Source organism: Dunckerocampus dactyliophorus, chromosome 16 (assembly GCF_027744805.1).
Source record: "Dunckerocampus dactyliophorus isolate RoL2022-P2 chromosome 16, RoL_Ddac_1.1, whole genome shotgun sequence".
NCBI lineage: Eukaryota > Metazoa > Chordata > Actinopteri > Syngnathiformes > Syngnathidae > Dunckerocampus > Dunckerocampus dactyliophorus.
Genome location: NC_072834.1, coordinates 7,480,734 through 7,620,680, shown reverse-complemented (window position 1 = coordinate 7,620,680; position 139,947 = coordinate 7,480,734). Strand labels below are relative to the sequence as shown.

The following is a 139,947-nucleotide window of genomic DNA, read 5'->3' as shown; positions in this document are numbered from 1 at the left end:
AAATAGTCAGTGATATCATCATGGCTGATATGTGAAGTTATGTACAAGCCAAAGCATTACGAGCATTGGGAGTATCACACTGCCTGGCAACATTTTCTACTGTCACTCCCATATCTTAATTCATTTGGCTCAAAACAAAACATCAGTTCCTTGGCTAATTCCTGACAATAAATGTTTAACACCTCACATCACAATCAAAATTAATTGCACCTTAGATTTGGACACCAATGATATACAGTGGTACCTCGGTTATCGTCAATTCCTTCCAAACAGTTGGACATAAGAAGGAAATTTACGAACACGGAGACAAATTTTCCCTGTAAATCCGTTCCAGACACCTAAACATTTTTAACCAATTTGAAACGAATGATCGTTTTACAAACAGTGTAAAATAATTAGAAATGACAAATGGGTGGAGCTACAGTACGTACGTGTCCTGATTGAATTCAATAGTGTTCACCTTCTTTATCAAGTGCTGGCACTCGCAACTTTCTTTGGCCCCATGGAGGGTTATTTAACAGACACACTCAATAAAATGCATGGAAAGTGTGTCAGCAATGCATAGGCTGTTTTGTTTAGGCACTTAATTTTGTGGATCGATACAGTACAGGGCAAACAGACTAGTCTTTTACGTGCAATATTGTACAAAAATTTGGGCGAAAATTTGACTATATTTGATTTTGGACGCCATGCAAGGCTGACTGTATGGTTCGGTTTTCAGATTTAATTATTGTGGTTTGGATTTTGAATGCTCCAGTTTTTGCATGATTCGGTTATCGCAGAAAAATTTTGCCCCGGGTTTGGTACATCTTTGTATTGTATTGTACAGTATTGCGCGTAACAAACTAGTCCCTGTACTGTGTCATTCTGCGAAATCGAGTGCCCAAACATAACACCCTACCTGTTGCTGACTCACTGACCTTGCATTTTTCATTGAGTACGACTCCTAAAATAACCCGCCATGGGGCAAAAGAAAGTTGCGAGTGGCAGCAATTTGATAAAGTAGGTGAGAAACAATATTGAAGTAAGAAAGAACTTACTGCATAGCACTAAGATGGTATCTGCGGTATCTCGGAAGTGTACGGGAAGTCCACAACAATAAGTTCCATCCTGGCACAAAAATAAGAAATCAGGGAAGCTAGGGGTCAAGGTGTTAAATCAGGGATCAGAAACGATGTGAGAAGTAAGTAAGAAGTAAGAAGTTGTTATTGGTGTGGATCCCGACCCTCGCTTGTCCCACCTCCTCCCTCTCCGCTCCTCACCGTCTTTGCCAACAAGAGTTTTCTATAAAGGTAAAAATGATATCAATGATAAAATGTTTATTTATCCATTTCATTCATCATTTCTATTATTTTGTATTGTTTTATGCATGTGTAATTATTCTGTATAAAATGTATTTTTGTTAATGTTTTGGGGTTTTTGTAATGGATTATTTCTTATGGGAAAAACTGCCTCGGTTTTCATACAATTTGCTTTTTGTCGTACCTTTTGGAATGAAAACCGAGCTACCACAGTAGTTTATCACAGCTCCTCCCAATTCAAATGCTTGGCTTCAAGGCTTTGGGTCGAAGGACAACATTCCAATTGGCTCATCTTCATCGTAACACCACTGGAATATATCGCACTAAATCATGTTGTTGTTCAGCCTGCTCGTGACCCAAAAACACTGAGCAACGTCTCCTAAGCGAGCACTAGCCTTGGGCCTACAACACCTCCAAGAGCTGACACAACACAATTCAGTCAGTCTTCTTTAAAGTGGACCAAAAAGTGAAGCAACACAAAACAGGACTGTGATTTACTTTGGGGTAGTGATTTTAGAGATTTGACTCAAATGCAAAATGGACACGTTTATATCAGCTTTACTAAGCCATAGCTACTGTTTCTGACGCCTCTCACGTTCCCTTTCTGTGTTATGTGTTGCTAGTTGCTAGAAAAAACAAAAGTAGACGTGACTGCCAAATATTACTCTTTTGTAATTAGCCAAACAATACTGTTGTTCTTCATTGCTGCCATTTTATTTCAGTAGTCATGTTTTATGATAAATGTCATCCAAACCAAGCGGATTCAATATTAATAAACAGAATGTTTTCATAGTTAGATCATAGAAAACCTATTTATGACTTTCTAAATGCGTTTTTTTTTGCATTATTAGAGCCCTGCAAAGATTAAATAACATCCCTACAGTCACCTTTATACTCCTATTATATTTTGTTTACACCACATTGCTAATGCACAGGCTATGGGATCACTGCAGGGACATAAGAGACGGCTGCTGCTCATAGCATATACACTGTATAGCAAGCTACCAAGCTAACTAGTTAGCCTCCAATTGATTTGTTCTAAACTTAAGAAAATGTTTCAAACAAAGTGGGGAAGAAGGACAAAGTAAGAAGCCAAAAACGTACCACTTTCACGCGGAATGGGAGACCTTATTTTCACTCTATCATGTCGGACATGCCATGGCTGACTCCATGCAGTGTGAAGGTAATATCATCATCTAGTGTCTCATCAGTGTAACATTACTGATGCCTAGTGGCCAGAATACTACATATAATCTGCCTTTTCATATTTTTTTGGACTATTGGGCTATAGCCAACCACAAAAACAATGACCATTTTTTAATTATTCTTTGAAAAACAGTGATAGAGAGATTCAGTGATAGCGATTTATCACATAGATCTGCTCATTCTACTTGCATAAGTGACACTTGCGACCACGTACCCAAATATGCATACACACTCAGTTCATTACACATAGAGTATTGCGTATGAATATTAATAACATTTAAATTGTCCTGGCGGCCTTAAATTGAATTAACAGCACCAACTGCTGCTGCGGCATGCAAATTACATGCCATTTTTCAGAAAGTTTCACGTCATTCTTGTGTAAATCAGAGTGCATTTGCGTGTGGAACTGCAAGGTGGAAGATTTTTGGTAGCTGTAGAATTGTTTTTTGTACTTGAAGATTATTTTTTTGTATACATGAAGGATATGTTTTTGGAATTGAAGAAATATGTTCCTTTGTGTGTGTAAAACATGCTGTATTTGTTTCTGAAGCAGGATGTATTTTGTTTATTTGCAAAACAAAATGCGCTATTTGTTTAAACCACACTGTTTGTTTGAGAATCGTTGGCTGTGAGTCAAACATGTTTTGTGTTTGTGATGATTTGGCATGATTTTAACTGCATACCTAACCACCACGAAGAGCCACAAAAGCAGTGCGTCCACAAAGTGCGACCCAGGGGCTATCCGTAGCTCATTTGTCATTGGCGCGAGGCACACTGCGCTAAAAAGCAGCAAAAAATTGTAAAAAATAGAGCAAAAGGCACAATGAGAAAAAGCTGAAATGTCGACAACAGCAACCAATAATGACACAAAGTTTTGTCTTTAAATCTGTATCACTTTTTAAAAACCTTTCTACAAAATAAAAGACATTAAAACTATTTGTGGTTGACATTCCTGTTAAAAATGCACTGCCAATAAAATGAGTATTGGCAAAAACGGCCATTTTTATGCTGAGGCAATGGGGGCAGCTGTAAATGTAACTAATGAAGTAACTTGTAATCCAACCTTGTTAGTTTTAAAATAAAGTAATCAGTTAAGTAAATAAGTTACTTTTTAATGGGGTAATCAGTAATCAGATGACTTTTTGAAGGTAACTGTGGCAACACTGCCAAAGACCAGAAGCTATGCGGAGAATAGGTAGGTAGCTAGCTGCCGCCAAGCTGCAGCAGCTTGACAGCCAAGGCAAAGGGAATAAAGATGCCAGAAAGGTTGAACGGCAATGATTTTGATAGGTGATCGATCAGACACGCTGGCATCAATTGGCTTAGCCTGTGACAAACTGTTGTCAATGGAATCTATCGGCATTTTACAAACCAGTTTGGATTCCCACGGCAACAACACAGTTTGTGTTTGGCAATAATGAAGTGTATTCTTGTGGTTTCATGAGGGGGATTGCGGTTGTCACGCTACTTCACTGTAATGATCTATCAGCAAATTGAACACCTCATTATTGATCAGTGTGTAGGATTTTTGCTTTTTCTGCTACACAAAAATACGTCCAAAAGTCATTGTGTGTCTGTGGCCACAAACACCACGTGCCAATCAATTCTACGCCGTCATTAATGCCCACTTCCGTTGCGGTGCGTGCCGCAGGCGCAAGCGTACCTTTAAAGTCCGTGTCGAGACACATCTCTGTTTGTTTACACACAAATTTTAGAGCAAACAAATGCTGTTTGCGGAGGGGAAGCAGCAGTGTGAAAGAGTCAGTGATGCCCAGTCTATTAACTTGTTGACATTTTGGGGTCGGCCTGACTCTGGGCTAATGCGGAGTGTGACCAAGCAGAACCATCTTCATTATCCCGGCGCAATGTTTCATTGCTCGGGGCTTGTGCGCTGATGGCCAGCCACCCACCTCGCCTCTCATCTTCTATTGCACCATGTCTCTATCTTCTGTGAATGCATGGTTGCCAAGCGTACCATCAAGCATCCCCGCCACCCCCCTCGCTCCAAAACACTCCCGCCGACTTCTAGCTTATTTGGCCCTCCCCCCATCCATCATTTGCTTCCAGTTCCATCCTTTTTCTGTTGTGTCAGTGCTTTACTGCATCATCTTTCTTTGCTGTACTCGTGCCCATATTTCTTCTTCTCATTTTGGGCTGCCTTGAGATGTTTGCCATCTGTCTGCACGATCGCTGGCTCTACTGTTCTTCTTTTGTTTTAACATCACAAATCATAGCGCTTCTTTCTCTCTCTTCGTCTGTCTTCTGTTGGTCATTTTCTTCACCGGTGTGGCACACTGAGGCTTTCAGGTTTTACGGTTCAGGTAACAGAACCCCGGCCCGTAGCCGGGTATCTCACTCACTTTTGATCGACTGTCACTCCTAAATGATCTTCCGAGTCCAAAGAGGTAGTCATACGCTATTGTTATGTCTTGATCCTATTGTAAATCACACCACATCTACACCAGCTTTGGCAATTAAAGTTCAAGGAGTAAACAGCCTCACCATCATTATGCATTAGAGCACTCGCAAGCAATACGAAGCGGAGCTGTCGAGATTAATCTCCCACTGTCTCTCCGCTCCTTTCCCCACACTGTCATCTTGTCACTTGCCCTGTCAGGAACCCTTAAATCACACAAGCAAGGGTGCATGAAATAAAAAACAAATTACCTTTTCTTCACTAAGATTAATTGACACTGATGTGAAAAGGAAGAAAATAGACCAAATAAACCAGGAGGAAGTGATGTGAATTCACAATATGACCTTTATTACCCTCCTCACTTTCTGATCGCCGCACTCGCTAACGCAGCATAAATGCAGCGTCATGACCTTGGAATTAGCTCTGCTTCTCTTCTTTTAACTTATACAGTATGGAACTTTGAACGCAGAATGTCCCTAAAGACTAAAGACTTTAGCTTAGTGGGCATCTAAAGGATTATCTTGGGTGTGTTTTGCTTTTTCTGTCTTTTTTTGTCCCGCAGCCACACACAGACGGAAGGGTACCACCGATGGCAAAGTGGAAAAGTGTGATGATAACCACAGAACCAGAAATGGAAGTTTGTGTGACATCTCTGTGCTGGCTGCTCAGTACAATATGATTCCATCAACAACAATAATTTGCTGTTTTGGTTGTTTTTTGTAACTCTTATATTGCAGTTAAAAATGAAGTTGACCTTGAACAATTGCCCCCTTTTCACTCCACCTAAGACGTCTGTCCTCAACAGGTGGCTCAAGATTGTCATTGTCAAATCTGATTCGTTAGATTTCGTCCATAGTCGACTAGTCGTTGAATCCTTTTTTTTTTCTTAGCGCACAGCTAATGACGATCCCTACAAATAAACATATCTCGTTTGCAACTTTTTCCACCTCATAAAAAAGGCTAAAACCGTCAAATAAACAAATAAACATGGACATAAACATAAACGGCCTTGCCCGTTTTAAATGATACGCCATGTTGGTTGGTTGTCGTGTGATATGTGAGAAGCGGCTGACGCAGGTTGCACTTTACTTTCTGGAGTCACCTGTTACCTTTTCAAAATACTTCCACACTTTGGGTGATTTTTTTTTAGTAGCCACTATGAGCCAACAAGTCCGTCGATGTTGACGGTCGTCTTAGTGCTCACCTCAGCTCCTTTGAATTGTGCCACTGAAGCGTCTGATTTTATCCATGCGTTGTAAGTATACCTGTCTTTTGGTCTTTTGTTAAACTCACACGTCACTTTCACTTCTTTGAACACAAATTGGGCCGTTTTTGTATCAAAATAGAGTATTTTTCACCAAAAGAAAGACATTCTATGTAAAAATGTATGCTTAGCAGCAGCAGCCATGGGCAGGACGCTGCAATCTTGATCACATGATATTTTCATTAGGTTTGTCACATGATTACAATTTTTAATCAGTTTAATCACGGTGCTCAAATTAATTAATCGTGATTAATCACCATTTCCAACTATATTTGAAATATACCCATTTGAACTGTATTTTATTGAAAGCAAAGATAAATAACCGGACAGGATTAGATATACTTACAGTACTTACAACTCACAACTATGAAAATCTATTTACCTAGTCTCTTTAATAGTGGCAGAACATTTGAATCACACTCTAACTGTCCATCCATCCATCCATCCATTTTCTATGCCGCTTCTCCTCTTTAGGGCCACGGACTAAGGACCAACAATTACCAGTTGGTCTGACCAGGTTTTGAACCCCAGTCCTCGTGCACCATGAACCTGTGGTGCTTTGAGCAGAGCCATCCAACTGGCCACTCTAACTGTGTTATGAGCAATACAGGGTTGTGATCGAAGACACAACATCATTGAAGTTGAATTCACATGCATTTTCTGGGATTCCCGAGATTACTTAAAAGCAGCAAATTGTACTTCTGCTTTAAGAGTTACAGAGTGAATGATGCGAATGTGTTTCTGCTTATTTAGACCACGCATGCACGCATAATAAAGACGTTGTTGTGATGTTCATAGTGTCCGTGAATGCATCTCGCGGTCATCTAGTGGCAATGAGGAAGTGTCGATAAGGGAAGGGACTAGAGATGTGTTTATGACTTGGAGACGTATACAGGTATGTGGTGTTGGAATTGCACCGCTGTTGATGTGTTCAGGTCAGAATAAATTTATAAAAAGAGCGTCTCTTCACTCTGTGTGTCTCTGTGGGGATGCTACACTGTGCTTCCATCTGTCGTCATAACAGAGGCTTGGCTTGCTATGATGCATATGCGTCAATTACGCAAAAAAATGTTATGTAATTAATGAAAGAAATTATTTACCACCGTTAAAGCAATATTTTTTGACAGCCCTAATTTTCATACGTTTTGACGGAGATTGAATCGAACGTCAGTTATTCTAAGACACCCCTAGTAATTTATATTTATATTTATATTTATATTTATATTTATATTTATATTTATATTTATATTTATATTTATATTTATATTTATATTTATATTTATTATACAAGTGGGTTTGCAAAATGTACTATACATCTATAATAAATGTAACTATGTAAATTTTCAACTTTATTTTGTTTTTGTAAATAAATGTAACAGATTTAGCAGATTTAAGGTCCCTCATGGTCAGATCTTTGTTATGAGTTCCATTTTTTCCCTGACGATAAAGGGGTCAGGGCCCTGAGGTTGTGAAGTAACCTACATCAGGAATGAGGCTTTCTGAGTCTTCTTTCAGCTTCACAAAAACATCTTACTTTACCTCAACTTTCCAATGGCTGCATTTGTGTTTGACTCCACTCTATTTTACTGTCGCGCTCATTCATTCCTTTTATTATATCTTTTGCGTTTTATTTGTTGATTTTATGATTTTTAGCCCATGTTACACTGACTACAACAGGTTTAACACCTCTATTAAAATCACATACTGTCACATTTTTTGCTCCATATCTTTCCAGAGAGCTTTACTGGTGACTTGCGGCTGCTGAAGTGTAAAAACGAGCGTCTAAAAACAGCTGCGTTGGATGTGTCAACAAATCCTCAGACTGGCCCACTGAGAGTAAAGCAAGACAAAGTTCAGCTGCATAACAAAAGCAAGCAAGCGCCAAGATGTGGTGTGACCTCCACTGCAATATTTATTTAGTGTTATGTTCCATTTTATACATGCAACCCCATGAATTACTGATGCTTTTCTTGTCAGCGTAATGACAATCTCTCTTAAAAGTGCAAGAAAATGCCTATTGTTTTGCTTGTGTGCAACAAACCTGCACGTCTTCTCTCTCCTCAGACTCAGTCCTTCATAAATAATTCTGCAACTCCAGCAGCGTTAATGTCAGTAAGTTAAAAGGTGAAGCGTATGAAAAATATCAATGTGCTGGGTAGTACTGGGAAAATGTCACTATAAAAGAAAGTCTACCAAAAAAATAAATGCAAACAAATGGTGAACTCATAGTAGCAATAAATAGATGAGGGATCATGTTTACACGACTCTGCAATGATTACAACCAGTGATGTAGAATACAAACGTACAGAGGTTGATGTTGAGATAGCGGTATCACTCTCTAAGAATGTAAAACACAAAATGAATTGCAAACACAGCCAATGAATAAGCTGCAAAGTGTTTTGACAGAGATTGCATGCTATTTCCCAGAGAGCTCAGAGTGTCATTTTGCAACCTTCAATCAAAAATGATTACAACATCTTCATAAATTCTGCTTTGTGAGAAATAGACTAAAAACAACACTCCTTGCAGACTGTCTGCTACTTTCTAATAATTCTGTGTCAGGTTTTTTTCTGTTGAGGTCTTTGTAAATGAGGATAATGTAACCAGCGGTGTTTTTATAATCACTTTACAATGAGGCAGGCTACATACCAGAAATATTACCAGGCTTTTTTTTTTTTTTAAATCTAATTTGTCTAATTTGTCAACTGAAATGTTCTAAAAATTGTTTCTGATTCATGAGGAAACTTCACAACAAAAATAAGATTTGAACTACCTAATAGACATTGCAACATCGATCAACGTCATTGGTCATTAGACACTTTTTTTCCCCTGGCTACCTAACACCTTTACAAGACCACTTGTTGCCAGGCAAGCATAATGCCTCAAGCATAATGCCCCATAAAATTACTACATAAAAAATAGCACTTAAGTGTAACGAGTGGCATCCTGTGTGGTTGCTCAAAAGTACATTCGGAAACCTCACTCCCTGACACCTTAAGAGTCACACTGGACGTTGTGTTGACAGCTCAAGCTTTTAGCTTGATGCTCCAGACAGGCTCCAGACTAACTTTTTTTACTAGAAGCACAATGGCCCCTAACTTAAAATGTGGCTGGTGATATAAAGTCAGTAGGAAAACTTTGCTTGTTGTACTGAACGCGGTGCTTTTGAGAAAACTACAGTCAACAAGGCTGACGGATTATTTCCCTGTTTGCCATCACTAGATGTTTGCATGAATAACCAACTTCACACAGATCATTCAAAAATCATTAACTTGTGTCCAAACCTTTGACCAGTACTGTAGAAAGAGACTGTAGGCAGATTTTGCCCTAAATCACGCTAGAAAAGATCGACTCGCTGTTAAAATAAAGGTCATCCAAAATTTGTAAACACTGCTAAATTAAAAAAACAAACAAACATTTTTTCCACCAAATGCATACGTTTCATAGATGTGAGTCAATTAATTTTCAAGGTAATACATTTGAAAGACAGCCCCTATGCTCTGTAGCTCCTTGAGCTGTGACATCGTACCAGTAAGACATCCTGCAAAATGCCTGTCGCCATATTGTTTTCTGCGCAATCGTCTGTAAACATCCAAAAAGTTGTTTTTTTAATCTTTGAAGAAAATGGTGTCACTTTGTTTCGCGGGAGGGTGCAGTAATGGTGGTGTTTGCCTTTTTAATTGGCCGAAAGACAAAGAAGTTGTGAAGAGCTGGACAAAAAAAAGGGCCATCGAAGTGGTCATTGTTATGCTCGGCGCATTTCAACGATGATCGCCTTAAGTAAGTTTGCAGTGTTGCCAGAGAGCTGGAATACAAGGCAAGACTGAAGCCTTCAGCTGTGCCTAGCATAAAATATCTCTCTATGACTTCTACTGTACGTGCGATGAGGAAAATGGGCCACTTCACCAGTCTCAGCTTGAGAGACCGAGTCCGACAGCCTGCCCAGCAGAACCTTTGACATTCACGCCTAAACTTAAACAAAGTCGAGGCACTGTAGAAAAGTGAAACAGATCTAGAGTAAGTAAAGCGGTGTCATTTTGTGTTTCGAATTGTAAAATGTAGGCTAAATTAAATAAGGAGTTGTTGTTGTAATTAGCAGTTGCATCGTCTGTAACTGTTTACATTTTTGACCAACTAGTCACTGAAGAAAGTATACCTCTAACTCACATAAAAAGCACTCTTTTTAAAATGCTCATTGTTATACTTCATGTATGTTGCTTTTCGTATCAGGAGAACATTCCAGATCTATGCTAGTGGCATTTAGTAGGAACTACAGCTGGTAAAATGTTACAGTTACAAACGCTAATAAACCGACCTGTTGGGCCTATGACACGATCACTGACAATATTATAGATTGGGAACAAACACAAATGATATTATAACCTTATCTCCATACTGTGTGAGACTGAGCTTGAACAGACACAACTGTTGTCACATGTTATGTCAACGTGATCCGACATTTTTAGATTGAATCGCTCCTCGTACGACGTCACAGCTTTACACCAAGTTGACGAAACCCGCCAACTTTGAAGTTAAATTGCTCAAGTTCCCCGCGGTGTAGTACAACATTTTGGAACCTGATTACGTACATGTGGTATGTGGTCAGTATCCTACTTGGGATAACCTTTAACGTGCGTTTCACATGGGAGATACAGAAAGATATGCGTTCAATTGATACACAGTTATGAATTAGTTTACAAATAATGTAAGATACACAAAAAGTCCACCTCCAAGCTAGACCGTGACTACCTTTGGACCCAGAGGTGTACAGTACATACAGTACATGACACGTTCTCCAAACCGGCAAAGGTCTTTACGAGGATTTTCTATTCTACGTATATTTTGAAATTTTATTGGATAATGGTTGGTCTTTTCTTTATTGATTATGTAATTCTGGACATTGGGAGAAAAAGATACACAAAAAACTGACAGGAATACCCTGGTTTTATTGAGTGGGCTTTGGTATTAACTGTTATTTCATTTTAAAATGATTTGCAGTGGAAGTCATTATTGATGTGCTGGTCGCAATATACACACATCATTTCTGCTACACAGACAATATTGACAAAATAAATAAAGCAAATCCAATAACAATTATTACTTTTCATGTGTACAATACAGTGTGTGGAAATAATAACTACAAAAGCACACTTCACTCACTAACTGTACCACAAAAATGTCATGTAGGCTAATCCACAATTATAGAGAATACTCCAACAGTCTACTAACAATGTTTTAAGAAACAGTACAAGTACATGGTGTTTGCAAAGTATAAAGAAGAAGAGTACTGAACCACAATGTCTGAGATCATTACCCTGAATCTTATTGCTCAAGATGATATATTCTGTACTCATTTATTGTAAGTCAGCTGTAACTGCTTAACAACTTATTTACTTGGATGTATTTACCGGTAGTCATCCCATATGCTTTATTATATTACAGTAATAGTTGCCAAACAACAGTTAACTCTACTGTAAACATCTTCATCCTTTTATTGTTCTTTCATCATTACAAAAAGTGGTAAATGGGACATGTTAAAAACAGGAAGTGAATAAACGTATTAATGATTGATGGGATTGAATAAGATCGTCTTCCTACTCCTTTTCGGACACGTTGAATTTTTACACTGTAAATATGTGATGCGTACTAATTAGGGATGTCCGATATTGCCTTTTTCCCGATATGGCGATATTGTCCAACCCTCAATTTCCGATTCCGATATCAACCGATGCCGATACCGATATGTGTAACATCACATATCTCCTGTCTGGACTTATTACCTTGCTATGTATTATTATTCTTATGTATTATTAGTATTTATTATGTATATTGCTATCTATCTATCTATCTATCTATCTATCTATCTATCTATCTATCTATCTATCTATCTATCTATCTATCTATCTATCTATCTATCTATCTATCTATCTATCTACCTATCTATCTATGTCGTGGAATTAACACGGCCTTTTAAGCAGCTCTGTTTGTTTATTCAAGCACATTTTTACGTGCCATGAGAGTGGCGTCCGCCATCGGTGTGATTCCCTGTCTACTCATTGATATCAAGGTGGCCGCACTGGGGCTAAGATGAAAGTCAGGTGGCGAGCAAGCCTTTGGTACCTTCTAATAGCATGTGAAACGTGAATTCACTGCCGAGCAAGATCAACGAGCTGGAAAGAACATGAAGACCTTCAGGGACTGCACTTTATTTGTGCTTCACGGAATGGCTACCAGCTAGCGTCCCAGAGGCTAACTTGAGGAGCTAGCCAACTTCAATACAGTCAGAGCGGCCAGGAACACATAAAATATCCATCTATACAGCATTTTTTAAATATTGGTAGTCATTATCGGGGAAAAAAATACCGATGTCTACCGATATCACATTTTTATGCAATATCGGGCCGATATGTTTGGTGGGCCGATATTATCGGACATCCCCAGCACTGATGTATGAATGTATGAAATAAATCAAGCCATTACCATTACCACCATGCTCGCCGCCATCATGTGCATTAATTAGCTTGGGGTGCACCACGGACGCCTTCTGTTTTGTTTTTAACACACATCAGCCAGAAAGCAAATACTTAGGGGGCCAAATTACTCCTTGTGAATACAACTTTTATTAAGCTCCTTATGTATTGATGTCTCAGAATCATGAGGTGTCCAATCATCACGATTGTTATCATTGACATGTTGAACATTGTAAAGTTATCTTTTTACATGTTTTTTATGATGTGCCAGTGATGTCAGTGCGCCTCAACTTTGAATTTTGACTCCCTTGTCAGTTTTCTAGTCAGCAGGTTCGGAGAACGTACCTTCCCTTGCTTCCCTTTGGCTTCCGTGTCCTAGCACAGCTCCATCTGTGGTTGAAAGCCCCTGAGTACATAGACCACGAGTGTCAAACACTGTCCCATATACTGAAGAACCGATGAAGTCAAAACATATTTTGTTGTTCCTGTGGGCAGCGTGTTTTACTTTGCATTGACCTTAAAATGCACTGAGTCTAGTCAGAGAGTGGATGGTGCTTTGTAAGCTTAAATATTTTTAATCCACTTGGGTTCAGGTTTGCGTCTGGTCTCTGCGCTACATTTCTCTCTGCACGGACCGGCAGCTAATCAAAGTGTGCCTTTCGGCTTAGCCGTCATGCACACAAATTCCCAACGGCACATCCTTATTAGCCTCCAGTTTCAAGTTTGCTGACGGGACCTCCAGCCAAGTGCTATTCTTGACTCTTCTTTGCTTCTGTCTGCTCTTCTGGGCACCTCTCATCATTTCAGCATCACTGCACTTGAGGTGTAATGCTCACATCGAAGTCACACACAACAGTAGGAGGAATTAGTATCCATGGTGGCCATGTTTTATCTAATCTGTAGATGGAAATACTTACCAACCTACCTTTTTTTTTTGTTTTCATTATTTGACACTGATGCAAAAAGACACAATGAGCGATCTGGTTTGCAAAATCGCCTCAACTAAACTCACACATTCTCCTCGTTGTATTTACTAACATGGCATACATGCTGCGCCTTCACCTTGGAATTACCATCACTTTGTTGTTGTCTTTTTCGTTGGTAATTGTGGAAGAAATGAGCCTTGATAAAGCACGTGTAAGGAAGCATTAGCATGCTACGAATTAACAACGCAAAACATGTTCCCAACATGTTGTAGACGCCAACCTTGAGTAGATCAGGCCCTCAGCGTGCTGTTTTGTAGCTGCAAATCCTCTTCAGCCTAACTAAAATGAGTATTTATTCTCAGCAAAAATCAAACTTAATTAGCCATTTTTGAGTTATGTACCTGACATAAGGCCCTATTTTGTGATTTTAACGCATTGATTTTTTTCTGCAAATGAGAAAGCGCCACATTAATATTACATCGTCAGTAAATGCCCCCTGCTTGTCCCCAGAAACTCCAACAACGTTGGAGTGGTTTTACCGCCATTAATGTTTATAGATTTTTTTCCCCCACCTTGGGCTTCAGTGAACTGATGTTGCTGTCACTAGATCAACTCCAAGAAGGTACACACTTTCTTAAATGCAAAACATTGCAAACTTTTCTGCATGACGTTACCGCCGCCAGCCCTGACAGGTGACTCAAGTGATGTTCAAAGCCTAAAAACCACATTACAACTTAAAAAGCCACAGGAAAAAGCAACTTTTTGTCCCTAACTTTATTGCGTGTTAAGCAAAGACGCAACACACGGAATTGCATAGACCTTTGATTTTAATGGCAAATTTTGAATGGCTGTGGGCTTTGGCCAGGGCCTAATACCTCCTGTATATGCCTGAATTGTATCTTTGATCATTAAGATTCATGGATAATTCACTGAAAAATTTGGATAAATTAAATGATGAATGCTGGTAAAATAAGAATTCCAATAGTCACACAAAACAGAAAGCAAATGAATACAAAAAAAAAAGTAGGGCAAAACAACGCAAATTTAGATCAGCATCACATGATATGCTTTCATGCTGTACGCACAAACTTCCTGCATGTGTCAGAATGTTGTAATTAAAATGTTGTGATGTTTTATTTAACTTAACACATTTCCGGGAACCTGACTGCTGCTAAACGTATCCTTGTAGCTTGCTAGCATGTTATATCAGAATCAGAAGTGGCCTTTTTCAACTTTGTTCATGAATTACGTCGCCATGGTCACACAGTATGTTACCAAATAGGACTCCAATTGGGCCAATGATATAACACGTATGGAGGTTTTTACACGATATGGCCTGAAGGGTGGGTTCCTAATCAAAGGGGCCGTTTTTTAAACTTTTTTAGTCAGTTACATCGAATGTTAATACCTATTAATAGCACACTTCACCCCCCCCATTCAGACCTATCCTGTGATATAACGTGTGGGGGTTCTTTGATTGGTTTGTCCCACATTAGCTGCGGCAGAATAACATATTAATAAATAAGATTGAAGAATAATAGGTTGAGGTGCTGCGCTTTGCTCGGAGGCCCATAACAAATATACTACCAGTACTGCTGCCAGTAATAATAATAATACTAAAACTGCATGGACTCCGCCTGAAAATCAATCATGTAGTTTTTGTGTGTCATTGTAACAAACAAATAACCGGTGATGAAAACACAACTGTGCTTGGCGAAAGTGAAGATAACATTGTGTGTGAAATTTACCTTGTAAATGAAAATGTGTGATGTGAGATGTGACTCTGACAGCATTGAGACCGTATTTACTTTTCCAGCCTCCCTGCGGATCTGTCAGTGTATTCTCTGTGTGCCTGTGTTTTGTTTACACCAAGCAAATGTAAAAGCCCTGTGTGGGTCTTCCTCCATCATGCAGCCGCCTGCACACGTATTTGCATCACAGCTTACTGTGTCCCTCTGCTCTTGTGTGGCTGTGACAGATGGATTATTCAATAGTGTAATGAATGAGGTGCCAGAAACATTCAGCTCGGCTTTTGGGCACAATGATTTCTCTCTGTCTTCCTTTGCGTAGAGCCATACATTGCTTATATTGATTATGATGAGGCTTTCTCCTCTCCAGTTATTACAATATTGATCTCACACCGATACAGAGGAGCCCGGTGTATATACAGTAGAAAGGTTGGGTGACTTTTGGATGCTGGTAAACAAAAGCCACCGGAGTTGGATGCCAGTCTGGCTTGGCACTGCTTATGGAAGTTTTCTCTTCTCCACACAGGTGGTTTGATTTTGCTCTATTTGCTCTATTTTCTAATGCACTATATTCAACACGTTCTTATAGAAACAGACTTTCTTAGGTTACACTCAGCAATTGTAGTCCGTGTATATACTCACCAGCCACAGCAACAGATATACCTGCACAATTTAATGAGATCCAATCCATGAGCGTTATCAGCATGTGCTGGGTAACGTAATGTATTTTGATAGCGAAATGTGTATACAATGCATCGGGCGCCTCAAAGCTTTGCGCCCCAAAAATATCCATGAACAGTCGAATTAATCCACGTGTGTGCGAGCATCTGAAGAATTAAACTCCACAACCGTTTCTTCTTTGGCTTTTTTGTTTTGTTTTTTTGGTACCAGGAGTGTACCAGCGATGGTGAAGAGGAAAAGTGTGATGATAACCATAGAACCTTAGAATTGCAGATAATTGAATATCAATTACACGCACGTATACATTTTATCAAGCAGGTAACCATGTAAATGTAAATAAACGTACGATACTGCACACAACACAGCCGCACGTATACTGGTAAAACACAACTAGCTGACCGTATCGCTCTTCATTCTATCCTTGATTATTTCTTTGTCTTATCATCAGTGATACTTGTGTGGTTAACGAATCTCCTGCTTTTGTTTCAGTTGTAGATTTTCGTTTGACTTTAGTACCATTCCACATTTTTCAGTCTGATTCTGAGTTGTGCCACCTCCAAACTGAGTTCCACTGTATAAATGTTTAATAGTCTTGCAGCAGTACAGAGCTGTACGAGAGCACACTATTGGCGTACTCAATATTAGAAAGCACAAGTGCACCTCCACAAGCACAAAAATAAACCCATTGTTAAACAAATGCCTCCGTTTTTTTATACAGCTCTTGCATTGGATCGAGGTGTGTCTAATAAAGTGTCCAGTGAGTGTATTGAGCACATCTGTAGCTGCTATGAGGCAGAGAGCATAAAGTCAGGACAAGACAAAAAGAGAAGAGCAACCTGACACCGTGCTCGTTGCGACAGTGGTTGGCAGCACGCAGCAGAATAACAGAATAAAACCGCAGAATTCACATGCACACGTATCAGCCTCTGATGGTGTAATGGTACAGCTGCTGCCTTGGGTTCAAACCCAGCCCGGGACAGTTTAGTTTAAAAAAAAATATATATACTTTGTTATTTTGTACTAAAAATTATTTATTGAACAATTTGTTTACATGTATTTGTATTCCACTAATCCCTTGTTCATCACGGTTAATTGGTTGCAGATCTGACTATGATAAGTGAGTCGGTGTTTTTATTATTTATTTGATATGGGGTTTTATTAGGGATTGTTGTGCCTGTTGTGAGATCATTTAAACCTGCAATAAAAGCCTGTTGTTCCGGCGATCAATCTGGTATGTCCCATCGAACATTGCATTAGCATTACTGACACCTAGTTATTAGTGTAGCATGCTACATACTGTATCATTCGCAGTGTCTTTGAATGCGTCTTCTTACTGAATTTAGTCAATTCAGTCCTGAAAAGCTTAATTTGGGCAAAAAATATGTCAAATTTGCTTAAATATGATGCATATTTTTGAGTAATAATAGGACATATTCAACCATGAAACAGCATGATCTATTGACTAATATATTTTTGAAAAACCATGATGGAAGCCGTGAAATTCTGCCCTCCAAAATGCATCTAACAAAATTCAGGTTCAAGTCAACTGGTAGAAAAAGAGATTTTTATGGGTCAGTTAGGCCCTAAAGATTTGCCGATTTGTGATTTTTTGTTTTATAGGGCCCTCACGGTTTCTTGATACAGTCATTTTAGGCCGTGTACCTGCATCTAATCGAAACCAGCTTTTTTTTTTATTTACCAAGGCGGCCATCAGCGTGTCTCTCCTTGAATGTGAACACTGCACTGTGCAGTCCAAAGGTGCGGTGAGGGATTCTTCTGTGTGGTTCTGTTTGCTCATCCTCGGAACTCAGCAAAGCAGAAAGTCAGTCCAAACTCCTTCTGCCTCCCCCGGTGGACGACCTCAATTACAGAGGCGGAGATTATGGGTCAGCATTAACACCACTCTTAATCTGTATACACTGCACTCCAGGCCGACTCTATCTGCTCTCACCCACCTGCCTCGGTGTCAAGATCCGATGCCTGTTTGGTTTCATAAACACAAGATAGCTGGACTAGTTTTTCTTCCTTTCTGCTTCCTGTCATATCACCCCAGCACACTCCTCCACGTTCTTTACTCCACCTCCGCTCTCAAGGACTGTCACTCCCAACAAAACGTCATTAATATGTGGATGCTGTGTGTTTGTTTATTCACTTTATTAATCATATGTCACGTTGATGTTTTACAATGTGCCCTACAGCAGTTGTTTGCAGCTGAATCTATGTCACATTAATACAAAACAACAGTCAGACTTTATTTCGCTGCAAAATTACTTATTTAGTTACTTGTCTAAAGATTCACAAAATCTATTTTATGCCACGCTCATGTAGTACCGTAACTAAACACAGCTCAGTGCAGCACCATACCACTGCAAACTAACACATTTGTAATTAACTACAAAAAAGAGCATTGAAAAGGCCGTGCCTTTTGATATAATTTTAATATCTTCTTTTAAATTTCAATAGAGTGTGCAGGTGTCACTAATGTTTTGGCTGGTGAGCTTCTAGACTGACATTGCATGAAAATTACGACTACGTTATTATTATATGTCTGTGTAGGCTCTCAGTCGTACAGGAGTTGTCCATCGAGGAAAAGGCTTCTTGAGACGTCATCTGTACTTCTGTGAAGAAGGTGTCGACTGAGTCGTTCATACCCAATTCAGGGAGCGACACTTCCCTTTTATCGGAGGTGTTAATAACAGGATAGGATTATACCACTCCTCCGCCCAGGCTTAGTGTAACGAACCAATAGGAGGAGGGTGTTGGCACACCAATTCCGCCCACTCTTACTGTATTTAAGGCCTAAGCTACCAGCACTTATTAGTTCGCTGACGAAGCTCTTCGGATGAGGAGCGAAACGTCCGACACCTTCTTCACAGAAGTACAGATGACGTCTCAAGAAGCCTTTTCCTCGACGTTATTATTATATCATGCTTTTAAAAGCCAGTGGTTTATCGAGAGTTGCAAAGATCATTTGCTGTTAATAAAGTGGAGATTACTGTTAGCAAGATCTAGGTATACGCTACCGGTCAAAAGTTTTGGAACACTCCAATTTCTCTGGGAGAAAAACGTACATTTTTAAGTGTTAAGTGTTAAGATGGTCCTATTTGGTCTTTTTCTTGCCATGGCTTTCTCCAGTACAGTGCTGTTCAACTGATGCTCACGAGGGTGTTTTTTTATGTTAATACCGGTTGCCCAAACAAGAAAAAGAAGACAATAATTGGCTGTTAAACGACTGTTAAATGACCATTCTTCACACATGTCATTTTCAGTTCTTTATTAGCACAAATTGGGCTGATTTTGTATCAAAATAGGATATTTAGAACAAAAACAAAGACATTCTCTGGAAAAATGTATGCTCAGCAGCAGCCATAGCCACACCCCATGTAGTCAGAATGGTACAATCTTGAAGATATGACATTTTTAGATGATTCGACTGCGAGATCATCGAATCAGACTCCTTCCTCTCCACATCTAAATCCCAAATAGATGACTATTCTAAGACACCCCTATAAAGTACATTTCTAAAACAGTTCAATGGAGAAATATTAATATTTATTTTATGTTATCATTTTTTGTTTTTTGGATTTTTCATGATGGCAGGTGAGGCTAAAATACGACAGTTAGTTATTCAAAGCAAAATTCCAGCAAATGTATTTATCAAAGACCAGATCATATGGAAACAAGGGGGTTGGAAAACCGAGGTTCGACTGTATGCTTTCTGGACGAGTGAGAACGGCTCAACTTTATGAGCGGCACAGCGTTTTACTGTTAAACTGCAGTGTGTTTGTGTATTCCTGTAAGTGTCGTTTGTGTATTTAGAGGGATGGTGCAAATAGAGGAATATAAAACGAGGAAGGAAGATGAAGAAAACGAGAAAGTGATCTTTTAAAGAAAGAAGGATTTCCAGCTTTAAAGCCCGTGGCTGCATCTTAACCTTTGAGATATCCCATCTCGCCCTTCTCCTTGCTTTCCTCTCGCTCTCTCCCTCCCATTCTTTCACCGCTTCATCCCGCCGTATTTCTTCACATTCCCGCAGATTTGGTCGTGTACTCTCCATCCTATCTGTGGCGGCAGAGGGGAGCAGAGATGAATCCATTAAGTGGAATAATTTACCCGCAAAGCAAAAGTCTCCAAAAGCGCCTCTGCTATTGTGAGCGTTTCAATAGAGAGGGAGGCTTTGTGTAAACCTCACCCTGCAAGGACTGTTTACTTCCAAACGTCTGGACGCTTGCCCTGTTGGAACCAAAGGCAGCACAAAATCAGCCGAAGGATGAAGTCAGGCGAACTATTAATAAAGAAACCCCCCAAAAAATGCATGTGTAAGATTGTTTGTGCATAATAGTTTGCTTTTGTAGGTGCATGCGTAGCAAATGGCAGCCATGTTGATCTAACAGCAATAGAAGTGGTGGCATTATCATTTTCACACTCTGACATGATCATATTTATACTTGCGTGTGTGTTACATATACTGTATATCAGCATGCAGGACCTCAGCGTGGGGACTGTCCTTCCTTTCGGCTCCACAAACCAAGTCCCCGTAATGTAAATCAGCAAACTCTCGGGTATGAAGGCTTTTCCGAAGGTGAAGTAAAGGGCGGGGGTAAAGGTCAGGCTGGAAGAGGCGATGACATAGGGTCTCCACCAAGCTAATGTGACTCTAGAGGACGTGTGTGCGGTGTATGTGTGTGTGAAATCTTGATGTGCAAATAGAAGCACCTTAAAACTCAAGCTGGATTATAAAAAACCTCATCCAGGGAACGCGCTCAGCCTCAGCTCAGCTCAGCTGTCATACACTTGACAGGCATGAGAATACCTACAAGCACTAAAAGTGTGCATTCGATTCTTTTTCCACACGCAGGACAGCTGGATGTGGAAAAAAAGGCAGAATGGACCCACGCATGCTTTTTTCTTCATTTCCATTAAGACAGACAGCTAATGATGCTTCATTTATACGTGTCAGAGTCAAGAACGGCAGGAGGACTGCAAGTAAAGCAGCATTTACAGCTATTTTTACACTTTTTGCAGCATTTTTTAAAATTCATTTCTTTTAACCATTGATCTGGTTCAGGGTCACGTTCAGTCACACTTAAATGTTTAAGATCATCAAACAAATTGGATTTTTTTTCTCCCTTAATAAAACAAAGTTTCATTTAAAAACTGCATTTTGTGTTCAGTTGTGTTGTCACTGACTAATATGTAAATCTGTTTGATGATCTGAAACTTCGAAGTGTGGCAAGCATGCAAAAAAAATAAAGAAATCAGGAAGGGGGCCAACGCTTTTTCACACCACTGTATGTATCTTCTTTTCGATTTACACGACACCTCCCAATGAACAGCGAGGGCGCCATGAGCACGTTTGCTGACTTTGACAAAAAACAACCAAAAAAAAATATTGGCGTACAATCACTGAGTGCACCTTTAATTACCGCTATGTTTTACGTTCCCAGCCCTCATGTGTGTCTACAGAGCTGTTCATCGTGCGATGTGACGGTTTAACAATGCGACGCTCTCACCCATCACCGCTTTATGCTTACGCTGACAGGCTGCCTCTGTCCACTGCCAAGACTTATTCATTGGCTGTGTTTTATCATTAAGGCCTCGCTTGTTCTCAAGACATACATCAAACACTTCATCATCACTTCCTCCTTCTCTTTCCTCACTTTGTCTGTCCATCCTCCTTTTCTACTTTATGGCCAAACCATTTAATAAGCACATGATGACACACTGGAAAGGGAATTTGGAAAGAAAAAACTTTCCAACCAAATTAAATAGTTATTTTTGTTGCAGCAGAAATCTACCACTTCAGTCACAATAGACAAGGGGTGTCCAAGGTGCGGCCCGTGACTGTTTTTTTTGTTTGTTTTTTTTTACTGGCCCTCAGCACATTGTAAAAATCTAATTAAACAAGAAAATTTAAAAAAAACAGCAAAAATGAAAAAGAAAATGAAAATTTCCAAGAAAGAAGATGAAATATTTGGAGAGTAAAGTCATAATAGTAAGAGAAAAAATAGCATAACATTTAAATATTATAGGAAAACAAGTCATATGAGAATCAAACAGAACAAAGAATAAAGTTGCAATTTTTCTCAGGAGATCCGGGTTTCCAAGCCCGTTGAGACTCATAATTTATCCAACCTGCCCTGAGTCTTTCCCAAAGCTTCACGCCGGTTGGATGTGCCCTGAACGCCTCCCCAAGGAGCCGTCTGGGAGGCATGCTGACCGGATGCCACCTCATTTGGCTCCCCTCAATGTACTGTAGAGGAGCAGCGGCTTTACTTCGAGATTCTCCCAGATGACGAGCTTCTCACCCTGTCTCTAAGGGACAAGCGGGCAGACTCTGTTCTGTGCTTCTCTGTGATTGGACAGTCGCGACTGAGGAATGTGGCTCCGCCAAAAGTGAATTAAAATATGGAGTTCTGCACTTTATTTGCTATTTGTGCCAAATGTGTGTATATAAATGGTGTTATGCAACAATGAACACATGAAAAAGCCCTAAAAAGTGATGTCAACATGTATATTGCGAAGTGTAAATGGACACCTGCCTCCCTTAATGACAGCTGGAGGGCATGAGCCTTTAGTAGGTTTAGTCAGCCCGTACAGTATGTCTGGACAGATGTGCAATCATAATACTTGTTTGTGTGCTTGTTTGGCACAAATAATTTGATACCTTCAACTTTCTCATGTGTTTCTGTATCGTTAACTGTAACTTTGTGTCTTCCTTTTAACATCATTTGCACTTAGATGTGTCAAAATAGCTCAGGTATGTTCCACTGGGTGGACTTCTTTACTGCATGATCTCTGCAAGAACTTTTTTTTCCGTCAGGGGGAATAAACTTATTCCAAAACTAATTGAAAAGTTCAAAGTTTGACAGTTAGGCATGTACACATACACTATGTAATTTTCACTGAATTGAAACGCTTGGCTGCCTTCTTGCAGAGAGCTGAAGGAGAAGATGAAGGTGATTTTGGCCACTGGAATAAATGGAGGTATAAATAATTGGTTCGGGGGGTTTGCAACGATAAAATATGAACTGTTGGAGACTCTAAATTGTCCATAGGTATGAATGTGAGTGTGTGTGGTTGTTTGTCTCTATGTGCCCTGCCATTGGCTGGCGACCAGTCCAGGGTGTACCCCGCCTGTCGCCCGAAGTCAGCTGGGATAGGCTCCAGCATGCCCCCGCGACCCTAATGAGGAGAAGCGGTATAGAAAATGGATGGATGGAGAACGTTATCATGCAAGTGTAAAAATAAGTCAAGCGCAGTTAAAATATAAAAACTGTAAAATGATGACACGAGTGGGGAGAGATCAGATGTCTCGCATCACGCATTCCACTTTTAACGTTTCAACAAAGCTACTGCATACCTTGACTCTTATGACGGTAAGAGAAGAGAGGGATGAGAATACACTTTCCGACGTTCTTAACTGGCATACAAGTGTAAAAATAAATGAACCATGGTTAAAATGAAACTCAAAAATGAGAAAGTGGGTTCTCAGTCTTGATGATGAGACGCAGGCATGATGTTAACCCATGTGTCGTCAACCTATCTTAACTAGTGACTGGGTTTAGTTCCTCTAAAGAAGACGTTTAAGACAAGCTAGAAAGGCCCTTATTACAAAAATGTACAACAGCCCAAAGATTGTCTCAATGAGAAGAGTGGCCACTAACAAGTCGTTTTGCTACCCTCCAGGTGAACAAACTATTCATTCATTGCGTGCACGATTATTAGGCAATTTGCATTATTGATTGTAAGTTTTATTATTTAACAATAACAGTGCTCTTGGTCAATCCAAAATGTTAATAAACCTCAAGCTTGAATATTTAAAGGGATAGTTTGGATTTTTTGTCATGAAATTGTATGACATCCCCATCAGCAGTGGACTATATCAACGGCGACTTACGCCCACATTTGTTCCAGCACGTCCAGTTCTGGTCGCATTTGTGTGACGAGGAACGTAGTTCTGCTTAGTCGCTGGGTCATTTAAGTAAAGAGTTTGGCTTCTCTAAACAATACGCGTTCGAAAGAGTAATTAAGAGTAAGTAACAGTTTATGATGCAAATGTATTACGATTTTGAACGCATATTGCCGAATTCTTTACTTAAATGACCCAGCAACTAAGCAGAACTACGTTCCTCGTCACGGAAATCCAACCAGAACTGAACTCGTAGGACCAAATGGGGGCGTTGTAAGTCACCGTTGAAATAGTCGTCCACTGCTGATGGGGATGTCATCCAACTTCATGTCAAAAAATCCGAGCTATCCCTTTAAGGAAGTGTAAGTGAGGTTTTGGCTTTTGTTGAGGATATCTCTGTGTGCACAATTATTAGGGAAGTCAAAGAAAAAGAAAAATATTTCTACTTTCCATAAAACCTTTGAAAAATGTGTCTTCAGATATTTCTTGGCCAAGTCATAGTCTTTCAACTTGTGTGTCTTGTTCAGTGGTGGTCGGGTGTCAGCCTTTCTTACCTTGGCCATGTCTCTGAGCGTGGAACAACATGTACCGTACTTCTGGACAGTCCAGGTAGGTTACAGCTTCACGTTTGATTTTTCTCAAATATTTGGCAGTTCATTTGCATGTTTTTCTCTCGACATGTTTCTTGCAGCCCTTTTGTGCACTTGCAACAAAACATTTAATGGTTCTGTGGTCATGTCCCTCCGGGTTGGGAATGAGGTCCTGCCCCAGGTGCAGGAGTTCAAGTATCTCAGGGTCTTGTTCACGAGTGAGGGGAGGTTGAAGCGTGGGGTAGATAGGCGGATCGGCGCAGCATCTGCAGTAATGCGGTCGCTGTACCGGACCGTCGTGGTGAAGAGAGAGCTGAGCCGGAAGGCAAAGCTCTCAATTTACCGTTCGATCTATGTTCCCACCCTCACCTATGGTCATGAGCTTTGGGTCATGACCGAAAGAACGAGATCGCGGATACAAGCGTCCAAAATGAGTTTTCTTCGTAGGGTAGCGGGACTCACCCTAAGAGATAGGGTGAGGAGCTCGGTCATCTGGGAGGAGCTCAGAGTAGAGCCGCTGCTCCTTCACATCGAGAGGAGCCAGCTGAGGTGGCTCGGGCATCTAGTCCGGATGCCTCCCGAGCGCCTCCCTGGTGAGGTGTTTTGGGCATGCCCAGCCGGGAGAAGGCCCCGGGGAAGACCTAGGACACGCTGGAGGGATTATGTCTCACAGCTGGCCCAGGAACGCCTTGGTGTCCTCCCGGTGGAGCTGGAGGAGGTGGCTGGGGACCGGGAAGTCTGGGCTTCCCTACTAAGATGCTGCCCCCGCCACCCGGACCCGGATAAGCGGAGGAAAATGGAATGGAATGGTCATATCCTAATATCTTGGCAATTTTGGCAATTTCAAGAGTGCTGTGTCGCACATTCCATGAGATTTGGTCACCTCTGGTCACCTCTGACCTTTAGAGGCACATTTCGGTCGCACAAATTCCGAATTGTCCAAGCTGAGGTGCATTCCACACTCCATTCTATGTGCAATCTAAATGAAGTGGAAGGTGCATTCAAACTGAAGGCCAGATTGGAATTCCTTGTCGGCCAAGTCTTGCTTTATGGCTTGTAAATCACTTCCTGGGATGGATCTTTAATAAATGAAAGTGTTCACACCATCATCATGTACTATCTTGTGTTCCAACTAACAAAACTGCAATCTGCTTTGTCATCTCTCAGCTCTTCTTCCGAAAAGAAAAAACAAAAATCAGAATTTCTCATATAAAAAGAGTCGAGTTTGTTCTCAGTGTAAATCTACTCCACCGCTTGCCCAATGACCCGTGTCATTGCAGCTTCAGCCTATATGGTCAATAAAATCAGATTGCCCTCAGCTTATAAATGTACGATTGTCAAACTGTCCAATTTATGGCATTATCATATAATACTTTCACGGTGAGATGAGCACAAATGTTCACATAAATCTGTGTCCCCAAAACAAAATCTGCATTTTACCAAATGTGCAGACGTTGGCAGCAGTGTAATTCAGCCTGGCAGGCCTCACGCACACACAAACACACACAGACACAAAATCCTTCAATACAGCATCAGTCTTGTGTGAGCGGCACCTAGGTAGCACTGCAGGGCATTGTTTATATGCACAATGACTGCAGTGGGGGCTGCAAGTGTCCGTATGGGGGAAATTGTGCAAATTGCCACTTTGTCAGATGCAGTCTGGCAGGCCCTTTATGACAGCTTTGCAAAAACCAGGCAAATCGGAGCAAATTGGAAGCGGCAACGTTGGGTATTATCGGTAATGTTATTCATTGTGACGATTAAAGGAGGTGGGAGGAGGATGGATAAATGTCAGGACAGGTGGAAGAAGAGCTCCGTGACATTTGAACAGTGTAAACAAGCAAACACAACCCTATCGACTCACTGTGGCAGGATATTCACTTTTACAGTCATCATCATTTCTTCTGACTGACCTCGCTGCCTAATTGTCAAAAACCATCATGTGACTATCAGAAAAGAGAAGCCCTTCATCTGCGTGTGTATGTGTGTGTAGGCCGTCAACAAAGACGAACGTGTGTTGCTTCTTCCATCGCTTCAAGACAACAAAGCACAACTGGTGATTTGTCAGTGCCAAACGACAAATAATATTAACCTCAGCTCATCAGCTTGAAAATACAATCCTCTTCTGGGCCCAGATTGATAACTGAGACATTTTGAACCTATCATATAGCGCTGAGGCCTCGCAGGCGTTATTCAAAGTGATGCGTGTGCACTGCGTATAGTCAAGCCGCCTTGGGAGCTGCACGCACGTAACGAAAAGACAGGATGACGCGAGCGCACTTCATTGCATCAACTAACAAAATGGAGCACTTTTGACAGCTTGAAGTGTAAGGTGACGCTCACACAGATTTCAACGTATGTCTAACATTCAAATACTCACCCATTGGGGTGAATTAAAAAAAAAAAACGACAAAGAAAACATTTGGAGTATTCTTTAAAATAGTTTGAAAATATCTACTGCGTTTCTTTATTTGACTTAACTACAGAGAGTCCCACACCTCCCCAGTAGTCACACTTTGAAAACTGCGGGTCTAAAAACTATAGACTGGGAGGAAAACAGAAGCACCGTTTTACAAAAATGCAGTGCACTGGGACTACTTTAAAGATGCTAGTATGACGTCACACTATTTGCAAAGCTCATGCAGCTATCTGCGATGCGCAGACAGTTTATCCCCGCATATTCGTGATTCAGCATTTGCGACTCCTCAAATTAGGAGATTTTTTGAATGGACAGACACGTTACTTTTTTGTCATTCGCTGGTTGCCACCCCTGCGAATCGTGGGGATCTGTTGTGTACTGAAACACTATTCTATTCAGGGTGCAGTTGACTGAACAGTGTCCCAATCAGAGGTTGGAGGCTGACGATGATTACACGAGGGATCCCACTTCTGACACCAAATGGTTGTAAACCTAATATGGTGAGCGTGAGAAACAACTGACAAGTCTTCATTGTTGCAACAGTACACTGGAGCACCAAAAGGCATAAAAGGAAACACCTTTTACTTACATTTGTCCTTCGCCATATTGCGGTTCGAGTTTTGCGGCTTCACTCTATCACGGTTTTTCAAAATTATATGCATTAATAAATCATGCAATTTTGTGGTTGACAACGCCCCGTTGTTAGTTTAAAAAAAATGCATATTTAAGCAAATGTTACATATTTTTTGCCTAAATTAAACATTTTAAAGCATAAAATGGATAAATGACCTAAAATCCAAATATAAAACACATTCAAAGACTTGAAAATATGTACACTGGCCAGTAGGTGTAATGTCACCGTAATGTTTGGTGAGACACACCAGAACCAGACTTGATCGCCAGACCAACAGGCTTTTATTGCAGGTTTGAATGATCTCACACGCACAATAACACCTAATAAAAACACGGGCTACTGTTGCAGTCTTTACCCACGCAAAGCTGAAACTCAACTCTGAACGCCCAGTGTCGCTTTCTGTCCTCTCCTGACTCAGCTCCGTGAGGGGAACACATTTATGGTAAGACACACTTGCACCAGTCTTATTTATGTCTTAAGTGGCATATTTTCTCTTATTATGTCTACTATATTGGGTAATATGAGTGTAAAGGTGACTATGGGGGTGTTATTTCATGTCAAACCGTATTAGAAGGTCTTAAACAGGTTTGCTGTGCTCTAACTACAAAAATATTCTATTTAGAAATAAGGAATCCTACTTTGCGGAAGTTCACTTATCACTTAACCAATTAAGCATACATTACTGTACTAAGTAACTACTGTTATCTTTTCCTGAGAGGGAGAAAAGCAGGTGTAAATATGGCAGGAGACATTTATTCCTTCACATACTGCAATGTAGGCTCTTTGAGAATATGTGATATTTCTTCGTGCCATGCACAAGCCCAAGCACATAAACTGCCATGTAACCACTTTTTAAAGCCGACATCTGCTTATTTTCCTGTGTAGAATAAGTGAGGCGAGAAGTTGTCCCCTCCCTCGGGAGCAGCGGGTGCAAGGTAACCCGCCTGATGACAGCAATAATGACTCATGAGGACGTCTTGATGGGCCAATGATGAGTAACTTTGTTTACCTTCACAGCACTGTAACCCTTGTGCGTGTTTTACAACGCGTGTCATTTAGGACTAATGATAAACCCACAGACGCACAAAAAGCTGTCCGAAACACAAAATCAAAGTCAAAAACAAGATGGGGAATAGTTAACTACGTGAAGAAAAGTGGACGGTAGAGTCGATGACGTCTTTTCAGGTACGTCAGGCTAACAACATGAACAATGTTCCTGTCAAGTGTCCCGGTGCGCCATGACAGTGTGACAATGAAGTGTGCAATGTGCACAGCAGCTAAATGAGAATTGTAGCATTGTTCATTTGACTGCTTACACCCTGCTTTGTGGGACATGTCACCAGTGAAAAGGAACTACTTGTTCGATGCAGAGCACAGTCAATTCAATGAGAACGCGACAGCTGGAGTTGGTAATAGGCTCAGACAATTTCAGAAGCAGACAACATATTTGAAAACAGTCTGTTATGCACCTCAATTATGTACAATTTGCACTGTTATTCCCAATGGTGAATGAATGGCATGTGCTGATACTAAAAGTAAATGAGACAAGGCTGGCATTGCTCACAGACACAGATGCCCTTTTTGTTCACTTTTAAGTAGCAGTCAGGAGTCATTGTTTTTTGTTTTGTTTGTCTCCCTGTGGGCTCCCTCACTAATTGCCAAGTGCCATTCTATATTACTTCATTACGTATTGCTCATAAGCCACTGAGGTAAGTGGAAATGGAAAACCAGCAGTCAAATGGTACGACGTAAACGGGGGGGAACCAAGACATGTATGCTAAGAAGTTATATATAGTTCAAGAAAAAACTGCATCTCCGCTTTGTTATTTCGGTGAAAAAGCGTGATATTTGTACGAACTTCGGTCTTTGCGCTTTTATCCCCATTTTTGAAGTTGTTTTTTTTTTCATTTTCCAATATTTCAGCTTTCTTGTTAATTAATCTTCATGAATTTTCTTTTTAGCATATTAGGACTTTATTCCCATAATATTTTAACTTTATTCCCATAATAACTTTTTCCCCAACCTAATTTTCCAAAAAGTACACCTTTATTTTGTTTTGTTTGTTTCTCATAATATTATGACTTAAAAAAACACACATTTTCTTTAATATTTCAACTCTATGCTACTAAAATGACATTATTTTTCCTCATAATATTCCGAATTTATTATTTATTTAGACTTTTATCTCTTAACATTTTTTTGTTTGTTTTTTGTTTTTGACATTTCTGCTGTGCTTTTTTAAAATTTTCCCATTTTCCTATTTCAATTTTCTTTTTGTACATTTTCTTTTTGTAATATTATGACTTTATTCCCATAATAGAACTTTTTCCGCAACTTAATTTTCCAAAAATTAAAACTTTTTGTTAGTTGTTTTGTTCATTTTTCATAATAAATCTAAAAAATAAAAAATATTTATATTTAATATTTCAACTTTATGATAATAAAATTATGTTTTTTTTTTCTCCTCATAATATTGCAACGTCAGTCTCGTAAAATTCCGACCTTTTCTTGTTAAGTGACACCTTTTTTTTTGGTAATATTTTGACGTTACTCTCTTAAAATTACTGCGGATTTTTACATTTTTGCTGTTTTTTTTAGTGTTCTTGATCAATTATGTTTTTAGAATGTGCTACGGATCAACAAAAAAACAGGCACTGGCCATCTAGACAATTCAGGTATCAACTTATTGCCACCCCTATGTCAGTAATGGTCTCACCTTGGCCACCCCAGTGAAAAATGTCTGTCTCCGCCACTGATTATTGGTATCAACATTTGAGCTTTTACTAGTTACATTATGCCCTTGTGCTCTGTTTTTCTGCTTTTGCTGGGTTTTTATTTATTTTATTTCTGCAATGAGTCCCGATGCGTGTTTTGCCAGGAAGGCGAGTGTCAAAGCTCTGCCTTCTTGGCGATGTTGGTCAGGTGTCGGGTTGCGTTTGTGGAGCTTTTTTGTTTTTCCAGCTTTCAGACGTGTATTGCACGCCGTTACGGTGGTGGGGCTCACTCCCACGCGCCTGCTCGGCAGATTCTTCACCTTTGTTGATGGCTTGTATTTAATTACGGAATAAATGCATGATTTGAATAATGCACGCCCTTACTTGCTAAATATAGCATCCATGGCGCTAAACTGTCAACACGGATCTCTTGCCGTTGCCCTCCCTCATGAGGTGAGTTATGAAACGGAACTGACGATTGAAAGCCGATGCTTAGCCAAATGCAACGAGCGTCCATAGAGCCGCTCGGCGATTCAGGGTGCGGAGAAGTCTGAACATCCACGTGGGTTGATCTGACAAATCTTTAAGTAGTGTTGATCAAATGTAGAATTACTACAGCTTCCATTATTACAGTGAATTAGATGAGAAAAAAATGCCTAATTCCGTAGATAAATAAATAATTACAAAATTTGACAAAAGAGCTGCGAATTTGAAATGTTGATTGGCCAATCAACTGTCCACAATAACACAAGCGCTGATGCTCGCACTAACATAAAAAAAAGTACATTAGAAGACTTCTACTACAATACATCTTTAGATGCAACCATAATTTTCCTCTGACATCATGTCTTCACTGGCTCATACCGAAAACAATTTTGCATTCAATTTAGGCTTAAGCATACCAGGTAACATTCCGCTCATCTTTGAGAGCTTTAAGTGCGCTTAAATTCAGAATGTTTTGTGGATTTTTTTAATGCTGTTAAACTGACTTGTAGCTACTCGCTTGCAACAAGTACATCAGCATGTGCTATCGTTAAAATGGAAAAAAAAACATCCACCACACACATTAGTAATTCCTTTTCAGTCCAATTGTTTGCTATTGGACATGAAAACTGCCAATGTGGCTTTTTATTTGTCTTTTAACAAAGTGGCACACGATTTTGCTATGTCACAAAAATTACACATTTTTCCCTTGTTTTTAACACATTATGGTCACGTTATTTGTTGTGAATGATATGGTTTCTTTCTTTAAACACGTGAAACACATTCTGTACATCATTCCTCAGGAGGCTCTTCGAGATACAATTTCAAAAGAATACGTGGGTGATCTTCTTAAAACTCAACACATCAAAAATGCAAGCTATACTGAATGTTTTTTTTTTTTTTACATAGTTTACAAATATAAACACACATTTTGAAATGTGAAGATACATAAAAAGGCATTAAGGCCAGTGCACACAGGATGGCAAATTAGCAGCATTAATGCTACAACACTGAAATGGCAAGTGCTTGTTTTATTCTTACGGTTTATATATTTCACTTTTACATATTTTTAGCTCCCTTTAGCCTAATAATTGCAACCAAGCAATGGTCTAAATGCAAAATGGCCCCGCCAATGTCACCCTTGAAAGCCAATGGAAAGAAGTCTGCCTCTTCGAGTGGTTACGTACGGTACTACCATATTTACAGTAAATGATCATGTATAGCGGTGCTCCTGTGACATTTGCAACTAGCAACTCCTTTTTTGTACCTGTATTTTACGATACATCTTTGGAAAAGGTCCGACCTATTTAAGTGCTCTGTGAAATCACTCCAATAGAACTACAAGTATAATAATCATGTATGGCTCCGCCGTTTTATGTTTTTTCCCACGCTGCAAACTCATCAGCAAGTTTGTTTTGCTCAAAATAATCAGAACAAAGAAATGATACGCCCGTCTTTACCTACAAGCCTGCGACAGTGTCATTTGCCAAGAAAATGAGCCATAGGAGAAAAATCATTAACATCAGCAAAAGTTATTCCAGGCAGAGAGAATGGCTCAATGTGCTGCTCAACGAGCGGAGCAGCCTTTCCAGCCTCCAGTGTCCGCACCTATCTCCATATCTTCATCTGGCAACATCTGCACTACATGGGGATTTTAGCGCCACTAAAACACATTTCCTAAGGATACAAAAAAGAAAAAAAAATTGAGAATCTATGACGGCAGTAAATTGGCTATTTCCTCCCCCGAGCCATCCTCCACACTCTTCCCTGCGTGTTGACTTATTCGAATTGTGCTGTAATTGCTTTAAGTCGCTTTTCTTCCCTCCTTATTTCTAGCACAGAGGTTGATCTCATTGCCGTTGCCCTCCCTCATTATTCATCCCGCTCGGAATAATACTAAGTGACTGGAGGTGCTCACTGCGAGAGGAGCCAAAGGTTGTAAAGACGTAATATCTCTTGTGCATTAAAGCCGCCGCGTGGTACCGACTCTGATCTCGATTTCATTTTCCAACGCTCGCAGGGAGCACTTAATGTGTTGTCTTCAGCACGGTAAAAAATAGGGTGACAGCGGGAGGCTGCTTCTGACCCTTAATCTACTCTAATGTACCCCACAGGGCTAATTATTAGACACCGGTGGAACTGTTTGTATCTTTTCCAGGGCTGGAGAAAATACAAGTATGTTCCCAAGCTATTAACAGTGAAGCGTCAAGGGAACAAAAGCAGCCGAGTGACAAACCAAACAACCACTCGAAACAGTTGCAGTAATCAGGGCCGTCCCTCCCTAAACGCAGAACGGGCGCTGTGCGTAGGGCCCCACAATCCATGGGCGGGGTGCGGGTGAGGGGCACATTTTGCGCAAGGGGCGCATTGTCTGCAAATGTGCAAAACGTGCGTGTCGCTGCCGTGAGGCGTGCGTGGCGCACCAAGCCAGCCCGAGGCGGGAGAGAAGAAAAAGAGACGAATAATCCCAGTTAGGGCAAGTTCAAGGGACCCTGAAAATTTAAAATGAGAAAATGCTGAAAAACTACGTCTGTGTTTTTACTTAGCTTTGGCAGTTAAAGTCCAATGTCCACATTGACCAACAAGTAAACACCCACAGTCACTCTCCTCTTGTTTTGCCATTTGGTCATACAGTCATTTTGAATTGGGGGGTGGGGGTGCAAGTGAAAGTCTGCTCGGAGCCTAATGTGGCCAGGGACGGCACTGGCAGTAATGCAGTGTTGTATTATGAAGGGATTGTTTGCATAAACGTCCTGAAGCATGGGTGAGAGCAGCACAGTATGAATGCAGGCCAGCAAGGGGAGGGGTGACTGCGCTGAAGCACGGTACGATAGAAGTGCCCCAGTGACGATAAACCGTGTTGAAATGTTACCAAACATGTGACCTGTACAGTGTTTAAAGGTTTTGTGATCTGTTTGACACCTACATCTCCATTTTTATTCGTCATTATGGGAAAATTCATTCGAAAAATGAGGTCTTACACCTGCCTGGAACAATTTGATTTGAATTTCTGGGGGTGAATCCAAGGTGTACCTCTTCCAGGACTAAAAAAGTTAAAGGTAAAAGCACACAAAAGCAAAACCTACCCCAAAACTAGCAATATCGGCGTAAAAATGAGATATATGGCATCATATTGGTATCGTTTTTTCTGCTGATAATGATATCGTTGTGCGAGTGAGACCTCATCAAACTCCGTATGTCCGCGCTGTGAAATTATTTCCAAGTCCCGCCTTTGGATGGCAAATGTACAATTTGCATTGCGGGTAATGCGGCGCTGCCCAAGTAGGAGCGCTGACTCCTGATGAGAAACAGGCACTGCTGCACGCGCTTTGCAGCGACAGCTAAGCAGCTGCACATCGCACCAAACGAGAAAGAGAAAACCAAAATCAGCGCACAAAACTAAGGAAATCCAAAACTAAAGTCCAACCTATCATGGAAGATGACATAAAGCGCCGGTTATGTGAGGGGGAAGCAAGATGTCTTCCTTCAATATTTGTAATCTAATATCACACCTCAGGAAGGATCTCTGCAGAGTTGTGGCACTTTTTCTACAATATTGCTACAATGGAGCGTTGGATTGTTCACCCACTAATGGGTAATAACTGATGATGTGTTGTTGCTATAGTGATCCTGCTACCAATGCAGTATTGTGTATTGGTATAGCGTTGTCTTATTGTAACAGTGTTTATTTGTGAAATGCATATCGGTAATGAAGTGCTGGACTATATCGGATATCAGTAAGAAAGCCAATATTGAGCATCCCTACCAAAAACTAAAACCATTCCCACTAAGAAAGCACTGGACTTACAGAGCAATGATGATGTCTTTCATTGGACAGAGTGAGACATCGCTATCCTGCGTTCTTGAAACGATGTTGAGTAGATTGAGGAGTTGTGATTTAAGAGTTCCTATCTGTGATTAACTCATTGGGTGAAGTACCTTTGTGGAGCACAGGGTGACGGAAGGAGAGGGAAAGCCAAAGGGGCAAGTGAGTAACGAATGAGTCATGAAAAAGAAATCAGAAGGCGTACTGTGGCTTGGTTGCACTGGACCGAAGCTTTTTTTTTTTTTTTTTGAGGGAGATCACGTACAGTGAGTGTGGCCTTTGGCAATGTGCTTCTTGTTAAAAAGAGAGGATGTACTTTAGAGTGTGAAGCAAGCTCTGGATGGACTGCTTGCCCCAACAGCACTTCTCAGTTCAGTCATGCACTCCTCTATCTGCTCTAAGACACTAATACTGCTGCACGAATGGTATCTTTTAACTCTTAAGGAGTCTTCTCAACAAAAGCCTTTGCATTTCTTCCTGGCAGGGTTGCCATGGATTTGAATGTGGAAATGAGAGAACGTGAGCAGAAGGTGGAGGGTTTTTTTTAGTAGCTCCAACAGTCCAAGTCCAGGATGAGTGTAGACAGCAGCAATAGTGGGAACAATGGCGCCGCTCTGCTGGCGGCTCCTCGCTGCCTCTCTGTGGCCCTTGACTCAATGTTGGAGTCTTTCTCTAAATACGGTGGGATGATGTTGAATTCTTCGCTCTTAACCTCCTCCTGCGCCACTTCCTCGCTGGTCTCTATCTGTTCACGGGGAAAACAAAGTTCGGATTACAAGAGGAGTCTCATGTCAGGATGCCCCGCCTCCTCCAGTCAGCCCAGTTGTAGCTCATTTGCATGTTTGCTTAAGTTTACATGTTGTCATACTCACCGCTACACAAATAACAAACGACTAAATCATATATATACTGTATATATCTGGCCATTATTTTTATTTAAAAAAACAACAAATGTGGCATTTCTTACTTTTTCAGATAAAACTCAAAAAGAATTACATTTGGAGGTACAGCTTTTTATTTTAAAGGAAAACCAAAAATGAACAATAAATAATAAATGTATTAGATATAAAATATATACATACATATACTGTACTTAATAAACCTATTAAACTAAATAAAATTGGAACATTCAGCCTTTGTTTTTGTCAAGTAAATTCACATAAACTCATCGTCTATTTTGTTCAAGGTGGAAAACCAACCAAAAAATACATTTCTGAAATAAATACAACTTTGGCGATACCTGCTTGTTAGCTCTACAAGCACAAATATATATGAATAAAATAAATTCACTCAAACTCACTAAATACGGAGATGTCAGCTATTTCTTTCAGGTTGAAAACCAACAAAAATAACATTTTTGAGTTTTTCCGATATAATACATTTACATAAATTCACTAAATATGGAAGTATTGGATATTTTGCTCAAGTTGTTAACAAAGAAAAATAACATTTCTTAGCTATTCAGACGAAATACATGCACGTAAGTAGTGTACAGATACTGCAGCTGCTTTTTGATTGGACAGTGACGGTATGTATACCCAATTCAAGAATTATAAATTAGGTTGCGTCCCACTGACACTGACCTTTGACACTTTCACCACTAAAATAATATCCTTCCATTACTCTAAATGAACATCCTATTCAAGGAAATCCCTAGGGTAAAACAAATCTAAATGCAAAAGGAAAGGCTGTGACGTCACAATGACCTTGACTGGAAAACAAAAAACAAAAACCATCTCCTGCGTGAGTCGAAATGAACATTTGTATGAGATGTGAAGAAATTGGCCCATGGCAATACCGAGATACTGCAATCACAAGGATGGGATGGATGAGTGAACAACCCGAAAACACAATTCTTCTGTCCCTGGGTGTCAATTGGTGGTGCTGAGGCGTAGCAACAACTTGATACCTGACTTCCGTTGTTGATAGGTTAGCTACATTGTTTTTGGCCGATCAGTGAAGCTGTCACTAAAAAGCTTCCATGCACTCGTCACTGTTGCATAGAAATTCTGATGTTTTTATTTTCAATCAATCAATCAATCTACCTTTTAGGTACTACAGTTGGGTATGGTTTACATACAGTGGTGTGAAAAAGTCTTTGCCCCCTTCCTGATTTCTTATTTTTTGCATGTTTGTCACACTTAAATGTTTCAGATCATCAAACTAATTTAAACATTAGTCAGTGACAACACAACTGAACACAAAATGCAGTTTTTAAATTAAACTTTTGATTATTAAGGGAGGAAAAAATCCAAACCGACATGGCCCTGCGTGAAAAAGTGATTGTCCCCTAAACCTGGTTGGGCCACGCATCCCAGACGCTAACTTGAGGAGCTACCCGGCTTCAGTACAGCCAGGAACACAAGAACCTGTGAAAAGGGCTTGCACTGTATGTGAGCAAACTTGTGAACATTAAAATATCCATCTATACAGCATTTTTGAAATATCGGTTGTCGTTATCGGGAAAAAACTCGATACAAATGGAAAATGTCTACCGATATCACATTTTTATGCAATATTGGGCCAATATTATTGGTGGGCCTATATTATGGGACAACCGCAGCCACGGCGTATTGGGGTACCGTATACGCTGATCCAGAGCATCCCAAACATGCTCAATGGGTGACTTGTCGGGTGAGTATGCTGGCCATGCAAGAAGTGGGATGTTTTCAGCTTCCAGACATTGCGTACAGATCCTTGTAACACGGGGCTGTGCATTATCATGTTGCAACATGAGGTGATGGCACAACAATGGGCGTCAGGATCTCGTCACTGTATTGCTGTGCATTCAAAATGCCATCAGTAAAATGCACCTGTGTTGCGGATGGCGTGGCCTGTGGTGCCGGCTGAGTTATGGACAACCATCACAGGTGCATTTTATGGATGTTTTTTGTGTTTAAATACAGGTTTGTATTGAACCATAAAAACATTACTTAATGTCAATGCTTCATTTTAGTTCCACCTTCTTTATAAATACAAAAAAGTTTGGATTCTTACGCAATTCATGACCACAAACCTGTGACCTGATCGTCAGGTATGATATCAGCACTAGATTGTAATCCAGCACAGTCCAACACAATAACGTTCTTGAAACTAAAAGTATACATGCTTGCTTCACTTTTGCTTTTTCGCTGTCAGGGGTCACCGCAGCGAGTCAATGGCATAAAGAGTGTAATTAGATCTTTCCGGAAAAGGAATGGTGTTTTGCTGTCTCCCTTCATCAGTGCCACTGGCCAATCAGACTCCACTCACAAGGTTCTATTTGCAGCTGGAGGGAATGGAACTTGCAGTGTACATTGTAAACACATTTGCTGCTCTGTGATGTGAACAGGAAGCAGCTGTCACCATCGACAGTCGCTCGCCCAGCTGTCGACCTATGCCGTGACGCTTTCTTGAAAAAGTAAATTTGAGGATGTGCACTTTTCTCCGCTAATCTTTAAGGTAATTGAGTGAACTGATGCATGCGGGTCTGCATATGGATAGCTCATCTGTCTGTCACTGCACTGCACTTGGCAGAAGAAACTACCTTCAGTAATGCTGGAGATAGTCACATAATGAGGCCACACTTCTTAACTAGGGATGCTCCGAGGGATGCTCCAGGGTTTTATGCTGCCGATTCCGGTACCGATACCAATCGCATGGCTTAATTGCACATATTTCAATGTATTTATGATGTGATATGATCTCTAGTAAATAGAAATCTGTCCTGCTTAACTTAAAAGAGAATAAATTCAGTGTCCAGGTTGCAAGGGTGTCGAACTTTCATCACTATTAAAGCTGTCAACTATTTGTGTTTTATTCATGACTGGCAACACTTAAACTGTACACTACTTTATTTGCCAAGCGGATCTCCACTCAAACAGTGCGGCCACCGTCTTTATGCTATTTTGTGGTCATTTGTCATTATATAAAGGTATAAAGTCTGAATTGAACAGTTATGATAAAAAGCTACACGTTGAAGCAAATATTCTTTGACCTTTTGTGAGCTTCAGCTTCAAAATCAGCTGGTGAGAATGAGCTGGTGTTTGTGTTCATTAAACAACAACACACAAATCGTGTTTTGAGGACAAGATGTAATTAGTATAATGACAACAACAGAGCAAAATTGTCCAGTGACACTTGAAAAAGCACGCACCCCATGAATGTAATATCCACTCCCCCGTGGGACAAAAATGAGCTCTGAACTAACCGCATTGCTTGTTTGTTTTACAAACAAAAAGTCTCTGTGGTAAAAAGACACATTTAGCAGTCAAGAAGACAAGAAGCTAGGCGGGTAACTCGAGCTAGCTAGCTAGTGAGCTGCCGCCAGTGACAGCTAGGAAAAACGTGTAAAGAAAGATTCAAGAAAAGTCGAACACCAATAGGTTTGACAAGGGAGTGATCACACACGCTGGCATCGATTGGCGTAGCCTGTGGCAAGCTGTCAAACTGAATCCATTGATGTTTCACAGACTAGTGTTGAGTCTCACGGCAATACGGAAGCAAATGCGTCCCTTGTTGGCTCAATACGGGTGTTGGCAACCCTCCGTGACACAGCAGACATGCACATTCATGCCATGTTTGCGTTGTCATGACATGAACAGTCATGTCGCCGCCGCACAGCGATCGGTTTCTCGGGATCGGCTTTGAAAGGCATCTATCGGCATATGCCGATCACGTTTTTTACGGAAAACGCACGATACTAATCGGTGGGGGACCGATAGCTATCCTGAACATGTGAAACTTGCTTAAATGTAACCCACCATGTCAAATAATAATAAAGGAGCTCAAAGGGCTCATCATTAAATAAACTGTTTGTATGAATGCTGAATGCGGCCCACCAGTGGCAGGATTTTGCAGCAGTGGGGTGTTGTGGGAGGATTAACAGAAGAGAAAAAGAATATAGAGCGGAGGGGTGTGCATACATGAATATTAAAAGCCAGGGCTGAAACACCTTCAGCTAATCCGCGGCCACAAAGCGTGGGAGGAGATTGAGGAGGAGCACCTAATCTGAGGTTACAGGGGAGGATGCTGGGCCCAAATCACTGCTGCCATTTTAGTCACTTCCATTGAACTTGTAGTGCATTTAACGGGCTTACTTACCCTGGTGAATTCCGGGAGAGTGTTGACGCCATGGCCCATCTCCTGGTGGACTCTCGGCGACGGCTCGGGAGCTGGAACGGCAGTGCTCTCAGCAGGGGGTGGCACGGAGATTCCCATGGAGCTGATGGCAGCACCTGAGGCAGAGGCAGCAGGGGGCATCTTTACACGGTTCATTATTCATTATCACCAAATTATTCTGACTCCTGTCCTCTGGCCTATATTTGAATGTGTGTGACAGCTGCAGTAAGAAGGTTAGAAAAGTAGGATTTTACTCATGTGCTGAACTTTTTCTTCCTTTTTTTATTTTTATGGACTATTTTCATTGCACTAATGATAACTTAAGTCAAGAATGTGTCAACCCACACATTAGGAGCCACCAGTGCTTCTCTGACATAAAGACACTGGAAGGATCCATTAAAAGACAACCGTGCACACTGTCACAAATAGAGCAGACATACTGCAGCCCAACGCACTTCAAAGTGCAATTTTTATAAACGTACCCAACAGCACTTACAATATTTCAAAAGGGCCCTCACAGCTCTGCAACCATTTTATTATGGTATGTCACTTCAAGGGACTATACTATAGAAATAAAACTTATATTTTAGAGTAGTCAGTGTTTCCCTTGTGGTACAGTATACATGTCAACATTTGCAATTGGAAATATGGGAAATTTCCCGGGAAAATAAGGGAACTGACCCTGCTCTTCTGTAAATAGGGATAATATGCCTCCCGTCTGTCAAGATATTTACCGTAAATTCCGGTGTATAAGCTGCACCGGTGTATAAGTTGCACCCAGTAAATTTAAAGGAAAAAACATATTTTGTACACATATAAGCTGCACCGGTGTATAAGCCGCACGTGTCCATGTCATAAAATGGCATATTGTGGCACGCATGAGTCAGTGAGAACCAGGCAGCTCGTTATAGGAGCCAATAATGAGCCACTGTATGAAAAAACTCACAAAGTGCTTGTCAACCTATTGGAAATTGCAGGAGGTCATTACTCAATACAACAGTACTCACAGTCTCATCTAACAAACAACACCAAACTTTGAAATGAAAAGAAAAACAACATTTTGAAGTTTTCCCATAATGCATTTAATTTGAGCAAAGCATTTCAGTGGAGGACTAGAAGCATAGAAAATGGGAGGATGGCGCTGCAATGCTGCCTCTTTCCACCAGAGGGAGCCAGATGATCCCAGAGCCCAGAGGGAGGCCGACGTCATTGCAGCGCCCCAATGAATGTATCGCTCAGATGTGATGGATTATAGGAAAGATGACAGATGTTCTTAGTAAGATGACACCGTGAGTCAGACTGAAAAAGAAAGAGCTAGCGTTTCCTCACTGACTTGCCAGCGGCAAAGTATTTAACAATTAGTAGTAGTAGGAGATGTCACGAGATTAGAATTTAACCGTAAATTAGCTGCACCGCTGTTTAAGCCGCAGGGTTCAAAGTTTAAGAAAAAGGTAGCGACTTATACACCGGCACAGTGCTTTGCAACCAACCGTGTTTTAAAGGCATACTTTTATTTTGAAAGCCTGCCTTTTGTCTGCAGCAGGATGTGTGTTACTTCAATGTTTACTGAGTATTTGAGACCCGGAAGCTGTGCACCTGCAGCAGAGCCGGAAAGGATTTTTTTTTCCATGGAAGTTAAAAAATACACAAGCAAGACGACGCCGGGAAAGAGGGGCAAAATATGAGAGTTTTCCCGGGGAAAACGGGAGGGTATGGAAGGTATGGAAAACAGTACATTTACCACCGAAAATGACTCAACACACATCCAGAGTTGCGTAAATACTGTAGCTGGTAACACAAGTGCTTACCAAGGTAAGTATGTCTTGCCGACAGTCAAACATGGTGATGTTAATGCTGCATGAGTGCTATCTGTGGTTCTTTGAGGGAAACATGAATTCCAACATGTACTGCGACATTCTGAAGCAGAGCATGATCCATTCCCTTGGGAAATTGATTTAAATCTATACTGCTATCCAAGCTGTACACTGACCTCGCTAAGGTATAGCCACATTTTATTTCTCTACTGTAGTACTGATCCTTGAGAAGAATAATAAACGCATGATCATGCTCCTCCAAGGTGTTATACTTTCTCTGTAAATAGCACTAAATTCAATCTATTGCAAAAAAAAAAAAGAATAAAAATGCAAGCTGAATAAAAATATGTTTTACTTTAAGCCATTGTTCGACCGGTCTGAAGATGCACTGTTGTGTCTGCCAAATGACACTCACGCAGACAAATGTTGTTTTTGAACATGTGCAGGATGCGCTGACAGCCCTGCCATTCATTGCCGCTGCCATCACACGTGCACCACTGGGACACCTCTGTGCTGCTGTTGCTCACATAGTTGGGAGTCATGATGGTGCCTGCAAAGACAGCAAACATTATTTTTAATGTTGGAAAAAAAGGGTATGATGTTTCCCCCCCAGCTAAGACAGGAATTCTGTGGAGGAGAATAAGCAGACAAGTGACAATATTCACAATGGATGTAGCACTCCTGCCCTTGACAGGGTCAAAAGTGCTTTGAAAGATGCAGTGAAGGAAAAAGAGAGGACTAACACAAAGTGAGACATTTGGATGAGCTGCTGCTAGAACTGCAAATGTTATGTTGAATGTTTTAGTTGTAAGGCATGCTGACAGGATTAACATGGCAACAACAACAAGTTTTAGAATGTTAGAAAAGATGATTTTTCACCATTGCGTCATTATATAAGAACACCTACCAAGCCATCAATGAGAGCTTTAATATGATTTATTAATTGCATTGTTACTTTCAACCTGATTTTTGACCTTAAATTTTGAGCAAGGGTGCTCCCCTCATAGGTTAAAGGGATAGTTCGGATTTTTTGACATAAAGTTGGACGACATCCTCATCAGCAGTGGACGAGTTCAACAGTGACTTACCCCCCACCCCCAATTTGGTCCACTTCTGGTCGGATTTCCGTGACAAGGAACAAAGTTCCACTTAGTTGCTGGCTCATTTAAGTAAGGAGTTTGGCTTCTCAAAACAATATGTGTTTCAAAAGAGTAATACATTTGCATCATAAAAATGCCTCCTCAAAAAATTCAGCGTTACATTTGGCTCCCAGCGTCTCCTTGCGTTCTGTCGCCTCTCCATTTGAGTGTATGTGATGAAGACGCTCGCATCTTCTTCTGCTGTGGAACACACATAAACAAGATGGCTGCGGTGCTTCGTCGCAAGTAACCAACGAGTTTGTTTGCCCTCTACTGTATCGTTCTGTGAAATCGAGTGTCCAAACAAAGCACCCTATGCGTTGCTGACTCACTGTTTTATTAGGTGTGATTGTTAAATAACCTGCCATGGGGCCAAAGAATGTTGCCAGTGCCAGTAATTTGATAGAGAAGTTGAGAAATACTTTTGAATTCAATCTCGCCAGGATGTATGGGAAGTCTGCATCAGCAATAAGTTGCATTTGTTCATCATTTATAATTATTTTTGCATTGTTTTCTGCACGCAAACTACAATTATTCTCTGTACTTTTTATTCATATTTTTCTGTGTCTGCAACAGATTGGATTTTAATTGAATTTAATTGGATTTACCTTATTTCCAACAGGAAAAATCGCCTTGTTTCACATGTTTTCATCTGATCTTTTGGAATGAAAACCATGGTACCACTGTAAGTGGATGTGTCATGTTAAAAAAAAGATTGTTGACCATGGCACAATTAACCTTGATCTTACACCTGAAGGTGAATGTCAATCACCAGTGCAGACTAATTGGCCAAGCAGCTATGAACTGGCATTGTCAGTGTCCCAGTATTGGAGAAAATCAGACAAAAAATTCGGAAAAGGTTTCAGCATGTTTGACCGTGCTATAACCTTAATCTCTGACCTTGATACATGGTCATGTTACACACAATGGGAGCTACCAGAGAACCTATATCATGAATATGGAATGTTGGTCCTGTGACAGATTGAAAACCAGTTGCTGCAGACAGCAATTGCCATTTGTGAAACCATAAAGAGTCAGGTTGTGGATGAAAGCAATGATGATAAAAGCCAAATATCACTGCAAAACACCTGCTGGTGATTTCTAATAATCCTTGGTGCAGCTTTCCAATTTGGTCCCAGAACTATTCCCTCTCCCCTTTCATTGACTCACCTATGAGTCCAGCGTAGGCCTTGAGGCACATGGCTCTGCTCTCGCGCATGCAGCCAGAAGCAGACAGAGGAGCTGGCTGACAGTTGTGCTGGAAGTCGGCAAAGCGGGATCTGAAGCACACACATGAAACCACAACAGTGAAGACTTCTTTTCATGACTCCACCAATGCTGAATTTTGAATGTGTATTGATCTGCTTTAGGTTGACCAAATAAAAATGGAATGAAATAGAAATGCATGATTGTCGACAACCACAAAGGATCCCACTGGACTTCTTCTGGGTTTTCTCGTGCATTTCAATAGCCTGGTGGGTGAAAGCAGAGATCGAGTGTGTGTTTTGTGTGTTGTTACGAGCTCAAATAACTACCTTTATTGCATTACTTCCACTAACAAACACACCACTATGCATTTTGTAGGAGACAGGTCTACAGGTTGGTGGGAAGCAGGTGTAGAGAGCTGCTGGTCACATGGGCATAGGTGTGTGTCTGTGCGTGCGTGTGTACACAGAAGTGATAAAAACCGTCCACTTAGCGCTGTCAGTGAGGTGAAGAGAGGCATGGCTGGGCAGAAGTACTGTTGTTGATCATTATATTTTGCTATATCATGCTTTTTCACGTCATATTACGCAATATTATGCCTAACATGCTTATCTATAGCATCCGTTTGCTATCCTGGTTTCATTTGGAACCTCGGTTTTCGTAAGCCTCAGTTCTCGACAAAAATTATTGCTAAAAATATGCCTTGGTTTACGTACAGTCTCGGTTATCATACGGTGCGACTAACAATCTAGTGCGAGTACCCAAACAAAGCAGGGACGTGTGACTCCCTACACAAAGCAAAGTACGACGGTAGCATCTGATACAACAGGACAGTAATCTAAAGGTAATTTTTTGCCTTTAACACAGGCTGCAGTGACAGGAAGTGAGCCGGGCCAGTGTGTGCAAAGATGACGGTACCTGCTGCTGGAGTTTACAATAAAGTTCCAGCGAGCAGCTGTCCAGTCTTTAAAGTTATGTTTGTAATGAACTAAAGTGAAACAGCGTCTGTGTTCACCAACAAAAGTCTTCAGTAAAGGTAAAAGGAAAGTTACATGTTCATTTATTCATTTCATTCATCATTTCTATGTATTTCACATTGTTTTCTGCACGTAAAACTATAATTTTTTTGTTCATATTGGACACATGGGTGTCTGGAACAGATTAATTGGATTTGCATTATTTCTTAGGGGAAAAATTACTTCAGTTTTCGTACATTTCGGTTTTCATCAGAGTTTTGGAACTGCCATATTATTCACCATAGCTCACTTCAACTCTGTGGCAAAATGTGTGAACTTCCTCACCGACACAGCTCGTCTCTGGAGCAGTAGTTCTGCAGGCTGAGGCAGTTGGGCTTGCCCACTCGGTCCTCCCCCTTGGCATTCTCCTCGTAGGAACAAGATGGGACGATGGTTTTCCTGCGGCGTTCTCCACATAGGGTGTCGGAGCAGGGACAGAATAACAACGCAAAGCTGTACTCCTCGGGGACGCGCTCCAGGAAGCGCCGCAGGGCTCTGTGGCATTTCTGACGGTTGCAGCCGTTGTCGGAGGCGGCCGCTCGCTTGGTGCACGCCACCACGTACTCAGAGCGCAGGGAGCCGCATTTTTCATAAAGGCCGCAGTCCTGGGCAGCCTTCAGACACTGATTGTGTCCATCCACAGACACTGAGGAAGCTTTTGGGAAGCGAGCAGTTTAGTGCTCATCAAGAAACAATAACACTTAATAATTCCTTATATGGCATTACTCATTGGTATACCTGCCATGATGGAGGCCATGTGTGACATCTCAATATTTCGCACCAGATTCAACTCCAGTTCTTCATATGGAGATACTTCATACTCATCATATGCTGAAAACAGAAGTGAAGCATCTTGTTTTCATGAAATACACTCACTGGACACTCGATTAGGTACATTCTAATGAGATTCAACACAGTGGTGCATCGTAACATTATCCATCTAACTTCATAGGGTTTCATTCCAGACATGTAGGTGGCGGTATTGCGCTGTGTAGCCCTGTTCCACCTGCCACACATCATTATTTTTCACCGCAGCTCCATCTGCTGGATTACTGCCCTACTTAGCTCCAATGTGAGCAAACTGTAATGCAAAAATTCCTCAATCGGCAACTTTATCCAGATCTGCATCAAAAATCTAAAATCCTTTTTCTTAGCCCATGTACCGCACCTCTTTGAGGGTCAACTTTCTTGACAAATAGGTTTCATCATAGTTTTCGTCATCAACGAAAAACAAGACGATAACTAATCAAGGCAAATGCACGTTGACAAAAACCGTAACTGTAACTGACAGGCTCGTCAACAAATAAAAACGAGGCGAAAAAGTTGACAGAAATCAGTCACGTCTAATCCTGTTTTGTAGATGTTAGGGACAAGTTACGACTATACCTAATCCCAGCTATTTCAGATGTGTGTGGGAATAGGGGTGGTGGGTGAGTTACAGAGGAGATCTAACAACAGTCTTTGTGAGGTCGGGCTGTTGGAGTTGCCCCAGCACAAACGACACCGTATCCTGCAACATTGTAACAAAGTAGGCATATGGACACACTTCACGTTTGACGCTATGGAGAACAAGACACCGTGTAAACCATATGGAGCGATTATCACCGCTAAAAAACACAAATAACTTCAAGTGGCATCTGCAGGCGAGTCATCCTGACAAGTGAAGTGAAGAGAAATGGCAATTTGCACAATGATCTGATATTATTTTGATGTTATGTTTACTGATGTTTTTATAGCTGAGAAAGAGCAGAGTTGCATTATTACACCATACAGTCTTTGCACTGTATCTTATTATTTATGTGCCGTATTTTCTGACTATAGGTCACACTTTTTTCATAGTTTGGCTGGTCCTGCGACTTAAAGTCAGGGCAACTCATATGCAGTGGTGTGAAAAAGTGTTTGCCCCCTTCCTGATTTCTTTTTTTTTTGTTTGTTTGTCACACTTAAGTACTAGGAACGAAACCCTCACTTGAGCTGAAAAGCGGTTATGAATTTTTTGTGTGTAATTCTCCTCAGAAATCTAACAAAACAAAACATGACCACAAGCTTTTCATGCTTCAAAATGGGCTATGATTTTAGTGTAATTCTGCAAACAAACAAAAGAAAAGATAAATAAATGAGCGCAATCAAAACATGGCATTACACTATTTGCCATGTGGCCATTCTTTAATCCAGCTCATACGGCATGCATGCTTAGATGATCAGGCATTATACTGAGATGTTTCTCATATTTCATCCCTCTTTTGTAGCTACACAAGCCCACCAAAATATTAGAAACTATGGAAAATCCAAAACTTTGTGGAGTACTGTAATGGGCCCTGAAAGAAGGGATTGCATTTTGGTGCCGATCCAGATAAAGTTGTAGATCCAGAAATTTCTTTCTTTGTGCAAGATATGTTTTTTCACATTTACCTAATTTTAAACAAACGGTGAATGCATGTTAATGCCAAAATTGAAGGTAGGAGGTAGATATGAAGGTGTACATTTTGGGGCTAATCCAAACTAGGGGTCTGCCATTCTAGTCCTGTTCGTAAAGGCAGGAGTTCTCATACAGCTTGTGCGTTGGATTTCATTACATTATGCAGGTGTGTGCAGGTAAAAAATAAACACACACACACACAGATGGCAGCACTTAAAACCCACCTCCAAACCTCACCGTCCAGTAGACCCTGAGGCAGTGTTCCTCCCTACGTGAGCCACGCTGACATTTGCACACTTGAAGGGGGCGATGGTGCTGCAAGGAGTTCTGAGCCTCCAGGCACTCTGTGCGGGCGTCCGGGCCGAGGGGCGAAACCGCCTCCTCTGCCGCACAGTACTCCAGCAGGCGGTACGGGACCATGCAGGACTGCTCCTGGATACAGCCCTGCTCTGCCACCAGGCAGTCTAAGGAGGCCGACACCGGCATGCTACCTAAAGGAGACACAATGACACTTTATGTTTGCGTAAAAGGTGCTTATATGCAGGGGTTAATTGTCCCACTGTGATGTGTTCGGCTAAATAGGTTGTAATTAAGACAACACATCAAATCACATTGCGCTCTGAGGACACCCCGAAGAACTACTCATTATAATAACCGCAAGGAAGATTAAATTGAAAGCACAGAAGTGTTCTTCATTCACTATATGACCATAAAACACCACAGTGGGGGGCTTGATTGGATTGATTGACATTCGGGGGCCATCCAAGCTTCTGGAACAAATCCAAATAAGCAGTCAGCTAATATTGTGCCAGTGTATAAACCCAAAAGCTTTATGCTTATGACACAACAATGCAAAGTGAGCACATTTTTATCAGGTGTGAAACACACATCTCGCACTGCACAATATCCTCCAATTGAAACCTTTATTCCCTCGGTTCTCAAGTTATAAAGCCCTCCTTGTTTCACTCTACCATGGGTGGATCTTCGGTACACAATTTGTGCTGGCAGTTGCCGAATGGTATGAGATTCAGATGGTATTCTGTATCAAAAAGGATGTTGTCACACAGCCTACTCTTAGATCTGTTTGCACAATATTGATCAAGGCTGTAGCATCTGTGAAAAAATGAAATTGACTGCCAGCATTCAAAAATAGCCGATGCAAACTACAGAATAAACAATACATTCCCGGGAATTGTATGAGTGCGACATTGCATTGCCATACAGTACACTTATTCTATGTCTTTCTAAGCTTTTACAAAGATCATAATGTTCAGATTGTATATACACTTCAACCTTTGTTAGGGTCACTAATTTGTTAACACAAAACATTTTTATAGTTTTACTATTGTAGTTTTACATGCATAAAACAATTTGAAATGCATATAAATGAATAATGAAAGGGACAAATGAACATTTAAGGTTATTTTTACCTTCATTGAAGATGTGATTCTTGATGCGACTGAAAGCAGGAGGGTGGTGGTGGTTGATTTCACTGCCACGTCATGAAGGTAAAAGTAACCTTAAATAGTGATTTAGCCCCTTCATTTGTCATTTATTTGCATTTAAAATTGTTTTATGCATGTAAAACTATAATTGTAAAAGTATAAAAACATGTTTTGTGTTAAGATTTTGGAGAGTCAACTGCTTCCGGTTCCAGTTGCCAATTTGTTTGGCTAGTAGGGCTGGGTGATATGGACCTAAACTCATATCGCGATATATTTAGGTTGAATATCAATATACGATATGTATCCCGATATATTTAGGTTGAATATCGATATACGATATACAGTCAAACTTGTCTATAGTGGCCACGAGAGGGAGTCTGCAAAAGTGGCCGCTATAGACAGGTGGCCTCTATAGACAGGTTGGCGTCCAGTTTCAATGTTGACCAGTAGAGGAAAAAAAAAATTAAAGGGCTGGGTGGGGAATTAATAATAATGTTGACCAGTAGAGGGCACTGTGGGACTGCGGATAAAAGTTGTACAGCACTACTAGGCTTGTTATTATCATGGTTCATGGTTTTAATTCATCCTGAACATGCATATGAGTCAAACAGTAGCACATCACATAGTACAATTCACAATTTTGCATGTCCAAAAAGGAGTAGGAAGAAGCAAAGCTTATTTAATCCTACCCCCCATCAGTTTCACATCAGTTGCAATACATTTATTCACCTCTTGTTCTTCCAAGTGTACTTTGTAGGTCTACATGACAATGTAGTGCAATCATAGCCAAGGTTTTTACTTACTAAAAGGAAGCTAGAGGCTTAATAATAACTGATAGAATATATCCACGACCCAAAGAACAAAGCTGTGCTAGTAATGTCTTACGCTTGTTTATTATATTTTACTTTTTATACGGCAGAGTGTCATTACAGCTTTAGTTCATCAGGAAGTGACGGGAAGTGACGGTGGGCGTCCCGAGCAGGAGAGCTAGGCTCAGTGCTAGCTGTGAGTTTCGAGAGAGTTGGGAAGTGTGTTTATGTTGGCGTGGATGTAAAGTTTTATGTGGAACAACTGACAGTTTGTGTGGATCTTGTGAATGATTGTGACTGAGCTAGGACTCAGTAATTAAAGTCTACACACGACGCCTTCTTTGATTGAAAAACTAAACTTTTTCGTGCATGAAGATTCTACTTGAGTTGGTAATTTGGCTGCTATATGCAGTCAGATACTGACCAAGGGAGACAAAATGGGTGGCCGCTGGCCGCATTAGACAGGTGACTGCTATACACAGGGTCTATAACATGTAAATTTGCTGCGGGGGGATTTTCGGTGGCCGCTATAGGCAGGTGGCTCTCTATAAAGGTGGCCGCTAAGACAGGTTTGACTGTATATCCCGATATATTTAGGCTGAATATCGATATACGATATATATCCCGATATTTTTTCCACAAAGTGAGTTTAGACAAAGTCAAAGCCAAATACTGTAAGTATGCAAAGTTGTTTAATTAAAACAAAAAAATTTACAGAAAAATAGCTGCTAAAATAAAAGTCCATTCTCTTTTTGAAATCTTTTTTATAACAAACCTTTAGCTATGCTGAAATCTGCAGCTACTACCAAAAGCACAAAAGAACAAAATATGAAAAAAAAGTGCTCCATTTAAGAGGAACTTTTTAAATGTCAGCAGCAACTCAAGAATACTTACTTTTTAGGTAAACATTGTCAAAAGACATAAGCATGCCCATATTCCTTAAAAGATCTCGTGCCAGGAACATCAACCTATCAACTGCATCAGGCTTAGCAACTGTCTGTCTGATTTCTTTGTACATTTGTGGGAGAGCTTCTCGTGCTAAATAATTGCGACGGTGAAGATCGCTGGACATCGCGAGTCCATTGTTTTCAGCAGGTTTTTAAATTCGCTTTTATCCAGCGTTCCAACAGGGACCGTATCTTCAGCAATGTGATAGGACACCGCTTTAGTAATAACCTTTCATGAGGAACGCAACAGGAAAAAGAAGTAAGCAATGAGCTTTGTGTTGTGGCAGGAGCTTTGTGAAGTTGTTTCAAACCACTGCTTCACACACTTGCATAGAGTTTGTGCCAAGTTTTAAGGTGGTGAAAACGATTGTCGTGCTTTTGCACTTGAAAGTCATTTTTTCAAAGTACCTCCAAATTACTGAGCCTCTGCTTTTTCTTTTCTGACCCGTTCCTCCACCGCAGACATTGTCGCTCCCTTCATGTTTATTGACGACTGAGTGGGGCTTCTGCTCCGCATCCTTCTCTCACCTCTTTCATGCACCGAGGGGGGCGGGACAGGAGCTCACACACAGTGCAGAGTGATGAGTGAGACCTCCGCGTCAAGAGTTACAGCACGAATCCAGTCTATATCAATATGAACGATATGCTAGTCTTGTTTGCTTAAAAGAAATATTGATATATTAATAATATCAATATATCGCCCAGCCCTATTAGCTAGCTAATAAGATGCTAACAAGGAAGGACGTTTTGTGATAAAAAATAAATAAATAAAATACACTAAGAGCACAGTTGGACTCACGCAGTGTATTAACAACACGAGAAGACGCGCACCATATTGTAAGCTAACAGGAGAATGAACGGAGACCAAGGCAAAATTGTGGTGTAAATTTTGGAGTGCAATCAAAAGTTTGACTTCAATAAGTTTGAAAAGCGGATTCCAAACAACAAAGGTACAAAATACAGTTTTATGTGTGTTCAAATAACTCCTGATGCATCAATTCATCTAGTTTTCCCGCTGGTGTTTTACAGTATTATGTTGCCATTGAGGCCACTAGATTAAACATTACTTTTCATTGCATTCTCATTTCCAATTCCACTGTGCAATACACATACATTTGCCACTTTAACTTGGACCACCAAACCTTTCAAAAACGTTGGCCCTCTCAGATATACCGTACCAGTCAAAAGCTTGGAGACATTTTATCATTCAATAATACAAGAAAGTGTGTCCAAAGGTTTGATTGGTACTGTACACTAACATTAGGAATGTCTATACAATTCGATGTCCATCCATCCATCCATCCATCCTTTTTCTATGCCGCTTACAGTACCCTCATGCTTAACCTCACTATCCTGGAACCTATCCCAGACTTCCTGTACATCCTGGTAAGATAGCATTCAGCAGTGTTTCTCGCCTTCTTTATTAAATTGCTGGCACGCGCAACTTTCTTTGGCTCCATGGTGAGTTATTAACCAGACACACTCCATAAAAAATGCACAGACAGTGAGTCAGCAACAGGCAGGGTGCTTTGTTTGGGGACTCGATTTTGAGGAAAGATACAGTACAGGGAAATACGGCGTACGGAAACCGAGGTTTGACTGCATTGTATGAATACCCTTTATAATTATCTTTGCAAATGCAGATTTAGGAAACAGCTCTTGACCTCATGGGATTGTGCAGGTATAGTTAAAGATAAATGAGCAAGCATAAGTGAAACCATGTTTAAACTACGTGTAAAGAAATGTCTATCGGCGACATCGGTGTCTGTGCTCGTCCTCAAATGCACGTATGCTCACATGCATTAACATATAGATTACACACAAATACACAGGATCGGTCACACGCTTTGATTGAGCTGCTGCCGACCAGCGGTGCAAAGCGCAGCTGCCATCCCATTCTGCTTGGTGCACGTTTGGTAATCCCTGACGCCACATGAGGTCCACGTCTCGCTCACGCATGAAATATATCATAAATAGAGGCTAGGCTTTATTGCCGCTGCAGGAAACCTGCCATGGCTCCTGCAGTGACGCCACGGGCCGAGGTGGGAAAACGATCATAGTCTCATAAAGACAATGCTTATCTTATCCAAACAGTAGGAGTCTTAGATTATTTCAAAACTCGCACAAAGCAGCTTTGTTAAATCTATGAAAACACCAAGAGTGTCTGACTGTTCACTTGCACTCATTGTTTAACTCAACTCTTGAGGCAACAGTGCAGTGTGTGCTTGAAGACGAACTGGAGATGAATTACTGTGATATGTGCGCTATAATACACTCTATTGATTTCTCACTGGTGTGATTAATACGATGTGCGCAGGAAAAGATGATGAAGGTTAACAGCGTTCATGGGAGGACCACGCGCCAACGTTCAGAGGGAAGTGATTGGCTGTGGCCAATTTATCTCCTAGCCATTCAAAGGCGTGGGATGGATGGCCGACCATCCACGCCGCTGGCCAGTAATTGGAGATGAGAGGAGAGCGTGGAGGAGTGGGAAGTCTGGTGGGAGAGATGGGAGGGAGTGTGACAGAAAGATATTCCTGTTGCATAGAAGCATTTGAGGAGGCAATGGAAGGACGAGGCGAGCTGAGGTGGCAGAACTGAGAGCGTCTGGACACAACATTAGGTACATGTGCACAATCGCATCCAGTGCTGCCTCAAAGGTGTGTGGTGGTTGCCGTTTGCAGGGATCATTAGTGATGTGCAGATCAATACTGAAATATCAATACATCCGATACCGGCTCTTCATGCTCTAAAATCCATTCTGAAATCGAAATATTGATACTTTTGATAATATGTCATTTGAGGTAATGTTTGTCTAAAAGGTTTGTCTGTTGAAATGATGACCGATTGTAAACGGAGCCATGTGTGAATTATGAATAAAATTTTATAATAGTTCTTAATAATTAATCACTTATTTTAATGTTTTTTTTTTAATGAAATTAAATATATTTTTTCTTTTTTATTGTTTAAAATACAATTTTCACATATTTTATGCGATTTTGTCATATTACATTGGCCATACTGTAAATCACCCCTCTACCTCAATATACTTCAGGGTTTTAAATAAACAAACAAGTTTAATTAATTATTAAATTATTGATTTAAATTAATAATGTATTTAACCCACACATTTAGTATCCACACTGAAATAAATATCTATTCCATTTGTAATAATGCTTTTATAATGTCAGTCAATAACAGTTATTCATATTAGTGAAGAATATTTCAAATGAAGTATGCATGTAACAGTGAAGTACATTTATGTCATAGAAAGTCCATTTTGATTAAAGCTCTAAATCCCATTCTTGGGAAAAGTCTTAAAAAAGGTTGTATATCAACAGCTTACTGACATTCTCCTGTCTAACAATGTGATACTTTTCAATCAATTTAGGCACAACCACAGCACTGCGACAAGCTCCGATCAAGGTGACAAATGGTATCAGTCTGAACACAGATGCAGGCAAAGTCTCACTTTTAGTTCTGCTGGACCTGAGTGCTGCCTTTGACACAGTTGACCATGCGATCTTATTACAGAGGTTAGAAATGTGGGTGCGAGTCTCCGGTACTGCTCTAAACTGGTTCAAGTCCTATCTGGAGGACAGGAAGTACTTTGTTGGAATCGGTAACTGTGTCTCAAGACTATGACTATGATCTGTGGGGTTCCCCGGGGGTCTATCCTGGGACCTCCATTGTTCAATCTGTACAAGCTTCCTTTAGGCCAGCTAATACGCAGCTGCGTTGTGTCCTACCACAACTATGCAGACGACACTCAAGATCTACGTGTCACTGACGGCAGGTGAACATGGTCCTGCAGATGTATTGCATCAAACAGATCAGTGTGTGGTCACGAAACAACTTTCTCCAGCTAAACTCAGACAAAACTGAAATCATTGTCTGTAATCGTCAGATTCGAAATCTAGGGCTAATAATGTACTCAGATCTGAACTTTAACAGCCACATTAAATCAATAACAGCAGATTTTTACCACCTAAAAAAACATTGCCACAAGCAAGAAAATGGTGTTTAAAACAGATTTAAAGGGACTAATCCATGCCTTTGTCTCCAGCAGCCTAGACTAGTGTAACAGCCTTCTCATCGGGTTCTCTAAACGAGCTGTAAAACAGCTGCAGTACATCCAGAATGCTGCTGCTCGAGTCCTGACTAGAACCAGGAAATATGAACATAATAGTCCAGTACTCAGGTCTCTGCACTGGCTTCCTGTCGCTCAGAGAGTAGACGTTAAAACAGCTCTGCTTGTGTACAAGTCTTTTCATGGTCTTGCACCAAAATACATCTCTGACATGTTAGAGCCACATCAACTATCTCGGGCTCTGAGAAGCTCAAGGAGTGGTCTCTTGCGGGTGCCCACAATCAGGACTAAACACGGTGAGGCTGTATTTCAGTTTTATGCTGCCAAAATCTGCAACAGTCTTCCAGAAGATGTGTGACATTCCTCAACTTCGGCAATGTTTAAATCCAGGCTGAAAACGCTGCTATTCAACTGTGACAACTGAAAGTATTTTATCTGCACTCTGCACTCTTTATCTTTACTGTCTGTAAAGCACTCTGAATTACCTTGTGTATGAATTGTGCTCTATAAATAAACTTGCCTTGCCTCTTGTAGTGATTGCAATCAGATTTGGATATTTGTACCCCGTACTGCAGCTCTAGTAGTTGGGGGAGGATCCACAATATCACATCACATAAAGGAGGTAGGTAATAACACATAGTCTTTGAAGGCTGGATGTAAAATGTCCAGCGGTTAATTACTTCACGGACTTACAAATGAAAGCAATATATTAAGCACCCCCATTACTGCATGGCTAATGGATTGTTCATGTACGGACACTAATTGACCTGTCCGATGAAGAGGCTATACTGGAAAGCAGCAAGGAGGCATCAGCACAACAATGTGTGTTGACCACTTCCCTGCCAAAATGTTCTATTTTGGATGCGATTCAAGACAGTAAATTAAAAAGACACATTCCAAAAAAAGATTGGGCTTGAGCAGATGGCCAATGACAGGGAGGTCTAGTAGATAAAGTCCAAGTTCTTTCCAATCAGCAAATGACTGACCCTCATGTCATGCCAACAATTAAAATGCATTTATTCCCCACGGTATTAGGGATTTAAAAACATGGCACCATCACTTTTAGTGAGTGTGCAAAGGCTTTGCACTATGTGTTAAGAAGAGCAAATGAATTAATGAATGAATTAATTGTGTATTCTGGCTCTTGTGCTGCACTCGCCCCTGGACAGAGTTGTTTCCTTAAGAAGGACACAGTTGGTTAATCAGCCATAATTAAAGCTTGTGTTAGTCCTTGCTGATGCAGCCCTTTCTACTGAGTTTCTCCACCAATCAGCTCATTGTCCTCCAACATCTTTTAACATTAAACATATGCTTAGCCAGGAAGATTGCTGCGATTGCCATGGGCAACCTCAGTCAAGCTGAATATTTTTCTTTCCTTTTTTTGTAAAGAAACTTTACAAGTCGTTTTTTTTTTTTAATCATAGCTTTTCTATTTTGTCATCATAAGAGTCTTATGATGCAGTTCTACACCAGTGTAAACTACAAACATAATGACGGAAGTTTTGAGACTGAAAAAGGAAGTAGGCAGTAGACAAGTTGCTTTTACTGCACAACATCTTTGGCTATAAACCAGGGTGCTTGAAAGTCTGACTTTGTTTGCTTTCTCCGGATGTTTTCAGCCATCAGCCTTGACAGAACAAAGGGCCCCGGTGCGGGCCCAGTGTACGGCGCGGGATGTAATGAGCTTCTTAATGTTGTGGATTGCCTGACTGCCCTCGAACATAACACCTGAGAGAAGGACATTGTGGCCAAATTGATTTTGGAGACAATTAGGTCAAAGCCATAGATACTGAAATTGACCCATCTGCCAGGGACGAGCAATCTCATCTGGGGAGACCCAATCATGTGCTCACCATCCGTCAGCAACTGTGTCCACTTTTGTCTTTCAGCCACTGACCCCATACAGTCAGCTACCATCGTTGGCCCCCAACCAGTGTGACACCATGGGCCATAAATCCTGACAGCTCCCTTGCTTCGCCTCCTCATTATGTTTATTTGAATGAGGGTCCTAATGCCTCCACTCTCCTCAAAGTGTAAGTACTTTACTAAATATCACACATAAATATAACCTTTGGCATTGCTTTGCAACACCCTGGACTGGTCATCAGTCAATTATACATAGGGCACATATAGACAAACAACCATTCACACTCACATTCACACCTATGGACAATGTAGAGTCCCCAATTAAACTCACATGCATTTTTGGGACTGTGGGAGGAAATTGGAGCACCTGGAGTAAACCCACACTAGCACAGTGTGAAAGTTCAGTATTTTATATGCATTTATATGTCGTCACTGAGTTTTTATGTTTTCCAAAAACAAAAAACGCCACTGTTTCCAAATGATTCCGTTTTTGACTGAAGTTTTCCTCTCCCGTACCTTCAACCTCGCCACTTATCAACGTCTCTTTGCCAACAAGTCTTAAATAAAGGTAAAAGTGATGATAAATGTTGATTTATTCATTTCATTTGTCATTTTTATGTATTTCGCATTGCTTTCTGCATGTAAAACTCTAACTATTCTATATAAAATGTGTTTTGTGCATTTTTGGGTGTCTGGAACAAATTAATTGCCTTTCAGCCTATTTTCCTAGGGAAAAAAATAATGTCTTATATTCGTGTCAATACGGTTTTAATTTTACATAATCAATACTACTCACAAAAAGTTGGGGATACTGGAATTTGGTTGAAATGTCAGGATGAAGCTAAAATGCACTATAACATTTACAGATGTTTAATTTGACCTTCTCTAAACAGCAGAGTGCACATGTCCAACTGTTCAATATTTCAGTACTATTTACATAACTTGTTCTCTAACAAGCAGCTGAACAGCAAAAAGAATAACAGATATGATCCATGAATCAACCAATAAATGTCCTGCATAACAATTGATTGATCAACAGTACCTCAGAGGGACATGGCCATTGAGCTTAGGCCCTGTCCACACGAATATGGATATTTTGAAACCGCATATTTTTCTATGCGTTTTGGTTCATCCACAGGCATAAGGAGGTTTTTGTCCTTAAAAATTGAGCTTTTGGAAAACTCCGGCCAGGGTGAAGACTTTTCAAAACTCTGGCTTCAGCGCACTCGTGTGGATGGCGAAAACGAAGCTTTTGCTTGTTGCTGACAGATGACGTAACAATTATGTGCCGTTATTCCCGCATCAGATAAGTATAATTTCATGTGTGCAATGGCTAATAAAACACTGCTGCTTTCAAGCATGCTGAAATGACTTTTTTGTGTGTATGAGAGTAAGCATAAGCCTACTTTCGCTTTGCATTGGCGCCATTGTGGGCTTCCGAGGATGCTATACCGCTGCTGTTTTGCTCGCAATTTGAGACACGACACGATTGGACCTGTAGCTGGTGGGACCGCTTGTCGTTATTTTGGAAGAATGGCGTGGGAATATTAGCATGGCAAAAACCTTGTGATTGCGTTTGACTGAGCTGCTTCGCCCGCTCATTGAAAGCTTCCCTGTTGTACATGCCTGCCTTGTTCTGCATAATTATTGTCGTGGAAGCAATTAAACAAGGACAATTTGCCAGACACACAATTATTTCAGCAATGATAGCGTCACAGGTGATGGAGTTCTTTTTTGATCGATAAAATGAACTACAGTACAAAGCACTGTAGTGACAACCAACGTCTGCTACATTTGAATAAAGAACATGTTTCATAAATGTTCAGTTTTATATTCAATACATTTTGCTGACAAATGTGAAATAACTTACCGACTACTTTGCTAGCAGGCCACATGTAGCTTCTACTGTACCTCGCCATGTTTGTTATAATACGTCTACAGAAATGACGTCATCAGCACCTCTGGTTAAAATTGTCTAAAGAGACCATGGCTGCAGCGCCCCCTTACTTTGTCATGTGCAGACAGCCTTCGTATGCGTATTTGTGAGGATAGGAATAGTTTTAAAACGTCACCATGTGGATAGAGATTTTTTGGACACTGGAGAGGGGTAGAAGTGCGTTATAGAAAATATCCGTATTCATGTGAACATGGCCATTGAGTGTCACAGAGTGTCATCAGGCGGTTGCAACAAAGATCCAAAGAGACTGTAAGAGTCACAGAAAGGCATATAGTATGCCTTTCTGTAAAAATTTTAAAAATATACACCATTTGTGAATTTTGCTATTCATCACCTTATTAGAAAACAGCAGGTTGTGCAAGAAGTAGTGAAACATTGAACAGTTGGACATGTAAATTCTAAAGTTTAGAGAAGGTCAAATTGAGCCCACTGTAAGGGTTATAGTGCAAACGTTACGTTCTCTTGAAGAAATGTTTTTGAGTAGTGTGTTACCAGATAATGCAGAATGTCCCAATGCTAAATAATAGCTTGCAGTCCACATCTGTAAAATGATGGCGCTCTTCCTTCATATGATTGCTTTCCATCAACAATAATGGAAGCAATGAAAGAACACATGCAGTATGTTAGGAAGACTCTGCAAACGTCCTTCAAAACTTTTTTATGGTCCTTATCGCTGGTGGAGAAATTATATGCTATTTACTCCTCAATTTGTGCAAGCAAAGAAAATTGTATTTCTGAGTGAGTGGGTCTTGAAAAGGTACAGCACAGTTGCACTCGCTCTAATCAGTTTTCATGCACAGAGCCCACCGAGACAGCTCTAGCCCAGACACCATGAGCAGAGTCGTGCAGCCTCGCACGCGGCAGCAGACAACGCTCAGAATCAACAATTGCCCTCGCGCAACCGTTACATGGAGCAGTGTGTTGTTTTGATGAACTGTGCCCATGCACTGCATTGCCACATCATTCCTCGTCTGCCCTTAGGAGCCTGCATCACATGTCGCATTTAACAGTTGGGGTCTTCTCCTGCAGCTCTGTTAATACTTCAGGCTCCTCCACAGTGCACTGCCAAAATGTGATGTGCCATATGGTTCTTGGCAGAGAGAGATATCCTGCTTGGCAAACTGAATTGATGTGTGAAACTTGCAATCAAAATGCAAAGCACTTTGGAACATTTGTATCGAATACAGTAGAACCTCTACAGTCGAGTGTCGGACTTAAATAATCTGTTCCTGAGTCAAACTCTCACCGTCATAAAACCTTTGTTAACTGTAATAAGATTAAATAAGATTTTTAATGGTAATATGAGTGTAAAACAAAGTTAACCACTGTGACGCATCTCGCATCCTGACACATCTTTTTAACATTCTCAACAGAAGCACAGTGTAAAAAGAAGCTAACCACTGTTAAAGGGATAGTTTGGATGTTTTGACATGAAGTTGTATGACATCCCCATCAGCAGTGTAGTGCATCAACAGTGACGTACCCCCCACTTCGTCCCGTGAGCTGAGTTTTGGTCGGATTTCAGTGACGAGGAATGTAGTTCCGGTTATTTGTTGGGGCCACTTAAGTAAAGAGTTTGTTTTCTCAAAACAATATGCGTTTAAAAGAGTAATACGTCTGCATCACAAAAATGCCTCCTCGAAAAAAATCAAACCTCACAATCACTCGGCGTTACTTTCTCTCCCGTCGTATCACTGCGCGCCCACTGTTGTGTATGTGACGCGAGACTCTCGCGTCGTGAGGTCTGATTTTTTTCAAGGAGGCATTTTTGTGATGCAAGTGTATTGCTCTTTAGAACTCATATTATTTCGAGGAGCCAAGTGGCCCCACCAACTAACTGGAACTACGTTCCTCATCACCGAAATCCGGCCAGAACTCGGCTCAGGGGAGGACGTGGGGGTAAGTCTCCCTTGATGTACTACACTGGTGATGGGGATGTCATACAATTTCATGTCAAAAAATCCAAACTATCCCTTTAATAGTAAAAAAAAAACAAAAACAGTCTATATCAGTGCTTCTCAAATAGTGGGGCTTAGGGGCAGGTGGAAGCAGACAGATAACGGGTTCTCAACAAAGACTTCAGTTGATTTCCATTTCAGTGAAAAAAGAAAATTATTGAGAACCACTGGTCTATATTAACTTTGATAACAAGTGAAGATGGGCGGTGAGGTTGTAGTCTGCTCACGTTGCGTAGTTAACTTCCTGTATCTACTCTTCTTCTTGTTTTTACAAAAAGCCAAAGAAAAAGCAAATCCTTAATCCTTTGTTGCTATCTGAACTGTTTGTGCAAAATGCTAATGTCTTGCATGTAAGTCTTCTGGAATAATACATATTTTGAAACGCCACAAGCAATTGCAAGACACACAGCAAGAATTTATCCTTTCATGTTAGCTGAGCGGATGCTGATGCATCGCGTGATGCCATACAGCCTCGGTCCCCAAAGTGGTCATACGTGAATGAAAATTAAAAACAGCGTGACTACATTGGTGTCTGAAAGGCTTACGCCGAGAGTCAAGCAGTGCACTTGAATGCCTCATCATGGGAACAGTACAATGCAGATGAAAGGAGACACAGTACGAAGTTGTTCATTGTTCTATGTGTGGTTCATTAACAAATAAGCAAGTTTGATGAATATGTTGTGCATTAAGAGTGTTGAATGTTGAAGATTTCATTTACATTGTGTGCTAAACAGGGCCGCACGGCGGCGTGGTGGTTAGCATGTTGGCCACACAGTCACGAGATGTGGATAATCTGGGTTTGTATCTAAGTTTGGACATTTGGACAGGAGTTTGCATGTTGTCCTCGTGCGGGTGTTGGTTTTCTCTGGGTACTCCGGTTTCCTCCCACATTCCAAAAATATTTGTTATGTTAATTGGACACTTTAAATTTCCATAGGTATGAGTGTGAATGTTTTTTTTGTCTAAATGTGCCCTGTGATTGCCTTACCAGTCCAGGGTGTACCCTTCCTCTCACTCAAAGTCAGCTGGGGTAGGCTCCAGCATCCCCCCGTGACACTTTAGAGGACAAGCAGCATATGTGTGAAATAAGAGCGGGTCTTCTTAGGTGGTGCTGTGACTAATTAGTGCATTTTCTGAGCTATGAGCCTGTCATTTCTCCCTTGACTGGATGCACTGACTAGCGTATGTGCAGTTGAAAAATAAGCCACGGGATTTTTTTTGAGCAGCGATTAAGGCATGAAAAACTATACAGACCATGCCTTCATCAAACAACATTGCTTCTCGCCACACTAAAGACGTGGCGGAAGACATTTTAAAAAGCTACCACTGTGCCTACGAGCCAGTGAATTTTACGCACTACAGCTTTATGAGTTAACAAATATAGCCGGCCTGGCACCCGCCCTGGTGGATGTGCATACTTTCATGAAGAGGGAATTAAGGAGGACATGGTCTTCTGTTTCCTTAAGCAAAATCAATTATATATGAAATGATTAAATATATCAAACAGGTGAGAAAGAATTCAGAGTAGGATATTTTATTGTGTGCTTACAGACGCTGGTTTATATGTTTTAAGTGTGCAGGAGTAGAGAGTACGTGGCTTCAGGTCAAATGTCTGAAGGGGTACGAGAGTGTGAAAAGTTTGGGAACAGCCTACAGGATTTGAGGTCGACTGTGGAGGTTCCACCATAAGCTATCAACAAACTTGTCTTGTATAGAATTTTGCACTTTTGCTTTCTTGACTCAAGCATTTCAATTCCAAAACTGTCTTTACAACCTCAGTTGAAATCATAAGGCTCCCCTTTACTTTCCCTCATCTTTGGGATGCCCAGTGGGCGTGTTGCCAGTTCAATCTCCGTGTGCAGTCGGCCAAAACACAACTGAGTAGCGGCCACGCCCTTTAGAAAGACAAGAAGAGTAAAGCGAGGACGATGGGCGGCCTTGTTGAAAAGGTAAGGAAGCCGAGTGACAATGAAATACTAAAAATACCCTGAATAAAAACTCCCTGAGTACATTATCTGACCAGCTAAACGCTGTATAACTTTACATGAGCTCTATTTCATAACTGTGGTGTTATGACTCAATCAACGTCCACTAAAATAGTAACACTTCATCTTGAATCTCAGGTCATGTGAACAATCCACATGGGCTATTCAGCACGTGGTCAAAGTCAGGTTCAATGTCATCTGATCAATTTCCTATTGATGAGCCTGGTAAAGCATAAGCACAGTTTCTGTATAACAAATAATAATGCATGCAAACAATAAAACTGTAGTAAAAGTGGTGTTTGGTACAAGTCAGACCAGTGCAGTTTTGATTATATAAAATGTGGTCTATTGTGTTTTCCTTGCAGCATTGAATACGGTCCTGGTGCTATTGTGAAATTCTAATGGCGTTCCCATAGGGGAGAAAGCAAACGCTGCCTCTGCTGTGTACGGACAGGTGCAGTCCTCCTCCTCCTCCTTCGATCCTCAATAGACACTTTAATGACGACTTTGGCGAGCTGGAGCCCGCAGCTCTGTAACTCGACAGGCGTTGACAGACATTTTGGAAAGGCTTCCTCCAAAGCGCCACGCTGCCATTGTTAAGGTGACAGAGGAGTACACGGCCAAATGTATTCAAATCTAAAAATAACATTGCATGAAATGTGATTTCACCGCTCCATCTCTGCTACAGTTTTCTCTAATATCTATGGAGGAAATTCGGAAATCAGATGATTTCTTTTGAAATTAGGCATGACAATGACAATTTGCATTTTCATCATCATTAAATAGCAGCCGTTAATGCCATCATTTAGGGGGATATAAAGTAATTAAAGACGCTCGATATTGGCTTTTTACTGATATGTGATTACCAGCACTTCATTATTGATACCGATATCAACCGATACCAATATTGGCAGCTCTTCCCTCAAGCTAATGTCAGGTCGCACTTTGTGTTACAAATAAACAAATTATAAAAATCACGACCAGTAGTCAACTAAAATAACATGTTCTCCTACTATCAACAACTAGGACAGTTTACATTGAATACATTTAAAAATAAGAATCCAATTAAATAATGCTGGTAAAGATACAATTTGGAAAGCTGCACATCGCTATGAGGCACAAACACACCGTACAAGAACAAAGTAAAGTGCAATGTATGAAACTCTGGGCTAATACAATCAGTGAAATGATAAACTGGGCTCATTCAGCATGTCACGTATGAATGAAACATATTAGAAGTACTGAAGGAAGACACCTTACTCACCCCTCACATAACCAGCGATTGCAATGCACATGTCATCGTATAAATTGCATATTCACAATCCAAACTTGGAAATCATTCCAGGCAATGGACATACTGAGCTAGCAAGCTTGTTGCTGTGTGGCGCACGACGCCACCACTCGCTCGCCGATACCAGCAGAAAAACCAATAGCTACAGTATATGAACCATCATCCCTAAAAGTAATGTGCTATGATTAGTAGAAAACGGACTTATTTTACTATTTCTAAAATCGAAATGCAGTAACCCTAACGGGATTGAAATTGTCTGCCGTGTTTTTAGAGCGTCTGTCGCCTCATGTGCAAAGAGCTCATTCGGCCGTAGTGGCGCTCCTATTAATGGAAAATTGTCCATTTCGAACACAATACACACGCAATATGTTCACTCCTCCATTCTCATGCCAACACATTGACACCAACAGCTTCAATGCCTTGTGGGTGTCACACACAGGATGAGGATGCAAGAAAAGCAAGACACACACTATTATGCACTCTACTATAATGAGTCACTTTCCACAACATTATCCACATTATCACGTACAACAACAACAAAACGTTGCATCTGAAAATCTATATGTATCATTATGAGATCTACAGGCAGACTTTAAAGATGTGATAAGATGTGGATGCACACCCTCCAGACAACACACAGACACACACAAACTCATCAAATTAATGAGTCTGCTCCGCCTTGAGCAATGAAGAATACTCATAAAGCAAAATAACACCAGCTTTTGTATTAATATTGCGGCTCAACAAGCATTTATGCTCCACTAGAGTATTGCTTTTCTGCCACGACTATTTCATCGACTTTATGATTTCAAGTCATTATTCAGCCATGCTGGCAGACGAATCAACCAAATTCATTTTATATCCACGTGGAAAAGAAAGATGTTGCATTTTTTAAATCTATTTTCTCACACAGTATTTGTCCAATTTAATCAAGCCAAGTGCCCCCAAATTATGATGCATCATAAAGCGGTGTCATATTTTACCACCATTAAGTGGTGAATCCTGCAATTTCTGACATCATATTTAATCCTTTGTACAATCACCTTCTAATGCACGTTACTGATTTACACGTGTGCTAATGGCAAGAAAAGCCTCCTCTTAAAGGGGAACACCAGATAAGTGAGATGTCTCCATGATGTGGGATGGTCCAATCAATATGTACTGGATGACCCCCCTCCCCCCCCCCCCCCCCCCCCCCGCGTTTGGAACGTGTCCAAAGAAAGAAGAGTGGACCTATGATGTCATCCACATGTAGACTACGCTGCCTCCATAATGAATTGGAAATGGAGTTAATGGGATCATTTTGACAGCTTAAAGGTTTTTACTCCAACCTGTGCTAATATGAAGCTGCATAAATAAGGTTGAACACAGATAAATAGCTACAACGACTGAAAGATGGCTGGATAGATTTGATTAAAAAGGCTTCATTTTTCTTCCTCAAACATCAAACTGTGTCAACCTTTGGCTCATTTTTACTCCTTCGCCTTTTTGAATGCATTTAAGCAAATGTGCGAGGTGCATTTCCAAGAATGGAGATAGCAGCAGCCCCTCCAAATAAATCACTTGTTTCTCTCGTCATACAATTGCACTTGTATTTGCATTTTTGAGATTTTACAGTATTTCCCAATTGTATGCTTGCCACATCCAAAGTAGACATTATCATTTGACATAATATGCCATCATTTCTATATTCAGTACCATTCCACTAACAAAAACATACAGTGGGTCTGAGATAGTCACATGGATAGACAGAGAGACAGATATTTACAACATTAATAATCCTAAACTTTTTGACAGAATTCAAACAAGATATTAATGTCTTCTTTTCTGGGAGAACCTTATTTGTTTTTGTCTTTTTTTTCACAAAAACATTTTGCGCATTTTCTATTAACTGTTATTTTTGCATATAATACGTGGTATGATTCAAGTAGAAAATATAGAAAATACACTCTACACACTATATATCAGTCAAAATTGATGATTTTTTTTCATGGTCTAAAGTTGAGACAACACCTAATAGAGTATGTAACAGACCTGAGGTACACACACCTTATTGCAAATGTAAGCAGCATACAAAGCCATAGCCATGTCAAAATGTGCTCACCATAGGAGAGGACGTTGAGCAGGAGTCCAATGATCATCATCCTGTGCGCGGACAGCGGACACTTTTGAGTAAAGGGGGGACTATCAAACTCGCACCCAGGCTGGCTGCAGCTTACTGAAGAGTCTGCTGCTGCCACATGCAAGCCTCCTGCGTGAGGAAGATGACGATGATGATGCGCCCACACGCACTCGGCCCGATCGGACGGCCAGGTGGAGATGCACAAAAGTTGGCCAACAACACCGACCCAACCAACCAAATCCTGCCGTGCGCGCTAGTGGAAGCGGCACACAAGTTCTCGCGATCTTTGCCGCTCCATGTTTTAAGTTCCCTCTTTTAGATTGATTTCAAACGTCCAAAAGTGGTCTCTCTGATCCAGTAACTATGGCTCCACAGTTGTCCCCTGTAGAGAAGTGGGACCGTAGGACGCTGGCGTCCCCTGATATTATAGGCATCACGTGATTGGCCTCTGAAAAAGAGGGAATAATCCCAGGAGCTGTTGCAAATGTTTCCTGCAGGGGAACAGCTGTGTGCGTGGACACATCAACATGATGGACAGCAGTGGCTGCAAGATCACACAGACGGGGAAAAAAGCTGTAACACATATTTACCTAACCTACTTTTACTTATTTTGGATTTAGTTGCACCATCATTACAACTAGAAATGCATGCTTGTAAACAACAACCATGTACCTCACCTGACATCACCGAGGTTTTTCCGTTACATTGTTGTACACGACAGCACATTTCATTTTTTAGTAAATGTTTTCAAGTTCTTGCATTTATTTGGTTTGGTGTGGGATTACCTCCACATTCATGACAAGCAGAAATGCAAGGTTGTAGACAACCATCATGTACTCCCTCCTGATCTGCTTGATGTCATCATGCATTCCAATACACAAGCGCATGGAAGCCAAAGTTCCTTTGATATCGTCTCCAGTTTCTTCATCATCCCAATACACGATGGATGAAAGTGGCCAATCCGTGCAGTCCAGCCCCGCACATGCCGGGCTGGAACTGGCGACCACACATCCCCACCAAATGAGAGTTAAGTCGTAGGAAAACTGCACCTTTTTTGGAATTTAGACATTCAAAAACCTCCAACAACGTTTCGTATCCATGCTGCAACCATGCGGTAACAGGCACATTCATGCTAACATGTAATACTAACAGTATTTTGGTCATTTTAAGCATTACCAGAACTTCTTTCCTCGGTGCATTGATTTCATAAGAGCGCATAGTAACTAACGCAACTTCCATCAACAACAACTGCATTTCTCCCACTAACCAGAGCAGACTTTGAGAGAGCTGATGACGACAACTACTTTCGGAAAAATGAGGATCCAGAAAACTTTTTGAGCCTTACCGTATGGAGGATAAGCTACAGATTTTAGAAGCTGAGCGGATAAGAAACGTCGGAGCAAGGCGCTGTGTCACTACGCGGAAAGAAATAGCTCCTCGGTGTTACCTCCTAGAATCACTATGGCGGTATAACTTGGTTAACATGCAGGTCACGACATGTTAATGGAGCATTGTTGGCAGATTTTGAATGGTTTTAGAGGGCTTTATGGGTGGAATTGTTAGTGGAAAAACTGCCAGCACGAGGGAGCTATTATCTACTATTATCTCACGTAAGATTTGTGGCTGATTTTTTTAAAAATGCATTTTCTTTTTAAGTTGAGCAGCGCTAGCCAGTGAGCCACAAGCCCTGGGCTGTCAACTGATTGTCCAGCGCAGCTCCTAAGGCATCAGGGAGTGAGGTTTACACAATGCACGACTGCTAGGTTGCACGTGACATCACGTCTGGTTGCTGTCGTCACAGACACAAGCAGATGGGGGTCAAACAAGTGTATCTGTAACTAGACGTCAAGTGAAGTCAGAGCAAAAATGCAAAAACATGCACTGTGGAAATTGTTCAAATAGGGATTTTGGAAAATGTTATTACACCAAAAAGTGAAAAAAGTTCAAAAAATGAAAATAAAGGTGGCTGCTAAACCTGTTTGTCTCGAGTGGAGGCGAGTATGAACATGTTTGAGTTTGCAGTGAGCAACAACAACCAAAATTTATACTAATAACAAAGTTGAAATATTGTTGGAACTGGAAAATGCTCATGAAAATGGGAAATGCGGAAAACTACAGATTGATCATTTCTTCATACAGCTTTCCTCCAAATGCCCGTATAAGTGCCCAATTATTCAATAAACACCACAAATATACCATCAATATTACAAAGCCTGCTCTGTTGCATGAAAATAAAATGGAAAAGTAACATATAAAAGAAGGGGAAAAAGTCTGCACCAGCCATATTTGAACACGTGACCCAGAGTAATAAAGTTACACCCACACCCACGCTAGATGTCATTAAAACTAGCGTCCTCTAACGGCAGTCTTCTGGCAGAGTGATACAATCTAGTAGCACATACAATATGCCAACTGCAGGCTACTGAGAAGCAACTTAACAGTTTGCAACAAATTAATGTTCATCCGCTACACCCCCATGGAATAAACAGCGCAGCGAAACGATGAAGGACACATACAAGAATGTTTTCATGCAGACTGACTTGGTATAAGAACAAAAGTAGACAGGTTAGAAGCGCTATTTTCATCTGCTACATCCATTATATCAGATTCTAAAGATGAGCTTTCACCACTGTTTCGTTGCCGTGTTTTTAACTTTCATGTCTTTATACAACACACCATGCACAATTGGCGAACATAATTTCAACGGCATGCATTGTTATTTGCTTTAATCTGCCAAACATTATACAAATATACTAAATGTGTATGTGGCCATATTGAGTGTTTGCCACCCAAGTGTCATAACATGAAGTGAGCGAACTCCCTCTAGGTCACATGGTTGCAATCATAGCAATTGCACAGCCACACTAGCTGTTACAAAAGCATACAAGAGTATAGTAGTGCTACCTAGTGGTGGAGATTGTGAATTACAGTTTCATTAACCCTTTAACAAATATGCTATAAATGTGTAAACATTTTAATTTTGGCCTATGCTGCAATTTCAAGTACTGATATAAACACACAAAGGGTAAACCCGCTCCATTTGAAACTGAAATGTGTACTGCATGCAACAAATTCTGCTAGAAATACTGGGTCGTCACGTTTTCTGCATTTTACATGTCTGGCGATCTTCATGGGTAAATGCTAAATGAAATATGTTCCTTTTCTTGCTTCATTGTGAGACCCTGCAAACGTGGTCCTTTCATATCAGCTTGCAACCGGATTGGGACTGTGAAATCGTCACTTGTTCCACTGCTGCAGCCGGCCTGTGGGATGGTGGGCTTTTTTGTCAACAGGGAATGGCACGCAAAAAGAATTGCACTGCGCTGTAATATTATTGCCTTATTTTTCATGTTGCTCACCTCGGAAGACAATGATTGTGCAGACAGTTGGAAGTGGATCAGATGAGATAGTTTATCATAGGTTGAGCACAGCCAAAACATGTCTATGGCTCATCAGAAAAAGCACTTTAACATGTGCCATGATGCTTATTTGCATAAAGCTTCGATTTAAAATGATAAACTACCAAATTACTTGTTGTCTCTGTGATTAAAGGAATGCTAAGGCATTAGACAATCCATTTCCATATCCTGCTGAACTGGATGCACCAGTGGCAGTAGTAACTTTCAGTTACCAGTGATGGTCATTTACATATTAACCCACCCAAACATAATACACAATAAAATATTACTTGGGACAAGTTATGTCATCATTATGACACAAAATCACAGCAATTGTCTGCATTGAAGTAGCCCATGAAAGTTTATAGCGTCATGTAATTTGGAAGCTCGTTGGTGTCCAGTCTGAATCTATGTCATCACAGCACTGCTCCCATGTGGCCAATATTGTGCATTACATCAGGGTGATGCAGGCTGCAGCTCAGCCGTAACTGTTTTGACTTTACACGCACAATGCAACCAAAATGTAATGAGCCAGCTCGGTCAAATATGTAGGTCAATATGATCAATAAAGTCTAGGAGGTAAATATATTTTAATTTCTTGTACTTACCTACATGCTTTCTGGAAAGATGTGCTCTTCAGTCGATCTTGGCGAAACCTGCACTGCAAAAAAATTGCAAGGACAATTGTTATTTTTTTAAGTGTTCAAAATATATATATATTTTCCAAACACATGAATAACAATACACCTTTTAACATATTGCTGTGTACCAACTATAAGTCAGGTGAACAGATAGATAGATAAATAGATAGATAGATAGATAGATAGATAGATAGATGATAGATAGATAGATAGATAGATAGATAGATAGATAGATAGATAGATAGATAGATAGATAGATAGATAGATAGATAGATAGATAGATAGATAGATTAGTTAGTTCATACGTATTGCAAGACAATATGACAAAATGACTATGATTTTTGCAACATTAGTATTATTTGTTTGCTTACAAAACACACACAAAGTGGCTTCCAAAGGCTGCTGGACCCTGAATGTGTTCCTTCATGGATGCAGACATGACACCTTGAAGGTGACACGGCTGACATTCAGTAAACCATTACTACTCTGTGTCAACACATCCACAAGGGCACGTGCAGCACAGCCTGATTATTGTTAGCCTAAACGTTTGGAGACGGGCACAAATTTGACTTTGTAAGGGGTGGTTATCAAAATTACTTTCTTTATCGTTTTTTTTTAAATCAGGCATTACAAAAGGTGCCCTCAGTGGCCACTTGGGAACAACCTAATGAAGTCCAAAACAAGACCTGTTGCTGCCTAGAACTACAACAACACTCAGTTATACAACCACAATATTAGACATACATTGCTGTTGTTAAATTTTGTTGTTAACAATTAAAATTGAGCGTTATTACCTTGGCAGAATTCTTGTTGTTTTTTTTGTATTTAAAAAAAAATCTTATTTTTAATTCTCCTATTAGCTCTCTTTTTCTTGTATTAGAAATCTAGTGTACCAAATGTGTCACGCGAGTGTAGTTAATATGTAATAGAGGACGATACAGTATAGTCAACTGCATTGCAAGTTTGAGTTTAACTAACAAACTACCGTGTCGAATAAAAGTACTCCACATACTTAATCATTACGTTTTACAGTCGAAGTTGGAGCACCTACTCGCTGTCGTCATCGCTTCCCGGTCATCTTACGTAATCACTAGTGTATGTGACGTCAACGCATTTCTCGCCTTGTATCGCGAGTTTTCGCCTAAATAAATCCGCAACGCGGCTTACCAATCGGCCATTTCGTCGGTGCAGGCCATCAGCCGTAAAGGGCAACGGGGAAAACCAAATTATACTGATTATCTGAAAGGCACATCAAGAAGATCGCACCATGAGTGAGCAAGCTATCTCCTTCGCCAAGGACTTCTTGGCGGGTGGCATCTCCGCCGCTATTTCCAAAACAGCCGTCGCACCCATCGAGAGAGTGAAGCTTCTGCTTCAGGTAAAAAAAAAGGCTTCCGACCTAGTTATTTAGCTTGCTAGCGAGTGTCGTTTTGCTAAATGCGGTAGAGCACAGTTCTGTGCAATGTAAGTCTGCCAATCCAGACTTTGTATCAAGTAAAGCACACTATAGCTTGTGTTGTGCGATTTAAGCCTACGGATGGTGAGAGTGTTGGTCCAAGGATGTAAGGTCATCACGGGATTGTGAATGACCTACACCACCCGGCTGCTAATGCTAAAGTTAGCTCCCCCCACGTTAACCTTAGCCGGCGTAGCTAACAAAGGACAAACCTCGTAGTGACATTACAACATCCTGTACAAATATTTCTAAAAACAAATAAGTTTTTCAAAAGGCCTTATATTCGATTCGTACGTGTGCTTGCATGACATGTCTTCACAACAATGGGTTTTAATTCAACCTTAACCATCCTGTATGCTAATGTGCAAGGAGTCTTGGGAAATGGCTGTGCTTGCTTGCTTTCTCACAACCGGGTCGACAAGTTCTACATCAGTTTTGTCTATTCTATTTTTCCTGCCAAGATGGAAAGCCATTCTCCCTCATGCATTGTTTTAGTCGAGTACAGGCCTTTTGATTGCGTATCAATGAACGGATTATGTTCAAATCATGTTGTAGATTGCTGTTAAACTGTTAGCAGTGAGTGAGTGAGTGAGTTGTAGATTTATTGGCGTACCAAGGTCATAACAAGGAGACCTTGTGATGTCACATGCTCATCACTTAATTGGCTTTCCAGTTGCTTAGCTAACATTTTCTTTCTTGCGTTTTCCTCCTCATTCCAGGTGCAACATGCCAGCAAGCAGATCACGGCAGATAAGCAGTATAAGGGAATTGTGGACTGCGTTGTCCGTATCCCCAAGGAGCAGGGCTTCCTTTCCTTCTGGAGAGGTAACCTTGCCAATGTCATCAGGTATTTCCCCACCCAGGCCCTCAACTTTGCCTTCAAGGACAAGTACAAGAAGGTCTTTCTTGACGGTGTCGACAAGCGCACCCAGTTCTGGAGGTACTTCGCCGGTAACTTGGCGTCGGGTGGCGCTGCCGGTGCCACCTCCCTATGCTTCGTGTATCCCCTCGACTTCGCCCGTACTCGTCTGGCGGCTGACGTAGGAAAGGCCGGAGCAGAGAGAGAGTTCAACGGTCTCGGAGACTGCCTTGTGAAGATCTTCAGGTCAGACGGTCTGCGTGGGTTGTACCAGGGCTTCAACGTGTCTGTGCAGGGCATCATCATCTACAGGGCTGCTTACTTTGGCATCTATGACACAGCTAAAGGTAGTCTCGTGTCTTTTTATGCCTTTATTAACAACAATTCAAGGCTTACTCATTTGTCTGTCATTTTCTGCACAGGTATGCTCCCTGACCCTAAGAACACTCACATTTTGGTGAGCTGGATGATTGCCCAATCTGTGACCGCTGTTGCCGGCCTCACCTCCTATCCCTTCGACACTGTCCGTAGGCGTATGATGATGCAGTCTGGCCGCAAAGGAGGTGCGTTCAATTTGCATTCAAAACGTTAAAGATCAGTGTATGGACACTGACTCGATGCCTCCTTCTCTTCCTCCTCACTAGCTGACATCATGTACAGCGGGACCATCGACTGCTGGCGCAAGATCGCCCGCGACGAGGGCGGCAAGGCTTTCTTCAAGGGCGCGTGGTCCAATGTGCTCCGTGGCATGGGAGGCGCCTTCGTGCTGGTGTTGTACGACGAGCTGAAGAAAGTCATCTAAATTGTCACCTTGTCTCATCACTGTCCAATTCGGCTAAATGTAATAACTTTCCATTTCTTATGGACTCTGCGTTCTGCCTTATTTATGGGAACAAAACTATATTGTCTCTCCACCTAGCTGTGGGCGATGGCTGTACGTTGTGCATCTTGATTTTAAAACGTTCCACACCCCACCCCCACCAATGTCATTCCTTCAACAAGTATAATACCTCCTGTCATTCACTAGGTTTGTATGGTCCCGACTTGAATAAATCTATTCTGGGGAACAAGCTAAAAAGCTACGGATGTCCACTGTCTTTCTCCACTGTCATAGCATGAAATGAGCACACTGGATCATGAAAAAGTGGATTACACCCAACTGCTATATTTACTCACGCTTATCTCCTCCTGAGCCTCCCTAGTTAGTGGTCACTGCTAGCCTTGTAGACTAGAACCTTGTGACTGTTTCCTCCAGTCTGAAAATGGGTGATCAAAACGGTTGGACTGGATTTTATGTTTATCTTGGTTGCAACTTTAGGTACAGATCCAGCAGTGCAGTTTTGGTTACGGAATAGCAACACCAGTAAAGACACCTTATTTGACATTTTGATGGTTTATTGGAACATTAAAAGTCTATGTTTCTCATACATTACTGTTTATTTCTTTGGGACGGCTCCAGAACTATAAAATATTTCCTGACTGATACATGCTCATCGAACTTTAGCAAAGGGTAGCTGTGATAATATCCTTGTAAGTACATATTGAAACATGAAATTAAACTGTTATAAATCTTGCATTTTTGTTTATTCCAATGCAGACACGATCATTAATACCTATGCACTAGCGGTCAAAAGTTTGAGAACACCCAAATTTCTCCGTGTGTGTTAAGGTTGTCTGCTTCTCTTCTGTTAATTGCCCTTGAGCCATTTTTGTTGTAACACATTACTTTCTGCAGCACAATACTGATGCTCACGAGGGTGAAGTACAACAGTGTATTTGAAACTGCTTTTATGCAGACAGGTACTAAGTACTCCCAGAAAAGTTGGATTACCTGTAAGAATTAGTAGCACCAACTGTCAAGGCTTGTTCAACCTCCCATTTCTGCAGAACACCCTTACATTTTCAACCCATTTTGTGGTGCCTAAAAAGGACCTTTTGTATCATTCTGAAATATACCTACATTACTTTTGAGTTATGGGTGACCTTACCTTTTTTTTTTAACTGAAAATTCACTATTTACCTTTGTGCCATTTCAAGATTTTCATTGGACTTGAATTGCAATAAATAACTGGAAAAAGTCTCAAACTTTTGAGTGTTGGTGTATGTATGAAAATCAGTTGGAAAAATAAATCAAACCTGGAACATTCGTGAAACATTTAAGAGGCGACAACAAGGAAGTTTCAAAGTTCATGCTTCATTTAGTTTAATCTGCCTGCAATACTGAGATTTGACAGTAGGGGGGCTTCAGAAACTAGCAAAAAAAGCTTCCTGCGCTTCCGTACTTCCCTGCTACTTACTTTAAAACGTGGGTGGCCACGCATGGCTATAAAATACATACATGTCGCACAAATGTATTACTACATATTTATGATTGTAATTATGAGTTAATTAAAAGTATACGATCACAAAGGAGTTCCACAATTCAAATTTAGAATAGTTTAATCTGCCTGTAATTCTGAAATGTGCCGCTATGAGCCTCTCGAGACTACGAAAGAGCTTTTTGCTCTTTCCGTACTGCTTCCGTATCACGTGGCCCGCATCTAAAATGAGTTCATGTACGGATATAAAATTGACAGTATGTGGTGCAAATTTGTCAGTATACATTTATGAATTACAATTAAGGGATAATTAAACGTATAGAACCGCACGGTGGCCTAGTGGTTAGCAGTAGGGCACTAAATTCGACATCCACTTTCGTAGTACGCCGTGAGCGGCTTTGGCCGCCATGATGGTGAGCAGAATCCACAAACATTGCATTGTAAACATGTCCTCGGCACACTGCTCAGCGATTAATTGTTCTGATAAGATTTTCATTGCATAGTATAACTGCTGTTTTACCATGCACATGACAATAAAACTCCCTTGAATCTTGAATCTTAATAGACGGTCCAAAAGACCAGATGTCATTTTTCAAGTTCTTTAAAAACAATGACATGTATGTGTCATAGAAAAGTAGTGGATTTATAAGATTGGTGTTTGTAAATAAACAGGACAGTGTCCAAGGCTCAGTGTTGTTCCACACAATATAGCTGAGATTTTAATTGAGTTCAGTAAATAACATTCATTCTTTTCATCAAAGTTTACGCAAAGTGTATAACTTTATTTTATACTCAGAGTTAGTAAATACGTTGTACAGTTGCGGGCACAGCCCCGCCCACCTCTCTTGCTCACCAACATGGCGGACTTTCTGCTCCATGGCGTACCACACCATGTTGCATTCATATGCGGGTGAGCCAATAGATTTACGCCTCTGTGTGGAGTTTACATGTTCTCCCCGTGCGTTCGTGGGTTTTCTCAGGGTACTCCGGCTTCCTCCCACATTCCAAAAACATGCATGTTAGGTTAATTGGAGACTCTAAATTGTCCATAGGTATGAATGTGAGTGTGAATGGTTGTTTGTCTGTATGTGCCCTGCAATTGGCTGGCGATCAGTCCAGGCCAGGCTCCAGCATACCCCTGCCACCCTAATGAGGATTTAGCGGTATAGAAAATAAATGAATGAATGAATAAACGTATAGAAGATGGAGGTCGAGTGTTATTTTTTATTAACAGTACACTCAAGAACAAAAATAAACAAATAATAGGACACTAGGGGGCGACAGAGGCTAAAAAAACGCTCATGGTGCTCCCGTACTTGCTTCCTTGTAAGTCACGTGACACGCGTCTTACAAAAGCGAGTACTGTATTTGTTTGATTTCCCTTGTCGAGAAAACAAAACACATTGATAATGTGTAGTGCAAGTTTATCGCTACACATTTATGAATCACAAATTTTAAACGTATAAAAGATATATTTTGGGGTGTTTTAATCACACCCCTGAGCCACAGAATCAAAATAAGCCATCTGGAATGGCTGCCAACAAGAGGCTAATAAAAAAAAAAAAGCAGCTTTGCTTTGTGTCGCGAGTTTAAGAATTAGCCACAAACACAGGTACAATGTTATTTTTCCTGCTTGGTTGCCATAGCATTAACTACGGTGACTCAACATTGTTGAGTAGGGATTAAAGGCCTCAATACATCACACAACAAAATACATTTCTTTTTAATTCCTGGAAACGTGTCGTCAACTTTACTTTGTTCCTCTTTCCAATAACACAAGAGTTAATTAGACAACGTGTGAGGCTAAGTATATGAGGCTATGTTTATATATGAGTGTATGATAAACTATTGGCAGTCTGGCAAGGTTGTTTTTCTTCTTTTGCCAAATGCATTCTGGGATACCACCCAACTGCATGAGGCACATTATTTATGGACATCCCATTGTCTATATTGTAATGATTCGCAGACACGCAGCTATGAAAGACTTCATTTCTGGGAAAATTACAAATTCAAACGCTCCAAATTTGGAAAGCAACACAAAGTTAGGAGTAGCTAGCAAGCCATCCGTTGGCAGTAGAGTGTTTTAGCTTCTAAGAATATAGCCTATGCAGTTAATAAAAGTATTACATTGGCAACAGTGCATTTAATTTACATTTTAGGGTTAGAGTTTAGGAATAGTCGTCCCTGCCACATCGCAGTTTGAATTTCTTAGCCCGCAATAATCCGCAAAGTAGCCAACTTTATTATTTTTTTTACAGTGATTATATATGTTTTAAATCTGCAAAACCCCTCACCACACACTTTATACACTTTTCTCAGACAGGAATGAACATTTTATCACATTTCTCTCTTGTTTAAACGCTCTCGAAGAAGTTCACACCTCCGTTTGCATTTTAATGAACAACCCACAGGTAGGACACAAGAAATGATTCAGTCGCTCACGCGCGTTTTTCTCCTGCGACCGCGCCTTTTGTCCTGGCACCGTTCCGCGGCACTGTAGCGTTTTTGTATCCTTGTGAAAACATACCGCTGCAGTCCTCATCCTTCAGACCGAAGATTCATTTACAAACTAGCAAGCAAGCAAGATAGCGACACAGGGGGCGCGCAGGAGATTGATCGACAATGGTCTACAGCCAATCAGGACGCAGGAAACAATGGGCGGTGCAGACAGACGAGCGAGGGAATAGAGACACTCAACTTCACACAGTGCAATTCTTCTTAAAGGGCCAGGCTCGGCCTGTAACAGCGTTCATACAATGGAATAAAAAAGCACTAAAAAAATCATCAAAACAGCGAAAGGTGAACCGCGATAGAGTGAGGGAAGACTGTATTGGGTAATACGAGTGTAAAGGTGAATATATGGGTGTTATTTCACGTTTAGGGGGCTCTAATAGTGGTAAAACCCGTATCTAGAAGGTCACGAAAAGGTTTTCTATGCCACAACTGCATAAATATTCCATTTATAAAGAAATAATCCTACTTTGTGGAAATTCACTTATCACACTGTGGTCTGGAACCAATTAACCGCGATAAACGAAGGATGACTGCGCCAAACAAATCCAAATTTGACTTTTGCAGTTCATTCATGAGAAACTTTGCAAATGAAAGGGCACCAAGACACGGTATGAAGTACAGGAAAGTACTAGTTTTTATTCCTTCATAATCAAACTTCACAAACAGCTTGAACTTGTACAATACCTCAGAGAGTGAAAATTACAAAAAAAAGTGCTGGTAACATTTACAAAAATCATCCTTACTTAGCAACAATCAGTTTATTCTTCCACACTTTTTTTAGTCTTTTGTATTAAGGCTTAATACTTCTGTATAAAGTATATGCAAGATAAGTCTTCACAGTTTTTCGAAAAAAGTCACAATATTGTGTAACATAATGAAGCTTTTACGGCTATTTTTCTTTATAACAAATACACACCACTGGTAAATATATGTGAAATACAGGGCTTATTGTAAAATGGCAAGTTATGATACTGTTTGCTGAGATAAATTGATTCCACACACTTGTTATAGGAAAGTTTGCGATAAAACCCAAGCAGGATGGAGGAGGAGGAGGAGGAGGAGAAAGAAAAATAATAAGCGTCAACACTTGGGGGAGATCGCCTCCAAACTTTGGCACATCCCACGAATGAACAAGTCAGAGAAATAGGAGATTCCAAATGAAAAGAAGCACGAAACTGGCATAAAGTGAAAACATGCTGTGTAGTAAGGTGCTAAATTAGAGATATTACATTGCCAGCCTTTTAAAAAGAACAAAAACCAAAAATTGTAGTTTTCGCCACATGGACTGACATGAATAAGGTGCATTTAAGACTCACGTCACATGTTTTTTTTTTTCCTAAGATGTCAACAAAATATGTAATAAATACAAGCAAAATAAAATTCAATTGACTGATCGTCTTGAGGCGACCTCATGCATTCCCGTGGATTGAGAAAACGAACGTGTAACTCTCTTAATGTGGCATGTGAAAGTAAAAGCTGTATTGTTGTAGTTATGGTGGTGGGTTGGTTTTTTGTTTTTTTTTTTTAAATCACACTTTTTTTTTTTTACATTTTATTTTATTTTATTGTATTTTTTTACAATTGAAACAAACCGGATGAATAAAGGAGATGGAACTGAAAGCCGAGATATATTCACAAGATCCTCAAGAAGCTGCACTGGTTTTGTTTTACAGGTCGACAGATGAGCGAATCCACCCTCATGCACACCGTACGCTTTAAAGTGACGCAACAAGCTCGCTTTAAATAGTCTACATCACGAAAAACAAAGCAATTTGGTTTTTAGTGCAAACACAATTGGCTGGCTTCAGCTTCTCAATAATAACAAGGAGATTACAAGAAGGCACGTACTTATGCTTCCTCGAACACGCAACATATTTAGACAAACCGCAACACCACAAAAAGCGGTGGGGGGAAAAGCTACTACGCCCAACGATGACGGGGTTTTTTTGTACGCTTAAAAAAAACCCAAAACTACTTGTGTCAATGTGGGACCAAAATAAAATGTTTTGGTGGATTCAGCCAATGATGTTTCAAATCACAAAAAGGTGCTATGTCATTTTTGGAATATTCTAGATACAAATAATACGCCATTTTTCATGGGTTTACGCTGATGAAGACTCCCTTCTTCCCTCATTACGTCCCGTCTCGTTCATCTGCTTTGATTTGTCCAAAAACAGAAACATTCCCAGGAGGGAACAACAGCTTTTTATGCCCCTCAAAAGTGAACAACATCAATCTGCACCATGGACGCCATCAAAACAAGCCACACTTGCTATGGTTTCAAAAAGGTGTTAAGTGGATTATATTGCTTTTTTTTTTTTTTTTTTTTTTTAGAAGAAGAAGACCAAAATGAGTCTATAGTGCAAACGTCTTTTCTGGTTTGAGAAAGTGGAACAGTGAGACCACGAGTTGTAATCGGTGTTACCATAGCAAGAAGGTGTCTGTTACACGGAATACTGCATATCCCTTTTTCGTGTCTTCGAAACGCTAGCTGTCTCCAGTAGGGATGGGCAGTCCACCATGGACACAATTCACCATTCATTTGGACTTTTTTCATGCTCTTTAGACAGTAAGCTAGCCGAGGCTGAATCAACAAGCAGCGCACTCCTTTTTTCCGATTTTTAAACAAAATCCTTAAAGAGATTAGATTCTTTAAGTACTATTTTCATGGGATAAGAGCCTTCTGATTGTTCTTCTTTACATTGGTGTTCTTTAGACCGCAAACGGATCTCGGATCCCGAGGCCAGTTGAGAGACGTAGTCTCTCCAATATGTCCCGGGGCTTCCCCGAGGCCTCCTGTCGGTCGGATGTGCCCTGAACACATTCAGGAGACATCCTGACCAGATGCCCGAGCCACCTCATCTGGCTCCTCTCAATGCGGAGGAGCAGCGGTTCTACTCGGAGTTTCCCCCGGATGACAGTGCTTCTCACCTTATCTCTGAGGGAGAGCCCAGCCACCCTACGGAGAAACTCATTTAGGCCGCTTGTACGCACAATTTTGTCCTTTCGGTCACTACCCAAAGCTCACGACCACAGGTGAGGGTAGGAACGTAAATTGAGAGCTTTGCCTTTCGGCTCAGCTCCCTCTCAGACACAACGGACCGATGCGGAGGCCGCATCACTGCAGACGCCGCACCAATCCGCCTGGAGATCTCGCGTCCCATCCTTCCCTCACTCGTGAACAAGACCCCGAGGTACTTAAAGTCCTCCACTTGGGGCAGGATCTCATCCCCGACCCGGAGTAGTGCACTCCATTTTTTACATTTTTATCCACAGTTTAATCCACAATGTTCTTCTTTCTTAGACGGCAAACTAATTGAGCCAAGAACCAACGGAGCCTCTGCTTGTCGGAGCCAAGTAGTGAAGTCCGTTTAAAACATTTTTAACAACAAAATTCTTCAATAAATTTTTTTGTTTGAACTATTTTTTGCTATTTTAATGCGCTCTGAATGTTCTTCTGTTTCACGCTGTTCTTCTTCAGATGGCAAACGAGTTGATCCAGACTCAACAGCGCCTCTGCTGGTTGTGGCCAAGTAGTGCACTCGATTCAGTCATTTTTAATATTACTTAATTCCCAATTGATTATTTTAGTCCCGCACAACATTTTGCTCTAATTGCCTAAAGACATGAAGTAATGCTCCCTGAATGTTCTCAACTCCTGCTTCCGTGCCAGTTACAGCACATTAGCCCATAGCGTGAACGTAGCTCATGGAGATTGCCTCCACAGCGCCCCTGCTGGTTGTAGCTAAGTGGTACACTATTTTTCCTATAAAGGAACAAAATTCTTAAAGGAAAAAAAAACACACTTTTTTGGGAATTTTGCCCATCATCCACGATCCTTATGTGAAACATCAACACACGTCTTTCTCTTTTCTGTGCGTTGTAAAGATAGAAAAACAGCTAAAAAGAATCAGCTCATTACTGCACGTAATAGGACACTGCCTACAAAGACCGCTATTAAAATACGTCCGAAAGCCTCCAGCAAGGTTTTTATGGTTTGATATCCATGCTGTGACCATGTAGTACCAGGTACATTCACGTCAACATGTAACACTCACAGTATTTTGCCGTATTTTGGTCCTTTTAAGCATTACTGGAACTTCCTTCCCGGGCGCATTGATTTCACATGGCAACGTTGAAACCAACGCTACACCTAGCGTTAACTTGGCAGTGGTGGCAGCTCCAATATGTACTGTTACCTTTCGGGAGGCGAGTGTGTGGTGAAGCTAGTCGCTAGCCGGTGTGGTGTGGCAGGGTGTCAATACGGCAGTAACGTAGTTCCATCGGCAGAGCAATGTTAATAATAATAATAAGAAGAAGAAGAAGACGAATGTCGCTGTAGTTTGGTTAGTATGCACGTCCCACTGTATGGAAATGGAGTGTTGGTGGTGCTTTTTGGAGGCTTTATAGGCGGAATAAGTGTTTCCCATCACGCATTTCCCATTCTTAGGTGCGCCTTTTTAGCTGTTTTTTTATCTTTAAAGCGCACAGAAAAGAGAAAGACGTGTGTTGATGTCTCACATAAGGATCGTGGATGATGGGCAAAATTCCCAAAAGAGTGCAGTTTTTTTTTCCTTTAAGAATTTTGTTCCTTTATAGGAAAAATAGTGTACCACTTAGCTACAACCAGCAGGGGCGCTCACATCAGGATTGTGGATGATGGGCAAAATTGTCCGCCAAAAAGTGCAGTTTTCCTTGAATGATGAGTGAACACATCCACATACGGTATAATGCCCATCCCTAGTCACGAGTCTACCATTTTGCAATGCAAGGTAAAAACCCCTCACCCCGAATAAAACCGCAATAATAAAAGGAAATGTCTTGACGTCTTTCTTTAACAACTGACCCCCCCCGTCCCCAATCATGTTGGGTGCGGCCTGTGCAGTTACGTCTGTCAAATACATCGCTCAACTTGGAAATGTTGGAAAACTCACTCCAGTCCAGTGTTTGACAAATCATATTATATATATAAAAAAATCAAAATAAAAAAACGCCCTTGCACATACTTTCAAAAACAATGTTTTCCCCTATTTCAACAACAGCAGTCAAACACGCTTGTTTCATAACAACTATATATATAAAAAAAAAGAGAATAACATACAAAACGTGGAGGATAAATGATGGAAAAAACTTGAAAAGACATTCCTGCAGCATTTATCTCAGGGTTGCTTAGTTTGATGTTCGACTACCTTTTACTACAACAGCTCCACGTCTGCCAAGTTTTGCTTTTTAAAAGGTGGGGATGGGGGGGGGGGCAATAACAATAATAATAATAACAATAAGATAGCAAGCTAATTCAGGCAGAAACAAATATACACATTTAAAAGCAACATCTCAGTCCAAGTCAAGTACATGTTCACCAAAGCGCATCCACAGACAAGATATGGCAGCAAAAAAAAAAAGATGAGAAGGTGCACGTCTTAAAATGTCCAATTGGAGCAATTTATCTTTTCAACTTTGCACCAATTACAGCAATTCAACTTCCTTTCTTGGATGAAATAAAATATACCAAAGTATTGCTAAGAATTTGCTAACACATTTGAAGATGTTTTGTTATAAAAAAATAGACAAGTCTTAAAATGATTACAATTTTGGACCGCATTGGTTTGAATTGTCTTTCTTTTTTTCTGCCGCAGCGATCGTAACGATCACTTCCTATGATTAGTCTCTACTTTTTTTTTTTTTTTTTTGGCTTCTTAGACCTACAAGTATGTGCAAACTTAACATCTTGGTCCATCTCAAGTATAAATGGCTAAAAAGTATTTCAAAAGTCGCTCTTTCGTTAGTTTTGTTATTTTAGGGATAGCCTTAAAATGTATAGATCCATAAGTAAGCAAAATAAATAACACACAAAAATGCAATATCACGCGAATGTAAATGTGACGGGATCTCCGATGTTGGGATAGTGCACATGTCCAATAACGAGGAACAACGCATGTTTCCATGGTGTGTGTGTGTGTTTACACTTTGAAATTATTGTCGCATTTCGTATTAAAAAACCTAATTTGGTCGACAAATGAGCACAAGCACAAAACAAACACAAGCAAACATTATAAGCTCCCTGCCACTAAAAGCAAACACAAGAAAATAAATGTTATTTTCTCCATAATACCTTCTTTGGTTTGTATGAACAAACATTGTCTGTTAAGCTTGACCAAACAGTGCAGACATCTTTTTGTTTGTTGTTGTTGTTGTTGTTGTTGTGGCCAAACATCAATAAGCATAATAGTGCTGCAGTTTTTGTTGTTGTTGGGGGTTTTTTTAAACTTGTGGCCAAAAAAATATATATATATTTATTTGAATTTGCTGCAAAATCAGTAAAATCATGAAATGTGTTTTTTTTAAATGATTGTTGCTGCAGTCGGAACGTTCTGGACTGAACCAAAACACTACCCTGCAGGGGAGCTGAGCCAAAACGGTCGTACTGTGGAGTTCAATTCAAGTCTTAAATGGGACTGCATGCTTTTTTTTTTGTTGTTTTTTTTTTTTTTTTACAAAAAAGGGTTGTGTTATAATGGGAGACAAATATGACTGACATTTAAATGTGAGTGGATGTCGCATGCGTGTGTGATTGACAGGTGGTGGATGACAGGGACGAGCTATATCACGTTGCCTATTTCACTGATGCTTATTTTGAACGTCTATGACACCAAGCTTTCCAAAAAAAGTATCTGTTATAATCATAGCTGTTTTCTCCTAGTAGTAACAAAACTATGTAGCATGGAGGACTTAAAGAATCAAACTGAAGGCAATCACTTTATTTGGTATGACCTGCTGTATGTGAATGGACATTTCCAATATGAATCTACTTTCAATTAGTCTTGCTTTTCAAAATAATTCACTAATAGGGAGTATCAGGGCCACACTGAAATGAGAAAAATATATACTAATACGTGGATATTTTTACTAGAATACAGTGGCGTTTTATTTCCAGGCGAAGTCACAATCCTACCAGATTAACTCGTTCTTTTACCAGCAAAATAAACAACCCTCATGACATCATGTCAGTCGCTAGCGTTAGCAGCAGCTGCTGGTCTCAGACTGTTTATTTAAAAGTCTTTTTGTGGAATGAAAATCAGGACTTTTTTTTCCCGTGAAATTGTTTTTTTCTCGCGTAAAATCTTTTTCTCCAAACGTAGCATTGCTTTCCAAAGTTGGGAAAATTCCAGCGTTTAATAAGGGTTTTTACTTTTTTTTTTTTTTTTTTTTTTACAGAAACCAAAAAATTTGATTAGTAGTTACAAAAAAATTTTCCCCAAAAAAAAGTACTTCTTACTCATAACATTATAACTTTATTATACTATGAATAACAGTAGAAAGTGAGATTACTAATTTTTTTCAAGATTACAACTTGAAAAACATATTAAAAACAAATGACTATTCTTTTAAGAATACATTTTTAAAAAAATAAAAGACTATTATCGTAAGATAAGACATTTTTCTGATAACATTATGACTTTATTCCGTAATATTGCACCTTTTTTCCCCTGCGTGAAATTACGATTCTATTCCCAGACAATTAATAGTGTCATCAGAACACACTGTCTTTCAAAAATGCAATTATTCTCTGAAAGAGTCTGCCTTTTTTTCTCAAAAATGTTTTTTGATCACGCTTACGACTTTTTTCCGATTGAAACAGAATGACGTTATTCTGTAATATTACCGCTACATCCTTTTTTACGATGGAAATTACGACTGCAAGACCTTTATTCTCCCAAGAACAAATTTTTCTTGAAATGAAGACTATTCTCGTAAGATTCTGATTTTTTTTTTGAAAAAAACATACTATTCTCGTAGGTTTTACCAAGATTTTTCTAAAAGAAAAAAAACCCAATACAACTGTTTGCACTGATGATTATAACATTACATCTTTATGCCCGAACACTTCCGACTTTATACTCGTTTGATTACAATTTTAAGCAGAATATTCCGCACTATCGTAATACTCATATTCTCATAAAATTATTGTTTTCTTCAAACTACCGTATTCTCATAAGAGTCCGACTTTTTTCTTTGAAAAAATTCACTATTCTCGTAAGTTTACAAAATGTTTCTAAAAAAAACGGAAAAAAAACGCAATGACTGTTTTCGCTAATGATTACGACAACTTGTCTATTCTCGAACACTTGCGACTTTATACTCGTCACATCACCATTTTTCTCAGAATATTCTGCACTGCCGTTAAGACTTTTATTTTTCATAAAAATAACTTTTTCTTCCAATTTTTGTAACATTCTGACTTCTTTTTTGGAAAAAATGTACTATTCTCGTAAGAAAGATAAACTACTAAAAAAAAAGATAAACTACTTTTATTCCATAACATTCCACTTTTTTCTGGAATAATTATGGCTTTATTCTCATTAGATAAACGTTTTTTGCAGAATAGTCCACATTTTGTCTGGCACTTTAATGTTGTACAAATATTTATTTTCTTTTCAGAGTGTCTTTGATACTCCTTTCTCCTAAATAACAATAGTGGGGTTTGTTTGAAGTCTTTCCCCTTAAACTTGGCAGTTGACCAGGCTGGAGGAGGTTGGGCAATTAAAAGTGTGGTAATTAGTCCACGAGGGACAAAAATAATGAGTGGGTCCAAAACCTTTAATCTCACATCTCACAGCCGTCCTCTCGGTCCTAAAACTTCACGTCTGCCACGTTTACTTTGTGTGCATTTGTTTCCTGACACAAAGCACCTTCAAGACCTTTGTGCAATAATCCTGTGTGTGTGTGTGTGTGTGTGTGTGTGTGTGTGTGTGTGTGTGTGTGTGTTTGCATTAATCTGTATCCAAAACATTCAATTTGTAATCTGATTACAAGCCTGTGCCTCCAAAGTAGAGGGGGTTATAAAAATCTCTGCGCTAGTTTCTTTTTGCACGACGGTAGTTAAGCAACAACGCTGTCCGATAAGATAAAGCATTAATCATCACTTAGGCTTGCAAGCGAAGGGCACACGGTGGACTTTGACACCGACGCCTAAAGGGGCCTGAAAATCTGCTTCGGGTGCCGCGTTAACAGGTATAAACAACATGGAGTTTGTTGATATTTACCAACGACTCTTTACATTCATGCAGCTCCCTCTGCTGGTCGCAAGTCATCACTGCCCTCGCTCGCGCGGCACAGAAAGCAACGTGCAAAAAGAAAAGCGCCACTAAACATTTGGAAGTGATTGTGCATATTTGATATCTTTGAATCCTCCGTACATGTTAAACAACATAAAACCTGTCTTTACTGTATATGAATAGAACATTTCAGGTATTTTAAAGGGTTCGGATGCACTCACAACCACCTGGTTTTACTAGTATAAATAGTATATTTGTAATTAAATAGACCATTGTGTATATATCGTATCTGTGCAATGTAGGAGAGAAAAACTATGAAAATTCTGTATAGTTGCTGAACGTACTGATAGGCACTTGATAGGCATATTCCCTATATCCCACAAGGTAAAAGGTATTATACTGTGTGGAGATGGTGATTCTTTTATATACATTTATATTATATATATTCGTAAGAAGGTATCTGTTTCACACTGGTGTGGGCTGTAGAAGATAACGCAAATAAGAAAAGCCGTTATGTATCATCTGAGTGGTTCTATTCTTAACTATTCTTGTGACTTAATTCAAGCTTGAAGAGAAAAAAAAAACCCAAATGGACTGATGGAGACAAACCAGGAAGACAGACACTACGATGAAGCTGTCCTCAAGGCAAAGCATATACTGTACTGTTCTGTATGCATACATATAATACACCGTGAAGAATTATACTCAATACCTTGACTACCCTCCACCCAGCTAAGTGAAGCTATATGCATGTATTAACCATGTCGCTATACTGGGAAAAAACTAAAGCAGGAGTAAGGATGGAGTCGAGAGTGAATGAGTGGAGAGTACTGCAAAAAGGACAAGAACGTACTGTAGACCCTGCGTCTCTACGCTAAGATAAACAAAACATGTCATATTATTGGAGAACACAATACAAAACAGCTGCAGGCTCAAGGCTAGTATCTACCATTCAATAGGGTTTGTTCTGGAAAAATATGCCAACACTTTGCCAAAATAAAGACAGAAAATCTCTTGGAACTACAACTAGAAGAAATGAGGAAAGAACCTTCTTTTCAGACAAGGGCTGCAACTCTTTTAAAAACGTTTTTTTTTTTTTTTTTTTTAAAAACCTTTTTTTGTTGTTGTTGCAACACCGAGAAAAGATTGTGAAGCACCACCATGAGTATTTGAAGCAGAATAAGGAATATACTGTATAACTATGGACAGTGAAAGTGAAGCACACTGGTGAGAAGAAGAGGAAGAAGCAGGCTCCTTCCCTTCCTTATCATACAAGTCATCTGATGACGGGATGAGTTATTAGCCCTCATCCGCAGACATTGGCTACTTCTCATTCCAGAAAACCACGACAACAACAAAAAAAAAACAAATCTTAATAGTGTCATTCTGAAATGAAATATTGTCCAAAGCCAACAACAAGCTACTTAACCTACTATTTAGACCATTGATACCACAAAGCTGGTTGTACTCATCTAGCTACAGTCTATAGTGCATTGGATATATGTGTTTACACAAAATATGCAAAAAAAGCAGGTGCCATGAAGGAATGCTAAATCACTGAATACGTACATTACACAGAAAACGCGTCTGCCTCTGCGTGGAAAGATGATGTTAGTTTGGCAGTGTTGGTGCTAGACTGACGAAACACCGTAAGCTGTGTGCCAAAAACTGTGGCAATACTGTTGGAAAAGGAGAACTCGGCAGTTTGCTTACATAGACTATTTAGTGCATTGTCTGTTAAGGCAAGAGATGACCCTCCACGTGCTGTGTCGAGACAAATAGAGCACTAGCATGCAGCACATTTGCCATCCTGGCAGCGACAGCTACAAAACAGGGACCACACCGGGGTTTTTTTTTTTGTTTGTTTTTAGGCTTATAAGCTCACTATCAAGAAGACGGGCCAATGGGAAATAAACGTGTGTTTTGTGTTCTGACGAGGAGAAGCCAGCATGGGATCTCCAAGCTTGCATTTGGACGAAATGTAGCCATTTTTTTGAAGGTGTCGTATGAGCCCAAAAAAGCTGCTCCTCGTGTTGTACCTGTGCTGCATATTGCAAAGGAAGCCCTACAAGGTCAAGATAGTTCGCTTATCAACAGTTTGATTCGGCTAAAAGAGCACACGGACACACACGACGACACCCACTAAAGGAAGGAAAGGACACGACGGTGCACAAACCCACAGACACATACTATCAAAGAAGCTGCATTCCATCACCTTCCCACAACCACCCAAAAGTTCTACTAGGACACGTACATCAGCTATGTTACACACACACATACACACCATAAATGTATTATTATTAATAGCGTGATAATAGCTAATAGGTATTATCACTTCCACCAAGTCAGACAGAAGTTGCTGTTATTATTACTGTTGCTCTTTGACTGTTTGGCTTGTAGGAAAATTTTGTCTCAAAGAAATGCAATTGAATTATTCAGGAAGTGATTCAAAAAAAACATTAACTTAAGGATAAAAGTTAAAAAAAACAAAAAAAAAACAGATGAGCACACGTCATGTTACAAATTTAAATAAACGCTTGCATCAAAACGGCACAAGTACTGTACAAACAGTATATGTGTTGATATACTGTAACCGCAAGCAATAACAAAAGCCAAGAACCGCTGAATGACTCCAGAATTGAAAGAAAGCTATGCTAATACACGTGAACTCGACAACCAAATGTTAGATTTTTCTTTTAAAAAATCCTCTTTTCTAAAACTATATCTCTGTTAACAGTAGTGCACTTATTGGTTTAAGCAGTGCAACATATATGCAAGAAAATAATGCAGTCCACTTATCAAGATTTTTTAAAAAACTGTTTTTTTTCCGCCTTTGAAATTGAATAAAAGAAAAAAACAAATCATAGTTCATTTAAGAAAAATGATGAAATATTAAGCACAGGCATTTTAAGAAAATGTGCAAAGTAGCACTTTTTTATGTGTTATTTCTCTGCAGCACTGTGAGCAGTTTTTTAGCAACACGACGACCAAAGGAGCAAACTCCTTCAGGTTGCAGTTGCACACAGTGTGTATATATACTGTATACTGTATGTGTGTGTCCTATTTCTGGTGAAAACATTAAAATCCAAATATCAGCTTCGAGTGATGTGATGATGCATGGACGACATCTTGCACACACAAGCTTCCAAATCTAATCTGTACATGTGTGTTCTTCGAAAAAAAAACAAAAAAAACAACAGGAATGTATACTATCATGTAAGAAAGTCCACCCACAAGTTGTGGTACATGTATGTGTGTGTGTGTGTATATATATATATATATATATATATATATATATATATATACACACACACACACACATACACTGTGTGTGTATATATATATATATTTATATATATATATATATAATATGAATAAGTGGGAGAGCTACTGGTTCTGCTCTGATGTTTCCTTTAAAAATGTTGCAGGCTGTCACACACACACACACACACACCCAGAGAGCGATTCATTTAGCTCCCAACACTAAAACAGCTTTGCAAAAGTCATGAACAGGTTCTAGTCCACAATCATGATGGCAATTATTTCCAAAACAAATTGGCATTCAAAGTGAATTTGTCCCTCTCTTTAACACTGTTCTAATCAACAGCCAGCCCAAATACATGATTGGAGCAGAAAATGAGAACCCATGTAGACTAATCAATAACAACAATAGTTTAAGAGACAAATCTTGTTTTGTTTTTTTTTGTGTGTTTTTTTTTAAAATCTACATCCATAACAGTCAGATGTAAGTGGAGGAGCAGCAAACATGAAGGAGAGAGTTTAGTTGCGCATTACAAGCTGCTCTGACTGTGAATGGAAACTGGCTGGAGAAAAGAAATATCAAAAAAAGAAACACAGATTTGTCGTTTTGTGATAGGAGCAGCCTTAACAGTCTTTTAGGAGATTAGTGGCAGTGTTTGCAAATGAGTTCAGATTTTTTTTTTTTTTTGCTTGTCTCGCCAACAATAGCCTAATTTAGTAAACCGAAGCATCCAAAATGCATGGACAATTACAAAAACATTCCAAATCATTGCCTTCCCATCTTTGACAAGAAGTGAAACTTGTACCTCACCAACAGCTGCATTATAATCCCTTAATAACATAGGAATAAATAAAACCCAGTGTCAAATTTACTAGTCTCCTTTGTTTTTTTAAATGGTCTTTAGAAGGCAATCATGTGACTGTCAGTATTTTAGAGGGAATATGTAGCCCCACACCAGATGATTGTTTTTTTTTGTTGTTATTGTTGTTGTAAATTATACCACAGTAAGTTTGGACATCTATCGTTTCCAAACTGGTCAGTATGGGTTCACAACTGCCATTTTAAATGGCGTCTCTCACTAGCGCACACACGCACACACACACATGCACGCACACACTGGGACACATGCAGATCCACACACAATGCACATGTGTATGCGCTCAGACAGATCTACACTAACGGTGTGTTTGTGTGTATGTGTTTCTTTCGTAGGCCTTTCGGTAGTGTTCAACACATAAATCAGTATTTTAGGAAATCATACATTTAGAGGCCTGTAGTTAGGATCCATCCAGTAGATCAATATCAAACTACTAAGCCTTAAGGCCACCATCTTTTTGTTTATTTAGAATAACAAAAAAGAAAATCTTTTTTTTTTTGGGAAACTTAATGTGCCAGTGTCTATACTCATTACTTTTCATACCTCAAAATAAGAAAAGGAAAATCTAGTGCCATTTTGTTTGTCATTCTTTTGGAGAAGTTTATCTAGTTGTACTTATCCGTCAGAGACATGCATTCGCATGTGGTCGTTGAAGTGCTCCATTTGCTCGAACTTGACGGGGCAGACAGAACACATGTAGGTGGTCCCTTCTTGGCAGCTCGCCTCTGCGGCCACGCCCACTCCCGTTCCAACCATGGCCCCTTCTCCCGCACCTCCGCTCACGGACATGGCGACGGCCACCACCCCGGCGCCGGGCTCGGGGACGGTCATGGGGATGGTGATGGGAATGGAGACTGGGCCGGGCGGGCCGGCGGCGCCAGCCAGCCCCGTGAGGGTGCTGCCTGTGCTGTGCAGGGCCATGTGGCGCTCCAGCAGGGTTTTGTGGGAGAACTTCTTCTTGCAGATGCAGCACTCGTAGGACTTCTCTCCACGGTGCAGCCGCATGTGGACGTTGAGAGAGCTCTTCTGGGTGAAGCGCTTGTTGCAGATGCTGCACTGGTACGCCCGCACCCCTGTGTGGGTCACCATGTGTTTGATTAAGTAATCCTTCAGGGAGAACGAGCGCCAGCAGATGCTGCACTGGTGAGGCTTCTCTCCTGTGTGGGCATGCAAGACAAACATAATTGGGGGAGAAAAGAGAAACAAGATGATCACATAAGTACCAATACGGAGTGGTCACACAGAAGTCAAAAAAGCTATTTTAGCATATTTAACCATCAGCCGAGAGAGAGAAAATAAAACTCATGAATGTACAATTTTTTTTCCCATTCCTTATCTGAGGCTAAAGCCGCTCCATCTGTTAATGGCATCAACAAACACATGGAGAAGCCAACGCCGGTCATTTACACAAATCTGTAACACTGTGCATGTCGTCGGCACTAGGAGCCAAACAGAAGGCGTCCGGTCCCCATTTCATTAAAGAATATGAGCTCGTCAGCAGCTGACAATTGAAAGTTAAAAGCTCCTGCTGACTTCATCTGGTGGACGCCTCAAGGCCAGTGGCGGGGAAATCATGGAAACAAGCTTTTGTCTGGCGAGAGAAAGAGACACTCGTGTCTCGACGTACTTAAGGAAATTGTGATCGTTCTAAATTCTGTACCATTCAATCCGATAAATCACATTATACACTATTAACCGGTGCTAAAGATGGACCCTGTCTGCCTCTGTACTAATATATTACAGTGGTACCTCACTTTTCGTTATTAATTCGTTCCACAAGCTTCGACAAAAACTGAAACCGAGGAAATTTTTCCCATGGGAAATAATGTAACTCTAATTAATTATTTCCAGACACCCGCAAATATTAACAACAAATACATTTTAGACAATAATTATTGTTTTACATGCAGAAAACAATGTGAAATAATAGACTAATAATAGAATAGTAGACTTCCTGTATATCCTGGAGAGATCAAATTCAATTGTGTTTTCATGAAATTGCTGGCACTCGCAAGTTTCTATGGCCTCGTGGTGGGTTATTTAGCAGTCATACTCAATAAAAAAATGCACGGACAGTGACAGTCAGCAATGCGTAGGTGAGATGTTTGGGCACTCGATTTTGCGCAACGATACAGTACAGGGCAAACAGACGAGTTTGCTGATAGTATACAAAAGGTGAAGCAAAATTTTGGTGAAAACGATAACCAAATCATAGGAAAACTGAGGTTTGACAGTACTTTAAAATGGCAAGTATGAACATTTTTGAAGAAATCACAACAGTAAAAAATGGTAATGAGTAATTTAAGTTACCTGAAATTAACAAAGATGTATTATTACTGTTATCATCATCATTAATGGAGATGCGCTTCATCTGTTCCTCATAAACATAACAGCAGCAGCCACTCATTTCATGCCTGCCTGCAACTATTATCTCTACTGGTACTGTGAGTGATGAAATTTGAATGTAATAGTAAATTTAGCACTTTAACACAGCAATGGTTGCTTTATTATTATTCCATTGTGACTTTTGAGAATTTAGGTAAATTTGCCTCCTCATTTTTGTGATACAACAAAGCTGATGCATGGGGTTTATGCAAACAATTTACTCTGGTCTGATAGGAGTAAAATAGTAAAATATCACTTCATATAAATGTATTCATGATGTACTGGTCTTAAATAGCCTGCTTAAAAGATTTCTGGCCAAGTGCTCGATAGTAAAGCTGTAAATAAAAGTGGGCCAAATTATACCACCAGCCTTTCTTCGTGTTCTAATACTCAGCATTGGCGAAATTATTAAACAGTAACACTGAAAAGTCACTAATTAAAAATAATGTGAGGCAATATGACTTACCAGTATGCACAAACATGTGTTTGACGTAGTTCTGTTTTGCAGTAAAGGTTTTACAGCAGAGAGTGCATGCATAGGGCTTCTTCTCCCCCTGACCCATTGCTCCAGCAGGCTGCTGTGACTGGGCGGGCGCCCGTGGAACAGCCATGGCGTTGGGGAATGATGGCATGGCAGGGGGCGGCACCGTCACATACTGGGTCTGCTGCTGGCCGGGAAGGTAAAGGAAAGACTTGTTGTCTCTGGTCGGCTGCGGAGGGAAGAGTGTGGGCAAGAAGGTGCTTCCGGCGGCGCCGATCACTTGGGAATTGCTGGTCATGGTGTGCGGCATCCTCAGATTGCTGGTGTGTGACTCGGGCTGCCGCAGGTACTGCGGCGTGCTGGGCAGGGAGTGGGGCATGATGGGGTTGGGCAGTGGCTGCATTATGCTACTGTCACTAGTGCTGTGGCCGGCGTCGCCTTCCTCAGGCTCTTGGGTTTGCTCCGGGGACGAGTCATTGACCTCAATCTGCACCGGACCGCCATCCCCTTGGTGGCCTTCTCCCGCCCCATCTCGGTTGAAGCCACTCAGGTAGGGCTGCTGCTCCATGGCGTCTGGCTCAGTACTGATGGAAGAGCTGACCCCCGAGTCAAAACTCTCCACCTTGGACTCACTCTCGGCGTGCTCAGGCTCGTCCTGGCAGTCTCCCGTGTTGTTGTAGCAGATGTACTCATCGTCAGCCTCCTGCTTGATGTGCATCCCACCTGTTTGCAAGCGGACCGGTCGGGGTTGCTTGCGGCAGTGGGTGGACTCGGCGGTGGAGATGAAGCGGTCCACCTGCTGGGATCTATCCTGGATACGGTTCATCCAGGGGGGATCCTGCGACTGCTGGTCCTTCTGAGCGCTGACAGTTGGGTCGTAGTTTGTCGCAATGGGGTTGATGTAAAGGGGGCGGTCGCGGGTGCCGTTGGAGATGCCGGTGTAGGAGTAGAGAGACGTGTATGCCCGATCCATGTTTTGCTGGGTTGTTGCTTGCATACAGCCAGACTCAGCATCGCTGCTGGGCCCGGAGGTGCCAGACTCCGGCGTGCCGCGGGGGGTGTCCTGACCAGAGTCTCCTGGTATAACGGGGAAGCCTCCCGGGCCGGCCAGGCCCACATTCTGGGACACAATTCGGGTACACTCATCGATGACTGTCTTGATCTGCAAGATGCTGGCAGCAGTTAAGATTTGCAGGGCCTCTGACTGAGACACTCGCAGAATCCCGCTGTACATAAAGTCAATCAACTTTTGGATGGATTGCACCGAGACCACAGAGGGGATCTCAATGTCGCTGTAGCCCAAAAGCAGCTTGTCCTGAAAGAAGGGGCTTCCAGCAGCCAGCACGCAGCGGTGAGCTCGCAGCATACTTCCATGGATCCGGACAGTCACATCACAGAAGTGCCCACGGTTGCGCTGCTCATTGAGGGTCTCAAGTACAGAATTGCTGAAGTTGTGGAGATTGATGTTATGAATGCGCTCGGTCATCCCCTTGCAACTGATGTGACCTGAAACCGGGGCAGCAACATACCTCATTTAGAGAGACGCTGCATTATTCAGCCGAATTAGCCACACTGCACTTGGCCCACTTGCATTGTTACCATGGTGGCATCGCTAAGTTGCAATAAGTAGCAACGCTCACTGCCACAGTCGTGCATGAAACTACAAGGAGGACATCACATTTGACTTTAAGGATAAGATTAGACAACCTATAAATTGGAACACAAATGAGACAACCGAAGATTACCTACAAATTTGAAAATGCAACATTTTTGTCAATTTAAAAATATACTATTCATATTAAAAAAAAATCTATTGATATTTAATTTGAATTGTAAAAATAACTGCATTACTGGAGTTTTAAGGCAGTGTACTCTACATTCAATCTATATTGTCATAGCATCATGGAGCCCATATCAGAAATTGTACCTTTACAAAGATGGCGTTTTGATTGACATGATCAGAGATGTCACAATCTATTCATTGAGTGCTCAAAATTTGACACACCTCTCAAGATGATGCAATAATATTAAATTATATTATTCTTATTACAAAAAATACCTTTGGTGGATATCATTACATTGCGCAGGCGTGTGCAATGTTGGTGTGTGAACATAATAATAATAATAATAAGATTAATAATAATAGTATATTAACATAATAATAATGGTGATGATGGTGGTGGTGAAGTAAGTTTTTCTACACCGTAGTTTTTAATTGCCGTTTCAAAGATTTAAAAACAAATCCACAGAGAAATGAAGTTTTTCTGTTCTCTGAACTTCCATTAGTGGCCAATGGGTGGCGCCCTATGCTCAGAGGACAACAAGGCTCTTTTGTTGGTCATGTGCTCACTATGATGGCGCTTCCAAAACTCAAGACAAGAAACACACTGGATGTGCCGCCTTAGATAAGTGTGCTTAGATTACTGCTTTTCTTCACAGTTTGGCTATAAAATTAATTATGATGCCAATGTAAATTACATATGCCGTGAAGTGGGTTAATTGTAAAAATAAAATAATAATAATAATAATAATAATAATAATAATAATAATAAATATTTGCTTTCATGCTACAGAATTAATTAATTTTCATCAGGTAGAGCATGGACCAAAAACAGCCTTTTTACGAAATGCAGCACAATCATTTGAAATATAAAGGTAGTAAGCTTACAATGTAAACAAATGATATGAAGAAAAAAAAATGGCTGAAACATGACACCAAAAAACAAAGAATAACCACAGTAAGCCGAAAAAATTTGCTTTGGAGAGTTGCTTCAAATTTGCCATGCACTAGCACATCGGAGACGTGATAGATGTTGAATTAACAACCTAAGGCATAATATTACAATCTAATGATATTGGTACTTGCAATGAGAGCGTATTATTTACAGTCCTACGTAGTCTGTTTGAGAAAATCAACTCACAGTTAGATGACGCTGTGTTTCCAAGACGCTAGTGTGACTGGTGATGAAGTGCGGGTCAAGCTTCAGGAGATGGCTGAACAGAGGCCGGGCGCTAGGCAAGGCTGTCAGTCCTCTCTTCCCAAATCATGTGTTGCTCTGCCAAAGTGTTTGCAGGGGAGAGAAGAAGTGGAAAAAAAAAAAAAAAGACAAAGACAAATCTTTAGATCACATCGATATTGCCACTCCCTTGATGGACCCGAAGCAACACGAATGTCTACCTCCGACATGCTGCAACAGATGTGTGAAGAGTTTTCCATGCCAGCCTAAAACAAAAAAAATGGACGGTCCTGTGTGCAATTGCTCGATAAAACAACGATAAAAATTGTATTGGTATTGGAGAAAGCTCTTCTCTTATCCGAGTCACTGGGCAAAAAACCACACCCTTATAAAAATTATCTTGATTCCACATTAATTAATGCACTCTGTCTGTGTGTGTGTATGTGTGAGAGAGAGAGAAAGTGTGTGTGTGTGTGTGTTCCTTTTTTTGTCGTCTCCAAAAGCGCAAACAACACAAAGACGTCCCGCAGTTCTTACAAGTTGCAATAATAATAAAAAAAACAACATATTAAACACACAAGACATTCATTGCAAAACACAAGCACGCCATTCAACATCATCAAGCATGTGATAGGCTGCTTTTGGTGATGGGAAGACAAGCTTTTACACAGCAGCTATTATACTGTACGTGCACGGGCGTCCGCTAAAGTTTGGACACAAAAGCCTCCTGAAAAAGAAAAGGAAAAAAAAACGACCGCACTGAAGTTAAATGGTGTCATTTCAGGTCACACAAACGAGTACTAGGGGTTGAACCAGTGTGAAATGTCTGTTTGGGCTCTCCGTCAAATGTACTCACACTAAAGTCAGTGGCGTCATAGCTTTTCAATTTTCTGATTAATCCCAGCAAAAGCAGGAGACGTATGCCCATCTCCACACACCACTCACGCTTTGAAAGTAGTTAAAACCCGCAGATGGAAAGTATCCGGCTTAAATCGAGTGACCTGTGTACTGAGCCAGTCATGAGCGTGTCAGATACCGTTGTCATTTATAGAATGTGTGCCAAAGAGTGTGACTAAAACCCTGAAAGAGTTTTTATTTATTTATTTATTTACATTTTTGTCTATATTTTTTATGGAATAGTGGTGTGTTTAACAGAGCAGGATGATCACTTGATACTAAGGTTGAGCCACTTTTGGACACACGTGAGAGATGGAGGAGGAGCACCCCCAAAAAAGGAGGTCATAAATATAACTTTGAGATACACATTTCAGCAATTTTGAAATAATAAGTGGAAATGTAAAATAATTGTAAAATGAATAGACAGGCGGTGCAGCGCTGAAAGCAAAGGTGTAATTTGCTCTCGTTTTCGAGTACCCATTAAAACCGTGGCGGCTTCGTTTTGGGTTAATTGTAATGACAATAGAATCTTTTAACTGAAGACAGATGGAAGGGATTTGGAATAATAGTCGTAATGAAAAGTATAAATTGAGATTTTTATTTTTTTGGCTGACAAAAATGACATTTTTAATTAGAGTGGATGGACAACGTATGGAAGACTGACACAATAGCGAGGAGAAGTATGCGTCTTTTTTTTGGAGGTAATTTAGGCCATCGATGTATGAATGTCCTTGGGGCAGTTTGTCAGCCAAACTGGGTAATTTGGGTATCATCTGCATTAAAACTGAAACTTTGAAGAGATTTCCCAGTGGCAGCATGCAAATGTTGAACAAAACTGGGTCAAGTACAAAACCCTGAGGAGCTCCACACCACAACCTAAAGGCAGAAGTCCTGAACTTGGACATTATACAATTCCGTCTGGAAGGTTACATAAAGACTTATAGCATTCAAAGGGCCTGCCATCCAGTGGGACCTGACGATAGTGAGATGCTGACCTAAAAAGGGCATACAGTGGTACCTTGGTTTTTCTTGTTAATTCGTTCGAAAAGGTCAAACAAAAACCCATTTTTCCCATAGGAAATAATGCAAATCCAATTAATCTGCTCCAGACATCCAAAAATATTAACACAAAATACATTTAAAAGACAGTCATTATAGGTTTCCATGGATAAAAAGTTGCCTTAAAAACTTCTTGAAATAGTCCACAAACATTTGGCCTCACTATAACCGTGGAAAGTAAACATTTGCTCAGTTTTAGAAGGAAGCAAAAAACATATACCGATGGATGCCAATTGTGTCCTCCGCTAACCTGTGTCACTGAATATTCTGATTAGACTTAGTCAAATGAAAAATCAACAGAAAACTTCAAATAGGAATAACATCCACGCACTTGCCAAAACTCTATTTGCCACCACCTTGGCAAATATTATCTGTCAGGTTAGCCTGTTGCCACGGGTGCTACAGTTAGGAAGTGCAAACAAACTGTACATATATCTGCCTTTCTGCCCCCCACCCAGCCCTCCATCCTTGTCCGTGCAGACATGGAAATCCACCTGCCTCAGGGGTAGACTGAGGTGAATGGCACCAACAAAAGGGAGCAGGCCAAGGGAGGCAGGCTTCACTTGCCCAGACTGCCACTCACAACAGTGATTCCATTTTAGCCGTGACACAGTGGGTGAGCAGCAGCCAGCGCCTACCTGCAGTGAATTCTAATCAGCCCAGGGGTCTGCCTCACAACCCCCCTGCTCTCCCCTCCCTCCCGTACCCTGTCTTGCACTAAAGGGCCTGATGATCCTTCAAAATTAATTAGATCCTCGTAGGAGGCGGCCATTTTCTTTCCACAGCCGCACGCTCCACCAAAACCCAAAATTTCCAAGAGGACTGCAACCAAATTTAGGCTCCCACTCCCCAACCCTTCATGCTGATCTCTTTCTCTGTGTCTCTACCTGTTTCCTGTTTCATCATCCCTCTCGCCGCCTTCCCCCTCCATCTGTCTGTCTCCCTGTCTGTAACAATCACCCACCACTCCTCTCCTCTCCTAGCACCCACCACCACCATCTCCTCCCCACCCCGCCCCTCGCTGGCTGCCTCCATGCTCCCAGCTCTGTGTCTGCCTCTGTGGAGTTTGCTGTCAATAAATCCCCAGAGGTCAGTTTGTCTGCTGGAAATCAGACACAATGCTTCAGACCGCCAATGCGATGCATGCTCTGCTGCAACCGCCACAACAAAGACTGAGGAGGGCTCAGGGGTGGAGAGGAAGGAGGGGAAGGGAGTGGGTTGGGGGCGCAAAAAAAAAAAAAAAAAAAAAACCCTCCACCAAAAGCAGCCAGCCAGACTCCAGGTTAATCAGCTGCCTGTATTACGTGACAAGCTCATGAAATATGCTGCATCAAATTGGACATCAGTTAATAAGGAGGTGGTGGTGGCAGAGGGGAGGGCGGCGGTAGTGGCGAGACTGGGGGATGGGGGTTGAGAACACAAGACACAAGAGGTACGTGTATAAAAGAAGCAGTATCAGCCACGTGAATAATATAGATCTTGAATATGCTAATAGTGCTTACAGCGCGCATTCAAGGCCTTTGCTACATTTACATCTGGAGACAAAAGGCCACGGAGCATTGTGGACCATGCACATGCAAACAACATCTACAGGAGCCAATGAGGAACAATTGTTTGAAGCCGCGATTGATGAACACCATCAGGCGCTGCAATGATTTATTTGAAAATCAGTATGGCTTGCATGCGCAGACATGTGTCGACTTTAATTAGGCGCACAATGTAAATGTGTAGTGAGAACAATGGCGAGTAAAAACGTGTTGATCAGACAGGTGAAAATTACCTCAGTAGAGGAGGTCTTGTTTTCCTCTCTTCTCTCTCTGAGCCTCTCATTAAAGTATTAAAGAATCCATTAAGTGATCCCCCATAATGTTGCGCGGCACAATTAACAGGTGAGGTGTTGCATGGCGTCGACGAGCGCATGTAACAGTTTCACTTGCTGTTAAAAAACATTTTTCGGTGCTTTGGTTTTGGAATTTGCGAGGCGTAGCACAAGCTCAGCGATTCAATGCTTTTCAAGTGAGTCATGATGGCTTGTGATGATTATGAAATGTTTGAATTACATTTTGAGGCATGCTTCTTTACAATTCACTCACTCATAACTTTAAACTGGCTGAAGTGCACGCATTCTTCCTTTAAAAATGCAATAAGCACGCATTTGCAAATGCCTTCTTGCTTTGTCACTCAAATGTAAAGTAACAAAGTGAGTGATGCTTCAGTGTTTCCACAGCTTGGATTTCTTGAATAACTCCATTTGGTAAACTAAACTGACCTAATAAGAAACACAGTAAATGCAAGTCAGGAATGAATAATAACACAGAAGATGAATGTGTTAAGACATTCAGTCCAACAACAGCGGGGGGAAACAAAGCATTAAAATGTGGTGAAATGAAGTAAATCCCTGCAGAGAACAACATGCAATAGCATTGTACAAGTGCAGGACAGTCTAAATATTTTTTTTGACAGGACAGCTTGCTCAACTTTCTGTCAAAAACACACCCACCACCACCCGTTAACCATAGCAGTTCCTTTGTCCAGTTACAGATGGGAGCAAAATCTACACCAAATCTCCTTCTCTCTCGCTCTTTCTTTATTTTTTTTTTCTCATGCAAAGTTAGCACAGACATTCATGGATGAGTGGAGCCACTGTATTCCCTTCGATAGCAACATCTCACACTGCATGCCCTCATTAAATATTGCAAAAAATGTCTATGGGCCGTGCTTTTGTTAAAGAGCATTTGACCAAAAAGAACCATCTGACAACTCATATGATCGCCTCCTAAAGTCCTTTAACCCCCCGAAGCAGGTAATACTGAACTCAAGAGTCATCATTTGGAGGCAACCATCAGCAGCGGCTGCCTCTCCACAGCTACATGGATGTCAAGGATCATTTGCAACTAAAAAAAACCAAACAAAAAAACCCAAAAAGACAATGGGCTGACAATGCGTTCATGAACGAATAACAGCTGACTTGTTTGTATATTGCAAAGGAATATTAGGGCCAAAGTTACAAGACAAACACAGAAAAGTCATAATGAAAATATATTGGAACATTTCAAAGATAAAGTCATAATGTCACGCCAACTGTTGCAAGTCCCCCCAAAAGGCAGATTTTTAACTAGAAGTAAATATTAAAACACAACAGGCCTGACATATACGCAGGTGTACATTTTTGCTTGATCTATTATGACTTTATTTTCACAACATTACCTAGTTATGCTTGCTATATTACTTTTATTCTCCTAAAATTGCAACTTTATTCTTGCAAAAAATTGCCACTTTTTTCTTGTAATATTATGCCTTTGTTCTTGTAATATTTAGACGTTTTATTGTAATATTATGCCTCCATTCTTAATAATATTGAAATGATAAGACATTTTTACAGGCACCTTTGTGGGCACCCAAGGACACAATGCAACGCACACATAATTGGAAAAAAATCGGAAAAACGAATGCATTCAATAAATTCAACATTGCAATTTTTATTTTTGGAATACCTCCACCTATTTCATGTGTCAATTGTCAATTGTCAATTTCATTCTCTTAATTATGAAATATCTTGTATTTTTTCCTCACAACATTGCTTTTCATTTCACTCCTTTGTAGAATTGTATGTGATGCGAACTATTATTTACAGAAAGAAACACGTCGTATTATCATTAACACAATAAAAGGAAGATTCAGCAATAAACGAGATGTGTTTCTTTGGTATAGTACACCAGAAATTGCTCATCCCCCAAAAATGTAACAGGAATGTAGTAGTGGCCGGGTATGTGCATGGGAGATTACAGTGTTGTGTGTTTGCATGTGAGTGCGTATGAACCCTACTTTATGTAGTGACATTTGCGTGTGTCCCCTGAACGGTTAAAACACTTGCAGCTCGGTGACCTACATGTTACATCCATCTTCGCATTTAAGCACACAAAAGCAACATTCTTCCTCCTTACATGGACTCGAACGCTGAATCCCTTCACATTTGAGTGTTTTGGCATAGGGCCCTTTGATTTCATTATTACCTTGCAATATAACACATGAACTGCATCAAACTTCAAGGATTCCATTTTTTGTCGTTCCAATAAAAACACTTCCATGCTTAGAACAAAATTGGTTACTGAGGGTCCGGAAGCAGTCAGCAACAAATAATAAAGTCGTTCAACTAAGCAAAATTCCCAACAGGAATAGTGTACCATAAGTAAAGTATGACAAAAACAAAAGGTAGTCAGCGGGGTGTTGTACATCCAGTGATGTGTTATAACATGAAGTTGCAGAGCCGGCTGGTCCATTAGGCAATATAGGCAAAGGAGGCTGTGGCTGCCAGTGGGCACCATAAAATTGGGAAAAATTCCCCTTTGATATAATTGTATTAAAACTAGTTATTACTATAAACTGTTGAAATGGAAAAACTCACATTGATTCATATGTAAGCAATGCCCAATTAATTTTACTACAAATTATAACATCAAATAAGTCTTTTTTGTACATAGTTTTGCATATAGTCATACATAGTTATTTCATATAGTTTTCATATATAGTTATTTTATTTGGTTTACACATATAGGTATTTGAAATAGATTTTCTACAGGTGTAGTTTTCTTATTTAGTTTTTGTATATAGTTGTTGCATAGTGTCAACTTGAATTTGATGAATTTGATGTTGACTGCTGTATTTAAAATGTATAATTATTATTTATAGCATTTTTATTTGGAGGAAAGGGTATTTATACTGTATTTCAGATTTTTTGTATGTATTTGTAATTTGTTAAGCATGTGAATTGGATGACATACTGTATGTCCTAAATTAAAGACAATGGTATAAACGATGCTTTTACATTTTTTATTAAGTGTATATGAAATCGCTGATGGAGGGAGGCGCCATATAAAATCTCGCCTAGGGTGCAACTTTGGGTCAGGCCGGTGCTGGGTAGTTTGGCGGTGTTTAATGTAAAAGACTATACATGCATATACCACAATGTACCACAAAGACAATATGCACAGTTTTGATTGACACTGACAAAAAGGAATTGATCTAAATGTTCATTATTGATTGTAGTTCTTGGTGTAGCAAGGCAGTCATAGCCGCTGAGCATAAATGCAAATGTTACGAGGTTAAAAAAATTAAAATGTATGCTAACTGAAACGTTAGAAGGGAGGATTTCAACTGGATTTTGTTGTCAGGGTGTGTTTTAGCAGGAGGTGGGCAGCTGCTTATTGGACATATGCACAAGAGTGCTTTAAGCTGTTCAGCTTGACCCTGCACTTTTTGTCAGTTGGCCTGTGCTTCAAGGGGCCGCAATCGAGCCCCTCTTGTAGAAGGTGGCCAAGCTCGACACTCACTGGCACAGCGCGAAACAGAACAGAGAAAATGAAATATATGAAGATGGCCACAACAGTGAATATGTCAACGGGTGTTATTGATCAACTGAATGGCTGCTTTTGACTTAACTGTTTCACATGAATGTCAGATCCATGAATTCAAGCACTTGGAAGTGTATTTATAGTTTGGCAAGCCTTTGTGTAGGAAATACATACATATACTACATACCTCATCAGCTCACTTGACATATGACCCATCTAAAAGTGTCATGCTGACACACTGAAACACACTTAACCACGTGACACCTTGTGCACTCTAACCAAGTGCTCCGCAGGCCAGCTGAGCAATTCTACTTATGTAATACAGCTTCAGCCCTATACAGCACCGTGCTAAACACACTGCAACACAAACTATTTGTTGCAAAGGTATAGATTTTGTCACTCTAGCAGGGTGGCGCTACAATGGGAGCGCATTAGGAAACATTACCCATACTATAGTGTTGCAACGCAGTCTTGTTAAGCAAGCTCGGCCCTTTATTTCACAAGAAATCAGTGTTTTGCAACTGTATGTATTGTATCAGCAACAGCATGCTAAAGGTATTAAAAAAGAAGAGGTAATGCTGCAGTTTAATTGAAAAACCCATTGTTCAGTACAGGGAAAAGGAGATAAGCCGTGGACGTAAGGTCAGTCATCTGACGAGAGTTACATATAAAACAAAGTGTAAGACTAATAATATTACTACTAATAATAATAAAAGGGAGCATGACGAGATTTGTTTCCAAGAATACTGTGTGACACACTGTTACTTAACATTTTGGAGAAATCCAGTCCATTCCTCCTTCAGTGAAACTAGCTGCATAATCTGATAAACACATGCATTCATTTATTTTCACACAAATTTAATACGCTGCCTCCTACTACACACTTGTAATATTTAACTCAAAAATCATTTTGAGGAAAGACGTTCAAGATGTGCTTTTGTGCTTTGTGTAGGTGAATGTTCACCTATGTGCGACACTGTCAGAATTAAATAGGAGCAATGCTCAGGAATGACTCCAGGAACAAAATGCTGGTCACCAGTTGGTGTGGTTCTACAAGTTCTATTGCTTATAAATTGCTGAGCACACAATAGCACACACTATACTGATGACACGCTCTGCTGTCAAAACATACATTTGTTTTTTAACTGAGATGTCAAACGGACATTCATGATTTTTAACCGTTTCGAGCTGACTCGTGATATTTGTTTGTGTTTGCTTACCGTATTACAAGCCTGCAGCTGTAAAAGCCTACTAAAGTACATGCTGAAATTTATCGGATGAAGCTATGTACATACTTTGCTGTTTACTGTTTCTAACTAGAAAATCCAGTCTCGCTGTACAAAGCTGAGAGCCCACTTTGTTTGCATGTGTTTCCAGCATCTTACTTGGCTAGCATTGTTTGTTGCTAAGAGATGCAGTGGATCAGGATACTACCATCACCACCGAACACACTGCCTTCCCCGGCGCTACACTTCACAGATTCACTGTCAAACTAGGTTTGTTGTCTCATATGTGACTCACTTCTGATTTGCCTCACAGCACATGATCACCCCCTCAGCTCAGCCCGTGGTAATCGCCGGCCTGGCTAATGCACATGAATGGCTGGTCAGCACATCAGCTGGTTCTGGTAACATTCTGCCAAAGATCATGCCACGTGACCGTTGGTGTGGCTGTGCTACTTTGATGGTATCCGGATCATTACCGTAAGGCCACAGAGGGATGGAGGCGGGTTTTCGCGTAACTTTAACTTGTGATTTTTCATTTTTGTCCAACACAGGGTTTAGGTTAAAACTAAAAACAACCCTTTAATGACTACCTAGTGCCACTTCAATGGGAGTGTTTTTCTGCCTATGTGTTAGTGAAGTTTATCCTGGCTTTTTCTAAATGCATGTTGGGATACACAGGACTTAACCCTGCATAGATGTAAAAAAAAAAAACCCTAACAAAACAGAAAGTGCATTTCCCTGCAAAATTCCATGTGAATGCTGAGGGATGGTGTCATTGAGCACTGAGGACTAACGTTGGTAAATACGTGACAGCATATCATGACAACAGCCAGACGGGTGCTGTGAGCAGCTTAGAAATAAAATCAAGGCAACCTGATTGGACCTTCAAGCGTTCCTGAAAATGTCATGGGGTCAACGCCATAGAAGAATAACAGCACAACCCTCAAGAACAATACGCACATTTTGTGCTTTGATTAAGCTTAAAGCCATTGACCGATGGATGGTTCTATTACACACAGTCGTAGAATAGCAGAATCTCCAACCTATAATATTGGAACGCATTTGGAATTGCAAGAATGATGCTGTAAATTCATAGGTCCCAAAAATGAAAACCAACTGCAGCAGTTTTATCAGAATATTTCTTCATTAAAGCCAAGAGAACACATACAGTCTTCCCGCATTTAAAGTGGTTAACTGGTTCCAGATTCGACCGTGTTAATTTAATTTCCACACAGAAGGATTCAATATTAATAAATGGAATATTTTTGTAGTTGCATAGAAAAAAAACTGTTTATGACTTTCTAAATAAAATTGCACTATTATTAGATCCCTGTAGACATGAAATAACACCCCTGTAGCTACGGGATCACTGGAGGATCACTGCAGGGACACAAGAGACGGCGTCCGCTTTAAACAGTGTGTTACCGAGCTAAATCAAATGTATTTATTCTAAACTTAAGAAAGGGTTTCAGATGGAGTGGGGAAGAAGGACAAAGTAAGAGGCCAAAACTTACCACTTCCACACGGAATGGGAGGAGAACTTCTTTTCATGTCGGACATGCCATGGCTGCCTTACTCCATGCAGCGTGAAGGTAATGTAATATAACGTCATGTCTCATCAATGTCAACATTAGTGATACCTCATGGCTAGAATAATACATATAACTTGTCTTTCAATATCTTTGGACTAATAACAGTCCATAGTCACCCACGGAATAGCGGCCATTTATTAATAAATTAATTATTTTTAAAAACCGCGATAGAGTCAGGTAGCGATGTTCAAACCGCAATGTAGCGAAGGATGACTGTACTTTTAAAAACAATAGTGTTGTTGGGCCTTTTATCCACACAAACAGTTTTTAAGGCACTGAGCTTTTGGAAAGGGTGGAAACATTAAAACTCAGCATCTGCATGCAATGCTGAAACCAACTAATACTGCCAAGTCCCATTAAATAATGTCACAACTGTTCATTTGACATAAAGCAATTATACTTCATATTATAGATTTTTATATGTACAGTAGATTAAATTAAAGTTAAAAATTAAAAATGTTAAAGAGTAGCGTATCAGTAGGGTAAAACTAACCTCACAACGGTCTAAACCCAGCTCACGTTCCCTATTAGTCGGTGAACAATCCACTGCTTGGTGAATTCTGCTTTACAATGATAGGAAGTAGTGATCATTATGGGATAGCAAAGTAGGAGCTCATCTTGTGGTCCAAGTAATGCACTCCTTGCGAGAAGGTTGCTGCTGCGTCATATCATAGCATAAAGAATACAAGACGTTAATCAATTAATTAATTCAAATACATTAATAAGAGGCGGGGTACACCCTGGACTGGTCGGCAGGCAGTCGCAGGGCACATACAGCCAAGCTAATATACAACAACAGAAAAAGAGAGGCCAAAATCATAATGCCCTCTTTCTGCTGAAGCTCCTATGTGGAATCATTTGGTTAAGAAAAAAGTGACTCCCGTCGCACAAAATCCATGAAATTGTCACAAAAACAATAAGGAGAGCACACACCGCAGCAATCCATACTTTCATATAAACACATGGAAATGTGTGTGTGTGACGTCGTGCTTTTGCACATGCACGTCACTTCCTGGACACTTTGCTTTCACGTGAACAAGTCCCATTTTTTTTTTGGTAATGTGAAAGACTACATAAAAAAATCGTATTCTAACAAAAAATCTGAATTGGGCATCACGCCCTGCAGTGTGAACGTAGCCTTATTTATGTCTTAAATATCTTATTTACTCTTATTATGGCTACTGTATTGGGTAATACAAGTGCAAAAGTGATTACGAGGTGTTAATTCAGGTCTAAAGGGCTCTAATGTTAAAAACCCTATTTAGAAGGTTGTAAACAGGTTTTCTATGCTCTTACTTCAACTTCCATTTATAAATAAGGAACTCTACTTCACGGAAATGCGTGTATCACGGTCGGGCCTGGAACCAATTAACTGTAATAAATGAGGGATTACTGTAATTAAGAAGCCCATCAAAATGTCTATTTTTGCTCCGACCCCTCCAAACCCTCCTACTAGCTTGACGGTGCCTTTCTGCTCTGATTTCGGATCAACTGTTGCAGTGTTATAATTATTAGAATAGAATAATAGCTATAATATGCTGTATTATAATGCAGCTATGTACTATGCTGACATTTATGATTTATTATCACATATTTGTAAGTAAATATTGAGTTAGGGCAAATGACATTGGGTTTCTACAAAAACTGCCTATTTTTGGATACAAGAAGCACAAGAGAGAAAAATTCATGTTTAGATCAGGCTGTGAGGCCAACAAACTAACGGTGGGTAGTGGTTAGTTAGGAGATTGAGGATTAAAATCTCCGTTTGGGCATCTCTGGGTGGAGTTTGCATGTTCTCCCCGTGCATGCGTAGGTTTTCCTCTGGGTACTGTGGCTTCCTCCGACATTCCAAAAACATACAGTGGAGCCTGGGTTTTCGTTATTAATTAGTTTCAAAAGATCAGACGAAAACCAAAACTTATAAAAACAAGTCCAAATAATCCCTCCCAGACAACCAAAACTATTACCAAAAAATATATTTTATGGATCTTAATTATAGTTTTACCTGCAGAAAACAATGCAAATTAATTATAAATGACGAATGGATGGAACTTTTTGTTGATGCGGACTTCCTGTACATCAGGGGTCACCAACACAGTGCCTGCGGGCACCAGGTAGCCCCCCACGACCACAGGAGGCGCCCGCAGGCCTGCTTTTCATTCAGGTTTTCAGTTAATAATGTGAGAACACTGCAAAGAAATGTATTCTGAAACATAAAATGTGAGTTGTGGATACCAGCATTTTGTGAATGTTTTGGTAAAACAAGCATATTTGCTATGTTTGGGTTGAAATAAGGTATGAAAATCATTTCTACAAAAATGAGTAGCTCGTGGCCATTTTCATTTTCTAAAAGTAGCTCTCACAAGAAAAAACGTTAGTGACCCCTGCCATACATCCTAGCGAGAGTTTCTCACCTTCTTTCTCAAATTGCCGGCACGCATAACTTTTTTGACCCCACGGCGAGTTATTTAGCAGTCGTACTCAATACGGGGCAGAACAGTTTTTATTACATGCAATATTGTACACAAACCGAGGTCAAACTTTGAAGGAAGTTTTCTACAAAAAACAAATAGTACAAAAACTGGGACATACGAAAACCAAGGTTTGACTGTCCATGTCTCACAAATAGGCGGGCATCCACCGCACATGTAAATATACATCTTATCTCTCGCTATAATTGAGGAGGGAAGGCGTCATAATATGCAGTCACGGCAGTTGCTGCTGGTTTTTCCAGCTTCTGATTGGTGAATGGTGCTGAATGGTGCTTGACAGCCAGGAAATATGTACCTGTGTAGGTGTGGACTTTGCCTAAAAGAGCAAAGAACAATGGCAAGGAGGTTTTGGCAAGTGGCTTCTTGTCAAGCTAGTGTTATACACTGCATACCCTCTATTCAAGATGTGTTCTTTTTAAAGTTTAGGCCCTTTTCTGAACACTTTCTATCAGATTTTACCAGATGGCTTTGTGAAGAAACATGTCTAATTTATGTTATTTTACATGGCAACTCCAACCATCTATCTTTGTGTGTAGTTTCAAGCCTATGTGTGGCAGGAGCACAAAACATTCCACAAACCTACCAGTACCAGTATGATCAGATTGGTTTCTTTGTATTGTGTTTATCGTAAACGTCAGCCATATTGCGAAACAGTCATTAACTTTGATGCAACTTAAAAGAAGTTTTGCCATTTGGTCGGTGAGAAACAGGTACCGCATACCTGTCCTTTTATCATGAGCCTAAAGCGTTGGCAACCAACACCAGGAAGAGAAAAACTTTCAACTTTCGGTTTGTAGTTAGCCAAATTAGTAACGAGTCTCCAACCACGAGTGTGGGAGGGAGGGGGCGAGGGGGTGGGTATACTTTTTCAGAGTCGTTATCAATGTTGACTTTGGGGCAATAAACAATCTAGACAGTATCCAAAAGAGATATTTGGAGTCCCAATAAAAGTGTCTGCCCAACAACTTCTTTCAAAAGATAATATATATTCTTTTGGCCGCATTCAGGGGGAATAAAGAAAAACGATTTAAATTCAATGTAAACACGTCCAAAAAAAAAGCCTTCATTTTAAGACAGAGCTACAATGTAAACATGAGTGTGGATACAGCTTAGTCATTTCACAGTGCATACAAGCAAACCTGGAGAGGGAGGCTGTGCACAACCTTAACATTTTGGCTGCTGTGGCTTCTGTTTATTGGCTCAAGGCTTTGAAAAAAAAAATCTCTCTTTTTCGAGCCAGGATAGAAGTATAAAATACAAAAGAAATGAACGTATTAGTTTGAAAAGTTACCAAATTCTCTTTTACTTAAAAAAAAAAAATCTCAACCTCTGCTTAGATTCTTTTCCCATGCAGCTAGGCCCATCTCACCATGACTTGTAGCAAACCATATGGGTAGCAGGGTGAACTGAGGACACACATGCCTCTTGGCAAACACACTACTTCACTATTAGAATCCAGGATACATTTTTCACATGATTTGAATGCCAGGACCTGCTTGTGTGTTCAAAGAGTGAGAATACAAATGAAGTTAAATGCTCGTCTGTCTTACGCACTCAAAAATCAACTTTTTTTCCCTAGATTTACACCCATAAAGATACATTAATACCCCAAACTGCATCTTATGAATACTTTTTTTTTTTGTTTAACTCTGCAAAGCCAAACTGATGGACATATTTCTATTTTTTATCACCAAACAAAAGAGTCATTGAATCATGGCAACAAATGTAAAGAGCGGCAAAGCATTTTAGTCAAGGTAATGGAAAAACAAGGTCACACACGTCAATAGAATCTAATAAACACTCTTAATTACTGTAAAATGATTTACTGTGTATAATGTTCAAAGAATTACAAAACCATGGGAAAAATACGGACATTATTTGACATAAAGGCTTTAATGACTGGAACAGATGAGGTAAAAGATTTCCATTGAGCATGACATTACTTTGCTATACATAAATAAAAAAGGGTTGATTTTTATGATTTATATACCCTAGTGTTCCTTTGTACTGTTTTGGCTGATTGGTCCTTGTTATTCACAGGCGCCTAATTAGGTCCTTTATAGCCCTTATAGACGCTTAAAGGGGCTGTATGCCTTTGGCTCTACATTACAATTTTTTTAAAACTAAAAAATATATAAGAACACCACCACCGGCTACCATGTGTCATATGACTTGTCCAAACTTTTTCCACTGAGGGTCGCATACAAAAAACGAGGGGGACACTTTATTTATTAAACATGCTAAAACCAATCCAACGTATGTGAAAACATGCAAATTAGTTAAATATATGACAATCTCAATTGACCAAGTAAATGGTCAGTAGCGTGATATCTTGTAACGTTTCCATTTTTTCTCCTAACATTACAACTTTTAAATTTTACAAAAATATGTACAAAAATATGCAGCGGCACAATTCAAAATGAGCTGGGGGCCGCAAGTGGCTCCCAGATGGCAATTTGGACACCCCTGGCATACAGTATCCATGGATTATCTATCTAGATATATATAATAATAAATATATTTGTTTTCCCTTGACCCACATGTTTTTATTATATGCACAGTTATAAACCTACCAGAGTCTTGTACTGTGTTAATTTAGCACGTGTAACACAGGAGAGCATGTCGACATCCCGTCCCGTGTTGGAATGTTTGCTTTGTATTCATCATTTTGGAGAATATCAAACAATACAATCTAAGAAATGCGGCATTTATTGTCACACGGAACAACGGAAATTACATTGTGCTTCATAAGACTGACATTTAGACAGTATTGCATCGGAACAAAAGCCTCCTGACAACAACATTCACAAATTGGGCCTCAATGTGTGCTTTCATTATGCATTCCTGTGATACTGGCAAGGAGGGGAGATTCCAAAGCAAAAGAAACCGAAAAATATGCCTTTAAGGTCTTGTGTCAAGACATTTTTGCTCTGGAAGGCAAAGGAATTTGAGCTGGGGGATTGTGGAAATTTGTTATACAATGCAGCAAATTCTAAAAAACAAAAAAACAAAAACAAATCCTCAAATCAGGGAGGCATGTGAGGTTTCTGAATTTGAGGAATAGTGGTTATGAAAGTTTAACTGAACCCCTGTATATGCATAAAACTGGTGCAAAATCTGATTTGATCTTGGTTGGAAAAAAAAAATCCACATTACCAAAAAACAAAAAAAAACCCCTCCCTGCACCCCCCCTCCTTCCCAGTATCGGGCCAGTTTCTTGTCTTGCTGCTGTGAGGAAAATCACCAAAATTCATGGAACAGCATTTTTCTGTTGCATGAAAGCAGCGAGAGTGTGCGCTGGAGACAACTCTCATTAATTACATGATGTGGCAGCACATTCTCCAGTTGGGTTACTGGTATGGGACAAGCGTGCTGGCTAAAATCTTGCAATGGCATCAACCCAAATTATTATTTAGTGTGTGCAAACATTCACATTTGGTCAAATATTTTAACAGTATTAGCAGTATTTTGCAGTCACTTACTTCATATAAATAATGTGTCTGTCATACCATAATGCCAGATGGCGTTACATCTTTTAAAATAAGATGTTTTGTTCTTGTTGCTATGGTAACTACTACACCAGTAATACAGCTGCAACTGCTGTAAAACAATTTGGCAAATTAATAAGCAACAAAAAATATAGATAGATGCACAATCACGCACCCCAAAAAAATGCTTATAATCAACCTCAATACATAATACATAATACATCCTGTGAGATAAACGATATGATTTTTGTCCACTTTAACCCTTTACAGGCCAGTCATTTACAAATAAATTTTAGGAAAATTATTAATCAATTATGGTCGTATTATATTATATCTATTAGTTAGTAGTTTTACTTAAGCACCTTGATTAATACTTATATTAATGATTAATGTATTAATAATACTTGTATTATAACTTTTCACGTCATTATAACTGCCTTCCTTCACTGACTGGCCCCAAGAGGTCACATGGCCCTATACTGCCTTATAGTGATGCACTTGGGTGTCCATTTTGACTGAAGTTACTAAATGCTGTATGGTTCCTTGCTCTGTTAAGTTTCACAAGGTTGAACCAAAAGATTAAATTTCTTCACAGCGGGAAGCCTTCCACCAAGGTAATTTGAAGAAAAGAGCGCATAAAGACAAATAAAAGAGAAGAGATTATATTTATATAAATTATATGACATTTCTTCCACCAACAAATTTGTACTTCATCCCTAAAATGAGTGTGTGATTTGAATAGAAGGTCTATTATTATTATTATTATTACAATGTTCTTTTCTGAAAGCAATCGTTTGAAATATTGTCTAATTTTAATGTATGCGGCACGGCAAGTATGCTTAAATTTTGATTACTGGAATATAAAAAAACTGTGTTGTTATTAAATGTGAAATACATTGTCGTTATATACTTTTTGTTACTCTCTTTGTACCAATCTTGGACACATTTGCTGGAACAAAAAAAAAGGTTTTGTGCATGAGAAAAAAAAGCATAATATGCATTCATGATCTTTTCTTTTGCAGTGACTTGAAATAATTTGCAATACTGACCCGCCATCTGTGTGCACGTACAGTAAATGCTGAATTTTTGGTGATATGGCGCAGCATTGCACTAATTAAACACATTCACAAGACTACTTGGAATATTAAATGTGCCACTTGATTGGGGGGCTGATAAGCTTTTTATTTTTTGTGGCGAAAAAATGGTGTCACCAAAAGAAAATTGGGATTGATTGCTGGGTGTGGATTAGCACCCTCTTCACACACTCACACACACACACACACACACCTAGCTCTCCAGTTTCTCCTTCATATAATAATGAGTTTCCTTGGTCTGCAGACATGCTCTTAAATATTCATTAGTCATGGGTGGGATTTAAGCAGTGACACAAAAAGCGGACGTAAGTTGATGCACAAACACTGTGCATATTAATGTACATGTGGAATATATGCATATAATAAATAGTGATTTCAGGGAGATGAAACAAGTCACATTGAGGCCTTATCTCGCCTCCTCTGGGCTGATGAAATCAGTTTTGGACATCAAACTGCAGCGAGAGCTAACACACACACACACACACACACACACACACACACACACACACACACACACGCACACACTCTAACAACACAACACAAGTACCCTCCAATTCATCAAACAATAAAAGGTCCAAAAATACAGGTGTTGAGTTTAGTCTTTGCAGATAAAAGGACTCCTCCATCCCACATCGAACATTTTAGCTGCACTCCCCCACATGCCAGCCAGTCGATCAATAAAATCACATTTGGAATGATCTCACATCACACGTGCCACATCAGACCAGCACCATTCTCCCCTCCACATGTGTCAAATCACAATGAGCTGTTCCTTGCATGGGGTTGTAACACATTATGCAAGAAGAATCACAACTACTAAACAAGAGTGCAAAGGACCGTGCATGTGCTCTGATGCTGTCTATAGAACCAAAAAAACGAGACTTGTGTTCGGAGGAGATTGGGGTGGGGGTGGGGGGCGCTCAAGAAGACCAGCAACGACCACTGACCTGACCCTATGGTGCAGAATATATGGTGTGGTGCGTTCAACGCACATAAGAACATGCTGTATCATTCTCTTTATCTCACCAAGACAAGCACTGTGGGACAACATCTGTTTGCAACTCATAGTCGCACGCACACTCTCAATCGTTCACACAAAATACATTGTGCACAAATGGATGAAGCCCAAAAAACTAACGTTGCTCCAGTTTAGACAATTTGAGCACGTATAAGAAATTGTTTTATCTTATGCGTCAATATATAAAAGTGGCTTTTGGATCTATTTCTCCCTCAAATAAAAGGGCACACTGAAAGCTCCTCTTGCAACTTTAATCATGCACGGCTCCAAATCTAGGCCACGCTCTGCCAAAAAAAAAAAAAAAACCCAACACAAAAAAACCCAAAACAAAATATTCATATATCGCTGGTATATGATCAAATGTGCTCAATTGAACTTGTGACACACACACACACACAAGCAAATGGTGTCTTTACAGTATTGTTGGAGCATTAACCAGCCAGCCACGATCATGTCCTCATGTATCACCATCTCACAAGCACAACTGATATCAATTCATTAAAAAATGTGGGCTGGACATGTGCTTGGTTGGGATTGAGGCAAGTTCCACTAAGTGATACTGCACGGGGAAGAAGTGTGCTAGCTGATAGAGAAAGAAGAATAAAAGTGACCTGAAATCGCACACTTGTTCCTGTGTGTAAAATGTGAGCATCGCTGACGGACACTTGAACGCAGCATTGTGCTCAAAAGTAAGGAGGTGGGGGTTACGTTGAGGGTGGGGGGGGGCAGGTTGACAATAATGACAGATGGGAAACTTGCGTCATGTCCAGCTAGTTTTTTGTCCCCGAATATAAATGGACAACGAAGCTCCGTGGCAGCGTGGACTCAGAGCCCTCGCACGGAGGACGTTTCAGTTCCGCCATGCAACATTTATTGAATTAACACACACATTTAAAAAAAAAAAAGGAGTTCCATGCACAAAACTCAATGGACACATGCGGGAAACCCCCTTCTTATAATAGCGTCATATTCCAAATACCCCCCGCATTACTTTTAACAAATATATACATTCCTAATTGTCTTACCTCCACTTCGAAGCTTGCTTTTTAAAAAAAAGTGGCGTGGATCTCCCCCCACGACGAAGGTCTGAGCTAGAAGATGTCTAACGTGTCCCTTTCACTTTGTTTCATTTCTCACTTCCATCTTCTTTTCATCTCATCAATAAACACACGCTGCAGCCTACCTTCATAGAAGCAGCTCGCTTCAAATGTGCCCTCCCATTTTTTAACTATACATCGAGTACTTTGGGAGAGGAGGGGAGGTGGTGGTGCTGCTGGAGGGGGGGTGCAGGCACGCCTTTTCACTTAAAGCTGCCATTGGGGGAGAACAGTGCACTGTCTTACACTTATTATTAGTGAGCCCCCCATGGAAGAAAGCGAGAGCGGCTCCATTATGTGCAAGCAGTGGGAGTTGTTATAGTACTACTACTACTAGTAGTAATGTGCCTCCTACTCGCCTGATGAGCCACTATATTTACAAATAGACGCGGCGACATGGTGAGCTGTAAAGGATAAATCGCACCTTTAAAATAATAATAGTAATAATAATTATTATATTATAATTATTTTTATGAAGGCCGACTCGTGTCGCTGTATAATAATACGATAGAATGATAGAATCAGCCGCGTCCACAAATGTGAATGAACTGTCCTACACCCTCCTCCTCCCCTCGTCTACATCACAAGGACGGTGGCGAAGAAGCCGGTCATGTGTCTATCACGCGTTCTAACTTCCCATTGGATGCCACAGCTGTAGCTCATGCACAAAAGCGTCGCCTCGGCCTCCCATTGGCCAACGCCGCCGCCGATCACGCCGCGGGCACCAAACAAGCTAGATTGTCTGCGGTGTCTTCCACTTTCTACGCATTTCTATTTTCTCATTTATTTATTTTTTAACGTCCCGAGCTGACCTCGAGTATGGGAGCAGGGGGGAACAAACGGTGCCGGTTCGGCCGGCCAATCAGATTCGGTGAAGGGATTTGATTTTTTTCCCCCTTCGTGTTGTTGTTGGGGTTTTTTTCGTCCTCTTCTCGTCATTATCCAACGCCTTGAGATAGATTTTGGCTGGCATAGAATGAAGCAAATGGGTCATGTGGGACCAACACCCCCCCACCCCCCCGCTTCGCCCGCCTTAATGTCCCCCCTCCCTCGCTGTCTAGACAGTGACAGGTGTGTGTGTGCGTGTCTGTGGTCCACGTCGTAATAGTGGGTTGTGTTAATAATGACCATGTATTATGAATGTGTGAAAAGCGTGCCATAAATCGACACAGGCTGTCCTTGCAAAGCATGGGCAAATCTTGCACACACACAAAAAAAATGGTTTCCTGACAAAGAGGTCAGTTAAGGTTACTCACCTCCTCCCAAGGAGCAACACTATGTAAATGTGCAATGGCTGCAAAGAAACACGCTCAACTACACTTTTAACAATTAACAGAAAGGCAAGAGGGGATGAGCTTCGAACAATCGCCATCTCCATAGTTGTGGGAGGGGGGTCCATTCGGTTCTATTCGGCTCCATTCGCGGTATGTTTGCGTGGGCTGTTCGTGCGCGCCCTCTGCAGGCCTCTAAGGTGGCTTCACGCCACGGGTTCAACGGAGGACAAGCCTCCCGCCACTGCTTTGACCTACATGCACTGGAAGCACAATAGCAACACTGTCGCCCGCCTTAATGTGGCCTGTTGCAAAGCGACATTAAGCATGGCTTTGAAAACCAAGGAAAAACATTAAGTTTGCTTCATGTTAGCCATTGGTGCACATGAGTTGTACGTCCTACTACAACTTCGAGAATTGCATTTGTTTTTGTCTACTTTGGGTCATAATGCAAATGAACCATGCAAATATAGTTTTAACAGGGTGATCTTACAGTTTTTCCTCATTTAAAGTATTACAATAGCAAGCATAGCAAACGCAATGCCATCTATTTTCTATGCCACTTATCCTCATTAGGGTCGCGGGAGTATGCTGAAGCCTATCCCAGCTGACTTCGGGTGAGAGGCGGGGTACAGAGGCGGTCGCCAACCAATCGCAGGGCACATATAGACAACCAATCATTCACGCTAACATTCATACCTATGGACAATTTAGAGTCGCCGATTAACCTAACATGCATGTTTTTGGAATGTGGGAGGAAACTGGAGTACCCGCAGAAAACCCATGAACGCACGGGGAGAACATGCAAACTCCACACAGAGATGCTCAACAGAGATTCGAACCCAGATCTTCCCGATCTCCTGACTGTGTGGCCAACATGCTAACCACTGAGCCACTGTGTGGCCCAAACACAAATCATATAGTGAAATTATGAAAAATATGGGTTATGGTTATTTCACATTCTCTACATATAAAATGCAAAATAAAACATCAAATGGCAAAACACCTTGCTACCAGATGAGAAGGAAAGCACCTAGTGGCCTATTTATTCAACGGCAGTTTCAATTAGAGTAAGGTGTTTATTGGCGGGGAGGCCTTTACAGTATTTGTAGAAAAAAAATAAAATAATAAAATATATATATATATATATATATATATATATATATATAATAAATTATAGACAATAAATATATGACAAATAAATAAAATATATAAATGTAATATTATAACATATACCTACATTATTACATATATATTAAATTAAAGCATTAATTGGATTTAATACATTTAAGTCATATTTAGTGTGTTTTTGTTATTGCGCTAATCACATTTTTAATCCCTAACTTTACTGTTTATATACACGAGTTATCTTTTGATAAAATGACTTTTTATGCATTGGGCTTCTTGTGTTTGAGTTGTTGGGCTTGGAAAACAATGGTCTGTCACACCTTGAAGTGGACATTGATTGGCTGTCACTGTGTTTGGGCTTGCTTAGCAACAACTGATCTTATTGTAGCTGGGAGGGCACGGTGAGGAGCGGAGAGATGTCGAGGCGCATGTGAGAGTTGTCGGTCTAATGAATACGGAATTTACATTTCAAAAACTCCCCCATGGCACAACTGATAAAGGTAGAATCATATGCCTTCTTCGTAAGGAGGAGTTTGGTTCTCACCGAAGCAGCTCAAGTTTGGCCTACCACATCAACGCAAAGCACCCAATCGCGAGGGCAGCCAAGCTAACGCTAGCAGCAAGAACGTTAGCAATTTAGTGAGCCATAGCAAAGCTCTTCACCAAACTAAACTCAAAAAGAACACCCCGCGTATAAGCAAGTCTGTGACCGACAGGCTGACAAAAACGTTCTTGCCAAGTGGATAGCCGTGAACTGCAGGCCGATAAATCTAGTGGAAGACGAGGGGTTAACAGAAGTGTTGCAAACCGCGTCCAATGACCTGTCATACAAGTCACTGCACAGCCACTACAGTGATGACAGCAAGATCAGCAAAATCAGCAAGCTGTACGGCGGCGAAAAGAAAAACTAACCTAAGATTTTGGTGGAGGATTTGCCCAAATGTGTTGTATTTTTATTTTGTAATTATTTGGAGAAAAGAACACAGCAATATCCCCCGCCCCCCTTCCGATGTTCAAAACTAAAGGCAGCACTTGGGACTAGTCTCAAATACAGTGGAATGCAAATGGCTAGGACTGCATCTTTTCAAGTCTGTTATACACATTAAAGGACTTTATGAAGTCACTTTTTTGGTTATACATCAATATTTTGATATCTGACACAAACATGTAATCAATTTAAATGAAAATACCTCAAAGTGAGGCATCTCAGCCAATTTTTAGGTGAGATGAAAAAAAGATTAGATCAGTTAACTACGGATCATAATTCAACTCTCCATTTTTTGAATCTCTTGACAGCACTCATATGCAGTGTATACACTGTACACATAGTACGCAGTCATATATTATTTAAAATATGAATTTTTGTGTCTGAAGGTAAGTGAGTCACAAACTGTGCTTTGGTAGGTTTGATTTTTTGATGGAATACTTTCATGCTTGACACCACAGTGAAATTCACCATAGTAAGTTAACTTTGTTAACTTCCAAGGTCTTCCTGAATTTATTATTAGAGTGCCAAAATCAAAAAACATGTTGTGGACAAAAAGGCTACATCAGTGTCCGTCTCTATCTTTTAATGTGTCATAATTTTCTCTGGAACAAAGGATTCTGTTATTTCAACCTATCAAACCTTGATAGCTGAACCCATCATTCATTGTTAGTTGCCACATTTTAGCAACACAGAGGGGGGGGGTGGGACAGCATGTTTTAGAAAATCATTCCTGATAAATTCCTCATTAATTCTCTCTACCAGTAAACACAAAAGTATGCACTGATAAAAAGATCAACACAAATTAAATTGACCTTTAGCAGACCCTGTCAACACTAAGCACACAAATCATCGTTTTTGATAGGTGATATTCTACAAGAAAAATAAATTATAGCTTCAGCGCTCTGTGGTAAAGTGCATGGAGCATAGTTCTTGCAGGTCAAGCCTGTTCTCACAGCTTTAAATAGAGCCAACAAAGGGCAACCGTATGAGTTTTTCTTTCTTTAGTTTTTGTTTATGCATTCATTCGAAAGGGGCTCGGGGAGAATAAATATTTCATAGATATGAAAAAGGCTTTCAAACGTAACGTAGAATTTGGAAATAAATTAACATTCCATAGGCTGCTGATTGTTCTCCTTTCTTTCCTTTTTGATTTAACATATTAATAAGTGAATGGGATGGCCGCAGGCTTTTCATTTTATAGGTTCCAGACAACTCATTACAAGCCACATGCCGACCAGCAGCGTGCAAATTTGTTTAGAACGAAGGAGATTCGTTTTGATTCAATTAATGTCGCCATTAAAAATACCCATCTAAATGTAACTTCCACTGCGCTTCGTCTTTAGAATCCGGTGGGCAAAAATTAAAAAAGATAGAGTGGGTCATTTCCTCAGGACTGCACCAAGCGGTTTTATATTTTCAAATTTTAATACAATACATATTAAAGACCCAAAGAAACACAGAAGAATATCTTTTCTGATGCACTCCACAAATGCAGGTTGATATGTCAAAAAATTGTTGAACAAAGGGTGAAAAGCAAAATGCTGCCTTGTTAATATATTTTGAAGGACAGTTTAGACAATTTGGCATGAATTTTTAATGAGAAATAAAAAAAGCTGGTGGACCGAGGTATCATGCATTTACATTTGTCGGACCCTTCTGAGGCTACACTAACAGCTCCAACTCCTTGCCTTCATTTTGTGGAACAAGCAGTCATAGTAGCATTAAAACATCTTAATCTGAAGTTAATGTGTAGCTGTTGCTATTTTTCCTTGACATTTAGCAAAAGAACCCAAATGGCCCACAAATGGCTCCCTGAAATTTGGATACACCTGTGATATCCACACTGTGATGAAACATCCTGTCTTCAACAACAGCAGTTATGGCTGGGGCGTGGACAGTTAGTCAAAATGACACTTTCTGTAAAATACATAAAAAGATATATCTTTATAGGTATCTTCTTCCTTGCTACTGCACATACTCAGTGCACAGAAATGACTGAGATTGTATTTTGTGCAGTTTTGATACGTCATTTTAGGACCTCCTAGGGTTCCGAGTTCCATTCCTCGACTGGGATGTAAGTCGAATTTCGGTGCAAGTTGAATCTTACACGTAAATTATACCTAAATTAACTCATCAGTCCCTCACACTCAGTGGCAGAGGCAGAAATTTTTCATTGGGGTGGCCAAGCTGAGACCATAACTCATTGTCTAGAGCAGTGATCCCCAACCCCCGGGGTCATTTTGTACTGGGCCGCACACAAAGAACAAATAATTTCCTTTTTTTATTACTTATTTTTTTGTATGTTTTATTTTGAAAAGTGGTCGGATTCTCTCTGTTACATCCGCCTCACTTGACGCATGTCCATTGTGCGTGTGCTAACTTTGTCTCATGCCGCACATAACACAAAATGGTGGAACATACGTTTCACCAGTTAACTCAATACCAAAGACGTATTCATTAGTTTTTATACAACCGAACGCCTGATCCCAAAGACGTATTTATATGTCTTTTACATTTTTTTGTGCAAGGGGAAAAAAGAGGTGATGACGCAAGAGCACATTAAAATATGTCGATTTAAGTAGGGATGCTCCGATAGCTCGGCCACCGATCAGTATCGGACGATTTCCGTAAAAAAAAAACTAAAACGGATCAGCATATGCCAATAAAAGCCTTTGTACGCAGATCACAAAAGCCGATCGATCACCTGTGGCTTTCACTATCACTGCTGCAGTCCGCAGCAATACTTTATTGCGGTGTAGTATCTCGCCCTAACTAACATCTCGGCAGTGTCGTCCTCCCACTTTCCCTCAAAACAAAAGCAGTCACATTGCCGTGTGGAACCGAACTGCTAACACATGGCACGAAAACTATCTTGCGGTGGTAAAAAGCTTTATATGCAGTATGGCGAGTTTTGTGGGTTCACGGCAGCTCACGTCCAACGACAGCTAACACAGCCACTCACCTGTATGTGCGTGACAGTCAAACGGCTAATAACCCAAAAAAGAATTGAATACTGTACATCGGATGAGAGCAGCCTTTCTCAGTGGTGGAAGTTCGCCAAAGTCTCCTTAAAGTTGGCGTCTCACCCTCTGGAAGTTTCGGGAGTTGTCTAGTAGTCTAGTCTCGGATATTTTTTTGTCTAAATTAAGGTGATTTTATTGGTTCTTTTTTCATATCATGTAGCCACACTCCTCCACTGTTCTTCCATTTCCTCCTGGCTGTCGAGTGTGTTTTTACGATTTTATTGCTTAAATCGAGGGAATGCTCAGGGTGCAGACAGGAATTCTGGGAACGATGAAAAAAAAATCACGTTGCACCCCCCTTTATTACTTAATTACAAATTTTATAAAAAAAATACTGGCAGGACTGGCCAATAGCACTTAGCATAAATACATTGAAAATGTATAATTAGTCCATGTGATCGGTATCGGCCGATTTCAGTCCTGGATGATGGGTATCGGAATCGGCAACATAAAACCCTGATGGGAGCATTCCCTAGATTTAAGCCATAAAATCGGCCACAAGGTGGCAGAAGTGCATTTGATAAGAGCTCGGCATGGATCTTTTGCATGTAAAAACACACTCGACATCAAGGAGGAAGTGGAAGAACATGGAGAAGTGTAGCGTGCAGGTTAGGCATTGTAGGGAAATTTTAACGCATGCACACGTACACACATGTGCACACAGTTTAGTTCCAAATGGGAATACTATTGTTTATGGTGTTATATTTATGAATAAATTGCTATTTTGATGTAAAACAACCCTTTTTCGGATTGTTTATATTGTGGTATAGTTATTTTTCTCTATTTTCTTATTTTCCTGAAACTTACCTATGTTCTACTGCTGATTACTAAAGACCAGTACAGGGCTGACTGTACAGTATATGTAAAAAGTGGATCAAGTGCAACAATAACGCTTCTTGGAGAGACACTCCCTGTCGAAGACAGGTGTGGATGAACGCAGCTCATTAGCTGTGACGTTGCACACAAAATGGCGTGTTGCTAGCAGGACTGCCAAGGCCAGATTTTCGGCATACACTATTGTGAAACCTATGAGACTTATATAAAAGTGTTGAACAATAGTATAAGAATGCATGCTTTTAAGAACGCAGTCACAATCAGCACCCAAGTACATTCAGGGCCGTACGCGCAGCTTTTTCAGGAGGCGCACAGGTGTTCCAAAAAGAAAACATTCACGAGCAATGTGAAATAACACAATTTTATTATTAACACTCAAACACACATGTGCACTCATACATATAAACACGGTGACATCATAAGGCCTACATCTCCCTGGGACTGCGGACCACAAGTATTCATGTATCGTACATAGCCTGGCATACTACATGCTGTACACACATGTACTAAATGGGGTAGGTGTACCCCCAGGGGTACACCGATTGTAATAGGGGGTGCGTGAATAAAAATGAAAAACAATTAGCGCCGAACACTCACATTTACGAGTGCGCCTGAATGCCTCACGGCGCTAAGAGCGGAAAGGAGACAGAGCATGAAGTTGTTTATTGCTCTGTGTGCATCACATGAACAAATAAGTACGTCTGATGATTATTTTGTGCAGTAAGTGTGTTTCATCTTGAAGATTTCATTTATATTGGTGTTCCAATGCCCGCACGCAGCGCTGAAAACCTGTCACTATGAGTGGGGGTTACCCCGAAAATGAGGCTTCATCGTTGGTTGAATGTTTTTTTTGTTGTTGTTTTTTTTGTTACACTTCAAATACTGTTTTATCATGATTGTTCAAATTTCCCCTTCAATTCGGTATTAAATTAATATGCAGACTTAAAGGAAAACTGCCATTATGTGAAACATGAACACATATTTCTGTCCCTTTTCTGTGCATTCTAATGAGAAAAAACGAGTTAGCATGAGCCAGCTAACATCGCACGTCATGGGGGTACCTGTTTCGACGCTAAAGCCCTAACAAAAAAACCCTAAAAAAAAAACACTTTCAAAAACACGACTCGATTTTTCATTTTTCGCCGGACATGTAAAAAAGAGAAGTTGTCGATTCATACGCCGGTGCGCGAAAATGTTACTCTAGTTTGATTCACTTTGTATGGACTTATTTTGGGAGCAAAATGGGAACGAAAGGGTTGAAAACCCTACTCGCACATGTGCTCCCTTTTTATTTTTTCTACTCGCAAAATCGATTTTTAGGCGCATAAGCGAGTGAAATGCTCGCACTGTGCAGCCCTGACATTAGGGGCGTATGTGTCCACATTCAAGCTGCAGTGTACTGTATTCACGCGCGTGTCTGCATGAAGCAACATATTTTTCAGAACTGAAAGAAGTGAGACACACCTCAATAATAACTTCAAACAGCAGGGACTTAAAGGGTGCACTTATTGTCGTCGTGCATAGCACTGCACATGATTGATAGCTTGAAACAATTAGCCTACGAACCATGTGTACTGTATGTGACATTATAGAAGAGACATTTTTTACATGTTTTGTGTGCCTGGTAAGCAGCCAGCAGCTACTGTACGTATATCCTGCTGCTAACCTCAGCAATGAAACAACCCCGAGTGTGAGGACAACACGCAGCAGTCATTATATATTTTTCTCTTTGAGATGCATTCAAATTCAAATTGCAAGTCAACCAAAGCTTGCAACATTTTGCAGAAAGCTTTTAATCGTCTGAACACACAACAGGAGACAAGCGCACAAAATAACACGACTTTGTTTGCCACGCTACTCTTTCTTTTGGGTTATTTTTTTGGGGGGTAGGGTATTTTGGTCTTAATTTGTCAATTATTGGGCCTAAAATAACTTGGGTGGCAGTGCAAAGTGACAACATTGGTAGAACATGTTACATTGAATCTAACAAGAAGTGATCACAGACGTGCCAGATGTGACAGAGTAAAAGGCCTCCTCACATTACTGCCAAATGTGTTTTTTCTTTTTTTGGCTGGGGCAACACTTTGTTGTTGGTTCTGCAAAAAAGGATAAAGCAATATTTTATCATGCTGTGTTTCATGTGTGACTGTCGCTTTTGGTGTTTTTTTTTCACAACATTTGGGGATTTTTGACAATGATCAAATCAAACAAAAATTGTTAAAAAAAAAAATAAAGAAATAAATAAATTTGATTTCCTTGTCCCCTTTTCGGCTTCCAAGTCTTAGGGTGTTGCTGCTTAAAAAGGATTTTAAAAAAGACAAAGGAAAAGCATATTCAGGCCGGCTTATGATTTATGTACGTAGATATTAAACATAACATTTTATGCAGTGGAACCTCGGTTTTCGTCATTAATTCTTTCCAAAATGTCAGACCGAAAACCGAAAAGCACAAAAACCGATGTCATTTTTCCCACAGGAAATAATGTAAATCCAATTAATCCATTCCATCCATCCATTTTCTATACCGCTTCATCCTCATTAGGGTCGCGGGGGTATGCTGGAGCCTATCCCAGCTGACTTTGGGCGACAGGCGGGTACACCCTGGACTGGTCGCCAGCCAATCGCAGGGCACATATAGACAAACAACCATTCACACTCATGCTCACACCTATGGACAATTTAGAGTCGCCAATTAACCTCACCTGCATGTTTTTGGGAATGTGGGAGGAAGCCGGAGTGCCCAAAGAAAACCCACGCGCACACGGGGAGAACATGCAAACTCCACACAGAAATGGCCAGGGGAGGTTTCATGAACTTGTTTTGCCCTTATGATGGACTATCTTAGTAGCAGCGTTTTCCGAAATACATATTCAAACGATTAGTAGTAGTTCTGAAGTATAGGAGATGTCACGAGATTAGGACATGTCCCCATCAAGCATCATGGGAAATGTAGTTTTTAGCCACATACTAGCCGCACCGATGTGGAAGCCACGGGGTTCAAACTTTGAGAAAAAAAAGTAGCGGTTTATGCACCAGAATTTAGCGTATTGAAGATTCTGTGTTTAATTGAATAGTGCCGGTGTTTGGAGAATTTGGCTTAATTCACTTTTTGACCATTTTTTCTGAGATGATCCAAGCCAGCCTATTGAAAAGTATCTCATTAGTATGACTTATTTATGGCTCTTTCTAAATATAAACAGGTACAATCACCTTTGCCACTCCGTTTAGCACCCCCCCGTAATGCACTAATTTGACTGGAGATTGGATTCCCCTCTTGATGCACCCACTGGGGCTCATCAGGGACATTAGGGATATCTTTTTCCCACCTTATTGAGGAGTTTAAATTTGTCTTGGTTCAATAATGAATGGACTTCAATTTCAAACTATAATGTTTGTTGAGATTATATTGAGGGATTTTCCTTGATCACCTTCCTTTTTTTCCTTGTTGTGTAGGATAATCTAAGTCTTTGTACGCCAATGAATGGTGCAGGGCCTAATATCACCAAAATTGAAAATGTTGCACTTAAATAACATGTACAGTCTGTGATGATCACTATTTCTACAAGTCAGTGTGGCTCAGGCTAGGCGGAAGCTGCGATAATCTCAAACATGATCAAAGACGACAAGTTCAAGCCCCCCTCCCACACGTCCCCCTGAAAAAGTTGTTCAGTCTAGTTGAAATGAGCTGGCACGGTGCTGTCTTTTGTGTCCAAGTGGTATAAATGATTAATAGGCGTCGTCCTCTTCATGTCTTCCCGGTGCACCACCCTCCCAGTCTGTCAGCCCCTCTACCTGAGATAAGAATAACGTGGTCTTCTGTCTACCTCATGATTCATACTTCATCTCCACGCTATTTGCCGCAAAATAACATGAAACAAGAAAAAGGTTTTCAATGGAAGCTTGCAACAGGCTGCTGATTCGTCTTATGACCAGACACAGTGACCTCACGATAGGGCACTCAACAGAGACTCTTCTTACTTCATTTCATCATTCATTCATTCATTTCCTTCCTTCTATTCATATATAAATGATGTAGAGTGACCATTGCATGAGCTGGTCACCATGGTGTATTGAGGTGATTGGTTGAACGTCCATTGAGGTACGCAACTACAGAAGAACAACAATATGGGGAAATGAGTTATGTTCAATGGCCATAAAAGTAACTGGTTGACATGTTGAGTTAACATATACTGTAGTATTTAGTCTCCATGTATTGAGGTAACAGGTCGCCATGCTGAAAGACCGTTGAGGTAAGACCGTAGAGCATCCATCCATTTTCTACGCTGCTTATCTTCATTATGGTTGCAGGGGACCGTAGAGCAGTGCTTCTCAAATAGTTGTGTAAACGAAGGGCTTGATGCTAATTTACATTGGAAATCCCATATACTGTACATGCTAGTAATTAGCATCAGCAATTTAAATTGTTACTGTAAAAATAACTCCTGCACTTTGTAAAATTGTACTTAATATTTCAATGTTTGTTTTGCTTTTGTTATTTGTCTGTTCACTGTAGATCTGAAACAATTAATCGCTGAAATGATTATCCAGTTAATCAAACTATTTTGGTATTCGCTTAATTGCTTTTTTAATTTAATAATGTAAATTTCCTCTGATTTCAGCCTCTCAAATGTAAATGTTTTTTTTATTTCCAGACCTATTGTCTTTGAGAAGAAAATAGCCACTTTCGAGAATTCATTGGCAATGCATCGGTGCTGGAAGAGATCAGGAGGAAAATCAGGGATTATGAACCGCTGCTGGACACAATGAAGAGAAGAAAGCTGCAGTGGTTCGGACATGTCACTCGTCGGCCAGGCACACTAGCGCACACGGTAACGCATGGTCGGGTGGTCAAGAAAGACCAAGGAGGAATTGGGTGGATGATGTGAGGATATGGGTGGAGAAGCTGGTGGAAATCTGCATGAGAATGCCGCAGGATAAGGAAACCTGGAGAAGGACATCTCAGTGCCCCAACGGCAGAAATGCTACGGGTGTGACCTGACCTGACCTGATTGTCTTTGGATTTTAGGCAAAACAAGATATTCACGCACATCAGCTTTGACTTTGGCATTTTTGCATGTTGTTGACCACACCACTGTGTAAAAGAGGTCTTGATCTCAGGGTGTCTTATGTGGCTAAATAAGTGTTAAATTTAAAAATATAATATTTCCATGGTGATTTTGAATATTCATTCCACTTAAATAGCGGATGCATAATAAATATGGGTGTGACGAGATCTTGTGAAATGAAAACATGATGAGATTTCTCGTTCAGAAAGAAAATAAAAACACTCTCGCGGTAATAAATGAATTAACTCATTCATCCATCGAACAATCTATGTTATTTTGATTATAGCTTGTAGTAGGCCATAAAAGGTTGTATGATATCTAGTTTGTAGCTTGCAGTGGGCCATAAAATGTGATGTGTTGTTTATAAGAGCTTACAGCTTGCATTAGGGCATAGGTGTTAGGCCCAGGTCAAATACAGGCCAAGTAGTTATATTAAGAGTTGTTTGTATGGCAGGTGGAAAGTATATTGCAGACAAATAAAGTAAAGACACATCACTTAGCAACACCAGGTATTGCAAAAAAGTCCCCTGCGGTCATAAAAGATAACACCTATAGGGCAAACAGCGGCGAAGTGAGGCTTTTGCAAACAGACAATATGACATCTAATCGTGGTATGAAAAGACCCCCATGTCTAGATGAAGTGACATTTGCCAAGCGATAACAAATATGATACATACGTATCGACCCATCTGTCGAACATCCTGTTGTGGAAGCTTCCATTGCAGATTGAGAACCCGTCCACCCAGGTGTGAGACTGTCCAAAGACTGAGCTGTTGAAATGGGGGGGATGTCACCGTGGCCAATGAAGGGGCTCTACACGGTCCCCCCTACCAGCTCAGGAGCCAATAAGGAGTCAGATCAATTGATGGGCAGTCTTGACGAGGAGCTTAACAGAATCAGAGTCTTTCTCGTCGTGAGCAAAGACGCAGTTGATGCCTTATTGTTCAGAGAAAGTTCCCGCAGCTCTGCACCTGCACATTCCACATATGTTTTGCAGGCCTATTTTTCAATACAATTTTATTCTTGAGACCAGCTGAATTGACTCGACTCCACTGTTCTGATCAAAAGAAACACGCAGGAATTCCAGACCAGGTCCTGCTGAAAATTCCAACACTGTCCATCCGTTCTCTACGCCGCTTATCCTCACTAGGGTCACGGGGGCATGCTGGAGTCTATCCCAGCTGACTTCGGGCGAGAGGTGAGTTACACCCTGGACGGGTCGCCAGCCAATTGCAGGGCACATGTGGACAAACAACCAGTCACACTCACATTCATACCTATTTAGAGTTGCCAATGAAGCTAACATGGATATTTTTGGAATGTGGGAGGAAACCGGAGTACCCGGAGAAAACACAGTACAGCTGAAAAGCAAGCATTTCGTTTGATAGACGGTATGAATTGCCTGTGAGAAAATACAGTAGTCGTCCCTCGCTACATCGAGGTTTGAATATCGCTTCCTCACTCGATCACGGTTTTTCAGTTTGAATTAATGATCGCTGTTTCATGGTTGACTATGGTCCTTCCTCACTCAGTTTCAAACCCATTCTTACGTTTAGAATAAGCAAACTGGAGGTGAACTAGTTAGCTCAGTATATTGCTATGCTAAAAGCGGTGGCCGTCTCATGTGTCACTTCAGAGATCCCATAGCCTGCGCATAATCGGTGCGTAATGTGATGTAAACAAAGCCAGCAGAAGTGTCGGAGTGTACATAGTGTCTATGTATGCCAGCTTCATGTCCGATATATCAAGTGGCAAACGTCGTAGTGAGCATGGATGATTTTTTTTTTTTTTAATACCATGCTCTTATTATGTTTTATTATTGCTCATCATGTCTACTATATTAGGTAATATGAGTATAAAGGTGACTATAGGGGTGTTATTTCATGTTTACAGGGCTCTAATAATGTTAAAAGATGTTTTTAGAAGGTCATAAACAGGTTTTCTTTGCTCTAACTACAAAAATATTCAATTTATTAATATTGAATCGTACTTCGCGAAATTCATTTATCGCAGTCTGGAACCAATTAACCCTGATAAACAAGTGGTGACTGTACATATCCCGTATACTGTATATATACACACACACACACACACACACACACACACATATAGATATATACTGTATATATATATAATTATTATTATATAACATTAGTGGTTAATTTGGTCTGAAAATGTTGACAATAATATCGTTCATACAATTATTTGTAGGACAATAAACATTTCAAAATGCACCTGCATTGTTTTGCGACTCAGTTAAATCAAAAAGCCTGTTTGCCCAGTCATCTTGTGTATCATCCCGTCTCAAGAGCTGGGTGTGTCGTGACACCCCTAATAATAAGCATAACATACATTCAAGCAAACATTGTCTACGGCTCAACAAGAGACAGGTGTGGCACATTGCACGTACCAACGGCAGCAGTTATCTGCTTCCTGACATTGGCAATACCCCGAGGACAAATTGATCGTAAATGCATATTTTCAAATGAGTCATATAAGCAATATTGTTGCAAATTTTTCACAAAACATTTCTGTCCCCTTGGGGGACCAGACAAAAAAAACAAAAGGAGAACCACTGCCACAGAGTAAACTGGTTAACATTACGGATATGTACTGAAACTCGGTATAATAATGGCACCGTGTTTCACTGCACTTTATTTTGATAAGTGTGCACCGGAATCACCTGTCTGCCCTGTTGACACTTGCACATGTGTCACCAGATAAAAGTACGCGACATGTCGTGTGTTGACGTTTAATTTTGTTGCTTATTACCGAGAGAATGAAAAATAGGCCGTAAAATGTGGAGCCGATTGACGACAGCATATCACATGCTGAGCCTATCTATGCCAGCCTTTCGGTTTCTTTCCCAAAAAGCGTGTTCTTTTGCTGCATTAAGCCTGCACTTGAGAATAGGCAGAGGTCTTTTCGAAATAAAATGAAGCAATTCCAGACACTGCTCAATACATTTGCAATTTGATATCTGTAAAAATGAATGATTTATTAGCTCAATAAAGTCTCCCTGGAAAGAACAAAAATACTCCAGTGAGGGGTTATCTAGCTCCAGAGTATTATGTTACATCTATGCAGCTGAAGCAGCATACATTGGCACTGTAACTGGACTAAAAAGATCCCAAAAATGAATATCTCCAAAGTAGAGAACTGTGTACACAGGTCACACCCAAATTGTGTTTCATATCTTCAGATAGCACCAAAATAGCCTGTAGCAAGTTTAACAAGGCAGGTGCCAGGTCTGTTTTATATCTCTTTCTCTCTCTCCTTTCATTTCACAGCGTTGGTTTTGACAAGTTCTGAAACCACTAAAAAAAAGTGTTTCTATAAGAAGCATAACCAAAATATATATCATGAACTTAAAATGGTGCACATCCTCCAATTCATCAAATAGAAACACACACGGGCGCATTTAGGGGGTTTATGAAAGCACTGAACCTCTTCTATTGCACCTGCTGCCTTACATTGCAAGTTGCCTTAATAGTCTTCACCACCAGATGGCGTTAAAGTCCATGTAATTGTTCCCCATAACAGCAAGCCTGGCATGTTACCGCTTAACCACGATTAAATACAATATATATAATAAAAATAAGTAAAATGAAAAAATAGTCTAAACAGTTAAAGGTAAACCATAATCCACAAATATCCTCCAAAGCTTTATAAATTTATGCACCTGCCTGCCTACCTACTTACCTACCACAGTGCATCTATCAGTCACATCTTACCTGCAGGGGTTTAATTATTGCTTTCCAGCTTCCCACAAATATCTAAATGCGCACGATAACAAGTGCACTATAATTTTAAGACTCAACATGTCACATGCTCAACTTGTTTAGCTGATTTATTTAAAACAACATGGGAGGCGGCTGGGTCGTGAGCTATATCTCATTTTATGCTGCAGTGGACAAGTGAAATGCATTAGCAGTCTTTGCATTTCCCAGCTGGTCATTCATTTCAATCTATGCACTTGTGTGTATGTCTGGTCGGAATCAGCAACAAGGGGAGATGACCGCAAGCAAGGCTAGTGTGTTAATGTACGTTCAATGGACAAAAGTATTGGGCCACTGCTCCTACAGGAAGTGAGAAAATAAATCCAAAACTACACGACTCTGTATGGAAAAGTGATTGCCCCCTAAACCTAATAAGTGGTTGGGCCACCCTTAGCAGCAACAACTGCATTCAAGTGTTTGTGATAACTTGCAACTTACAGCGCTGTGGAGGAATTTTGGCCCACTCATCTTTGCAGAATTGCTGTAATTCAGCCACATTGGAGGGTTTTCCAGCATAAAGCACCTTTTTAAGGTCATGCCACAGCATCTCAATAGGATTCAGGTCAGGACTTTGACTAGGCCACTCCAAAGTCCATCCATCCATCCATCTTCTATGCCGCTTATCCTCACTAGGGTCGCGGGTATGCTGGGGCTTATCCCAGCTGACTTAGGGCGAGAGGCGGGGTACACCCTGGACTGGTCGCCAGCCAGTCGCAGGGCACATAGACAATCATTCACACTCACATTCATACCTATGGACAATTTAGAGTCACTCTTCAAAGTCTTCATTTTGTTTTTCTTCAGCCATTCAGAGGTAGACTTGCTGGTGTGTTTCGGATCATTGTCCTGCTGCAGAATCCAAGTTGGTTTCAGCTTGAGGTCACCAACAGATGGCCAGACATTCTCCTACAGGATTTTTTGGCAGATGGCAGAATTCATAGTTCCATTTCTCACAGCAAGTCTTCCAGGTCCTCAAGCAGCAAAACAGCCTCGGACAATCACACTACCACCACCATATTTTACTGTTAGTATGATGTTCTTTTGCTGAAATGCGGCGTTACTTACACCAGATAAAATGGGACACACACCTTTCAAAAACATCAACTTTTGTCACGTCAGATCAGAGTATTTTCCCCAAACGGGGTGGCAACCCTTTTTTCCACATAGGGCCATGCAGGTTTGTATTTTTTTTCTCCCTTAATAATAAATGTTTCATTTAAAAAACACATTTTGTGTTCAGTCATTGAATAATATTAACTTTTTTTCGCTGATCTGAAACACTTACATGTGACAAACATGCAAAACAATAAGAAATCAGGAAGGGGGGCAAACACTTTTTCACACTACTGTATATATGTCTATTTGAAAAGTCAGAGGTCACCGATGAACTCATGCAGCAGTTGGTAGATACAGTACATCATTCATAGCAAACACAGCAAAGGGAAGGGAAGGCGCATGCTGCCCTCTAGTGACCAAATCGCAGTTATACTCACATAACTACAGTACAGTATAGTCTAACCAACTTGGTCAAGGTGGTGAAATACAGTATGTCTTCTCTGAAATGCACAGTACCTGTCAGCACGACATATTAACAGAACAACTGTCGAGTGACATTAGCAGCTCTTGCTCAGTTCAAAGAAACCGACTCATTGCTTATTTGCAATGCACGTTGGTACTTGTGGACCATCATTCATCTGTCAGCACACTGACAGCTCTTCTCACTAGACCTGTAAAGATGCAAACTGGATCATTTGGTTACGTTGAGCTGTGTGAGATGCCCAGCATACTGGCAACAGCTCTCACTGTGAGGCACAGCAGTTGGACTCTACACCACAATAATAACTTGTTAAATGATCACTGTCCATCCAAACACAAAGACAAATCACACAAGATCTCACAGACCTGAGTACACACCCTCGCATTTCAGCAAGTAATTACAGTATCATTTCTCAAAGAGCAATAGAAAATAAGAAAACGATAGAAACTATAGAAAATAAGACTATAGAAAAAAAGCGTGGATATAATTTAGAGCAGCCAGTGTACAGCTTGTAGAACTACAGATTTACGATCCACGTAAAATGACATAAAAACAAAACCATTAGTTTCTCAATGACTGGCAACATAAGTCCGTATAAAGGTAACTATCAGTTACTATCTAGCATCATGATTTGGGGCTGCATGAGTTCTGCCAGCACTGGGGAGATGTGGTTCATTGAGGGGACACATGAATTCCAAGAAGCGCATGATCCCCTCCGTTCGGAAAGTGGGCCGCATGGCGGTTTTAGCAGCAGGAGGAACAAACACACCTCCAAGATGACAAGTGCCTTGCTGAGGAAGGAGAAGGTGAAGATGATGGTGATGGCGTGATCAAGGATGTCTCCAGACCTGAAACCAATTGAGCACCAGTGGGGCATCCTCAAGCGGAAGGGAGGTGGAGGAGTGCAAGGTGTCTACTGTAACATCCACCAGCTCCACCAGTGATGTCATCATTGAGGAGTAACCTGTGCGGCTCTGGTGAATTCCATGCCCAAGAGGATTAAGGGAGTGCAAGACATAAGACATAAATACGACTCGTCTTCGTGTGTGTTGCTATAAATGTGTTCCTGAGGAGAGCAGAGTGAATGGCGGACAGGAAGTGATGGCAGGGGTTCAGAGTTGAGTTTCAGCTTGCTGTGGGTTAGGGCCGCAACAGTAGCCTGCGTTTTTATTAGGGATTTTTATTTGAGATTATGTGCATGTCATAAAAGCCTGTTGTTTTCCGGCAATCAAGTCTGCCGCTTGTGTGTCTCACTAAACATTACAGTAACATTACTGACACCTAGTGACGAGTGTAGATTACCACATATCATCAGTGTCCTTGAATGCATCTTTTGAATGACTTATATTTGTATTTTAGTTCATTTAGTCATTTTTATGCTTCATTTAGGTAAAAAATACATAACATATGCTTAAGTGTGCATATGTTTTGGCTAATATCCGGCCGTATTCAACCACAAAATAGCATGATTCATTAAGTCATATATTTTTGAAAAACTATACTTTAGTGAAGCTGGGAAATTTGAACCGCAAAGTGGCGAGGGATAACTGCATTGTTTTCGAAGCTGTACACTGAAGTTTTGTTTCTGTTATTTATTTTATTATACAACATTTGTGTTGTCATCCGTGGAGATTTTGTAAAAATGAAATGAAATGTGAGGGGTTTGCTCACTTTTGTGAGATACTGTAACTATTGTACGGAATCTTATTATAATGTGCAGGGGTACTCAGTAGGGATGTCCACAATCGGCCGACCGATATTAGCAGACAGTATTAAAAAATGAGATATCGGTTTGGTTTGGTTTGGTTTGGTTTAGTTTATTTGAACATGAAGGTTACAATGGAATACATCTCGTGAATCATTCTTTGACAGTTCCACATGTCCAAAAGGAGTAGGAAGAAGCAAAGCTTATTTAATCCTACCCCCCATCCATTCTACATCTAATACAGTACATGTAGTTCACTTCCTGGATTCCATGTCATGTTTTCAGTGATAGTCAGGATAACACATAATAACACATCCCCCCCCAAAAAAGAGAGAACATTCATAATAATGATAATAATGATGACAATACTAAATAAATAAATAAATAAATAAGAACAAAGCTTTTTTTTTTTTTCCCTTTCCTTTTTTTTTTTTTTTTTAAACACAACAAAGAAAATTATAAAATAAATAAATAAAAATAAATAAATAAAAAATAAAATTTAATTAATTAAATAAAAAATAAAATAAAATAAAATAAAATAAAATAGAAAATAAAAAAAATAAATAAAATAAAATAACAAACCTGACAGAACAATCAGGACTCTTCTGCCTTGTATTTAGCAAACATCAACTGCTTGTATTGTTTTTTGAATTTGCTCATCTCTGTACATTGTTTGAGTTCTTTACTCAATCCGTTCCATAATTTAATTCCACACACGGAAATGCTGTGGGTTTTCAGCGTTGTTCTCGCATATAAATGTTTTAGGTTTAATTTTCCTCTAAGATCATATTTCTCCTCTCTGATTGAGAAATACTTGATTAGATTTTTGGGTAACGAGTTATTATTAACTTTATACATTATTCTAGCGGTTTGAAAGTGTACTAAATCTGCGAATTTTAATATCTGTGATTTTAAAAATAAAGGGTTTGTATGTTCTCTATACTTGGCATTATGAATTATCCTCACAGATCTTTTTTGCAGTACAGTGAGTGAGTGAAGATTGCTTTTGTAATTATTTCCCCATATCTCCACACAATACGTTAGATATGGTAATACTAAGGAACAGTACAGAGTGTGGAGTGATTCGGTTCGGTTCATATCGCTATCGGTTTTTCTGCCAGTAATGATATCAGCGTGCAAGGAATGACATCGCGCTTCACACAGCAACAAGCTCGTTCGCTCAGTATGCCCGCGGTGTGATATTATTTCCACGTTCTACCTTTGGATTGTAAATTGGAATTTGGAATGAAAGTGCTGGCCGGGTATGCAAGGGAAGAAAGAGTAACGTGCCTTCCTTTACTACTTCCAATCTAACTGACTATTAATAATGACTTTTGTTGAGACAAAATGTTAAAAATAAATATGGCGCTTTTTCTATAACTTGTACTGAATATTGCAGTATTTGCACACGCGGTGTTTAATTGCGAAATGCTTCCAGTGGTGCATGTGTGTCACTCCTGCAGGAGGTGCTGAGCCAGCTGAAGTCAGCCATGTGCTAAACCACACAGCACTCCAGAACCATTCAAAAGCTGCAAGCCTAGTATGGAAAAGTAAGACCTTCTTTCAAAATAATCTGAGCGAGAACATCAAGGACGGGAGGAGATGGAGGCCAAAACAGGGATGATTTTAAACCTTGAAATTAGGCTTGATAAAGTTGATACATTTGTTGATGTAGTGTGTTGTATTGTTATTTCTATTTCATTTGTATATTTGATACATTTTCTATTTTTCTAAATGTTGTTACAGTGCTGGTTGTAAGCTGTTATTTATTAGAGTTGTTTGTTGTTTCACAATAAATTTCTCAATTTTGCCTTTTATTAAAAACAACAACATTGAAATAATGTAGAAATGTGTGCACCTGACTTTATGGAAGGAAACAAGTATTATGAACAGTATCTCATCTGCTTATCCGACAGCCAGCAAGCGGTTAAGGGTGATGATGTAATGAGAATAAAGTGTCCCATTTCTTAGTGGCTTCTTCCCCTTGGCCCTAGGTTTTAAGGGGAAGGGAAAGGGGTAAGACAAGGGGGGGGTAAGACGAAGGGGAAGGGCTAAGGGGTAGAATTGGGATTCAGCCTTGAAGCTCGCAGACAATTTCCAGGAGGTCACACATGGTGCATGGAATATCCTCTATATATCTACACCTGCACTACTTGCAGGAAAGTGTTAGAGGCATCCATGCTGCAAATGTGCAAAAAAAAAAAACTCCTCCTCCTCAAATAGATGCCCCTAAACAACACCAAACAAGTCACACTCTGTCATGCAGCGTGTAGAAAAACCTGTGGGTGTCTTGTCCTTGATGACTCACCAAAAGATTCTTGTATTTTTATGCCGCTGAAAAGCTTTAGCTTTGTTCGAAGACCAAAAAGACTACCAGGCAAAACAATGAAATGTTAAGAATAAAGCCAATGTGTCATTTAGCCTCAACAAAAAGAACTTCTTGAAGAATTATTTATTAAAAAGATGATATCAGAACAAAAATGTATCACATGGGAAACCTCTAAAGTTGAATGGCCTTGTGGTCACGCAATTCAGAATTTGATCAAAATTTGGGAGAAAAATATACAGCAGAACCGCCATCATGCATTACGTTATGCAAAACCTCTGTAAAAGCAAACAACAAATGTTTAATTATATGTGTGCTTTTCTTTGGCTTTTGATGGCTTTCCTGCAAGAATGTAGACACGTCACAGTGTTTTCTTGTTTTTATATCTTTATTTTCGTATGACGGACAGGGATGTTAAACTGTGACTTAAAACCTTCCCAGCATGAGAAAGAAGCTCCATTGTTCCTTACTAAATATAAACCTGGCTACCTTTCAGTCAGCAGCCCCATGATGTGCATGTCCTGCTCAGGTCTAGCCTGTTTAGTTGACCAGCCACGCCTGTCCTTGGCCTACTTTTGGGTCAAAAGCACGCCGTGGAGCCTATCATCATTAAGCACAGCAGCACAGGAGGATGGAGACAATGCATTTACGGGTAAGCCCTTTTTAAGTCTTAGAAACGCTACAGATATAATAATGGCGGTTTAAATTGAAACGTGACTAGCATTTGGCACTGTTTAAACTCTTACTTTAGCAACATAGTTCTACTTCTATGTGCATGTGTGGGTGGTATTAGGGGAATATGCCTATGGATTTCCTCATGTGCAGTGTAATCATACTTTCATTTCAGCAAATAAAAAAAATATGTATGCACATACAATAAATATGCACATACATACATACTGTATGTATTTTACTACACACACACACACACACACTAGCATAAACAGCATCCATAGTAAGTTACATTATTCACGCGTACACTCCCATAAATTACTGATGGATCTGATAGGCCTTGTTCCAGATCTGTATTCAAATATTTACACACATTTAAATGCGCCTGAATTAAGAAAAATAACAGACATGCTTTTCCCCTTCAGCAGGCTGGTTTAAATTTAGCTTCATTTGTGTGCATGAGATATCTTTCACAGTGAGGAAGCTCTCAAAGGAAGCGACAATCAAATTAAGCCTCACAGACTTCATTCTCTTTGGATTGATAGTCAACTATTAGCTTCTCTTATTATTATTGATCTGCCCTTGTCATGTGTCAGTGAGCAAATGCTCAAGTTTCAGCTTGTAGAACACAAAAGCGGGGTGTCCTTAAAGCTGAAATGCTTATTATCGAACCCTCTCTGTTCATTGCCATTGTGATACAGTGGAAATCTCTAAAGACACACACACACACACACACACACACACACACACACACACACACACACACACACACACACACACACACACACACACACAATCCTTTCAGGGTTGCTGTTCATATTATGAAACATTTTTCTCATAGGAAATAACCTGTTCCGGGGTAAAGCTGTCACCATCATAAAACCTTTATTACCCAAATAGGCCAGGAGTTTTCAAAGTGTGGCGGCGTGAGCCTTCCTTCGAAGACAGCTGGGTCCCTACTTCTGGAGCAGTTTTTGATGAGTTTTTTGACCGTTTACACTCTCATCGTAGGGACTAAAAATCGATAAAATTCTCCCCCCTCGCAGTGCTTTACAATCATTGCAAATTGCAAAAAACTTGGAAATAATTCCAAACCGCCGACATACTGAGATAGCATGCTTGTTGCCATGTGGAGCGTGACGCCATCACTCAATATCCCTCCATATGAACATATATCTCATTTTTATGCCAGTTATTATTATCGGAGATCCCTACAGGTTACTAGATGGTGGCACATTTATAGTATATGCTAGCTTTATTTTATTTATTAACTGAATAGAAGCTCAGTCTTCTCAGATATATACACATATCCTGTATGCACACACACACATATATACACACACACACACACACACACACACACACACAGACATAAAGGGTAAACAAATAAACAAACCCTTGGTTGCATACTCTAGTCGGTCTATGTATAATAAATTGAGTTGTCGAATGGCATTAAAGGTTGGAGGGACTCATTAAATGTTATGTGACAGTAAAATATTGCTGTAATGACCTCAGTTGGAATTGCTCAGGACACTGCGATCGCATTAAGCTGCTACACTTGCTTTAATACGTGGAGCACAAAGTCACAATGTCAAACTCCAGGTATGACCTTTAATGAGGTAATGATGGAAGTCTCCATGTTGGTTGCATGCAGATACGGAGGCTCCGTGCTACTTGACGCATGAGTGTATTTATAACACTGGCCATCTGTAGAATGTTGCCATCTGTGGATGGAAGAGTCGCTCATTGTTGCGTTGTAGATTTCAATTGAGTGCCCCCGCCCCCCCCATGACGCTTTTCACCCCGAGGACTAAAATGTGTGTTCATCATCCAGAATTGCTTTATTGTTGCAATGCTGCTCCAGCATTGGGGGGGGGACGCTATGAGTGGGGTGGATTGGCACAATTATAGAACTGATGATTCAAAGACAGCGAAGCAAGCATTCCCCTTGTGAACGTGCACAAGTGGTACAGTCCGACATCTTAAAGGCAGAGTGCACGTACAGCTGAGCTTGATCAGTGATTATTTATTGAAATGTAAGTATTCTAACAAGGTCCTCTGCCTGGTGCAGTGTTCACCAAAGCTGTGCAAAACCACACACACACACACACACACACACACACACACCAACCAACATGTGGTATAGCACAGGTGTTTAAACAAACCTGACTTACTTCTGACTTAGACCATACGTGACAACACCAAGCCTTCCTATCGCCATGGCAACAATTGCACCATCACTCAGGCAACAGCTGCCAAGTGTTCCAACAAGCAGAAAGCCTTTAAGAAGCCTTATCCATCCTCCTCCTGTGTCATTACGTGCGTCTTTTAACATCTATAGGTCTGC

General features: G+C 40.4%; 3 protein-coding genes across 9 annotated transcripts; 1 reads left to right on the top strand and 2 right to left on the bottom strand.

Moving 5' to 3' along the window:
- Positions 1-31,351: 31,351 nt before the first annotated feature.
- Positions 31,352-71,296, bottom strand: LOC129168638 (GDNF family receptor alpha-4-like). Of its 4 annotated transcripts, none has more exons than XM_054754108.1 (9): positions 70,588-71,296; positions 69,761-69,813; positions 47,509-47,775; positions 45,604-45,696; positions 45,151-45,520; positions 43,814-43,923; positions 41,920-42,054; positions 39,673-39,806; positions 31,352-35,335 (listed from the first exon to the last, which is right to left on the bottom strand). In XM_054754108.1, the coding sequence occupies exons 3-9, from the start codon at positions 47,768-47,770 to the stop codon at positions 35,135-35,137; spliced, it is 1,305 nt and encodes a 434-aa protein (XP_054610083.1). In that variant the 5' UTR covers positions 47,771-47,775; positions 69,761-69,813; positions 70,588-71,296; the 3' UTR covers positions 31,352-35,134. The 4 variants fall into 4 exon arrangements, with proteins under 4 accessions (XP_054610083.1, XP_054610085.1, XP_054610084.1 ...); XM_054754110.1 differs by having other exon boundaries at positions 69,761-69,808; XM_054754109.1 differs by having other exon boundaries at positions 70,806-71,295.
- On the top strand, positions 70,951-73,682 carry si:dkey-251i10.1 (uncharacterized protein LOC100038774 homolog). The gene is made up of 4 exons (XM_054754111.1): positions 70,951-71,171; positions 71,969-72,455; positions 72,531-72,671; positions 72,753-73,682. Exons 1-4 carry the CDS (start codon positions 71,061-71,063, stop codon positions 72,908-72,910), a joined length of 897 nt encoding a protein of 298 aa, XP_054610086.1. The 5' UTR covers positions 70,951-71,060; the 3' UTR covers positions 72,911-73,682.
- Positions 73,683-77,551: 3,869 nt separating this feature from the next.
- Positions 77,552-116,637, bottom strand: zbtb20 (zinc finger and BTB domain containing 20). Of its 4 annotated transcripts, none has more exons than XM_054754106.1 (4): positions 116,529-116,637; positions 95,923-96,057; positions 92,987-94,507; positions 77,552-91,292 (listed from the first exon to the last, which is right to left on the bottom strand). In XM_054754106.1, exons 3-4 carry the CDS (start codon positions 94,485-94,487, stop codon positions 90,751-90,753), a joined length of 2,043 nt encoding a protein of 680 aa, XP_054610081.1. In that variant the 5' UTR covers positions 94,488-94,507; positions 95,923-96,057; positions 116,529-116,637; the 3' UTR covers positions 77,552-90,750. The 4 variants fall into 4 exon arrangements, 3 of the variants coding, with proteins under 3 accessions (XP_054610081.1, XP_054610079.1, XP_054610080.1); XM_054754104.1 differs by lacking the exon at positions 116,529-116,637 and adding an exon at positions 115,201-115,497; XM_054754105.1 differs by lacking the exon at positions 116,529-116,637 and adding an exon at positions 96,180-98,532.
- Between the last annotated feature and the right edge of the window lie 23,310 nt (positions 116,638-139,947).

Bases quoted from the DNA above. Each gene is read 5' to 3' on its own strand.
- LOC129168638 (XM_054754107.1), bottom strand. From the start codon at position 65,776: ATGATGATCATTGGACTCCTGCTCAACGTCCTCTCCTATG. The intron at 45,521-45,603 runs GTATACCAATGA...GCTTCCCAAAAG, and splicing joins CATGGCCTCCATCATGGCAG to CTTCCTCAGTGTCTGTGGAT. The intron at 35,336-39,672 runs GTAAGTAAGCCC...CCCCGTGAACAG, and splicing joins CTCTCCCGGAATTCACCAGG to ATAGAGACCAGCGAGGAAGT.
- si:dkey-251i10.1 (XM_054754111.1), top strand. From the start codon at position 71,061: ATGAGTGAGCAAGCTATCTCCTTCGCCAAGGACTTCTTGGCGGGTGGC. The intron at 71,172-71,968 runs GTAAAAAAAAAG...TCCTCATTCCAG, and splicing joins GAGTGAAGCTTCTGCTTCAG to GTGCAACATGCCAGCAAGCA. The intron at 72,672-72,752 runs GTGCGTTCAATT...CCTCCTCACTAG, and splicing joins GCAGTCTGGCCGCAAAGGAG to CTGACATCATGTACAGCGGG.
- zbtb20 (XM_054754106.1), bottom strand. From the start codon at position 94,487: ATGACCGAGCGCATTCATAACATCAATCTCCACAACTTCAGCAATTCT. The intron at 91,293-92,986 runs GTAAGTCATATT...ATGCCCACACAG, and splicing joins ACACATGTTTGTGCATACTG to GAGAGAAGCCTCACCAGTGC.